This window comes from Python bivittatus, unplaced genomic scaffold, assembly GCF_059951505.1.
Source record: "Python bivittatus isolate LINGU-HERP-01145 unplaced genomic scaffold, Pbiv_v1 ctg000700_np1212, whole genome shotgun sequence".
Classification (NCBI taxonomy): Eukaryota; Metazoa; Chordata; class Lepidosauria; order Squamata; family Pythonidae; genus Python; species Python bivittatus.
In genome coordinates this window covers 54,476,187-54,598,082 of record NW_028277098.1, presented here as the reverse complement: position 1 = coordinate 54,598,082, position 121,896 = coordinate 54,476,187, and the positions used below count along the sequence as shown (strand labels likewise).

The 121,896-nt window shown below is 38.0% G+C and overlaps 5 protein-coding genes and 1 non-coding gene across 9 annotated transcripts; 4 read left to right on the top strand and 2 right to left on the bottom strand.

Moving 5' to 3' along the window:
• Positions 1 to 1,500: 1,500 nt before the first annotated feature.
• On the bottom strand, positions 1,501 to 3,360 carry GPR25 (G protein-coupled receptor 25). The gene has a single exon (XM_025170036.2). The coding sequence runs from the start codon at positions 3,319 to 3,321 to the stop codon at positions 2,203 to 2,205; it is 1,119 nt and encodes a 372-aa protein (XP_025025804.1). The 5' UTR covers positions 3,322 to 3,360; the 3' UTR covers positions 1,501 to 2,202.
• An 11,398-nt stretch (positions 3,361 to 14,758) lies between these two features.
• TMEM167B (transmembrane protein 167B) lies at positions 14,759 to 19,546 on the top strand. Its single transcript, XM_025170037.2, has 3 exons — positions 14,759 to 14,887; positions 15,146 to 15,277; positions 16,287 to 19,546. The coding sequence occupies exons 1-3, from the start codon at positions 14,878 to 14,880 to the stop codon at positions 16,367 to 16,369; spliced, it is 225 nt and encodes a 74-aa protein (XP_025025805.1). The 5' UTR covers positions 14,759 to 14,877; the 3' UTR covers positions 16,370 to 19,546.
• Positions 19,547 to 21,725: 2,179 nt separating this feature from the next.
• On the top strand, positions 21,726 to 22,095 carry LOC112541281 (small Cajal body-specific RNA 2). Its single transcript, XR_003085299.1, has one exon.
• A 5,369-nt stretch (positions 22,096 to 27,464) lies between these two features.
• On the bottom strand, positions 27,465 to 34,671 carry CFAP276 (cilia and flagella associated protein 276). The gene is made up of 5 exons (XM_007433485.3): positions 34,321 to 34,671; positions 32,809 to 32,925; positions 29,368 to 29,483; positions 28,098 to 28,234; positions 27,465 to 27,601 (listed from the first exon to the last, which is right to left on the bottom strand). The coding sequence occupies exons 1-5, from the start codon at positions 34,399 to 34,401 to the stop codon at positions 27,531 to 27,533; spliced, it is 522 nt and encodes a 173-aa protein (XP_007433547.1). The 5' UTR covers positions 34,402 to 34,671; the 3' UTR covers positions 27,465 to 27,530.
• Positions 34,672 to 35,428: 757 nt separating this feature from the next.
• On the top strand, positions 35,429 to 97,079 carry ELAPOR1 (endosome-lysosome associated apoptosis and autophagy regulator 1). Of its 4 annotated transcripts, none has more exons than XR_015798325.1 (23): positions 35,429 to 35,685; positions 61,797 to 61,917; positions 67,204 to 67,396; positions 69,866 to 70,013; positions 71,145 to 71,225; positions 71,393 to 71,498; positions 72,000 to 72,149; positions 74,136 to 74,224; positions 75,270 to 75,447; positions 76,381 to 76,509; positions 78,036 to 78,126; positions 78,908 to 79,013; positions 79,102 to 79,239; positions 79,447 to 79,704; positions 81,390 to 81,563; positions 82,231 to 82,411; positions 83,408 to 83,504; positions 84,219 to 84,320; positions 85,191 to 85,317; positions 86,409 to 86,587; positions 87,702 to 87,867; positions 90,343 to 90,416; positions 90,835 to 97,079. XR_015798325.1 is itself a non-coding variant. In XM_088153166.1 (23 exons), the coding sequence occupies exons 1-23, from the start codon at positions 35,515 to 35,517 to the stop codon at positions 90,901 to 90,903; spliced, it is 3,135 nt and encodes a 1,044-aa protein (XP_088009292.1). In that variant the 5' UTR covers positions 35,429 to 35,514; the 3' UTR covers positions 90,904 to 97,079. The 4 variants fall into 4 exon arrangements, 3 of the variants coding, with proteins under 3 accessions (XP_088009292.1, XP_088009290.1, XP_088009291.1); XM_088153166.1 differs by lacking the exon at positions 90,343 to 90,416 and adding an exon at positions 88,513 to 88,593; XM_088153164.1 differs by lacking the exon at positions 90,343 to 90,416.
• A 137-nt stretch (positions 97,080 to 97,216) lies between these two features.
• SARS1 (seryl-tRNA synthetase 1) lies at positions 97,217 to 111,589 on the top strand. Its single transcript, XM_007430006.4, has 11 exons — positions 97,217 to 97,458; positions 99,653 to 99,723; positions 101,609 to 101,689; positions 102,445 to 102,603; positions 103,599 to 103,742; positions 104,031 to 104,186; positions 105,073 to 105,294; positions 108,440 to 108,569; positions 108,897 to 109,054; positions 110,187 to 110,316; positions 111,005 to 111,589. Exons 1-11 carry the CDS (start codon positions 97,323 to 97,325, stop codon positions 111,160 to 111,162), a joined length of 1,545 nt encoding a protein of 514 aa, XP_007430068.1. The 5' UTR covers positions 97,217 to 97,322; the 3' UTR covers positions 111,163 to 111,589.
• The last annotated feature ends 10,307 nt before the right edge of the window (positions 111,590 to 121,896 follow it).

Here is a 121,896-nt window from a genome sequence, read left to right as displayed (position 1 = left end):
CCATCGCCCTAACTCCAAATGTGTTCACATCCCTGCCACGTTTGTGTGTGGTTCTCTTTCACTTCCAAATGTACAGATACCTTATTGTACCTTGATGTCAAGATAAAGGGGGTGCTGCTTCTGATGAAAATGATGTAGTAATTTCAGACATGCCTATGAAAGTCTTGACTTTTTATAACATCTCTTATATCAATTCGTAAAAAGTATTTCACACTTAGGGGAAACTATGAGTGGGAGCAGATGTCTTAGCCAAGACCATCTACTAATTATGGAGCCCTATTTAAATATAATCTACTAGCTTATGTGGGATTTCAGCTAGTTTCAGTGACAAAGCTTTCTCAATGGTGGCATCACAATTACAGTATATTTTCTCTGTTTTCTCAGATTAATATGGATTGCACAAATTAAGAGATGGTGGACCATGTCAGTTATGACTGAATATTGATTTAGTTTGAAGATGTCAAATGACTGGAACAAAACAGACCATCATGCTAGTGCTTAGAACAGCATGTCTCTCAAATTCTGGGATACAGACAAAGAAAAAGAAAAGAGAGCAGAAAAAAATCATTTCCAGAAGAATTGGGGGAAAGTTATATAATAACTTTCATTTATCTTTTTAAGGGCTATTCCACATTATTTCAGTTTTTCTTGCATCTTGAAAATAGATCCAGCATTATGATGCAAGTGATTGATACTGGGCTAGGACTGGGGAGATATCCACTGAGCCATGAACCTCTTTGAGTGACTTGAGGCAAATCATTCACTCTCCACATGGCCTGTTTCATACATAGAGTTGTGAAAATACAAGGGGGTATATGTGCCACACTGAGTTTCTTGTAGAAAGAATGTGATGTAAATGTAGCAAATTGGTGTGTTCCAGATGTTTGGGATTATAACATTCATAATTTCAAACCATTGGTTATGTTGGTTAGAGCTTACGAGAGTCCCAATTCAGAAATCCAGAGAGCACCAAATAGCCTACTTCTTTGTAAATAATCATAGTATGACTGAAAAAGGATGATACAGTGTTTCCTAAGGACCAGGGCTGGATTAAAGTCAACTGGTGTCCTAGGTACAACCCAACAATGGTGCCACTTGACCCTTCCATTGCTTAACTGACAAGATACTTAGACTCAATAAATGCTGAAAATTAAAGTTGAGTGTGGCAGTGAAAGAGTTAAGGGCATGATAGTTAGGGGGAAAAACTCTGTGGTGCCTCCCTTCCTTTGGTGGTCATGTTATTTCTCACTTCTAGATGAATAATGCAAACAAAAAGAATAAAAAGATTGAAGACAAAGAAAATTAGTAGTTTCCAAAGCTAACATGAAACCTGGATATTCATAGCATAATTAAACCTGACATATTCATTGAAAGTTTTGAATTCACTGTTATATGTTAATAGAGAGAATTTCCATTATTTTAAAGAATAAAAATCAGATCAGAGTTTTGTAATTAAACATTTAATTGAAATCAAGAAAACTTACAGTAATAGATGTAGCAATCATTTTTTTCTGAAATATACATTTCCAACAGCTTCAAAAGAATTTTAAAAGATAAAAGTATAACAGTTTTAGCTATATATTTATTTTTGATTAAATGTACAAGGTTTGGTTTTATTATGAGGTGTGGTAGTTTCATTTGCTTGGCACGTTGTCTTAAAGAATACTTGCTATCAAAATACATTCTCACCTATCATTTTCTTTTTATACTAATTTAAACACATTTTCAATCAGCAATCAATAATCAAATTGCAAAAGCTACAAAGAATCTAAATAAAGAGCTAAGGCAGGCAGGTAGGCTTATAACTACACATACAGCCAAGTCATCTACTTTCTAGCAGTGTATATAATTACTATTGCAAGTCACTCTATTCATATATGAAATATCTTTTAGCAGTTGAAGAAGTTCTTATAAATCTGTGCAAGCGTTAAATCTGCATTTTTATCCTACAGATCAATGGACAATTTATATACACAGGATTTTATTTTATAAATTTATGGAGTACATGTAACACATCCTTAAAAAACATTCCTTTGATATTATAGCAAAAATCAGAAATTTAAAAAACAAAAGCTTATCAGAAATTTTAAAAACATCCATTTTCCTTAGGCAAGAAAACTAAGCCTCTAAGCCACCTCCCTCCTCTCTCTTCCATAACTAACATGGCTCAACAATTCTGCTATATGCTCTGAACAATACCAACTATATCTCTCTCTTAGAGGCACAAAAACCTGCCCCACTGCTAACAGTTGTGGCTGGTATGCACTTCTTTCTGCTGGCAAACAGAAGACTTGACTCTGTAGATGAAAAGGACATGGCTGAGCTTTGCGCATTTTCCCTTGGGTGACAAAGACCTAGGAAATTCTTCAGTACCTTCTGCCGGAATTGCTGATCCATAAAGACATAGATGATGGGATTAATGCAGCTGTTTGTGAAAGCCAGGCAAGCGCTGATAGTAAGTCCCCTCCTAAGAGATTTCAATGCCTCACAAGAAAGGTTGACGTTCTGTACCATACTGTAAGTGATGAAAGCTGTGAAGATATTGAAGGGCAACCAACAGCAGATGAATGCCCCAATGATGACAAAGATGATTTTAAGGGCATGGTTTCTTCTCCTGCCTAAGTTGACATGACCCCGGAGCATGGAGAAGATTGAGCAGTAGCAGAACAAGATTACTCCCAAGGATAGCAGGAAAGTCAAAAAAGGTACAGCGAACGTATAGATGACAGAAGGCTCCTCATCCTGGCATGAAAACTTGTCTCCCACAAGGATCAGCTTTCTGTAGACCAAAGATGGCATTCCTAATAGAAGGGAAAGCACCCAGATGCAACTGCAGGTCATGTTGGTATTTCTCTTGGTCCCGAAGGACCTGGAATCCCAGTGCTTATTCATCACAAGGAAGCGTTCCACACTCATGCCTGTCAGGAACAAGATGCTTGAGCAACGGTTCACAGAAATGGCATAGCTGCTAAATTTGCACAGCTCTTCACCAAACCACCAGGTACCAAATGCTTCTGACAAAGCCCAGAAGGGCAAAGTACACACAAAGACAAGGTCAGCAATGGCCAGGTTGAGGATGAAGTTGTCCACAAGCCTCTGGTTGCCTCGTTTTTGCACCATCACCAGGACCACAAAGAAATTCCCAAAGAAGCCAATGAAGAAAATCATGAAGTAGATGACAGAGATAAAGATAGAAGCAAATGGCAGCTTTTCCATAAGGCAGAAGTCATCACTGTTAAATCCTGAATTATAATAGTCTACAAAGTCTCTGCTCCAATTTTTGGTCATGGCTGAGTCAGTTACCAACTCAGCAATCTTCATTTTCTATCAGAGACTCAGCAAAGAATGTTCAAGCCTACAGTTGCAAGCTTTCTAGCCAAAACACATTTGCTCTATATTTGGTTGGGTGGTATTTAAATAAAGCAGTGGTTTGCTTGTTGTTTTTAAGCACCTGTGGTAACTTCCTCCTGCTTTCATGAAAAAGCTGATGCCAAACAGTAGTCAGAAGTCCTGAAACTCTGTAATAATATAGAAAACACTTAGTAGTATTATTTGATGTGGCTAGGGGTACATACGTTCTTGGGGTGGTATAGCCTACTGTTTATAGAAATGCTTTTCTCATTGCATTTAAGCTCTTTAACAGAAGGCAGAATACCTGTACTAACCTTCTGTAACCTGGAATCTCTGAAAAGTTGGAATTATAAGTCTCAGAATTTAAACCAGCATAGGAATAGTCATAAAATCATTGGTCATAATAAATTATCAAGAAATATTTTGTCCTTTCTTCAAAGTTGGTTTTCCCAATGGGGAAAATTAAGTGGTTGCTTCAGGTATTGTAGAGAGACTGGCAGCGTTCTCATCTTGCAAGACAGAGTTGTGAGGTCCACAATGGCTAGTTCCACATTCCTTAAGGCAGTGTTGTCCAAACTTGGCCACTTTAAGATGAGTGGACTTCAACTCCCAGAATTCCCCAGCCAGCCATGGGGAGTTCTGGGAGTTGAAGTCCACTCATCTTAAAGTGGCCAAGTTTGGACAACACTGCCTTAAGGTGAATTGTTGCATTCAAATGAGGTAAAAGATGCTGTCCTATCATCATGTCAGTTTAAGTTAAAATTGCAGTTCCATCAACTATAAGAATGGGAGAGATACCATCTTGTTCTTCATCTCAGCCACGCAGTGCCTTGGGACATCCTTGTCTTTCATATTGGAATTTTTCAAACTATTAAACTGCAAATGTTATTACAATTACCAAATAGTGGTTCCTTCCCCACTAATCCATAGGAGTTTATGTTAAAAATTCCATTTAGATATATGTGAATAAATGTTTTCTAACAAATTATGCTGTTAACTGTAGAAGCTCAATTATTTTATAAATAAAAAAAGAAATGTACGCCAAGACAATAGAGTACATTTAAATATAATATAGAATAATGCCTAGCATGACTCAGAAAGTACTTTATTCAGAGATGGAATGAAATCACTTGCTGTCTGCAAGTGTCACAGAAAATCTGGACAGTTGTGCCTCTAATAAGATGTATATAGAAATGGGAATTTTGACAGGTAGAGCTTTTTACTCCCAGATTAGAAAAGCCTCTTATGTTTACATTTTCCTCTACTGTCATCTTTTGCATTAACATCTAGTCTAGACCCAGATCTGGTAAGCTGACGAGAACAAAATCCCTATTGTCTTATTCCTCAAATAGGAGTAGAGGAAATGAGAATGTAAGAATCTCTTAAAGTTAGGACAATCTTCTCTAGCCTATGCCTACCAGATGTGTGGGGACAACACCTCCCAGAATTCCCAGCCAGCACGGACATTGCTGAGAATTCTGGAAGCTGAAGTCCACACATAAGGAGGGTGTCATGGTTAGGAAAGGCTGCCTTAGGACAGTGTTTCTCAATGTCAGCAGCTAAGATGTAAGGACTTCAACTCCTAGAATTCCCCAGCCAGCCATGCTAGCTAGAGAATTCTGGAAGTTGAAGTCCATACTTGTTCAAGTTGCTGAGATTGAGAAACACTGCCTTAGGATATGGTTGGTTAGCATATTAGGATAAGTCTACTTTTCCTCAATAAAGTGATTGTGTTCTCGTTGTCTTTCTGGGAGATTGCAGGAAGAGTTTTAATAGCTGCAAGTATTCTCACTGGGCACTTTATTTGCTGTTCAACTGCTATAGAGCTGACAAAACATTAAATGTTTTCCAAGGGACTTCTGTGGCATTTTAATTTAAGAGTATTGTACATAAAATGAAAGCATTAAGAAATGGGCAGTCTGGTCCAATGGAGCCATTTTGGCTGCTGAGGCATACAAAGCAAATATGTTATTAAATTAATTACATTTGCTACTTGTTATGTTATTCCTTTCTAGGGTATTGAAACAGTGCACTAAGCTGTGGCTAAACTCTGAGAAGAACGTTTACAAAGATGTACTTCTGATAAGTATTAAAAAAATAAAATAAAGCTGTAAACAGTCCTGTACCCCAAAGATTGCAGTAAATTTAGGTAATGAGGAAACTGGTGCGAACTGGTTAGACCATAATGAGAATCAAGGAAATAACCTAGGTGTTAGAAATCTGGGTACCCAGGATTTGTAATTAGCTTGTAATGGGAAGAAGGAATGACCTTGAGGGACAGAGGAAGAGCCGCTACCATGATAATGGTCAGATGAGTCCAGGGCAGAACTGTAACCTGAGAAAATGTCTCAGAAAAGACTCTTCCTAGTTCTCACGAAGATAAAGGGAGGGAGGGGGGAAGCGCATTCAGACTTGCAAGATTCCTTTACTGTAACCATATAATAAAAGTAGTATTGGCCTGCATGACTTTGGTTTCCTAGTGTGGTCTACTCTGAAGGGCTGACATAGCCAGAGGAAAAAGAATGTAAGGGAAAAAAGGGAGGAAAATAAAGTAATTGGATCACAGGATGAAATAAGTGGTTTCTTGATAGACAGTAGACTGCAAGTAAAACTGAATTAGGATTTAACTTTAATCATTAACTTTGAGGAGGCTAACCCTAAAGATAACTTCTTAATGGCAAGACAATTTTTACCCTAACCCTAACCTCAGCACTCAAAATACCCCCCTATGATAAACTGAAAACTACAACTAAGCATAAAAACCCACACACTAAAATTAAGCATCATTTTCAAGGAAGGTTAAACCTGACCCTACATTCTCTCTAATGGTTACAGAAATACTTAACCTTATCTGAGACACAGTTCTCCATCTAATCCACATGATAAATCAAACACCACTGTTAAGTGGAAAAGTGACTCTCACTTCTGGCCCTCACACTAAATGTAACCAACAATATCAAAGAATGCCAATCCAAAACGTACTTTCTCCAAAACCAGCAATGCATACAGTATATTTAACTCTAACTCTAATCTCATCATTCATGGCTATGGGTGCTAGAACTACAGTTCAATTTTTTGTTTATCAGTAGTTTATCTTACAGTGTAGAGAGAGTTCTGTGGTTAGGATTTGGATAAATATTTTTATTGCCCTTAAGGAAAAGGTAGCTACAATGAGATAATTTTGTTCTTTTAGAACAGAACTTCCAAATGTTAAATATACTATTAACCAATGCTATAGAATAATACAATGCTCAGTGGTTCTTTTTAAATTAACAAATATCTGGCCATAGATTAATATGTATATTAGAGGAGCCAAAAAATTGATTCCACCTGTGCATACATAATAAAGCCATACCAACCAGTTAGAAAATCATCTGCAGCTATTCTCACTCTCTTTTTTTCCAATGAGTTTCTCCATTAGGGCTATTTGCCCACATTGTTGAGTCCACTGAAAAATAATCCTGTCTCCCAAACATGGATTATAAATATTATTTATTTATATTTCAAATTTAGTCACCGCCCATTTTACTCAAGAACAACTCTAGCAGCCACTAAATATTAAAATATTAACTGATTATCAGTTCTTTAAACTGCAAAAAAAAATTTCATTTGCTTCCTCAAATGCTAATAATAAAGCTAACCTAGTATCTAGCACAATAACTTGATTAGTTAGTTTCCCTATTTCAATGAAAACTTGGAATATTCACAAAAGATCACCACACACTTAAATATGTTCCAATTCTGTTACATCCTCAGTAGCATCTGGGGTTTGTTCCTGGTATTATTAAACTCAACCTTCTAGGTGTTATTAAATATCCTTATGTAATAACTTTTGTGAACTTTCTCTAATTTTGGGGGGAGGTTTAGTGCTTTAGTTTTTCAACAATATTTATTCTTAGCAACTATACTTAGGCAAAGCTATTAAGAACTTTGCCTAAATATTGTTAAAAACCTAAGAATATAATTTATTAAATATATGCTTTGAATACACCCTGTAGATTAGCTCCAGTTAATCTCAAGGGCAGAGACCTACTCCCTAACCCATAATGCCAGTTAGAGCTAGTTGAGCAGAGAGAATATATGAGCAGCATGCTCTAATAAGGAACTCCCAAATTACTCAAACATGTGCATGTCCTAAATGTGAAACTGTTAAGTCACATATGTTAAATTATATGTTTATCTAGCTAATGAATATGTATATGGAAATCACATATATTCTTATCTTTCTTTGTTCAGGGCACGTTTTCCCTTTGAGGGAAGTGCCCCAATGATCACTGTGTAATAATGTTTGTTATACAGGTAAGTCTTGATTAGTGCTGATAATGAATCCCATGAAATAGTCACATTATTTGAATTCACACTATTCAGAGTGATATTTCTATGGAAAATAGGGTAATTGGTACCACCTTGAAACAGGCAATGAAAATTTAATGGTAAAAGATTAAAAGCATATACTTACAACCTAAATTTATTTTTAACAAAGTCACACAGTAGTTATAGAAAGGAAAATAAAAACAAAAAAAATGCTAAATATCATTCCTAAATTTAAGCTTACACTGACAAAAACATCTTTATCATGTAACACAGGAAGTGGTAGCAAGATTGTTACCTAGACTACCCTTATTTGTTCATGGTTTAGTGTTTTTTATTGCTTTCTAATGGAGTATAACCTATTAGGAGATCTTCTAGATAGATCTCATAAATATTTAAAATAAATAATCAAGTGAACAAAGGACAAACTGGAGGATAAACCGATATCCAGAATGTACCCGTTATCTCCTGTATTCTGCCGCAGTTTTTCAAAATGAGCCTCTTATTTTTTGAGCTTTCCTTGAATGGAGCCTTCCTTTTCTCCATTTTGCACACATAACAATTAGCATCTAAAACTCCAACAGCAACTGCAAATGCACCAGCTTCAACTTGCACACGCACTAGCCTTGCGTTAATTGAATTTTGGCTCGCATTAAATGCAACCTGGTATCAATTTATAATTTGCATTAAATCAAATATCACACTATTCAAACTTGCATTAATCGTGACCTACCTATACCATTGTCTAAACGTTGATCTGTTTGTGGGATACTTTTTTTTTAACAACTTAACCATTTTCTTTTCCAATGCAGAAATCCAAAAACAGCTATGTGAATCAATGTTTAAATCAGTTTACCAAACTGTTTAAAAACAGTTTAAATGTAGATATAACACACACAATTTTGTAAATATTTGAGATTCTATCCCTTGAGGTTTTTAGAAGTATTTCTTTATCTCTTGTTGGACAGATGTTAGCATTATAAAATACAAATGCTGATGTATCTATCCAAGACAAAAAATATTGTCCTACTATTAATTTTATTTATTCTCCCCACAATGGAGTGGAATCCAAAAAGTGATAACTAATTGTAGAGGGAAGAGGGAATGGCTTTGAATGAGAGGAGGAAGAGCTACTACCAAGGCAATTATCAAATAAGAGGGACTTGAGCCTGGGCCAAGAAAATAATATGAGGAAGCATCTCAGATAAGCCTCTCCTTAGTTCACACAAAGTGAGAGAAGGGGAAGCACACTCAGACTTGCAAGATTCTGTTACTATAGCTGTTACAATAAAAGTAATCCTGACCTATGTGGCATTGGATCCTCAGTCTGGTCTATTTTATTGGGCTGGTCCTAATTCTATATAAAAGGATATGATTGAAACTGATAAACCCAGGAAACTGGCAAACAAGCACAAACATGCTGTCTCCTCTTCCCCAAATGAAATAATGGGGATTTGCTCTTCAATCCTCTATTTTGTAGAAGCGTGAAGAGAAGCTGGTGTCCAAAACAGAAAGCATGTATGTGGGAGTGGGGGTGAGGGTGAGGGTGGGGAGAACAGCAGGTATCAAATGGACTTGGGAAGCAAAACTCTAATAGTGTACAGAGTAAGGAAGATTACTTTGATGGAGATATGCAGGAACTGTTACCTAGGCAAAAGGGGCTGAAGCATTTTTTAAGTCCAGAACAACAAGATAACATTTGGAAGCAACTCAGGTAAATGCCTTCTTAATTCACTGGAGTATAAGAAGAAGGAGTATAAGAAGTAATAGCCAACTTCAATAAAAGTAGTTTTAGCCTTCCTGTGGAGTTGATTTCCTGATCTGGTCTACTGAGTGGGGCTGACAAATGGTGAGGGTAAAGGCTGGGAGAGAAATGGCTGTGGTGGGGGATGTCTAGTGATCAGAGGGGAAGAGGCATGCCTACACCCCCAACATAACTCTGACCTGGCTTTTAAAATAATAAGGGGCAAAGGATAACACATTTTACATATATTGAGGCTGGTCTTGGACAATGTTGGGATATGGGGGAAAATGTTACTTTTATATGGTACCGTTCATGACTAGCTTAAACTTAGCTCATTCGTGGACTGAGGATGAGATAAGATAGAGTTGTAGGAACAAATCAGGAAATTAGTGTTATTGGGCTATGACTGTGCCATGCTAAGATGCAAGTGAGAACAAGTCCTAAGACATAAAGATATAAAGCAGCAGATGGTGAATGATAATCTCTTCCATTTATAACATGATAATTCCATGAAGTAATCTGGCTTGCTCTTTCTGTCAATAAAACACCATATTCCTTCACTCTTTAATCAGGTTTTCCTCAATATGGCACCCTCCAGATGTATTGCACTACGACTCTCTTCTTTCCCTACAAATCTTTGCCTTAAATTGTAATGTTATTCTGGAAATCAGAAACGGAGGCTCAAGACTGCCATCTAATGGGCATCACAATTACTTTTACTGTACTATACTCAACCAGATGGAATCATAATTGCTCTTTTTTTCCTAACATCTCCAGATGTCTTCGGAATACATGCAGACTAAGGATTCTGGGAGGTTGCTGTATTTTGTGTGATTACTTGCTGCTGAATCACCCTGCTGTATCTGCCTAAGACTCATTCCAACCCAGCACTCTAATTTTCAACGCTTTACTTACTCGAGTGGTGTTGGGGACACCTAGGCTCAAGTACACCGTCAGGCATGGAAGCTCACTGGTGATTTGGGGCCAGTCATTTACCTCACAGGGTGGTTGCAGAAGGGAAAAATTGGACAAGGGAATGTACGCCTCCCACCTTGAGCTCCTAGAGCAGAGTTCCTCAACCTTATCAACTTTAAGATGTATAGACTTCAATTCTCAGAATTCCCCAGCCAGCCATGTTGGCCAGGATATTCTGGGAGTTGAAGTCCACATATCTTAAAGTTGCCAAGGTTGAGAAACACTGGTTTAATGGTATTGCACTGACTCCCAATAGGTTTCTGAGTATAATTCAAAGTACTGGTTTCAAGCTATAAAACTATTCATGACCTAGCTCCTGGGTATCCTCAGGATTGGCTTGTTCAAGTAGAACTGATCCATTCTGTTTTCGTGCCTCAATAGGGATGCTTAGGGTTTCACCCATACATGGAGTTTCAGGTGAGAGGGTGACCAGGAGATAGTTTTTCTCTATTGTTGATGCATCCGTCTGGAATAGCCTTCCAACTGAGATTCAGCTGATGGCCTCTCCACTGGGGTTTAGGAGGGCTGTTAAAACAGAACTATTCCATAGAACATTTGATTTGTAAGAGATGTCACCACTGATTGGGGACTCTGGGTTGGGTTAATGTTAATGTTTTTAAAATCTATTTTTATGTAAAGTAGTTATTGTTTTATGTGACATGGATATAAATCAGCAGGAGGTCCTTTGAAATTATATATATAATATATAAATTATGAAATGATAATATATAAAAAATGAAATTATATATATAATATATAATATATTATAAAATATAATTTATAGTGGGTGTGCATTTATATCTGCATAACAATAAATACATATTTTGTTACTCAGGAACACATTTATAGATGCATTACAAAATCCTAAGCTTCATAAAAAATTACACATAAAAAATACTTAGCAGAGCATGGTCGAGGACAGTTTAGATTAGTCAATATTATCTGGGAGGTTCATGGTGGCCAGGATCAATTTTACTGCCAGCCCTATAATAATGTACTCTGCAATTTAGCATTGGAGCATCATGCATCATTGTTTTTAAAAATCAAAAGTCACAAAGAACAGCAACGCTCTTCTATTCTGTAAATGTTTTGCTATTGTTTTCTTTGATTAATGGAAAATTTGTATTCTCCTCTCCTCTCCTCTCCTCTCCTCTCCTCTCCTCTCCTCTCCTCTCCTCTCCTCTCCTCTCCTCTCCTCTCCTCTCCTCTCCTCATTCTTTTTCCTGGGTTACCTTCAGCCACATTCTTTGAAAGTGATGAACAGCTGACTGGTTACATCACCACTCTTCAACAAGATGGTTTCTTCTCATCCATCCTGGAGGAACAAGATAGTGCTGGAATAGAGCATCACAGTGCAATTTGTATATACATATTTAGATCAAATAAAATGTTTAAAGGCTTTTTGGTATGAATGCATAATAGTTACATACCTCTCCAGGCAGTAATTCTGTATTAAAATGTTACAGATAATAGTGATCCTTTTCTGAAGAATACATGACTTTTACTGCCAATGGCAATGAGCGAATTCTTAGGAGGAAGATAAACAGAAGATAACCTGCCTTCCCAGCTTTTCCAGCCTTCATAAAATTAGTCATTGGTCTCCATTTTTTCCACTGTGCCCATCAAGCTGACTACTGATTATCAGGGATATGGAAGAAACCCACATAATGCCTAGGGTCTGCCCCACAAAGTGCAGGCTTGAGATGAGCATGTTCCTCTCCTTGGCCATGAATGGTCTAGTGACTGGGGGGAAGAGGCATGCTGGCAGCTTCGTACAGCAACCAAAAGGAGTGCAAGTTTTGCCTAGATCAAATTAAACCACAGCAGAGAAACCACAAACTGGGCTCCTGCCAGCACAAGTCAAAAATGCCACTTTTAAAGCACAGCAGGAAAACACAGTTGTAGCCAGCCTCCACATGTGATAAAAGTCATCCGAGGGTGATGTTGTCAACTCAAACCTTCTCAATTTGACTGTTGAGGTGTAGATTGCCTGCAGTTAGTAGATCACAGAGGAGCCCCTAGTGTAAGGCTGGGTTCTCAGATTGATTAGGATTCAAGTTAATTGATTATGTGCCATCACGTTGTTTTCAGCTCCTAGTGACCACACAGATAGATTTTCTCCATGACAATCTGTCCTTAACCAATCTTTCAGGTCTCCCAACGGTGCACTCATCACCACTGTAACTGAGTCCATCTACCTTGCTGCTGCTCATCCTCTTCTTCTCTTTCCTTCCACCTTTTCCAGCATTACAGCCTTTTCCAGAGTGCTGGGGTTTTGCATAATGTGTCTGAAGTAGGATAATATGAGCTTGGTCATTTGCGCCTCGAGTGATTGTGGGGTGCTACCTATTCTCTTTTACCTTTGAAAACATTTGCTATTTTTGGCTCAGGTATCCTCCATTTTGTTTCCTTCGTCTCTTGGAGCCTGCCATGCTCCAGGATTCCCCACAGGACTCAAAACATAGCTTGGCCTTTGTTCGGATCCAGCCAATCGATCCTAATTACCAGGTTTGGGACTTGGTGTGAGGTGAACAGAACACCAAGACGAAAATCAGACTTTTTATCCACTTTATTTCAGAGCTCTAAATAAGTTGGAGACTCCCAGCGAAAGGAGGGAGTCCTGATTACAGATTTTACATAGCTTATATACTTTTTCTTCACAGGATCCACGTGACAGTTTAAACAAAGAAACTGGTTAACTTCTTATAAACATCTGTTTCACCAGGTCATGGTGACTTCAACCAAAGATGGACATCCTTCCAGCTATACATTAATTATTACTCATTATCCATCTTAAACTTATCTTAACCACAACTCTCTTCCCCTTACTCTATCAGGATAACAACATTACAGGCATATAAATCTTGTATGTCCTGTCATTTGCCCCAGCCATGGCCCCTTATCAGACTGACCACAACTGGTTTCTCCCATCTCTTCTATAGGATCAAGGAAATCACAAATCATACAACCATTCTTATCTTCAAGGATACAATGAAAACATTAAAATAGTATATTTAAAGCTAAAAGACTACAAAAACAAGCAAGGGGCTTACAAGGAAGTCATAAGGCACATGACTATCTTTAGAAATTGCATGGGCATATCATTGGGAAGAAATATATCACTCTCGACAAGAATGTCATTGGGAAGGAATATATCACTCTTGACAAGAACACTGAACGCAGCTTCTGTCACAGATGCACACATTCTCATATGCTAGCCCCCTACCCATGTCTTCATATGCAGGTACAACTTCCACATACTCAGGTCCACTATCAAATTCAGTCCCCATCACCTTTGTTAGGAAGTCTGCATTGTAGCATTTTCAACTTCTGCTGTTTCTCACCTTTAGTGTGAGTTGCCTGACAGTTGCTTGAGCACACGATCTTTTCTAAATCACTTCCCTTGTCTTGAGGAAGAGTGTTAACTTTCTTTTGGTTTGGTTACTGCAGTGTCTCAGAATGAATGGGAGTCACCACTTTGCTCATTTATGGTGAGCAGCCTTATTCCATACATTTTAACATTATGGCTGCAGTTTCCAAGGTGTGCTCGCTGTTCAGTCTGACCACTAGAGGATGTCTAGGTCGCCATTCGCTGCAGCCATTACAAGGCACATTGCTTGGGAGACCACAATATCAAATTGCTATCTAACCTGGAGCAATCTCAATACATAGTGTCCTCATTCCTGTTCCAATGTAGAACCAGTTATATAGGGAAGTGATGGGATGTGTTCCAAGAAAGGATGGGCAGACATTTATTACGGAAGTTTTAATTTGGATTACTGCATGGAGGAGAATGTTGGACTCTACAGTATAGCCTAAATAGCCCCTCCAATTCTGATTCTTTTTTCGGTCTCCACAGCATCAATTATTTGGAAAGAATAATTTCTCCTTCGTTCCTCTTGCTTTTTAGGATCATGTAGTGCAAGTCCAAATCCAGGGAGCTCATTATGCAACTTTAGGCTAGTCAGGAGAGACAAGCATGCAGAAGAGAAAAAGCTGAATATTAATGCAATAATAAATACCTATATAAATTAATTTTAGTCTCTATGAGTTGCTTCAGGGAATGACGCAAGAGAGCTCTTTTAACTTTTATTGTTTTGGCGCTGGATACGTCGCTTCCAAATCATTATAACCGCTGATTGATGGCTAATGTGTCATTAAGAGTCTTTAATTTGTATACCGTCTATGAGCAGATGTTACCACTGCTATATTAATAAAAGGCAAACATTACTTCCGAAACGATCAGGAAATCCGACCCGCAGATTAAAGAACCTGCGGGCTGATTTAGCGACCCATCAAGCTCAGCAGTTCCATCGGTCTTCGTTTGTTGCTGCCTGAAGTAACAACACGCGCCGTTCTAGGACTCATCAGCGCTCGAGGACGCTTCCCTATCTGAGCTCGATTAGCGGTACTTAGTGGTTCCGGTGCCGCGCTGGCCGTTCATTCCTCCTAGAGATGCGGTGACGGGTCCGGATTTGGCTCTTGGGGCGGTCGCCATGGCTAATGGTGAGCAGCCGGGTCTTAGTCCCGTTCTCCCGCTCTGAAATGCGCCCCTGGCCGTCCTCTCTGGGTGATGTTGCGCGTTCCCCGCTCGCCGGCCCAGCGACTGCTCATGCTCCCGCGAGCGGGGCGGTTCCCTCGGGTCGGGGGCCCCAGGCCGCTGTGGGGTTCGCGTGTCAGCCTCCTTTTTCATGCTCCCGCATCCCCCGAAAGCAGGAACTGTCCACACAGTCGGCACTGACTTTCTTCCTGTTCTTCTCTCAGTGTATTCCCTGGACGGGCTCTTGGTCTTTGGCTTGCTCTTCGTTTGTACCTGCGCATACTTCCGGAAGGTGCCTCGCCTGAAAGCCTGGCTGCTCTCGGAGAAGAGGGGCGTCTGGGGTGTATTTTACAAAGGTAGGAGTGTCGCATGGAGCGCCAAGGACCGGCGCAACAACGCAGAGTGGGAAAGCTTTAGACAGGCAGGAGGAAGTCCTGTCGGAGAAGCGTTCAGAGTAGCAGAAGCCGGGCTTCCTGCGTCTTGGGGACGAAGGGCAGTTTAGATCAGGGGTTCCTAACCTTTTTGCCATCACACCTCCCTTTAGTGTAATCTTAATGTACACACCTCCCCTAAAAAATCCAAACAAAACACTAAAATGAACAATGAAAACAATACAATGAAACTTTGGGAAAAGTGGATTTATTGTGACAATATGCAACTAAAAGGTTCTTCATGCCTCCCCTGGACTCTGTCTGCACCTCCCCAAGAGAGGTGCACCTCAGTTTTGGAAACCATAGTTTAGATGGAAGATAGTTTGGCATGTAAAACAGACCAGGACAGATAGGAGAACTTAATTAAACAACTGCTGTATGTTCCCTCAGTGATTTAGCTTTAAATCTCTTTATGTTTGTTTATTTGATAAAGTAAGAGTGTGTTGGCACTTTGATTTAATTGGAATTGGCAGTTATTGCTTATATACAGCAAACTTGAGGATTCATTGAGGATTTTTCAGTTTTAGCACTTGGTGTAGCATGCACACTGAAATCAGAGGGTTTAATCATGCTTAACCTGACATTACTGACAAAGGTGGTGTGACAATCTGCTGGTGATTGACTCACTTTTTCACTGGTTGAAGGAGATCAGCAAGTTGGGTAGAGGCAGACCTCTATTATTGTAGTGGTCTCTGCTGTGGCTGAAAAGGTGCTGGCAGTATTATAGAAAGATTGAGTTGAAAAACCTTAAAGAGATTCTGTGAGCAGGATGCAGAAATGTTAGGTCCAAAGGTTGGAAGTTAGTGAGGTTAGCATTGCACTCTTAGCGTGCATTGCAAGATTTTTTTTTATTTTTCTTCATTCTCAAAGAATTATGTGAAGTAACATATGCTCACTATTGTTTGAATAATAAATGGACTTTGATATTTTTCAGCGGCAGTGATTGGTACCAGACTTCATTCAGCAGTGGCAATATCCTGCATTGTCATGGCTTTTTATGTCCTTTTTATAAAATGAATCCCACTGCTTCAGATGGACAACTGTTTAAATGAAGATGCTATGCTCTTTTGCTTCAGAGGATTGTACCTCTTAGCAGAATTCACACAGAACCTATACAGATGGCAAGAAGAAATTCTTCTGTGACCACGTCTTGCTTGAGACCAAGGGAGTGTTGCTTAGATAGCAACAATCTTTGCTTCTAAGAGAGTTTCAACAAAAATCAAAAGTTTTATGTGCAGATTATTAAAATCAATATTACAGTCTATACAAGAGAAATATCACAGGTTTATGGCAAGTAGAAATGAGTGATGTTTTTCCAGAGCCGGATATAATGTGGAAATGGAAAGGTTACTCCTGGTGTTCCTTCTGTCCCCAAAATGTAGTAGCATTGAAGGGATGTAGATTTGTTTTCTTTGATTATTGCACTTTGAGCTTAGTTCCCAAACTCATTATAACATGAATAATTGAAGATAAGGAACTAGCCAATGATAGAATAAAGCATTTGTGCACTGTGAAATTCTTGAAGAATTGAAGTATAAAGGAAACAAAAATATAATTTGATGATATTCACTTATCTTTTGTTAAAATTAATAGTCTTGCCACCTCATACAAATGGCTGAGTATGGTTAAACTGCCATGTTATTCTGTAGAACTCAGTTTGCAAGTAAGAATTACAACTTAAACATCCAAAATGTGGTATAGTATAGGAGAAAGCAGTGGGAGCATATGCTGTTACATAAGATGTGAGATGTTAACTTGTTTAAATTACATTTAAAGATCATAACTTGTATATTTTGAGAAGTGTACAGACTTAAAGATTTGTTCTAGTCTTTATTTTCAATGATATACTTTTAAATTCTCTTCATTCCATCCTTCCCCTTTATAGTAACCTCCTGTCACCATGTGCTTAAAGCATAGGAGGTACTCTTCTAAAATAGAAGCAGTAAAAGAGCATGTTTGACTTGTCTGTTTAGTTTATAATGTTGTAAGTGCTTGACAAATTCACAAATAGTTTCAAGGTTGGCCCTAAACATTTTTAATCCATTGTTTGTATAATACCAGTTCAACCTGAGAAAGAAAGCCAGTTTCTTTTTCAACATTGTACATTTTGTTATAGACAAAAACTGTCACTAATTACATATTTATAAATCAGCAAGAACACTAAAGCTATAACTTGGCCTTTGGTATTCCAGCAATATGCGTTTGAATAAATTTGCCTTATTTTATCTTCCCTATACTTCTTATCTGATATATACTGGAACCTTTTTTTCTTATGTGTGATTTCTTGCTGGTTGGAAACTATAGAAATAAAAATGAATTTTGTCACTTGTATGATCAGGAAGACCAAAGCAGAGGTGTTACTTCTCTGGGTAGTAGCTTGTTAATCCCCGCATTTAGAGGATTTTATTTCAAGGCATGTCTCCAGTGGAAGTGCGGCCCCCATATCAGATCTTTTAAATGTATTGCATAAATAGTTGATCATATTGCTATCCAAAATATTAATGATATAACTTAGCAACCAGTAAGGCAGCCTTAAAAAAAAACTTTTTGTCTATTTGAAGATATATTTTCATTTTTGCTATGAAAGCATTTTATCTAAGCAAATGGAATAAAATGTTAGGGTCTTAATATTTTTCTGAAAAAAGATCAATCTGCTATCTAGCGATGTTCTGGCCTAAGATTATTAGTAATTTAGGCAATCTTTTTATAGAGATTTTATCAATACATAAAAATTCTGGGAAACCATAATGCTGTCAAAGATCAGTACCAGGATTATTCCATAAATGAAGACAAATGCCAGACTCCAAAATATATAATTATTCCTTTATTCCTTTTGTCAAACTTTTAGAGAACGTGAAGGAAATTGAATGCTAACAACATTTAGGTACAGTACTCTGTAATGATACACACCCATTTTCCCTGATGGGATTATATGAAAATATATACCATGCACAAGAACTGGTTCAGTTTTATCATTAGAATTCAAATGCTAAAATCTGCTCAGTTTCTAGCTATTCAGAAGATACGTCAGTGATATCAAGAAAAGTTGTCAGAACATTATGGAAAAAATATATATTTTGTACAAAGTTGAACTCTGTACAAATTCCTTTTAAATAACCATTGGAAATGAACTTGCTTGACCCACTAAACCTTCCCTTCATTTCCTTTCTTCACCTAATTCTGATGACTAAGTTTTGCAGTGAAGTATTTAGGGGTTTTTTTTTAATCTTTAATTTTATATCAAACATTTTTAAAAGAATGTGAACCATGAAGAATAAAAGACATGTAAAAAGAATAAAAAATAAGATACAAGTAAGAGAACATGGGATCTGAAATGTCATGGAAATTACAGTTTTTAAATATATTATTAGTTGCCCATAAAGCTATGAAATATATCACTTTTTAAAGGAAAAACTAAACATTGCTATTAAACTGGTTAACACAGAATAAAACACTAATTGGAAAAATAGGCTGTAATTAAATCGACACTGGAGATCAAATTTCTCATAAAATTGAAATACAGATTCTAAACAGAAAAACCGAAATTTGGGGTATGGTACAGATCCATATATTAAGTTAATATATTAAGTCTAAAAATGGTTTCCAGTTAGAATTGAGTTCCACATTAGATTTATTTTTTAAAAATGAAGTTACTTTGGACATCAAAGCATACTCCTCTAACTTGATAGCCATTCTTGCAAAGAAGGAATCAAACATTCTTTCCAACAAGATGTGTATAATATTCTTTCTGCAGTTAATATATATAGAGCTATGGATATCTGTATGCTTAGAAGGAATACACATTTTCAATAAAAATATTGCAGGTTACAGAAGGGATTATACTTTAAAAATTTGTTTCACTGTAATATGAATCATTTTCCAAAAAGGTTGATCTTCATGGCACTGCCACCACAGATGAGAAAATGATCCAACCTGCTCCTTGCATTTCCAACACATTTCAGAAAATGAATTATTCATTTTAGCAATCAAAACTTGAGTAATATATCAACAGTAGAAGGTCATCCACCAGTTTAGGTATAATATTTGGGTTAAATTTGATATTCTTCCATTTAAATTCCCAATTTTGAATCTCTGAATTCAAATTCTGCATCTATTTAATCATGAAATCTTTGACCTGTTCTGAATCTGTGTTTCACTAATAGCTTATAAATAAAACCTAGTAAATTTTCAAAATTGTATGTTACATGATTTTAATTCTTCTAAGGCCCTGAGTATTCCCCCTTGTTTCTGCAGTTCTTTTTGTGTTATACAGTACTATTTATCTGAAGGGACTAAAACCAGTCAGGTACTTCACTAGACCCTTGTGAAGTAAGAATCTGAAAAGAATCTGAATTAAGTTTTGCAATCTAAACAATTTGTTATCTTTCCAGTGGCCAAATATTTTGTCTTCAAAAAAATGACACTAAGAGGGAAAAACATGAGACTTACTCTTTTTCTGTATTTATCCCAAATATTCAATGCTTACTACTTATTATTGCATGGTCTCTTTTAAATTGTTTGTTTATATTTGTATCAACCCATACAACTTATGCAAGCCATATAGAAATGCAGTGAAGCATCTGGAGCATCTAATACTGTTAACACACAATCCTAATAGTGTTTATTCAATAGTAATATCATTTAGTGAGACTTGTTCTGTAATTGGTTTATTTAGGACTGCTGCAAATGAACCTTTTGCTTACAATTCCTCAGTTCTTCAGTTATCTGCACCTTCTCTTTCCATCCCTGTTGTGAATATGAGACTGCGCACATATAATAAAAATGTCTGTGACTGGTACGATATTATCAAGCAAAATGGGAGGGTTTAATTGCAACACTAAACATTTTTACTAAGCAGTCAGGTCTATAGAACACTGAGGTGAGTTACTTTCTGCTTGTTTCTGTTGAATTCTCCCCACTTATTTCCTTTATTTAATAAAGTAAAATGACAGCTGTTTATAGTAATTGTTGCAGAATCAAAATAACAGGGCATCATGTATACCCGAAAATAGAAACAAAGATGGGGTTTTATGCTCTTTAAAGCCACTGTCTTTGCATTTGAACACTTAATTTATTTCCATTTTAAAATGGATAAAATTTCCCATATATGTTGTTGTTCAGTCGTTAAGTCGTGTCTGACTCTTCGTGACCCCATGAACCATATCATGCCAGGCCTTCCTGTCCTTCACTGCTTCCCTGAGTTAATTGTGGAATATGAGGCTAAATTTTTGAAAATCTTGTAATATTTTCAATGTCTCATTGGAGAAGCCAACATTGATAGTGGTTGTTCACTTGTATACTATGGTCTGACAATTTTATCCATATATTTGAAGGTAAGAGAAAATAATTTATATCATTTTGTAAAATAATCTAATGTAATTATATCCTCAAAAACATATATAGTACTGTACCCACAACAAAGGTAGATAACGTTTTAAAATCTGCATTTGAATACACACAGTTGTTATCTTGGTTTTGAAGCTAAATGCTTTGTAGAATCCTAATTGTTTGGATGCAGTATAACTAAGAGATGGAAACTCTGGTGTTATATGAAAGATAGAAGAAATACCCGAAGTTTTTATGGCAGGTGGAAAGTGCCAAAACAATTTTGACTGCCCATATTCATGGGATTGCATTATCTTCCTCATGAGATGGGCAGTGTCTAAATTCAAAATATAAATATTTTGCTTGCCTTGCCACATGGTGACCTCATTCTCAAATTATAGTGAAGGGATTATGACTTTCGAGGAAATTTTAGCTGCAATTATCCTCGTTAGTTTTCTAATACAGATGCAAAGTATTGTAAAATATTGTGCGCATATAAAATTACTTAACGCAGTTCCGGTTGATGACTTCTTGGTGAACAGCATACTTAAAAAGTTTAAGCACAATACTATAAAGTGCCAGTAATGGAATTATACACTTACATTCAGAAAGGAAACAAATAGGCAGTACTGTTAAATTATTTATGGCTCACTGTACCCGACTGACCATCTGTGTACTTCTGGTGAATCGTTTGGAGAGTAACGCAGCATACAAGTAATCATGGATGCGCGGGGGAAGGGGTCTATATTCAAGTGGAAAGGCAGTAAAACCAGTGCGTGTTCAGCTACTTTCTTTTTCATGCATTGTTCTCAAACTGCTGCTTACCCAGCAGCCTTAAACTCTTTCCGAAATGCTGGCGACGCGAACGCTCGCTAACGCCCAATCAAGCGCCGGCTCTCCTCGCGGCTCTGATGCGCAGCGCTCCCTCCTCCCTCGCAGGATCTCACATAAAGCCGCAGCTCGCGCGAGCGCTGGCCTGAGATCTGTGCGATTCCCAGAATCCAATGCGGACTAGAAAAGCCGGGGAGGCCCGCCCTATTTCTGGTGGCAGCCGGGGCGAGTGAGCGTGGTGTGGTTGGGGTGGAGTGGGGAGCGAGTGTGGATCGGAGGATGCTTGAACCGCGTCTCTAGTGTGCGTGTTATTTAAGGCTTCGGGAGGTGTATGTTTGTGGCTCTGCGCTGCAACAATTACTTTCTTTTTACACGTTGATCTTATTTGATCGGGCCGGGATGTCGCCGCCTTCCCGGCCTGAAATGAAAAGACCCTCTCCTGTGAAGCCCTTGGCGCTGTACAGAGAAGCAGGTTTAATGAGCACGCGGCAGTTTTGTCGGAGATGATGAATTGATCAGATAGATGAGGCTGGAGATTGGAAACTTCCTTCTCCTAGCCAATGTGTATCGAAGCGATTCTGATCCGGCTTCAGCCGAGCAGCTCCTGATTTTAAGACGTCCTCCCGATTTTTTTGTTCCGGTCCGAAGAGTATTCCTCGGGCTAGAAGCATCGCCGTCCGCTCGAGTCAGGATTCGATTTTTCTTAGCTAACAGCCCTGTGCTGGCAGTTGAGTAGGTCTTCTTTATAAATATTAACAAAAGTTAATATGCCCAGGAGCATTGCGATGCTCTAAAGTTCGAACTGTAGTAGTTTATGCGCCTTTGAAAAACGATAAAATGGATTTTATCAAAGCATATGAGTGCATGGGTGGGTAACGTGCTGTAAAGATCCCCTTACAGCTTTAGACTAACATGTATGCTAGTGTGTGCATACATGTTTGAGAAGCTGCTTTTTGAAAAATACTGCTTCTAATACCACAATTAAAATTCCTCCACAAAACAGAATGAGAAACTCCCAGCTAGCATGGTCAGTAGTAAGGAAATCTGGGAGTTTAAAAAGTTCATCAACCCTTCTGAAATTTCAAAATGTGACCTTCACTTGAAGCCTAAATTAAGTTACTGAAGTGGGACAAAACCTTTCCATGATTCTTCCTATTTGTTTGTATTTATTGGGACAATGAGCCAATTGTAAGAGATTAAAATTTTGCCTGGATTGTACTCTCTCTGTCCCTTCATTTTTCTTTAGCTGACAACTATATAGTTTAATTTCTGCTGATTTTCATGTCTTGGTATGCATTCCTGGCAACACAAGAATTATGCATGTATAGAATACAGTACATTTTTAGCAATAGTAAAATTAGAACACTGCTTCTAGGATCAGTTGGACTACCAGAATTATTGAGTCCTGCATGTTGTCTATATTTTCTTAGTAGGAGACTTACACAGTTAAAAAAAAAAACTTACAAAAAAGTTCAAATATTTGGTGGAAATTAGTTCTACAGCATGCATTCTGGCTTATTTCAAAATTGCAACTTTAAAGTGTGGCATCCTGTAATATATTTTTCAAGTTGTGCATCAGTTACGCCCTTTCCTGGATCGGGATGCCCTTCGAACAGTCACTCACACCCTTGTTATCTCCCAGATAGACTACTGCAATGCGCTCTACATGGGGCTACCCTTGAAGAGTATCCGGAAGCTACAGCTGGTCCAGAATGCAGCCGCGTGGGGTATTGTTGGTGCCCCAAGGAGGGCCCATATAACGCCTCTGCTCCGCGAACTGCATTGGGTGCCAGTTTGCTTCCGAATCCAATTCAAGGTGTTAGTTATCACCTTTAAAGCCCTACATGGCATGGGACCAGGTTATCTAAGGGACCGCCTCTCCCCTATGACTTCAACCCGTCCCACCCGATCACACAGAGAGGGCATGCTTCCAACCCCCTCAGTGAAAGTACTTCGACTGGTGGGGTCCAGAAGGCGGGCCTTCTCTGCAGTAGCCCCTGCTCTTTGGAACATCCTGCCCCCGGAGATGCGATTAGCCTCCACACTCCTGGCCTTCCATAAGGTTTTGAAGACCTGGTTCTGCCATCTGGCCTGGGGTGAGGTGAGAATACCTCAAGCATGGGGATGGCTAGCCCCATAGAGGCCTTGGCCTTCAGCCTCAGGTTTTCATCCCCTTGGTCTCTCCTTTTTAGTTATGTTTTAATTTATGGTTTTATGTGTTTATATATTTATGTCCTAATGTTTATTGTGAATTGCCCAGAGTTTCCCCATTGGGGGGAGATGGGCAGTTGAAAAATTTAATTAATTAATTAATTAATAGAAAGAAAGAAAAGAAAGAGAAAGAAAGAAAGAAAGTGTGGCATCCTGTAATATATTTTTCAAATGTGGCATAATGTATTGTTTGGGTTGCTGAATTATAAACATTTGATTTCTTGATGTTATTTAAGGCACACTAGATACTCATATCTTTTGCTGAAATTGTGCTAGAAATAAAGCTGATTCAGTTTCAGTGTTTTTGGAGTGTAATCTTTCCATGATACTGAATCCAGAGAACATACAGAAGAATTCTGTTTGCTGCGACAGAGCAAATGAGAAAATTATAGGTAGTTCCTAAGCCCCCTGAAAAGTCTGTTATCTGTGTTGGAAAGCTCTTTAACATAGCATGTGAAATAATATAGGCAGAAATAGATTTCTGTGAAACCTGCCTTGCTGCCCTGTTCCTTGAAAGGGAAGTTTGTGCTCTTTGAGAGTGGAAAGAGATCTATTCATGGAGTAACCACTTTGAATCCAGCCTTTATATGAAATGTAGTAAGATAGACAGACAGACAGACAGACAGATAGATAGATAGATATAAAAAATTGTAAATTTTATCTCATCATCCAGCAGGACAAGCAAACTAATTTTAGATAGAATTTAATTGTAGATTAGACAAGCCAGTTTCTGTGATTGGTTGAAAGAATGGCTAAAATACCTTTAGCAGAACACATACTTATTGTGTGTCTTGGCTGAAATTCTGACCCAGCAATTTAGAATGGAAATTTCACATTTCTTGTTTATCTGAAATTTAGTTTAAAAAAAAAAAACATTTAAAAACGTGATAGATTAGACCAGGTGAAAGTGACTCTTCAGGTGGTTGACGTTTCAATTCAAATCAGAACTAGCATGGAGGGAGACTTCTAATGAGGACATGGCAAACTGATGGTCCTAAAGGAATGGGGGACAGCATTACGGCTGAAAACGCCGGCCATAAAATCTCTCCGTAAAAAGGAGAGATCATGAGATTGCCCACACAACTGGACAGCTACTCCACATGAGTAGACCGCAGGAACCGAGGTTTTTGCGGTTGGCTTCTGAATCAAGGGATTCCATCAAGTGCATAGTTGTAATGTAGCCTATATGGACACAAGGTTTGGCCAAATCTTATTTCTTAATCACTTTGGAATTACTTTTTTACTACTTTTTAAATATTAAGAACCTTTGGAACAGCAGTTTTATGGTATTCACTGGGTGATTTTCCTTCAGTCCTTAACAGAAGGAGTTTTAAGTATGAGTTTAAGAACTTACAAAGAAATTTAGGTGGGAATAAACAGCAAAAGGGTGGTTAGAGTTGTTTTTAGAAAGTTATAAATGGACTAAGGGTCCAGATGGATTTGAAATAAGATTTTGAAATTAAAAATAATCTTTCCCATGGGAAACTGTTCATGTTTCACATTCGGGGGGGGGGAACATGACAAGATGGGACTTTGAAGGTCAGACACTAGAAGGAATCAGAAAGAAATAAAGATTATAATTAAATGAGAAGAACATTTAAACTCGATTTGCTAATGCAGAATGGAGCAAAATACTTTAACATTGGATGTATTGAGAGATATTTGTGAACAACAGACTCAGAAGTTAAGACTAAGTTTGAATGATGAGGTTTGAAGGATTTGTTTAAAGATAGAAAATGAAATATAAAAGTAAAAGGAAGGAATTAAAGTGGGTTTATTAGATCAAGTTTATAACAGATATGCCGTTATTTCTGGCAACCCTTAATGGATTTTTGCTGATTACAATGGAACAATGAGGCTTTAAAGATTTATTTATAGAGAATGAGGTGAGATATGGGATGAAGAGATTGTTTGTTGTATTTTAAGAGATGGTGATAAATTGTTGTTTATACTTGTTGGAACAAAGGGGAAAGTTACTTCTTCATATATTTCCTTTTTCTTTTTATTTTTTTTTCATTTTTTTCTCTGCACTTCTCCCCTTTTCTTCTATTATGTAGTTTGTATTAGTTTTATATGTATAATGTAATCCTTAATAAACTTCTTATAAAAAAAGAACTCGCATGGTAAGTGGCAAGGGATTATGTTCCAAGCATCCTTAAGATACAAATATATAGTTAAACCTTTAATGCTAATTAATTGAGATGTTGTAATGCTTAGAATGTTTATTCAGGGAACTGCATGATTTGATATTCATATTATACAAGAAGGAATATAGTTGGCTTGGAACTAAAATCTTAAACAGGATTATCTGGGATCTACAAAAAAAACCAGAAAAGCAGAAAAATTGCAGCACAGGTACCAGAAGGTAATAATACTGAAAGAAGATAAATGAAAAGAATATTAATCAAGAATGCAGATTAGACTGTCAAAAGAAAATCTTCAGCAGAGGAGAGCGGGTTGGGTCTAAAGAAATGTTACTGCAGGTTGGATTAGTATAAATAATATTGGAATAGGAGAGAGTTAATACTAAATAATGAAAAAATTGGACAAAGGAGATAAAAATCTTTAAAAGTATGGCTTGATAGGTGAAGATAAAGGATCAAAGAGTAGATAGGAAGTGGGTAAACTTGAGAGGTATAGAAACTTATCTTTCTGGGGTCTCCTGACTTCTTTCTTAGAGCAAAATTCTCACAACCCTCAGTTAGCATAGCTAATAGTCTATGCTAATAGTCTTCTCAAAGGTACCAGGCTGCAGAAAGTGATAGATATTTTAAAGCTCCAAGGGGAAATACGAATTAGTACAATAATGTACCATAAACCAACAACAAGCAATTAGAAGTAGATATGGCTGGATTTGAGATTCATTTGGATTGGCAAAGTTTTGGCTGCAGTTTGCTTTGCCAAACTTGTCTGCACACAGCCATGGTGTTCATTAATGACATTAAGTGCTTTGGCCCCTTCATCTGTGGCACTTTTTGTACCTACAGAACTTCTTTTAAAAGGTTATACAATTGTGTGTTTTGGCATTCAGCCCTTGTTCCTAGTTGGCATTATTTTTGATCTTGATATAATGGTTTTAATCTTCAGAAAGTTGTGTTCTGAAGTACTCCACAAGCATATTCCACTAGGAATGAAATTTATATTTGTATTTTGTTTTTGAAAAACAAAAATACATTTTTTGAGAATTGTAATCAGTGCCTATATTTTGCTTTGAGATATGCTACAGATGTATTTAACTAATTTACTGTAGATAAATTTACTGCAGCTTGTGTTAACTTAGTTTTAGCTAAGATTATTATTTAAATGAATATATGATTCAGTATAAATAGTATCTTCTTTGTACCCGAGTCCAAAGTGGACTGGATTCTATTACTTTGTGTGTGTACCTTCAGATCAGTTTTTGATTCCTGGCAACTGCCTGGGCTAGTCCCTGCAGTTTTCTTGGCAAAGTTTTTCAGAAGTGGTTTGCCATTGCCTGCTTCCTAGGGCTGAGAAAGAGTGACTGATCCAAGGTCACCCAGCTGGCTTTGTGCCTAAGGTGGGACTAGAACTCACTGGCTCTCTAATCTATTACTTCAGTCCTAACCAAATATGTGAATTTATTAGGCCTAATATATTTGGGGCTTGGTCCACTGGCAATAACAACTTGCTTTTTCAAATACAGCATAGTTGAGCTTTTACTAAAATTCAGTGAAGCTGGCTGGTTTAATGGATGATCTGAAAACTAAGCACATAGTGAGTAAAGAGTTAGCTTATGGGCAACAATTAAGGCTGCAAGGAATAAAGTTGCAACATGACCCTGCAAAAATCATTAATGATAGAAGATCCCACCATTCTCTTTGCGGGAATATCCACTGTTTGTGGCTGCAGTGTGTGGAGATTCTGCAAAAAAAGACACAAATAATTTTGTCAGCTGTCATTGACTATTCAGATAACTGACTGCCCCCCCGCCCCACACAACAACATTACGAGTAAATAACAGGCATCTTGCAATGGAGCAAAGCTACAGAGTCTAATTTTTTTTAATGGCTCTACCCTAAAAATACTGTAAGTAATACTGCCAGCAGCATTTTTTTTAAAAGAACTACCATTTGTCATTTTTTTCTGTATTTAAGTTTGTTCTATTTCACTAAGCTATTGGAATGTAAGTATTTACAATAGAGAGAAAGTTTACATCACTCTGTTATTATCCACTTTGAATGAAGAAGCTTTTAACACAGAGCTAGGGTTAAGGATATATTATATTCTCTCAAAAGAAAACTGGATAAAGAAAATAAACTAGAGAGGGGGTTATTTTGAAAATTGACCTGCTGTAAAGGTTTCTGTTCTTATCTTAGCTCCTCTTCAACCAAAAGAGGCATTTAATGGTCATGCTTACCAATGGCTCCCTCAATGCTGTGGATAGATTCTTTTACAGGATTAACCCAGTGTCTCACAGAAAGGCTCCTGGAAGTAGAATGCTGAACTGAAGGCACAGTGTATTCCTTCAAAGGCTCTAACCCCTTAAGCATTCTGCTGTGCTCAAAAACAAAGGACATACATTAGCAAGAAAGCATTACCTCTTGGGCAGAGATAATTGCTGAATGGTAAACATTAAAATAAATTAATGTATTGTGCAAGTCATCTTTCATTAATTAAAAGAGGTAGGATAGGGCCATTTAACTAAGGAAACAATAGCCTACTGTTCAAATGTCTGAGAACATTTAGAATTAGCAGGAATTATTGACTCTTAGAGTTGGAAAGGGCCATTTAGGCTATGGAGTCTAATCACCTGCTCAGTACAGAAATTGAATTAAACTATCCCTAATAAATGACTTTCAAAGTAGTCTCAAAGATGCATCTATAACTAGTCAAGGGACTGCATTCTGGAACTTGGATACATCTAAGTTATGTTTTCACAGATGGATTTGTCTTTGTTTCAAATTATAAATAATATTAAATATATATTTTACATGCCTGATTGTAAACTCACCCAGTTCCAGATTTTTAAAAGCATGGATGAGGTTTGGAGGGCTAAACAAAGTGCATCTCTGCACAGTTATATTCAGCTTGTGCTCTGTTTCAAAATTTCCTAGTACCAATTATGCCAAGAGCAGCAAGGAAAATATTGAATATAAGCACCAATTCTTAGTCTCTTCTGTTTACAGATTTGGTTTTGTAGCCCAGTTCACGGTCTGGTATGCCATTCCTAAGAATCCAGTGTGAACTGTGATAACCTAGTCTGAATGCAGCAGTTATAAGTACTATATACTGGTAATAGCCTTTGGAAGGAGATCAATATATCTTTTTAGGTACTGATTCTTGGACTATACAGTGTCACTGGATAGAGCCCCTAGTCTATTAAGTCCTAGCCAGTAATAGCACCTCTTGAATTATATTTTTGTTTTATATATTAGTAGGATACTAGTTGAAATGTACCCTGAATTAAATGAAATGTGACTCATGTGGACAAGACTTGTCTAATGTGAAAAAATATAATCTTCTAATAAGTATTATTGATAGGGTTATGACTATGGGCATATTGATCACATACATGCTACTGTTGGTTTCATAGCTGTAAGAATTGCACAACTATTAGAGTATACAGTACATCCATCGGAGGCCGATGCTCTTTTCTTAAATTTAGAAGAATAAAGACTTATGCTTACCCATGGTCATCAAAGATGGTTTCTTTATGGAGGACTACCTGACTTTTGTCTTTAAGCAGATCTTCATGGTGATTGTACAGAGAACTGAGGTTAAAATCCAGACTGTCTCTAGAAATCTACAAATGAGATTGGTAGGTGGGAAGCATGTTGACTTTACAAACGTAAATTAGCGATTGTGCAGTAGAAATTTTTAAAAGTGGAACAGTATATGCAAACAGTTCAGGAATTGCCTGTCTAATAGTAAAACTGACAATGCAAAAAAGAAGGTCCATATTATGGATAAGGTAATGTACAGTCAGGACCAAAAATATTGGAACAAGGGTAACTATTTTGGCATTTGGCCTCTGTACACCACCACATTGAAGTTGAAAGGAAACACACCCAGATAGGAGTGAAGTTAGGACTTTCAGCTGTAATTCAAGGGGTTTGACAAAAGTGGGACCCTGACCATTCAGGAAGTACAGCCAGTGGCATACACACACACCCATTGTTGGTGGCTCATAAGTAATTGAATGAACGGCTGATAAGCAGCTGCATGGCCAGGTGTGTCCTGTTTCCTGGGTACCCCATGACCAATCAAGCAGGTAAAAGGCCTGGAGGTGGTTCTGAGTGTTACATTTGCATTTGGTAGCTGTTCACTGGAACTCTCAACATGAGCTCCAAAGAGGTGTCCATGCAAGTGAAGGAGACCATCATTAGGCTGAGAAAACAAAATAAACCCATCAGAGAGATAGCAAGAACATTGGAAGTGGCCAATACAACAGTTTGGAACATCCTGAAAAAGAAGGAATGAACTGGCAAGCTCAGCAACAGCAAAAGGCCTGGAAGAACATGGAAGACAACTAAAGTGGATGACCGCAGAATTCTCATGGTGAAGAGGAACCCTTTCACAACATCTAGGCCAGGTCAAGAATGCTCTTGAGGAGGTAGGCATGTCATTGTCAACATCTACAGTCAAGAGACAGCTTTATGAATGTAAATACAGAGGCTTCATAACAAGGTGCAAACCACTGGTAGCACTCAAGAACAGAAAGGCCAGATTAGACTTTACCAGCAAACACCTAAAAAAGCCTGCCCAGTTCTGGAATAAGATTCTTTGAGCTGATGAAACCAAGATTAACTTGCACCAGAATGATAGGAAGAGAAAAGTATGGAGAAGGAAAGGAACAGCTCATGATCCAAAGCATACCACGTCATCTGTCAAACATGGTGGAGGCAGTGTTATGGCATGGGCATGTATGGCTGCCAATGGAACCAGGTCACTGGTGTTTATTGATGACTTGACTGCTGATAAAAGCAGCAGGATGAATTCTGAAGTGTATAGGGCTATACTTTCTGCTCAGATTCAGCCAAATGCTGCCAAACTGATAGGACGCCACTTCATATTGCAGATGGATAATGACCCAAAACATACAGCAAAAGCGACCCAAGAGTAGTGGGATGTTCTTCAATGGCCAAGTCAGTCACCTGATCTCAACCCAATAGAGCATGCTTTTCACCTACTGAAGACAAGACTGAAGGTAGAAAGACCCACAAACAAGCAGCAGTTGAAGGCAGCTGCAGTAAAGGCCTGGCAAAGCATCTTGAGGGAGGAAACTCAGCATTTGGTCATGTCCATGGGTTCCAGACTTCAGGCAGTCATTGACTGCAAAGGATTTTCATCCAGGTATTAAAGGCAATCCTTATGTTTGTCGTGATGTTGTTTTGTTCCATTACTTATGAGCCACCAACGATGGGAGAGTGTGTATGCCACTGGCTGTACTTCCTGAATGGTTAGTGCCCCACTTTTGTCAAACCCCTTGAATTACAGCTGAAAGTCCTGACTTCACTCCCATCTGGGTGTGTTTCCTTTCAACTTCAATGTGGTGGTGTACAGAGGCCAAATGTCAAAAGAGTTATCCATGTTCCAGTATTTCTGGTCCTGACTGTAAGAGTCTTGCAATAAATGGCATGTTCTCAGTATTAAGGTTGTGCAAAGTGGCACCATTTTATATATCTACCACATCAGTGGAATGCAACTGTACCACAATACAGAAAAGCAAGGTGGTGTGTCTTGACACATCCAATTTAAATATCAATATAGGTTGCTTCATTCTACTGTGGCTCCTTTTATTAGTGAAATTAAACAATAGAAATGTTTATAGAATTAAAACTATATAAAATAATAAAAATGAATAAAACCAAGAAAAAAAAATCTATGTAATAGTAATATCTATCTAGATTGGTCATATAAATCTAGACCATATAGAAATATACTACATCTTCTCCTTTCTACAAAGACATTTCAAAAATAAAAAAAACACATCTCTAGAATTCACTCTTTGACATGTGGAGTGCTGTTTTCCTCTGCATAGGGTGATTCTCTTAACTGATCCCGAGCTGGAGTTCTTAATACAATGTAAAATTCTGTAATTTTGGAATGTAGTTTAACATTGCATTTACATCTAACTATATTTTTCTCTAAAATTATATTGATTTGAAACCAAATGGAACCATGAAAGAATGCAACTAAATCATATGAATGAAAGAGCCCTGAATTTTCTAACAATGCCATTACAAGAAATGCCGTGACAGAAATGTTTTTAAAAAGACAGTATTTGGAAAGTCCAATAAACATGAACCAAGAATTTCTGATGAATTAACTTCATCCCTATGTCATAAGTGTATTTAACATTTCTTAAAACTTGGGCCCATTGATTTTCCAAGAATGGATATTCCAGTTCCTTATCCCACAAATAAGGTATGTATATTGCCAACATAAACCATCCTATCTTTAATTTTGTATAGAATTGAATTGTTGGTTTTATTTCAAATACAACTTCTATTGAACATTTAAGTATTTCTGCTGTCTCTGAAACTGCTAAAGCATCCAGACCATGTTGTTCTAATCATCCATATTTAAATTAGTTATACTGACAAACAACTGATTCAAGTAAATTATATTCAAAATGTAACTCTGAAAATCCTTAAAGTACCCATTAGTAATTAACTGATTCAAGGTGTTAATCCCTTACACAGCTCAGAACTTCTAATAAAACATTTTCCCCATTTTTGAATTAAGATTACTCCATAACAACTGTTTCTCATGTGAATCCAGATCAAAATTTACAGCTTCCCTATTAATGCATCTAGCAGCCTTCAAAGCTATGAAAGCATGCCTTTGTTTAATAAAAATTGACCCAAGAACTTGCCAAGATTTCAAAAGACACACACTGGCTCTCTGAACAAACCCCAATGGGATAATGTTCAAATAAATTTTCATTCCACGTGAACATTTTATCAAAGTGAAGTGTCCCTTTGAGGTCCTCCAAGCCTGTTTAGTATGTATATGTTTGTGAGGCATTTTAAAGGAAGGGATAATAAAGAGCTAAAGAGAGAAGAAGGCATCTTAAAAAAAACCAAAGACAACAATATCACAGCAATATATATATATTTTTTTACCTCAGGTTCTGAGTACCAGACTTCTCTTCTGATGCTTGCTAAAGTTGGTGTTCCATGTAGCCGATTCCAGGGGTCTTGTTGCTGGGAAAGATGGGTGGGCATGCCATAGGGGATTTTCTGGATCATTAAGAATCATATGAAACATATTGTACTGACTTGATGATAAAGAGATGAAACTGAACTGCTTATGATTTAGACTAACCCTTCCAATACTGTCTGTCATTACTGAAGTTGGAATCTAAGGAATGAGCACATGCAGGTAAATATTTTGGCCTTTTTCCTGACTATTTCAGTCCTGTTGACTCTCATGTATTTTTAAAATACAGGATTAGTCTAGACAACCACAGAGAGAGAGTTCACAGGTTCTTCCACTCAGGAAAAAAAAAGCCAATATAGCAACAGATTTCAGCAAACGGACAATATCAAATCATTCTTGCTTTAAAGGGAAATCTAGAATGTTATATAGAACATTCTATATAATTCCCTTGTGTTTTTCAGATAGCAGGTTGCAAGGGATTCTCATCTTATTTTGGGCAGTCTTCCTCAACCTGTTACTCTCCAGAGGAGTTGGATTAGAATTCATAAACTTCTCACCATTCTGTTGGCAGAGAAGTCTGGGACTTGCAGTCTAATACCTCTGGAGGGCATCACATTGGGGAAGACTGATGTTGGATCAGCAGCTTAGTAAAAGGTCTCAAAATTGATTGCTTGACTTGGACAAAACTGGTTGCTTGGCTTGACTCAAATTTTACTATGAACATCTGACTCCTCAGCTCTTTGGCATACATTCTAACAGAGGTTCTATTATTGTGCCTTTCAATAGCTCAATATTTTCTTATCTTTTCCTTTTTTTCCAGTCCCCTCTTTAAGGAAGTTCCCATTACCCCAGTGAAATATAAACATAACTATAATAATTGCATTGTGCTTTTTAATACATTTTTGTAAAGAACATTACAGCAAGAGAAGATCACTTAATTTTGGCAAATGATCTCCTGTCTTTATCTTTTGCCTCCAAGTCTTTTTTTTTTTTTTTGCATCTTGATTTATAACTCTGGGTGAAAGGCTTGTTTCTCTCTCTTTAATTAATATGAGTCATTTAATTGAAATATAAATAAATAAAATTTATCAAATTTATATGGCCACCCATCTCACACAAAGTGACAGTTTTCAGTTGTCTGAAAAGCAAGAAAAATAGGACAAATTTCCTACCTGTGCATTTTACAGATACCAAATATATACAGGGTTTTTTTTTTAAGCCAGACCTCTCCACATTTTATCCTGTATTAATAAGCATTATAAAATGTGTGTCTCAGGTTCAAAAGTAGTTTCCAGTATAATCTATAAATTAAAATACTGTTAAGATGCTAAAGGGAAGCGGAGGCTGTACTATTGTTGAATCAATCGCCTCTACATTTCATTAGGAAAATTAAATGCATCACAGTACAAATGCATGTGTCTATATAATAAATGTTATCTTTCTTTTAAAGAAAGAATAGAAGGAATCTCTCTTACCTGGGCACTCCTATTCTTGCCATTGTAGGTATTTTCATTTTCGTAATGAGGGAATGGAAAGGGGTTCCTAGCGGGTGACATGCTCCAGCCTTTCGCAGCAGGAGGGCTGCCAGCTGCCAAAGCGGTCAATGCGGATCCCGGGTTCTCTCGCCGCCTGTCAGTTTTGTTTAGGATATGATGGCGGTTGCTAGGCGACAGGGTCTTCTGGAGCCCTCCGGTCACTATTGAAAGCGCCCTCTAATGGCTGGAAAGAAAAGCGAAGCTTCTGGAGGCAGAAGGGAAACCCAAGAAGCGGCGAGCAGCTGGAAAGGATATAAACCAGCACGCGCGCGCTTTATGCCCCCTCGCTTACACGAAATAAAGAAAAACCCAACCTGAAGGATACTTGTAAAATCAGTCCCCCTTTTTAATGTATTGTCGAAGGCTTTCACGGCCGGCATACGATGGCTGGTGTGGGTCTTCCGGGCTGTGTGGCCGTGGTCTTGAAGTCTTGTTTCCTAACGTTTCGCCCAGCCCGGAAGACCCACACCAGCCACAGTCCCCCTTTTTCTTTCAGTTTTTACGGTCGATGGTTTAAGCGCACTGAATGGCTCAGAAAGGCCTTTCCAATTCTCCCCCCCTCCTAAGCCCCAGTGGGATTACTTAGAAGAGTTAGTCCCAGGTGAAGGGAAACACCAACGGAGAAGCGAGGCGCCCCATTTAATCGTTTCAGAGCCCGACCGTAACTTGGGCTAAGGGGAGCCAGCACCCAGGAGCCGGCAGGCGAGGTGCGAAAGGGCTGGGCTGCTGCGCTAGGGCTCCTGAGCCGAGAACGGCCGCCAAAAGCGCCACCCGTTATCCCGGCTCAGGATTGGATCGTTACTGCAGCGCGCGCGGCTTGAGCGACTCCGGGGCGGCCTCGCTGGAGCCGCTGAACTGGCGCTTCGAAAGCAAACGGCCCTCCCTCCGCCGCGCGCCCCAGCAACTCGCGCGTCTTTCAAGCCTCAGGTGCTCCTCGGCATTCGGAGGGCCGCGCGGCGGAGGCAGCTGCGGTTGCTAGGCAGCGAGGTGTGGGCGGTCCGAGGGGGCGGGGCGGGCTCCTGCATCCCTCTCTGCCCCAGAGCGCTGCCGCCGCCGCCGCCGCACCTGAGCCGGTGACTGCCTGCCCGAGGTGCAGCGCGACGACCGGCTCCTCGCTGCTGCTCCTGCGCCACGATGGCTGGGGCTGGCAGGCTCCATCCTGCTGCGGGGATAGCCAGCTGCTGCTGCTGCCGCCACCCTGTTGGGATCGGGTGGAGGCGCCTGCCGCTCCTCCTGCTCTGTCTGTTGTTGCTGCTTTGGGCGGGCGCCGCTACTCAGGGGGAGAATCTCCACGCCTGCAAAGAGGTACCCGCGGCGGGGCAGGGTGACATCTTACTCTTTCTGCGTAGGGAAAAGCGGGGGGGGGGGGGGGGAAGGCATCTGTGGCCAGGTCGCAAGAGTCGAATTGGGGAGGTCCACGTTAAAATCATTGTCGAAATATCCTTGTCCAAGCCTCGGGTTTACTACCAAAAAAAAAAAAAAAACTCCCCTGTCAAAGTAGAGGAAAACCCACTTTAGCTGCGCATCGTTTCTTTCAAATGGATGTGAATGAACAAAAGCAAAACCGTTGAAAGATTTTGATTGAGGTAGGTGGGCATTGGTAAACATTATAAACATCTGGGTTTCCCCCCCCCCAGGTGTTTTGGGCTACTAAGAATAGCACATTTGTTAGGAACAATTTCTGTTTAATGGGCTAAGAGGTGTGTGTGTTAAACATGGGAGTAAACTAACTTCACACCACCACCTCCCTCAAAGGAGAAGACTTCAGAGTGAGCAATATTCTGGCAGCAATGAATCAGCAGTGGGGCTGAGTTTCGTTAAATCGTTGCCCTCTGAATTTTCTACACACTGGCTATGAGACCTCTTTGGTTATCCCCATGGAAATGGACAGCTGTTGATGTTCTCTAGAGACCCATTCTACCTCAAACGTAGCTGAAATAAGAGTTATTTCTTATCTTAAGGGAGTAGCTTATTTATTGTGGCATGGGCTTTTGCTTAAAGATGTGTTAACCTTTAAGGTACCGCTGGATTCCCTGTTCCTTAACAGTCTCTCTGGCCTGAGCAAATGTTCTGTCAGCAATAGTGAGATCTGCCTTGACTTAAAGCAAAGGAAATAGCAAGAATACAACTTGCAAAGCAGAAGAGAGAGTCTTTTAACTGCTGCTCAACTTTCAACCACATGAGTATTTGTTCTGCTGGATCCTACCTCCACTAGCTGCTATCTGCAATTTACCTTGGGAAATTGACCAAATGTTTACCTATTTTTTTCAGGTTACGTGGCAGGTTGTCAGTGAGTCAGTGAGGCACTAATATTCTAATAGGTTAACATAGCATTACCTTCATTTCTTCTGAGCTTGTTTGTTTTTGTTTCCTTTTGAACAATATAAAGGATGGAAATGAAACTAAATACAGTGAAATTAAATGGGGAAAAAGAATTTAAAAGAGTGGCCAGACACATGGGAGTTAATAACCTTTTATTTGCTTTTGTTATACAGACTATTGTTGCATTCCAGAGGCTGAAATGGGTGAGGCAAGTGACACTTCTTGCCATATGGTTCACTTTTTAAAAATGCACTGGAAATGCTCACTTTTCTGAATGTAACATTATTGAAATGTTTTTTTCCTATTGCAGTTTTATGAGTAGCTTTTTTTTCCCAACTCATTTCATTGAAAATTGTACCCCTCCAAAAACTGTTGCAATTGTCAGAAAGGACTTTATGCCCATATGAAACTGAATTTGTCAACCTGGTGCCTTGCTGTTTTGGAACTGTAACTTCCATAATTCCCAGCCAACACGCTAACAGCTATGCTGCATGTGAAATGTAGTCTCACCGTATCCAGAAGGTAGTCAGTTGAGGAAAGCTTACAGTGAAATCTTATACTGTGTGCATATATGTATCTATAAAATGTACTGTTTGCCTTTTATTACTGCTTATGCAGCAGACAATTTCTTTGCTTTTTATATTTATTGCCAATGTAATAGTACAAAATAGAATTAAACTGTAAAATTATAAAAATATCTTAAATCCCAAGCATTTTTACAATGAACACAAGAATGGGATATAACAGCATAGGATCAATTAAGATTTCAGCAGGCTACATTATAGATATGGTTGTGAGCCTTGCAATTCCAACTCTGATAGAAGTATGAGCTGTAGTGGATAAAATAAGTAGTCCAGCAAGTAGTCCAGCAAGTAAACTGTTCAGATTTCATACAGAGCATCCAGATTTTCTTGAAACCTCAGTAGGAGGGTATGAAAAAATTACAGGACTAGGTTTTTCCTCAATCATATACTGTTTCTGAATCAAGGATATGAAACATGAATGCATGCATGCAGTTATGGGACCAACACATATGTATTTGTATGACAATGAGGCCTGCATATGGATGTGGATTTATTACTGGAGCTGGACACCTGCAAAGATTCAATCTTTAACAATACTGTAGGCTGAAGGTAGGAGCATCCATGGTGGGAGGGGCTGGGACCACTTGATTGAAGACTTGCCCCTTTTTTATGTGCGTTACATGATGAACATATAAAAGGGCAGGGCTTTTGTTGTGTTATCATGGTTACCATCTTGACTTTTTTGACCCCCAAAACTCTTCTGGTAGAAGATTTTCATTTGTTAGTTTGTAGTTGTGAGCAGAGGAGGATTATTTTGACGCGTGTCTAGACAGAATCATTCCCAGTGGAATGCTTTTCTTATCATGTAGGCTAAGAGATTAATGTAAGTCCCAGCATAACGTGGAATAATTTCAGAATGATCAGCACTATGTCTTTTTGATAGAAAAAGCATTCAGAATACTCTTTTCTGTGCATTCCTATGGTTACATATAAATAAGTATTTTGATCTCAACAGGAGCATCAAAGATTCTCACGATTTCAGTTGTCCCAGAGTTTATTTCCAAAAAAGTGCTGCTTACTGCAGAAACTTAATTTCCTCAGAAATAAGTTCTACTGAAATGTTAGGGATTTATTCCAAATCTGTTCAGGTTTACATGCAAAAATATAATGTGATTCCTCTTAAAGGTAAGTCCCTTGGATGGTTGGTGTACCTTGCTTCAAAGAGAATATGCTTTGGCTCATGGCCAGATGGTTATATGACCAACTTGGCAGTAACATGGTGTACTTGGGCTTCCAACTGATTAAAAGATTTTAATTTGATTACTTTCTTTTTACCTGGTCAAATAAGATGATTAAATTTAAATACAAATAAAGAATAATCAGAATGAACTGCTTGGTGAGACCTGCACAGCTTTTGATTCACTCAGGTAATGCTACCATTAGGTACTAGAAGTTGCCTGGTATTTAATAACTTTCACAATTTTGGAGTTTAGGATAGTTAGAAAAATAGGTTTCTTAAAGCCTAGATGGGAGTACTGCAGTGCTAGTGATGTGTAACTGTGTCTTGTGCAGCAAACCTAGATGAAGGGAATTGGTTATCATTACTTACCTGTTTTTAGCCATTATTATTAATGATATCATATGAGTCTTACATAAATATCTCACCTACCTCAAGCCTGAAATGAAAATGTCAGCGCTGCTTTTAGTGTACTGAGAAAAGGAAAGTAATAATAAATGCATTCAAGGACAGCACATGTCATTTAAGGATTTCAGGTTATTGGCAAGATTAGTTCTGAAGCCACGGGAACAGCTAGATGCATTTTGCAAAGGTCCTGATTTCAGGCCAGTGGAGGATTGCCGCTGGGTTTTAGCAGATAGGGGTATCTGGGCCACCCTAGCCATGCTGAGTATTCAGCTGGGACAAGAATAAAAGAAGATTGCTTTGTCTGGCATGTTCAGTACAGAACAGCAGGACTTGAAAGGGTACTTCTTAAGCATTACTGGTGGTAGAAGGGAGGTGGTGAGTAAAACGAAGGGCAACATTGATTTTTTCAGCACTGCTTCCCAGCTTTCTCAGGGTTGTAGCCACAGGAGAGCCAAGCATTGTTCTAAATCCTACCATAAATACCCAATTGTCTTTAGATAAAGAAAAGAGAGGAAAATGGGAGGTGGGGGTAGAGAAGATAAGCTTCTGGTCCTGCAGCTGCTATTTGACAAAATTAAAATCAAAGGATTTGGGCAATACCAGCTCAGAATGTTGGTAGTGACAGCCCTAATACATTTGAGGTACAGCAGATTAGAAGGTGCCAGTTTTAAACAAACAAAAACAACGGTCTGTTCATTTCCCTCCACCATCTGGTATGTATGGAACTTCATGCTGGCCTTGAAACCAGGAGACTGTGAGTTCTAGTCTTGCCTTAGGCATGAAAGCCGGCTGGGTGACTTTGGGTCAGTCACTCTCTCTCAGCCCAACTTGTCTCTTAGGATTGTTGTTGTGGGGAAAATAGAAGGCAGGAGTATTAAGTATGTTCGCCACCTTGAGTTGACCAAAATATATAAAAGGCAGGATAAAAATGTAATAATAATTCAGACAAAGACAAAGTAATAGAAAATGAAGCTAAAGTGCTCTGGGACTTTAGAATTCAAACAGACAAACACTCACCACACAACACCCCAGATTTAACAATTGTTGATAAGAAAGACAAAGAAGTCTGAATAGTGGACATTGCAATATCTGGAGACAGCAGAAGAGAAGAGAAAGAACTGGAGAAAATCACAAAATATAAAGACTTGCAAATAGAAGTAAAATGACTATGGCAAAAGAAAGCAAAGATAGTACCCATTGTAATAGGCACCTTGAGTGCAATCCCAAAACATTTCGAGCACCACTTGAACGCCATCAGCATTGACAAAATCACCATCAGTCAATTGCAAAAGGCTGCTTTACTTGGAACAGCTCACATCCTGCAATGATACCTTTAACACAGTCAAACAACAACAACTGCCTATCCCAGGTCCTTAGGAAGGACTTGACAGGTGGATAAAAATGCCAAATCCAGTCTGGCTGACTGTGCAACCAACCATAATAATAGAACATCTGGATTTGTGGGTGCTGATACTACAGTCAGCAGTTTGGTGGGGGGCTGGAAGGTACATAATGCACCATAACCTAAATATGGATAATTGAATACCTTTAAAATATTTTGAAGTAAAAATTAGAAGGGATTAAGTAAGCATTTTCATAAAGTATAAGCACTGTTTGTCACTTATACTAGCATCTTTGTACTTAGGGGCTAGACAAATGAGAGCTAGGGCAGTTTATTGAACACTTAGAGAGAACCTTGGTTGCATTAATTTATATCCTGCTTTTTATTCTTAAAGGTTTCCAGAGCAAGGCAATCCCTGTAGGCAGGTTTACAACCTACAAAGATAAGACACAGGAGGAAAAGTTGATGGGGCGGACCAAGGAAAACAAGGATCCCAGGGACCAGTTATTAATGTTTAATGATTCTTCTAATAGTTGTGAAGGAAATGAGGCTCTCAGGTGAGGTTCAGAGTAGATGATCTTGCTATTCTTGCTAACGAGTCAGAGAGCGGAGCTGGTAGCAGGTAGAGATGTCACTTCTTTGCTGCCTTCGCTCCCTTTTTTATATCCCTCTAAACTGCTAGGGGTGTATTGTCTTTTTTTCCCTTTAATAGTTACTCCTGAACATCTGTGATGGTATCCAGCTATGATTATGATGTTGGGTAAGTTGGGCATTTATGAGGGTTTTTTTTTTTTTTTTAAGAAATCATAGATTCTCAAGTTTGTTTCAGTCATTAGGTATATTTCCAAATACCACTCCTGCGATGTTCAGGAATTATCATATCCCACTCACAAGGTGAATGGCCATTCTAAGAAATCAATAATGAAATCTCACAAGCTAAAATAGTTTAAAAATTCTCCTTTTGGTCACCTGAAGTAATTAGGCTCCGTTTGTTGCTGTGGTTTGGTACTTTCAACTGATGACAGGCCAGTTGAAACAACAAAAACCAGTGAAGCTCTTAACCAATCCCCCCTTCTTTCCTTTCCATTATTACCTGGATTCCTGCAGAGGAAACTGTGTGCGAAATACTCTGTTTGTTTGTTTGTTGCAGCAAGTATTGGCTCAAAGGTATCAATATCCCAGTGGTAGAAGACTTGCTTTGCATTTAAAATGTTCTCATATATAATCGTGGGCATACCTAGCTGGAGTTAGGAAGATTCTTGTCATAGAGATCATACTTCCTTATCCTGGTGCTTCCCCCATATGTTGGGGGATTGCTTTGATTTTCTTCCTTCCATTAAAAACTTTAACAAAGGATAGATAACTTCTGGGATAGGGGGCTAGTCAAAAAGCGCCAGCAGCTAATTAATTTTCCCCTCCAGCTTTTCTCAGGGAAGAAAAATGATAGAAAAAGTGGTGAGAAATAACAGAAAGATAACAAATAGAAATTGTCTGGGTTCCTTAAAATGTCCATGGATAAAGCAGAGCAACTGTACAACAAAGCCTACCTTCCAAAACATCCAAGGACTAATTTCTCTTTTTCTGAGTTAAAGTCTTTTTAAAATATTCATTGTTTTTTCTTGTTCTAGTAGATTGTAGTAGTCTTCCCAAGCACCTTTCCCTCTGGAATCCACTTTGCAGTCCCTAACAGATAAATATAGGATAAATGTATAGTAGTAATAAGGCATTAGGATATATTTAGTACTTTAAGTCTCGAGATCATTATTTTTATTATAGATAAGATGTGTATTAATACATTTTTCCCTTTTATTGTTATAGAATCTTTTATAATCTTGATCCAATAAGCTAATTGTGTTATTTGGTATTATTAGTTGTAATATACACCCATTCCCAATAAATGGATGGCTTGGGGGCTGATTTTCTCTCTCTTTGAAGAAAAACCTACTGTAGGATTTCTCAGTGTTTGGGGGCTGTGAACATCTTTCGAATGTTGAAACCATGCCTTTTTACAAAATGGTTGCCATGTGAGGGTGGCTAGTCACACACACACACACTCATTTGCTAGAAAGTGGTGGTATGAAATTGCTTCCACAACTCTCTATAGTCAACACTCTACTATTCAGCTTTCCTCTTTTTCAAGCAAAGTATTGAGCTACAGCCCCCCTATTGTTTTTATTTTCTAATACCGCCATAGTTTACGTAGGGCTGAAAATCATTTTTGAAATAAATATTTATGTATGATGCTTGCACTTTGCTTTATGGTGTTCTAACCTTCCTTTTTAAATAAAATAATATACATAATTAAATAAACACCTCTTGTTTTTAAATTAGTCTTGAACATGTAATGCTAAGCCGTAATATGATTTGTTGAGCTTTGGCTTAGTGTGGTGAGTGAACCTACTCTATGACTTAGAATTACATTCAAACCAGGCTATTATGGCTTGTACAAAGAATCATGATTAGAAAAATCTTGCCTTAGCATTATGCATGTGAACCCAGCTATTGTATGAACTAATTCTGATTTTATCAATATTCCTTCAAATTCTTGATCAATAAATCATCATCTGTAAGATTGTAGCACATTCAGGGATCTGCAGCCAGCATAGCTTTTATTAATCCTACAACATTCACTGCCTTACCTATCCGTATCCGCCCACCTTCTCTGTTCCACTAATGGTGCTGAGCACTTCTTTTCTCTAGAAACATATTTTATCTGGCTAATTTTTTTATTGGCTGCTTATTCCATGACACCATACCCTGCCTTTCTTGGCTCTTTCTCTTTCAGCAGCCTCTGCCTTCTATATGGTGTCTTCTGGGTAAACTGTCATTTTATTTCCCTTGTATAATTTGTTATTGAATTAGAAGCACTGGAAGATAAATGATGGCAATTTATCTTCAAGGTCATTCATTTGCTGCTTTTCAAGCCTAGTCTAGCTTCAGTTTGAAAGTGAGCATCTCTCTTCTACCTTTATATGATATCACTATTGTCATCTTTTTGTGATAATGGATGCCAATCTAGATCATTTAACATTAATAGCACATTATCCAGGAACCTTTCTGTGTCTCAGTTTTGACTACGGAGCTTCCCAGCACAACTGGTTTGCCTTTACCAAGATTAAAATACATAAATTTAAAATCAGGGAAGGTAAACTCTTCCTTAAGCATCACTTTTAACAATGAAATTGAATGATGAAATTTGCACAATGCTAAAAGTCATGCCTTTGTATTGGAATTGTGTGTTCCTCTGTGCTTCTCTGGCATTTTCATAAAGAAGAGATCAGAAATATCTTTTTTCCCTTAGCAAACTGCAATTTCTTATTCTCGGTTTGGGAAGAGAGAGTAGTTCTGATTATGAAAGAAAACAGAATTATTAACCACAATCTTTTATAAATTGTCATTGGGGAACTAGCTTCTTCTACAGCCCAGGAAGAGAGAAACGTTCTTATGCCACATCTGCAGTTGATCCAAGGTACAGCTTTTTCCTTCATCCAAGATTTTCAAACAGCTTACATTGATATCAGTGGCATGTGGGGGTGGGGGGAGTATTTTCAAGGAATGGTATTATTGTTAGGAAGTAAATCATAGCTAAACTAACCATAATTTGATTTAAATTTTGCATAGTCACGATTAATTTAAAACGGTTGATATATGGACTTCTTTTGCTATACTTTGGCTTGTCTTTGTGTGTTATTCAAACCCAGACCTTGGATCAAATTGTAATTAAGAGGAATGCCTTGGTAATCATGGTTTGTTATAGGCTATGTATGTGATCCAAGCCTTGACCAATGGCTTAGTTAGGTTTAAGCAGTTATTGGTCTTCCAAAAACTGAGGTGTACTACAGGGCAAAAGCAATCAAAAGTAGAACTATTCTTACCTCTGAGTCTTTAGTGTTACCACTTTTATTTCTGACATTTCCTATGAAACACAGGGAGTAGTATGGACTTCCTTTAAAAAAAAAAAATTGGCAATACCTGGAGGTGCTGATCCTGGTTGGCCAAATGTTTTTGCTAAATTTTATAAAAAATAAACCCAATCTGAAGACAAACAAGGTTTGGTGATATAAAAGTTATTAGCATACTGACTGAAAAAGGGGATTGATAGGCCATGGCTGATTGGTGCTCTCAGTGGGTAAAGTCCTTAACCATGCTAAATGCTAAGCAAATGTTATCATAATGTTAAGTATACAGTGGAACCTCGGTTCACGAACTTAATTGGTTCCATTACTCTAGTCGTGACCCGAATTGGTCATGACCCGAAGCAAATTTTCCTATAAGGTTCAATGTAATTACCGTTAATCCATTCTGGCGTGGAGGACAGGGAGGCTGCTATTGCTTGGAGGGAGAGTCCCCCTCCCTACGACCATGTGTCAGGGGCGGAAAATGGCCGCGGACCACGTGTCAGTGGTGGAAAAATGGCCGCGGACCACGTGTCAGGGGCGGAAAAATGGCCGCGGACCACGTGTCAGGGGCGGAAAAATGGCCGCGGACCACGTGTCGGGGCGGAAAAATGGCTGCGGACCACGTGTCAGGGGCGGAAAATGGCCGCGGACCGTGTCACAGGAGGGAAAATGGCCACGGATCCTGTTTGTAACCCGAGGTGGAGTTAGCGAAGCGAAGCAAAATTTTGCAGCTGGAGCTGGTCGTCACCCGAAAAGTTCATGAACAGAAGCGTTCGTAACGTAAGCGTTCCACTGTAGTATGATATGTTTGTTTCTGGAGTTCTAAAATATTACAAGCTTTAGAGGATGGTCTATAAACTACAGTGGCTAAATTCAGGTAATATAAAAAATCAAGAATAAATAACCACATTTTTGTAATGTGTGAATCAGGTCTTTCTCATAACAGGGTATGTGAAACCAGCCATCATGAGTTAATGGTATGTTCAAACCAAGCCATTATAATTTGTTCAATCCATAGTTAAAAATATTCTGGCTTAAAGTCCTATGTGAATCCACTCAGTGCTTCCAATCTTGCCGTAGCAATTCTGGAGAAGCAGCAGCAGCAGCAGCAGCAGCAGCAGCAGCAGCAGCAGCAGCAGACAAGACACGTACCTGATTGATTACAGCAAATCTCTCCCATCTTACCTGTTGACTCAGCTAGCCTGCTAGCAGGCAATTCAATGCTTCTTTAATCAGAATTTAAAGTTCACTGTTCTCCATCACTACTCAGCCACCAGACATGCTCATTTTTTTTGCAAAGAAGGAAAGGATACTTTCTCTGGCTTACCAAACCTGGATTATATCACAAGACAAATGTCTAATGGTTTCTTATATAGATATGTTCTTTCATTGTATATTTCACCAGAGATACTGAATGTGATCAAGCTGACATATTGGTAATAATGTTATAAAAGTCTTTATACTATAGAGTTATGGTACTATAATATTCATAACAATAATGAAGTAATGAAAACAAATTTAAAAACCTTCTAGCCACTGTGGATTTATATTATCTTTTTGTTAAATTAATATTGTATTATGCTTTATACCAAGGAACTTATGACATGGCACATGTTGTTGAATAACTCCCAGCATACAATACCTCATTATTCTCTTAGGGATTGCTGGAAATTGTAGTCCAGCAATATCTGGGTTACCTCTTCCCTGCATTATACATATTTTTTTTCCTTTTTGTTGTGTTGTTATAAATCTTAATATGTTATTTCAGTAAATGATATTTGTATGATATAATTGCAAATTCTTGACATTCTATTATTTAGATAACAGAGTACTGGAAATAAAGAAAAGAAAAAGTAAATATTCTATCAATATTAGCTAAAATTTAGGATATTAATGTTGAAAGTAAAGAAACATTGTTGCTAGAAAAGCACTTTTATACAGTAATGATTAAAATATTAAGAAAATAAAGATTTTACCACAAAATGACATATAGCATAACAGTTATAATGAACATGTGCTGAACTATTAGATTTAATTTTTTTGAAACATCTCTGCCACTTCAAAACTGTCCTTTAATAGAAGTCAGACAAGTAGTGCTAAAGTTATCTGTTCTTGTAGTAATCATGCTTCTTTTTCATTTTCATGACAATATAAAATGTCTACTTTCTGAAACTATGAAGGTTCCTGTGAAAAATGAATTGATGATAGCATCATGTAAATTCCCTCTAAAAAAAAAAAGAGTGAACAAAGCATGACAGTTGTATGCTATACCCATAATGGTACCCATGAAAAAGCAACATGACAAGAAGTGGCAGATGAAACATAACTGATGACAGTGAATGTTCTGGTTTTTTTTTTTTGGTTTTTTTTTTTACTCTTTAAATGTCTGGCTGGTTGAAAAAATGCTGAATGGCAATTTATGAGCAAAACTGGAAAAACCAGAAGCTCAATCTGTAACTGACAAAGAGGCCTACTTGTTTCCACACCATCACTAGGCTTAGCAAAGACACAAAAGCCCCATTTAATCCATAAATATTCCCTAAGGGCTTTCAACATTGGGCACTGGAACCTGAAGTGGTTTTATATAAAGAATTTTACCAGATGTTCCTGATAAATATTGTGATGTGTGCCTCAATAGGTCTTGTCTTTTCATCAGAATATTGTCCAATGATAACGTTCAGAAGGAAGAGGTGAAACTTTAGCTCAACAGTAAAATGTATATTTTGGATGAAGTTGGTTCCATATTTTATCTTTGGCTTTTGAAACATTAAAAGCAAAAGGCATATAGATTGAGGAAGATTTTAGTTTGATACTCCAAGATGTTTATGAGTGTTGGAATAGCCAATTCTGGGTACCTGGGCAAGTAGAGCCAGTTCAGGTTATGAGCTTTCTATCATGCTAGTTGAGACTGGAAATTGGTTGCAGAAATCTGATTCTGATCTTTGGTGATGAGAGTTGCCAGAACTATATGTTAAACCAGAAGATTGCCAAGTTGAATGAATGAATGGATAGCATCAGTGCTTTTAACAAAACTCTCCAATTTGATTTGAAAAGTGCCTGTTGTGCTATATAAGTGTTTCCAGTCTTTTTGTAGAAGGCTTGCCTAATTTATTAGGGTGAATAACTGAGGTATGATATACTATTAAGTACTGTTTTAAAGTATGTTTTAAATAACATGGGAAACAAAAACCATATGCAAAGTCATTAGTGACAAAATCGCTTTTGTATTAGTATCAGATTTGAAATCTGCTAAAAATAGGAGATACAGAAACAAGACTCTGAGCTGGCCCGGTATGTGACTCCAAGCCTTTGCAGGCTAGCAGGTTCCAGGTGCCTACAGAAGTATGTGGTAGGTACAGATAAGAGCTACTTGTTCTTACTCTGAGGTTTTTTTTTTCAACCTGTTCCTCACAGATAGAATAAAATGGATTATGAGAGTAGCCAGTTATTTAACTATTAATCTGCAGAAGTTGGTAATTCTGTTAACAAAGCTTAGTCCAACTTAGAGGAGAATGAATTATTTCAAATGTGTTGGAAGAGTATTCTAGGTTTTTCCCTGAAATGTTCTATATGCATGTTTGCAGTAGGTTAATGATTTGCAATGTATAGAATAGTATATACTATGCATACTTCTATTCAGAAGTTAGCCCCATTGATTTTAATAGAATTTACTGCCAAGATGTACAGATTAAGTGAACTGTACTGATATGAGAATATATTGTGCTACTTTGACAAATGATTGCTTAAGGTAGCTAGAAGTCAGCTATTAGGAATATAGGAAGCAGTATTATATTATGAACACTGGACCATCTCACTTAGGATTTTTTTCAAACCAGCCTTCTCCAACCTAGTGCCCTATAGATATGTTAGGAGTACAACTCCCAAAATGCCTAACTAGCTTCATCAGGTCAAGGAAGTATATTTATTTATTTACTTACATACTTACTCAAATTTTATGCTACTTTGATCAGAAGTATGCTACTTTGAGCAGGGTATAAACAGCTTACAATAATAGGGTTAAAAAATAATACAAAGTCACAAGGAAACAGAAGACACTCACAACATACTGCTCCCACAGCACCATAAAAATGCACCCACATTTAGAAGGTAGTTCAACACTCCATTCTGTCCCCAAAGGCCTTCTGGAAGAGCCAGGTCTTTCAAAAACTTAGCAGGGAAGGGGCAGTCCTTATATCCAGAAGGTTATTACAAAGGAGGGGGGCCATCACCAAGAAGTCCCAAGAATGGTGTCTTTGAAAATGACATTCCTTTCATAGAGGGACCCTTAGCATGCCTTTTCTCCTTGATCTCAGTGGATGACAGATTCTACCTAGAGCAGGCAATCTCCAGGAACCTTAGGCCATAATACATAAAGGGCTTTAAAGGTGACAACCAGCACCTTGAATTGAACCCAGAAGCTAGCCAGCCTCCAATGCAGTTCCCTCAGTAGACATGTAACATAAACAAAGCTTGGCATGCCCATAACTACCCAATTTTCTAATGGTCTTCAAGGATTCTGACTGGCAACAGCAGCAGTTGTCCAGGACACATAGAGGAGTCTTTCTCTGCTTTGTTTGGGAGATGCCAGAGATAGAATCTAGGCTGTTTTTGTATGCAGAGTGTATGCTGTATGACTGAGCTACAGATTTTCTATAGCATCATGCTGAATCAAATGTAGGTGTCTTTTAAAAAATCGCCTACTATCTGTTTTCTATAGGTGACAATCTCTTTTTCTTACTTGACCATTTGTCTCAATAAGTTTCTAAAAAATGAAAAAAAAATTGCATATTCTTGTTTGGAAAGGCATCTCATAAATGCAATTTTTTTCCTCTGTTTTTTTCTGTCTTGCATTCATTGTGCTCTGGAAGAATATATTAATAATACAGCCACACCTTGTTTAGCGACTACCTCAGTTAGCAACCATTCACGAATACGACAGTAATTACCAGTAGGAAACAGTAGGAAAAAAATCATTTTCTGACCAACGCCTGCACTTATGCCCACATTTCTGAGTCTGACGACGTACACTGGAGTGAGAGTAACATTGGCATTGCTGCATGAGAGAAATTTATTTAAATGAGACAGCAGCAACCAGCAATCTTTGCAGCATCTCTCTCTCTCTCTCTTAGTCACATGGTTTGCTTTAGTGACCATTTCATTGGAATGAATTGTGGTCACTAAATGAGGACAGAGTGTATGTACCAAATAAAGATCAACTTTGACAAGTGCCAGCAACAAATACTGTATGAGTCTCTTGTTAGGAATAGCAACTTATATTCAGGATTCTCATGATTATCATGGATCTTGCTTCTTAAAAGAGAGACAGACTTCTGTGATTGCCTGAATCATAGAAAAAAAAACTCCAAGCTCATTTATAATTTATTTTAATTTATTTTATTCATTAAATTTATATCCTACCTTTCTGTATAACACTCAAAATGTCTTATAACAATTGAAAATACAAATGTAAAACATAAGAATGAAATTTGGTTTTTTGTTTTATGGTTTTTATTGTATCTTGGTTTTATTGTTGTTCTAAGATGGGTGTCCACACAAATCTTTTAATTAAATAAATAATACTTTACTACTTAGTCTCAGGGTGCTTGAGAATTTATTTTGCATTTCTCCTGGTGACATTTTTAAGCTTTAATTTATTGTAGGACTTGGCAGAAGTTGCTATTGCCGTTGTTTTCTGATACACATCTCACCAGCATTCTGAAGCTTCTGTAGCTGCTTAGACTTCACTATCTGAAAGCCCAATGAGAAAATTCCCTTGGGATTGAAAGGAGGCATGGAAAGGCAGGGAAGCCTCCAAGTGCTGGAGAAGTGATGGGAGAATGAAACTTTTCATACAGGAATCCTACATAAATGCAAGATACCACATTCCATCAACATTCTCTTCTCATTTGAGATAAAATTTCAAAAAACAATTTCTCTCTCATTAAATTGAAGAAAACTGGTAGAAAAATGCAGATGAATTTTTTTTTTGCATGGAATTGTACATTTTAAAATATTCTCTGCATCCTAGTTTTAAGAGTTTTGAGTATTGACAGGTAAACTTGTGGGATATTGACCTGATTTAGAGTGTTGGATTGTGTACTGCCAATCCCAATTTTTTACTACCAACAAATTGGGGCTCAGCACATCATATACAAAGGTATCTTGCATTTGATATAAAATGCTGAATTTTGCTCCAGGATTAAACAAAAGGATTAAACAAAAATGGCATCCTGTTAGGAACACTCTGGAACACTGTTTCCAAAACGGATGTCAGCCAGGTGTGTTAAGACTGTGTAATGGAATGTATCTACAAGGAGGAGAGTGATGTGGGAGATCAAGGCTATCAGGAAGGAGAGGGTGCATTCCAGGAGGGGGGAGGAGGCAGGAGGCAGGAGGCAACCCAGTCCACAGGGGGAGCATGAGAAGAGAAAGAGATTCAGGATAGCCACTCCCTAGAATCTCCCAGGGTATATCCATTAGTTGCTGTAGTACAGATTGAGTTTGGCAAGATTCTGTCTATAAGATGTAAGCTAATAAAGGGACTGGACTGGACTGGACTGTTTCATCATTGTTCTTGGGCTGGGCCTGACAGACTGCAACTTTCAGAATGCCTAGCTGGATGCTCTTTGGGAATCTTGTGGGATGTGGTTGTAGCTCCAATGTTTCTGGAGGATACTCATTTGGAAAAGCCTTATGTGAGGCCTGTGTTCCAGCAGTAGTGATAATTAGACACACAGTGAAACAAGAAAAGCTCTATATCCATTAAACAAGTACAATTTATGGGGTGCAATGGTGCTTTTCATTCCTCATTATTAAGCATGACTGAGAATGAGGCCTTTTAAAATCTTGGTACTGCTGGCATGCAAAGTGAATGATAAGGATGCTACTCTAGGTACTAGCTTCTCCTCCAAATAGATTAGTTCTGCTACATGATGGTGAATGTCATGTCAATCTTCCACTGAGCCTAGCTACATGAGTAATTTGAGATGTACTGCTTGATTTTCTGATTGGAAAAGTGCTTGTAGCCCTTTTGGGCTTCATCTGGAATTGTTTAGAATGTCTTTTTTTTTTTTTTAGGTTCTTGGCTGTATACAAACATTTGTAAGAGAGTTCAGTGACTCTTCCTTATTCTCTGCTTTAACAGGTGTGAGAACTTCGTACTTCTGTTCCCATGACTGTAGCAAAGATTGATTTGATTTTTCTAGTACTGTATATTCAGAAATGTGTCCCAAGAAAATTGCTTGGAATATTTGAATATTGCTCGGGCTGTATGACTTTTTTCAGGCAAAGACTAGCTTGGCAGAGGCTGTACTGCAGACATAAATTTGGTGGAGCCAGGGCAAATACACATTAAATTCACCTGACCTGGTTACTCCTCATGTATTAAATAATTTCCCCTTATTATCCCACTAAAATGATAGCTTTGGAAGGGCTTTGAGACTAAAATCACAGATTAAAATTGTGAATAAATTTTATTAATTAAATGTTTTCTCTGTATCTGAGAATTTGACTTGAGAATCCTAGTTTCCTTGGAGGTGTTGTTTGTGTATGACCACTAAATTGCTTTCTGGACACCATCATCATAGCTGGAGAATACTTAAAGTGAAACACATTGATTTAAGGTTGTTAAGCCCATTGAGTGTTTCTGAACTGGGGAACAATACCCTTCACAGAAGACTTCATAGTGTTTCATGCACAAGCAGATGTATAGATAGAGCAAGTACTGAGAAGTGTGTTGCTGGCTAAACAGAGCATTTTCCAAGGCTTTTCTTCTAAAGAATCACTTGCTAGATTGTCTTTCTTCAACTGGCTGAATATTGAACTAAGCCAGAAAGTGATTTGTTGGGTTTTGGCTTAATGTGTTGTGCAGAGTCAGTCAATTGAGGCTTATTCAATAAATCATACTTAAATAATGACTTAGTGCAGTGCAAAGTGTGAACCAGGCCTACTTGTGGATTGTGTGCATTGTGTTATAACTGATGTAATTTAAAGTACAGTAATGTAAAACCTAGAGTTTCCAAGATTTTTGTGGATTGAAGAAGAATTACAAACAGTTTTTGCCATCTTTGAAGATGGTTATCTGGAGAAATATTTATGTTCTCTGGAGAAAGACAGAGGGTGATTATTTATTCTTCTAAAGCAGTGTTTCTCAACCTTGGCTGGCTGGGGAATTCTGGGAGTTGAAGTCCATACCTCTTAAAGGTGCCAAGGTTGAGAAACACTGTTCTAAAGCATGACATCTAGAGTGTTCTCTCACTTGAAAATGCATTTTCTTTTGAAGACTAATAATTGTTTAACTGAAATAAAATGTACCAAAAGAAATTGCATGTAGCTGCATCTTTCTGTAGTCTGAAGATCTAAATATGCTGAGAAAGATCAAGGATTTCAAAAATCACCTCTATCAAACTGACAGTATAAAATAACTGCTGACTTGCCTTTTTCCTTCTCTGCCTATTTAAATACTGTACAGTGAAAATTCAAAGGATTTTCTTTTCAACTGTTATTTTGAAGCAGCTAGTGTTTTATATATAAATTTTCATCACCCTGAAAACAAAAGTATTTCTACACACTAGTTTGATAACTAGTTTTGGGGAAGGACTTAAAAGGGTCTCCTATTTGTTTAAGAAAATGTGAATACAGTGCCAGAAATTTGGTTCTGTAAGAAAGCTAAATAGAGGGGTGTTTGCAGAGTGGAGTCAGAAATATATATTTCAGCCCCTGAGATATTTGTGCATTTGTTTCTTCATTTAAATATGATGGTTTAACTTAAATAACTATTGTGTGCAGAGAGATAAACTGAGTAAAAATGATTTTTCACAATTTCAGTTTTTTTTAAAAAAAAACAACCCTAACATTTAAAGAATGTTAAAGTTCTTTCTGGAGTGGTGGTGTTCTTTTGCCACTGATAAACGATAAACTCACAATAGGCTTAGCTGCTGTGCTTGTTGGGCAAATAATAAAATTTAGTGCTGAAAAAGCACAATGCCCCCAGACAAGAACTGCTTTTGAAGGCAAACATACTTGCCACACACAACTATGCAAGACAATAATTTCAGAGATGTTACAGCTGTTATGGAAGAGCAGTGCTGTATATACTTGCCCACACCTCACTTGCACTTTATATAACTCTAAATAGGGGTTGGGCTATTGAGCTTCTGTCACTTCATAATGTGAAGAGGTAGCCAGCCATATGAGGGATAAGAAAGTAATGTTGGTTTAGCTCTCTTCTATGGATAGTTTTAAATAGGGGTAGGTAATGTTTTCATGGCTATGGTGGGGGGGGTGGGGACTGAGAATAGATAGAGTGTAACTGTGAGTTTTCTATTTCACAATTTATCTTACTATTTGTGTGTGTGTGTGCTGCCAATCTCAAAATGGGAAACTGCACTGTCATCATCACACAACGGGCTTTAAGCACTGCAAAAGTTTGGCTGGGTTTGGCTGCAAGTAGCCCTGGAGCTGTACACAGACCACCCCGACATAAAACACTTAAAAACAGTGTACAAATATTGATTTCATGATTAGGTGCCATAATATGGTGTAGACTCTTGGCACTCATATAGATGGATCTTCTCCAGGATGATCTGTCCCCGACCTGGCCCTTTAGGTCTTCCAATGGTGCACCCATTGCCATTATAATTGATTCCATCCAGCTTGCTGCTGGTTGGCCTTTTTTTCTCTTTCCTTCCACCTTTCCCAAGTTTATAAACTTCTCAAGAGAACTAGATCTTCACATAATATGTCCAAAATAAGATAATCTGAACTTGATCATAAATCAGTTGGAAACTACTGCCTCCTGAGAAAACTTACACTATAATAATGTGTCTTTAAGGTGTAACAATATTGTTTTTTCATAAAAGGACATGTCAGATAAGGAGGAAAGATGTAACATTTCTCAAGAAGTTAATTTTTACAAAAAGTATCAGAAGGGTTGACAAAGCTCTGAAACAAAGTATAAAAACACCCAGTGAAATGTGATGCTGATAAAATGACATGTAAAGTGTCATAAGACGTAACCAAAATTAATTGTAATTTCATTCTTTTATAAAAATAAGAACTAAGACAGGCATTAACCTAAAGCAGAACCAAAGCACCAAAATAGAACATATTACATTTTCCCTCCTTATTTGACATTTCTTTTTATGAAAAAACGGAGTCCTGTGACACCTTAAAGAGATGGTATTATGGCATAAGTGTTCATGGAAGGCAATAGTTTTCTGTATGTCTGTAGCTATTTTTCATGATCATAGACTTTTGAAGGCTGCTTACAAGTACAAAGATAGCACACATCAAAAATATAAAATTGGTTTTTTTCCAATTGGTGCTGGAAATTTATGCAGGAGGGAAATGAAAATACAAACTGAGGCGGTTGTAAATCAGTAAAAGTTCATTTTGGGAGACTATGATGTTAGGATTTGGAAGAATTGAGGGGTTTGTTGTATGGACTGTGACGGAACAGAAGGAGGGGGAGATCTAAGTCAAAACAAGTTCCACAACTGGAGAAGAAGCAACTAGTCCTGTCACTAGAGGAAATTGGTTTAGAGACACTAGTGAAGATTGGGGATTCAGCAGCCTGGCAATATTGGAGAAATTGGCAGAATTATTGAGTTGGTGTTGATGTAGATGAGACCAGATGATATCGTTCCTCTGAGGGGCATTATTGTCATGCAAATTGGGTTCAGCAATTTGGGCATCCTGTTTCAACCCAATGGCTGCCTTGGTGAGGGGTATCTACTTCAGTGACCACCATTTGACTGTAAGTGACTCCCAGGAAACAGGAGGAAGCATTTGGAAGATGGCTTTGCTGTTCCTGCAAATGGCTTGATGATAATGATCAGCCAAGACTTAAGAACTGGCCCTGTAGAGAGTGCTATTATATTTGCTGCCAGGGTCTTTTAGACTTGCTCAAAAGTCCTGATTTGGTAGGAGGTAGAAGAGTAGGAATGAAGGAATCAGATCAATGATAGGCAGAGAGAGTTACAGTGAAACAAAGGGGATGGTCCACCTGTAGGAAAGAAGGATTGGGTATTTGAGACCAGTCCCCACTTCTGGCCCTTTGTTCTCACTCTGGGGGACATATTATCATGACCTTGGAAGCTCTGAGCCAGGTCTGTCTGTAATAAATCTCTCTTTATCCACAATCTTTCTGGGTCCACTTGGGGCCCCAAAAGCATTCTTAAAAAATCAAAATGTCAGGTTGCTACGACCTAGTGTTTTATTTGGAAGTGTGGAAGTCTAGAAAAAAGTCCAAGGTAAACATGATGGTTTTGGTTGTGGTGATACAGAGCATCCTAATGTGTCAGGGTATTGTTAGTAGCTAGAGATTTCCAGAGCAGGAAGGAATGTGGAGAGTATAGACAGGCAACTGCTATAGCAAGTCATTGTGAGAGATAAAAGACCAAACTATCACTGCAGAGTGGAAACGTAGGAAGAGTTGAAGCTGAATTTGAATCCAGAGGAGATATAACTTGGGAATCACCCTTAACAGCTGAATGAGTTATACTAAAGATTTATTGTATTTCTAAATGTTTGTGTTGTAATGGTATATGGGAATGATCTTGGAAAACAGGAGGAAGAGCCACAGCCTAGATGTGGTATCAAAATGGTTTGATAAACTAAATTTGAGTCCGAAGGAGGAGGGGTGGCAAAAGCATCTTAGAAGGGACCCACCCTAGTTTTGGGGAGAATAAAAATAAAGGAAGGGAGGGGTACTTTCAGACTTGCAAGATTGATGTTAGCCTTGCGAGGTAGTCCAGACAAGAAACACAGTCAGAGTACTAGCTCTATCTTTTGTAAGGTTACATTAACAGAATCTTGCAAGTCTGAAAGTACCCCTCCCTTCCTTCACCATTACAATGTTAACATTTCCTGGAAGTACTGGCAAGGTTCATGCCTGCCTTGAGGGAGTTTGACAAAATGGGTGCTTTTTGACATTCTGTGCCCAAGGGGTGCCGTTTTGTGAGGGAATCCATGACAGTTTCAAAATTCAAACTGCCCCAAAACAGTTGAGGATTTTTGCTCTAGTACTTGCCAGCTTACTGATGTTTGTGGTGGGCCAAGTGAATTGCCTTAACACTTGATGAGCTTGTTGAGATCTTTTTGATGCTTCAAATAACCTGGACTCAAATGATCAATACCAGTATTCTGAGAAATTCCCTGGCAATGAGCGTATCTGCTAAAGGACTGGTGTAATATGATAATGATGACCCAGTCATTCAGCACCCATGGCAACTTTGACAGCAAAATTGTCTTCAAAGGCAGTTCCACTTAGTAATTCAGTCTGAATGTAACTAGGGCATGCATGACTATAACAAATGTTTGAACTGACCACCTATGTTTCAGGAAGTCTAGGTAGGTTTGGTTTTTTGTTTTTTGTTTTGCAGGGGAGGCTGCCTTTTTTTTTTTTTTAAATTCAGGAATTAGCTTTTTCTTATTCTTCAAGGAAATTAGCCCGCCATTTCAGAAATTGTGAAGCTGTCCTACTTCCCTGATTATGCTTATAATAGTTTATACTGCAGTGATTTTCAGCAGCGAATGTTCTGTTCTGTTCTCCCCTTTCTGCACCTATCTCTTCTTAATGTTTTGAAACTTTTGAGACTCTTGGCTTGCAAAAGCTTAAAAGTTTGCATAACCATCAATTCTGGGATCCTCAACACAATTTCTTGTTAATTATTCTTTTTTAAAAACAATAGCTGTAGCACAGTTCTACCCTACAGGATCTTTCAGGTGACCGTAACTATACATTGTGGACTATAAATTCCAGTGATTTTCCTTATCAATGGACAATCTTTCAATTTTAATTTCATAAATAAACCTTATAAAAACTGTTTTATAGTCTCATCTATAATTTGCCCACTTTATCTCCCTTGTTATTATTTTTTTATTTACTTGATTTTAAGACCACCTTAAAAATCTAGTCCATAGTTTTGAAACTCAAGTTTTAATAGAAAGCCTTAATGCATTTTTTTCAGATTTGGAATACAAAACTATCCTCTTTTAAACAAATTCCTCAGTATATTTAGTTTGTTAATATTAAAATGCACAAATATTCTTTCAACCCAAAATGACATATTAGATTTCTCTAAGTAACTAATATCTGAAGCTACTGTACCAGTATTACTTCTCTGAACAGTTACTGTCAAAAGAGAGATTATTAGGTTACATCAGACCAACAGCACCCCTGTTATGCCTATTCAGTATTGCCTGTTTTAAACTTACTTTTTAAAAACTGTAAACTGCCTAGAGTTGCCTTGGTGATTGAAAGGGTAATAAACTGAACAAATAAATAAAGAAATAATCAGGCCCCCACACTGAAAAACTGTCCCTGTGGTCCACATGTGGTCAACTGAGGACCTAGCTACATCCTGTTTTTGTACCTCTCAAAGCTCCCAGCACTGCTGAAAATTGGTGGTGTAGTTTCCTATTATTTTGAGAGAGGAAACATTCAGACCTAATCTAGAGCAGTAGGTTTAACATAAATAAACAATTAAAAAAAAAACCAACTGAAAAAAACACTTTAAAACTCCACTCAAAAGCCAAGTCAAAAAGACGTTTGGCTCATCCCATTTTGTATAATTTCCTACTGTGGCCCATGCATTCCTGAAAAATATTAAGTATTGCTTCCAGCTCTTAGATGGTTCCCAGTTCTGTTGTAGAGCTAGGTTGCTTCTGGTAATTTGGTTAAGGTGTTTCTGGTAATCTAATGGGGAAGAGAGATTACATTAATACACAGAAGGTCATTGTGCTCTGCCTATTTGGACAATTTTGACCTCTATCCCAACCCTCAGTTGCTTTTACTGCCTTACTGGGATATTTAAAAGCTCTGATCTCTTATCCTCTTTTCCTTTTCTTAAGAACCTTGCAGGTCGAGATTTCTTAGATGCCAAAAGTACAGTGGTTTATATGTGCTGATTGCACAGATAAGGTCTTTGTACATTTGATTCTGCACAGGCAGGCCCCTTGTGCACATATTAAGTTGCAAGTGTGAATGGTAAATGGGAGCAGGTGTAGCATGGCGAGTAGAAGTATAATCCTGAACCTATACCATGTATTCAGTGCGGTCTGCAGCTCAGTACAATACAGACTATAAGGACAAAACTAGTCCTTTTTCACTGTCACTGTTGATTTTATGAAGTTCTAGCATGTCCTGTGCAGAGAAAATACATGGTCCTGAATATATCTGTATGTATGAATCTGTTATTGATAAATGGATTCTGAAATAAGATATTCAGGTCCCTACATTTTAAGGTCCAAGCCATTTTCCTCCTACTAAGACAGGGGCAGTGGTGATATAAAGTACTTAACTATTGCCTTTAATTTCTTTTGTGTCTTGTCATATAGTTATGATCAATGTTCCAGCTGGCTGTATTTACCTTCAGTGTTAGCTTAACTCCTGCACAAACATCCCTTCCTGGCCTCTGTTGGAAAGGTATTGGTTTTCAAGGTGATTAGCTGCAGAGAACACTTTGACCATATAACAGCTGTTCTTCCATATGGATGTGCAGAGCAAGGTCCAAGATATAAGATTAAAGCAGGTTAGAAAATCTATCTAGACAGCAAAGGTGCTGGCTTGATCAATCCTCATGAAATTCACATCTTGGGGGAAAAATGATTTACTAAGAGTTATCTTTTGTTGTTGTTGCTCTTTCACTGTAAAGCTACTTTGTGTGTTCCAAACAGAATCTAGATTAATCTTTAAATTGAGAGACTTCAGCTCCTCACTCTGCCAGTTCTGAAGCTAAGTGTTCTCTGGATAATGTAGTTATGTAGTGCTTCTTTTTAACTCTAAACCCAACATGAAATATAAAGCTCTTGTTTTTCATCTTTCTTCTTAGAACTGTGTGGACTATTGGAGACAGAGTGGCCCCTTGGGATGGCATTAATTAGGACTAGAAAAAAATATTCTTCTTATCCTGGCCAATCATCTCCAAGGGCTCTCAAATATCTTAAAGGAGGCTGGAGATGGATCAGTACTAAGGGATGCTAGGAACTGTAGTTCAGATCACACAGATAGCCATAGGTTGCCCATCCCTGCATTTCAGTCTTCAGTCTACAGACTTTTTACAGAACTAGGATCAGATTGAGTTAAGGGGAGCTGCACCGGTGACAGATGCAGTCTTAGCAAGCTTTCCATGTGGAAGCAATTGTGCATTCAGATGGTGATGATTGTTATGCCTGAAATCATTCACTGGCACAGTTATATGCTTGCTTTCTATTGGGTCAGGATTTTGCCAGCTTGACCTTATAACCAGTATTGTATTTGGGCAAGGTAATATTAAGATGTAATTAATGGTGAAAGATTTCAGTCCAATGTTAGTCCAAAGATAGGAAGAAAATATTCAGGAACAGTGGATTACATTAGAATGTAGACTATAAAAATAGCCTTCTAACTTAACTACATCCAATTTGCAGTTACAGTAATTAAATCCCAAAGTGGCTCACCATCAGACACGTTTGTATATTTCCTCTGATTCCACCTACAGATGCAATAAAGCTATCAGGCTATTTGTGGCTTGATCATCCAAGCTTAGCATAACATGCCCCCATATTATAGTCAGAAGAAGTACCAAAATACATATGCAGAACAACCTGTAAAATCTCTGTTGCAGAAATTCCGAGAGAGATTTATTTGGCCAGTAAAAACATAGAAATGTAGTATCTAAAAGGGCTTGGTTCATTTCCTGGTCCTTCCTCTGTGGCCCCAGCCAACCATTTATGTTGGCAAGGAAGTAGAAGACATTGTTATATATGCACTTACATTGCCATTTATGCTCAATTTCAGTTGTTCTTATTTAGATTAGAGTACTGTAAGACACAGACTTGGCTGTTCATCCATTTAGAGTACTAAAGAAATATAGTTATTTTTCTTTCTCAGGCAAATTCCATATCTGGGTTCTCAGGGAACCATTTCATGAACAACATGCATTGTTATGTTAACCTCTGTTGTGCTAGAATAAACATAATTTTGTTTGCTGAATATTTAGGTCTTAAAGGGATCAACACAAATTAAAATGACAGCAAAGAGAGGTGCTTACAAGCATGCTTTTTTTTTTTTTTAATGGTCCTAGGTCTTCAGTGTTCTATTTTTCAAGTTGGGTTCTCATAGGTTAGAAGATTTTCCCATATCATCTTGAATCAGAAACTACATAACTTCCTGGAAATGTGTGGGAGAAACAGAAAGTCAGTTCAGTGATGCATGTGCAATTAATGTACTTGTCTAACTTGCCAGGAATGCCCAAACAGAGACCCTTGCATGGTTGGTAGCAATTCACTTTTGAACTTATATTGATTCTTCCACCCACAAATGCAGACAAAATTTACAGTGCTACGCTTGCTCTTTTGATGTCAGATTTGGGTTCATTTATTCTTTTGCATAGGGATTAGTTGGTTTGCTTACTGTAAAATCCAGTGGATCATTACTGGCAAACAATAGGCATATATAAGACTAGAACTGGAGTAAAGGTCTGAAGTTGGGCTGATTGTATTACATACTGTTATATTGCCACCTGAGTAGATATGGAGACAGCTTTGGCATCTGGATTGCTGCGCTGTTTTGTAATATGGTCAACAGCATAATCTGTTGTTCTGTGGCGAGATAACTATATGCACAGAGATGGAAAGATTCGACACTGCGCACTATGGAGAAATGGTTGGTAAAGTTCATAGATTTTGCTGAAATGGATAAATTGACTTCTTTGATCAGAGAAAAGACACTATCTATATTTATTGGTGACTGGAAGTCTCTAATGGACTTTTTGTGCAAGAATGAAAAAAATGAACTTGTGATTTATGGTTTGGATGATTAGACAGGATAGATTATAGAAGGAAGAATAATATAATACACTGTTAGAAAGAGAGGTTAAAATATATTTGTACCTATAACTGCTGTAAAGAATATCAGAAGCCACTTCTTTATAAATCTTTTTCTTTCTTTTCTATTTTTTTTCTTTCCTTGTACTCTTTGCTTTTTCTTTGATTCCTTCCTTTTTTCTTCTTCTTTCTTACTTTATATTAGTTTGTGTTAGTTTTTATCTTATTGTTTAAAAGCTTAATAAAATTATATTTTAAAAAAAGTAGCATAATCTGTTGTTGCTGATTAGTAGGCATTTTAGGATAGGCAGCTGTCTGTAGTACAGCTAGAGTTCTGGGCTTCCAACATCCAGACAACCACTAAATGGCAGCAGAGAGTTTTCTATATCTCTTGACGATGTCTAGTGGTCGTCTAAATTTTTTGCAGTCCAGGTCTTGGAGCCATAGCCTGCAAGAAAAATACTTGATGCATCTGATGGCAATCTCCCAAGAATGGTTGTGGTTTAGTCTTTAAGATGCTACAAAACAGCCGTTTTTGCTGCCTTGGCTAAAGGGTTACCTCTGTAGAAACTGTTGCAGATTAGAAGTAAGTGTTTTAGATCATCAGATGATAAATCTCTATGAATTGAAACTTGAAGGCTGGCCCATGATATGTTTTGTATGCTATTTTCTTGTCAGAGCTGTCAAATCTCATCTGAAATCTCTAGGACACTGGTTCTTTTTTTCTCCCTGCAGTACTGTAGTTTATAGATTTGAAAATAATAAAGTTCTCTTATGCCCTGCAGAGAAACAATTTTCTGAAATAAGAAGAGAATTGTCTGTCATCTGTGCTAAATGCACACCCTGTTATTTGGTCTCTCTGTTTTGTCTTCCAGTCTGAATACCATTACGAATACACAGCATGTGACAGCCTGGGCTCCAGATGGAGAGTTGCTGTGCCCCACACACCAGGACTCTGCACTGGCCTGCCAGACCCCATCAAAGGCACAGAATGCTGTAAGCCACAATTACTGCCACTCCAACTTTCTTGTTCACTGCTGATTTCTTCTTTTTGACATTTCAAATATTATTGGAAGTGGGGAATCAGGTCTACATCCAAGCAAGGCAATTGTTACCTTATGGCATGAGACACCTGGCTTAAGAGCAGGGGCAACACTGTCATTTCAATAGATTTATATAACCTTTGCCTTGCTTGGATGTGGACCTGATTCCCTGCTTCCAATAATATTTGAATATTCAAAAGAAAGATATTTAAATTTGCAACTGACCTAGAATATTTCTCTGTCATATTTTTCTTCTGACCAGGGATGGATCTGTACACGAGTGTTTGAAAAGTAAAAGCATTAAGAAATTAAAACTGTTATGTTAAATACAAGGCTGACACATCAGTAAAGAATCCTTAATTTGTGTATAAACTGTAATTAGGACTACATTAGACGTTAATTAATTTGTCCATAATCCAGCAGACAACGGATATGTTTAAAGAACTGTTGTAAGGTTTTTATGCTTGTGCTTCTAAAAATTGATAAAGGCAAACTCTATTAGAAGAGACATTCCATACTCACCCACAACAAGAAAATACAACTTTAGAAGTGTCATTTTGATTCAAATTTACCACTAAATTCATCTTTATTCCAGTGATACAGAACTACTTACAGCACAATTATGCCAAAGGGGACAATAAAAGTTGAAGAAACCCGTGTATTTATATATAGCTTTTTTGTCCTTTTCTTAAATTCCATACACACTGTTATTTCCAATATTACTATCAATAGTTAGAAACATGATAGCATCTTTAGAAATGTACATCCCATTTCTAAGAGCTAATTACTTTATAAAGTGCCATCAAGTTGCTTTAACTAGTTTCCATCTTGAGCTGTCTGTAGTAGTAACATAGATCTGCCAAGGATATTACAGTCATTTCTTTGATCCTTTCCATCTATTTTATCTTCCCCTGTCTTCCCCTTCTTCTACTTCCCTCAATCTTGCCAAGCATAATTATTTTTTCTAGTCCATCATTCTATCAGTCACATGCCTAAAGGGTTTCTGGAGCTAGCATATTAAATATAATATCCTACTCAGGCACTGTTAACTCTGAATTTTATAAAGAAGGGTAGGGCATAAATATTTCAATAACACAGAATATCAGAGGGACCTTTCCATCCATCTTTAGATCATACTGTTGCTCTCTTTTTCTCTTTTTAAAGTTCATAGGAAAATGGTATAAAAAGAAGCAGGATGCCCAAAGTTCCATCTCCATTTAGATAGAGGGAGCATCACCGCACTGTTTTCTGTTGTTGTTGTTCCCATAATTTCAGTAAGTTACTATGTACTTGCATTTGCATGCACAGGGCCTTGACATCTGTAATATTATAGATGTGCTATAGTCACAGAGAGACCCTTTTCTTCTGCTGAACAACAAAAGATAAACCTGATTGGAATTCCTGATATCTGTAACCTTTTTTACAAAAGAACAGAGCTATGGCATGGTACAGAATTGTTTTGTTTTCACCTCTCCATTCCTGCAAACCTTGTGTGTGTGTGTGTGTGTGTGTGTGTGTGTGTGTGTAATTCTTGAGGAAACATCAGGAAAGGAGGTTCATTACTTATCCTGAAAATTCAAGTTAGGGCAAATTATGTCATATGATAAGGATGGCTGTGTCCCTAAAATTATATGGGCTAATGGCTGAGAGATCATGGTGGGCAGAGCCTGCACTGGTGATGAGTGTAGCCAAGAAGAGAATCCCTTTACACAAACATATCACCCATATTTTCCTCCCTCCCTCCCTCCTTCTCACACCCCTACACACACAGTATTACTATCTGTTACTTGTATATTCATGAGTATGCACAGTTATACTTCCATTGGAAGGATGGGCACAAATTTCCCCTAAAATCTGGCTTTCCTCTAACTCATCAAATAAGTCTTTCATGGTCTCTATGAGAAAAAATATTTTCATGGGATGTATGAAGATAATCCTTCTTGTGTCATTTTCTGGATCACAGTAATTCATTTCTTTCACTGACAAGAAAAAGAATTACATGAAGATTAAATTGACCATAAAAGAAAGGTTTCATTGGAAGCATTTAGAATGTATTACAGCCCAATGACTTTGAGCCAATAACACAGTTTTATTTTGATTTTCTAATCCCTTGGTAATAGAAAGAACTGTAATTCCTTCTTCCCATAATTTCATTGACATGGTTTACTCTCTTTTTTTTCCTGAAAGAATATCATAAATAATATTTGGAACAAAAGGCCATTTTAATCTACAAATTAAGGTTCAGCAGGATATGTTAAAGGGTTCTTAAAATGTTATTTTCCCCATTAATTATAGTAGAAATTGCACACATACATGTAGCCTTGACTAACTCTTTATTCATCTGAGAGGCAAAAACAAAGCCAACTGCAATTGATGATAATCATTAAGATCTTGATTAGAAGTTCATACAAGCCATTTGATTAGTAAGATTCTACTGTGCATTGAAATATGAAAATAAACTGCTTAGGATTGTATCTATGATGTTTACTCAGGAATTCCTACAAAGTTGAAATCATTATAATTATGGAGAAATTTAAAATGTACATCCAGTTTAAACCAGCAAGAGAGAAGAAAAATCCAGATCTGAACATGCATCCTTCCATTATGCCATATCCTTTGCCATTAAAAATTCAGTTTGGAGAGTGGTTTATTTGCAGAGATTTTTCATTCCTAGGAGAGCCACTTGATGCCCTCTTGATGGTTTTTCATTACTATCTAGAAGCCAACTTGCCCCAGCTCAGTCAACTACTATGGATATAAGCTCCAAAGTTTTTCCCCAGCTATTCTTCTAGGCCTGATCCAAATGCAAAAACTAATTATGACTTCTTGCTACATAACTAAAACATAGGAAATCACAGGCTTGTGAACTCTTCTTTTTATATGTCATGGGAGAAGCTATCAATTTTTTGCTTTGAAAAAAGCAAAAATCATGCCAATATTTCTAATTCTGGTTTGTTTACTTGAATCCTTGTTTCTGAACTTAGATCAGTATTTCTTAAACTTTTTTCTCTCAGGACTCCTTCCCACTTTTAAAAATTATGGAGGACCCCTGAAAAGTTTTTGTTTGTATGAGTTGTATTTATCTATATTTACCATATTAAAATTTAAAATTAATGCATTTGCTGCCACTACCACTTATCACGATTGTTTGATGGGATTTTAATATTGTATTATTTTTCAGCATAGGCTGACAAATAATTTTGATTTTGTGGACCCCCTAGGACCACACTTTAAGAAACACTGCTCTAGGTTGTTTAAAATTAGGAGTGAAAAATTCTGCTCTTTCCACTCTGCTAAGTTTTGTTATTGTATAATTTGGTTGGGTTAATATGTGTGAATTCAGCCGCTATGATTTATGAGTTTATAGTTATGTGAATTTAGCCCTTTTGGCTTATCTAGCAAATCATAGTTGAAACAAAACATGCCTTGGTGTGATGTTTAACCCATGATAGTGGAAGCAGAGAAGAAGGGCTGAAATATGTGACCATGAGGTTCATTATACGTAGTTTATTCATATAAGTGGGAAAACATAGCTTGTCTTTGTGTAAAACAAGGTCTTACCGTGCAATTTGATATCTACTTTTTAAAAAGGCCCACTGCTTTAATGGAACTTATTCCTAGGTGTGCAGCCTTTTTGGTGGTGCTGGTGGGTGGATTGGAGCCTGAACATGTAAATGTATGCAAAGGCTCCTGACCACATCTACATCAGGACCACTGGGACAGTAGAAATTACATCTTCTCCTCCAGAGAACAGGAGGATTCCTTATGGGTAAAGCAAATTCATTCTCAATTCCCCAGTCCAAGTGATCCAACCCAAATTGGTGTCCTAGGACTAATGAAAGTATAGGATGGTGGTATTTTCTCCACTGCCCAACTGATAACTATTCTGTTGGGTGTGGGAAAGAATGGAGCAAGGTTACACAAACCGCAGAAACAGCAGCAAAGGGCCATAATCATCCCACATTGATGCATTGAGTTGCAGCTTTAGAGCTCTTCTGCATGGCAGCTTTAAGCTGCTTATCTCCCATGCACACACTGGTTGGAAAGAAAGTCAGCCTAAGAAATTGCTATTCTTATGTTATTCAGCTTTGGCAATGATCTCCAGATATACTGGCCAGACAGCACTTATCACAGCTCTAATTAGTGGATTCCCCTGCTTCCTTACTCTTCCCACCCATCCCAGGAAAGCAAGCACCAGTTGCCATTCTGTGCATGGATATTTGAGGACATGGGTTTCCCTGGATAGACCTTTTGAATGACACCCCCCAACTTGATTCCCCCTCATACCTGACGTTTCATCCAGTGCGTCCACCATGGAGATTGGGGGGGGGGGAGTGTTGGAAACTCCAACAGTTTTAATATTCTTCCTGTCATTTGGGCTGGAAGGGGAAACAAACAAAATCTTGTCAATTTTATTGTCCACCAGTTGGGTAGGGAAAATGTAGTAGTTCACCAGCCCTCTCTGACCAGCCATTACTTGCCCTAATGATTCATATGCTGGTTGCATGTGCAGGTAGGAACAGGTGAACCATTTCTCCAAAGCACCAGTTATTGGGGATATAGAAGGAACCCACATAATGCCTGAGACCTGCCTTGCATAGCCCAGCAGGGTTCTGCTTTAGTTGGATGTATTCCTCACCTCAGACAACCCTGAAAATAGTCATGGAGGGCAACAACCAGTGACCAAAGGGGAGAAAGCATGTTGGCAGCTCTGTACAGTGACCAATTGGAGCACAAACCTTCTCTAGATTGAATTAAAGCATAGCAAAGAAACCACATGGCCAGGCTTGAGCAAATGTAAGTCAGAAAACACCACTTTTGAGGCGCAGCATGAAAACACAGGTACAGGCTACTTCCCCACTGAGATAGGGATCAGCTGAGACTGATCCTCTCAATGTAACAGCTGAACCACTGCCTGCCCACAGTTAGCAAGTCATGTAGAAGAGCCCTTAGTCTCTTTAATTCTCTTTTTTTTTGTAAGCTTTATTTCAGTTGTGTTTTGGTGCTAGGACTCCTAATGTATACTTGTATGCAAAGAAAAGGTAAAATATAGCTAGCAAACAGTTCTTTCATTTTATCTAAACATTTTAGTCTTATCAGATGTTAAACATAGCTCAAAGGTCTTGTAAGAAGGTATTATTCTATATAGTCTGAGTGTAACAGATGCGTTGAGGCTGCTTATATTGGTCTGGATTCATCTTTTGCCCTGATTTTGTTTTGGTGATTTTCTATATTTCAGCATTTTCCTGCAAAGCAGGTGAATTCTTGAATATGAAAGATCAGTCATGCAAGCCATGTGCAGAGGGCACGTATTCTCTGGGGACTGGTGTCAGGTTCGATGAATGGGATGACTTGCCCCATGGATTTGCCAGCATAGCAACCAATCTTGAAATTGATTACAGCTTCACAGAGTCCTTGGGAAACTGCACCACGTGAGTGAACATGTTGTTATTAATGCTGGAACATGTCTGTCTTGAAAGTCAACCTATATGCTAGTCAGTGACCTTAAGGCTGCATATTCTAAAATCTTGGCAGCATTTTGAGTAGGAATGTTTATGAAACAGTGCAGCTAATTTGTCTCTAAATGTTGGAGCTCTGAATAACCTTGTCTTCTTTTTGGATTAGCACCAGTGCATCGATTCTTTGCCATTCTTCTGCTTTGGATTAGATTCTAGATTTTGTTCAAACTTTACTTGAAAGCAGTAGTGAAAAAAATGGAAAACTGAAGCAAAGTGAGCACATGCCAGTTCAAAAAATAATTAAAATTAAATAAACAAAAGAATTTATTTATTTATTTATAACACATATATTTAATTATATTCTAAATAAATAATAAATATTTATCATTTTATTATTTTAAATAAATAATAAATACTTTTATTATTTTGAGTGAATAATAAATATTTATTATTAAACAATTTATTTAAATTATAAATATATTTAAATGTTTATTTATTTAATAAAATTAAATGAAACAAAAACTGTAGTGTTTCAACAAAGACAAAAACAGCAAATCACAACAATGGCAATAAGACATGGGTTCTTAAACTTTGTGATATTATTTCTCATCACCTCATTATCACAAATTCTGGAATCTGCTCTAAATAATATAATTTCACTAAAGTTAAAGTGAATCCCTTGAGAAATACATTAGCTTTAGAATGTAAGAATGAGAGAAAACACTTCCTTATAAAGTATTCCCTTTCAGCTGGATGGCATTTCTTGATAATAAATGCTTTTTTAAAAAATGGTCCTGGTTGCTGTACTCAAGGAATTGAAACCAGAAGGAGAAATTGCTTGATATTCTTGATTGTGGATGGTGAAAGAATGAATGCTTAGAGAATTTTTTTTCTTACTCTCCTACCCCCTTTTTACTATTGTCAATATGTTTAGATAATTAATTAGATATAAATAAATAGATAATAAGTAATACATTGATTTATTGACCTCAAGTATTTATAAAGACTAATTGTGAGTTTTTTAGTCCCATAAGATTTGGTAATCACTACTAATAGTTCAGATGTTCTGAAGCTGAAAATGCCACTGGCCAGATAGTTGTAAATATGGTCAGGGGGTGGCAAAAGACAAATATTTGTCCTTTAATATAAGGAATTATAAATACTTATTATCATTCATTAAAGTAAAAATCCCAGCATCCATCAGAATCTTCTATACATTTTTTAAAAATCGTCTTTAAAGTCTGGATCCCAATGTAATTATAATTGCCTCCCCTTCTCAATCTTCCATGTGGCTTTGAAGGTACTTGAAAGTAATTTCAAATTTCTTTTTCTCAGCCACATTATTTCCAATACTGTTTGGCAATGTTCTTAAATGACACTGGATTTAACTGTGTTTACCAAAAGCTTCTTGAGTCATATTTCCTGTTTCTGCATCAGCCCCTAGAACTCTCACCTAAAAGACTTGGATCCAAGTTAAATCTTTATAGTGTAGTTAGCTATGAGTATGTTGTTGTCTCTAAACTTTAGTTCCTAATATGTAACATGGGAATATTAGTGGGAGTAAAAGTGACTTCTTTTTTTGTGTGCCTTTGAGTCAGTGTTGATTCCTGGTGGCTGCCTGGACTAGTCTCTGCAGTTTTCTTGGTAGGATTTCAGAAGTGACTTGCCATTGCCTGCTTCCTAGGACTGAGAGTCAATCTGACTGGCCCAAGATCACTCAGCTGGCTTTGTGCCTAAGGCAGGACGAGAACTCACAGTCTCCTGGCTTCTAGCCTGGTGCCTTAATCACTACACTACACATCACTACACTAAATATGGCTCTCAGTAGTAGTTTACCTAACTGAATTTATGTGAGAAACTGGTCCAGTAAATGTTTTAAAGCAGTTCTCTTCAACTTTGTGCCTTCTAAGCATGCAGACATCTGCATTTGCCATACTTCAGATTGGACAAAGGCTTTCTAATATAATCAGTTAAACATAAATAAAGGTACCCACATTCCTTTTTCATTGTTATATTACATTGTACATAATACAAGCTTTTTTTTTCTTTTGCAATCTTATGCCAGAATCTGTGTGCTTTGGCCTTCATGTGGCTTCTTCCATATTATGGCCCAGCACCTAGTGAAAATGAGCGATATACAGGGTATATGCTAATCATTATGAAATTAATATAATGTCAATAGAGCTCAACTACTGTTCTGTACTGCTTTTTTTCTTAAGTACAGTAACCTTGCTTTCAAGACCAAATTAAACGTGGTACAGACTAGCTACATTAATCATTCATAAATATTATTCCCTTTTCTGTGAAGATACAACATCTGGCATTTGGATTTGTAGCTTCCTTGGTCCAAATGTAACTCCTTTGTAATAACTTGGGAATGTCTGTTTGCTGGTGCTGTGCAGTAGTACTCTCAGAACTGCTGGGCTATCTCTTCTTTTCCAGGTCAACATGGATTCCTAAGGGAGATTATATTGCCTCCAACACAGATGAGTGCACAGCAACTCTGATGTATGCTGTTAATCTCAAGCAATCTGGCACCGTCTCCTTTGACTACATCTACCCAGACAGCAACATCGTCTTTGAATTCTTTGTATGTTTCTAACAGTTCAATTAAAGGAATCTATCTAGGTTTTGATTATTTTATGCTAAATAAGAAAAGTTTTCAATTATGTGGTGTCTTTCAAAAACTAATCACTGTATTCCAGTATTCACATTCCATGTGATCTGATATCTCCTCCCAGGATTGAATAAAGGTTTGTCTATTTGCTATTTAAATCAGACACCACTGAAACTCATGTCCATTTTGTAGTAATCTATTTATACCTTCCAGATATTCTTGCTTGCATTGCATTTGCTCACAGATGAATTTTGGCAATCATAATATTTTGGTGAGCTTTTTAAAGAAAATGATAGCCTTGTGTGCTCCTTGAAAAAACAGCATTGTTATTTTGGCATGTCTTCTTTCCATAATTATGTTACAGCCAAGAAGACTTTTCCAAATAATATTTACTTCTAGTCCAGAATCACTAAGGCTCATTGCCAGCATGTTCTTTGAAATGCACTGTTGATGACTTTGCAAGTCTAAAATATATTAAATGCATTTAGGTGTTGTTGTTATTTTTAATTAATATTGGCGGCTCTATTCTTTTAGAATGTTTTATGAAAGTAGTAGTAATAGAAAAGGTTCCCATGGATCATTAAAATGGACATTAAAAAATTCCACCTCGCATGTTACAGTCTAAATAAAATATTCTAGGTTAGGGAGAATCAGTTTGAACATTTTAAGCAGCCTGTATTTTTCAGGAGTCAAGAAAAGCATACACTATTTCAATTTGTAGCCTTAAATATACGCATTTTGGGGGGGCTGAGCTATAGGTGCCAAAATGGTAACCATCCAATATTAATTTAATATTACATTAAAATATGTTTTAAAGTAGGTCAAATCTCAGTGCACAAGATCTTGGTGAAAGGGACGTATCTCACAAAACTTTCAGGATTCTTTGAAAGGTATCTCAGTTCTAAAAAGTTAGTCAACTTCTAGAATATCATTAGTTGTACAAACCTCTAAAAAGAAATTTCTCTCTAGCATCAAAAGTAGAATATACTTTCAAATTTAATTTAATTGTGTCACCTTAAATGGGTGACTACTATAGGGAATCCAACAAACCTCTTTTCCTGTGAATAGAAATTGCATCCTAATTTGCATCTTCATTTGTTGCAGATTCAGAATGATCAGTGCCAGCCGACTGTAGAGGAGTCTCGATGGATGAGAACTACAGAGAGAGGATGGGAGACACACAGTGTAAGGACAGACACCATTCCTAGTTCAGTTGGCCACAATGCTTCTAGGCTTAAATTGTAACTAGCAGTGATTTGAGGAAGAAAAAATATAGAAACTACTGGGAGTCAGCACAGCATTTCAATATACATATCAGCTGGGCATTTGAACTAGGTTTTTAATATCTGTAGGTAGAGCTGAGTCGCGGCAACAATGTCTTGTACTGGAGAACAACAGCTTTCTCTGTTTGGTCCAAAACCCCCAAGCCTGTGTTGGTGAAGAACATTGGGATTACAGGTCTGTGTTTTGTTGGTACATGCCCTGAATCTAATAAAATGGTGGGGAACAGGATTAGTGACAGGCTCAAATAGTTTCTCTGCTATCTATGCCATAGTCAACAGAGCAAAACTCACCATCATCTGTTCTAGAAGGAGATGCTTCAAAGCGACATGAGTACTTTGAAGTAGTTCTTCTCCAATAGAACCATATCTATATTCCACATTTTCTCTCTTCAGAGAGTTTGATGTGGTCAAGGCAGAGCCACACTCATAGGTATCCTGCTTTTGCTACAGATTGTGACAGATGGGTGAGGGGACTTGGAAATAGGAGATGGAACTTTAAGAGAGAGGCCTTGATTGATTGGTTGGCCTTCTGGGTGAAATTAGTCCCATGGGCCAAAAAGATGTTGCCTATCTCTGGTCTAGTTTACAGCACAAGTTACTGCTTGTTGGTGGTGATCAAAGGATTATTTTGCTTGCTCCAAACATGTCTACCACCATTTTTTCCCATGTTCCCTAGGAGTGGCCTACACTTCTGAATGCTTCCCTTGTAAAGCAGGCACCTACACAGCCAAATCTGGTTCTTCCTTCTGCCAGCAGTGCCCAGCAAATTCTTTCTCTTCCAAAGGAGCTACTTCCTGCCAGCAGTGTGAGCCAGCAAATTACTCAGGTAATAAGTTGAATGCCCAAGCCATTTCTCTGATATGTAAAGAAGGTTGATTTTGTGTAGTTGCTAGTCAAGCTATCCCATATTTCCAGCCAGGATAGGTTTAAATGTATAAATTGTCATCCTAAATCTGCATCTGCTCTGTAAAAAATCAAAATCAGGTATCATCTTCTTTGTGACATCCTCTTTTATATTTCTAATCCATTTTTGTTTGTGTTGCCATATCCTTGCCCTAAGTTTTACAATACTGCAAAGATTTTGTTTCAGCTTCTCTTCCTTGCCACAAAGGTAGGCAGGGGACTGCACTTTTTTCTAATAAGTTTTCTAACAGTCAAGGGTCACAGAGAACATGGTGGTGATGTCACTGGAAGAGCTAAGCCTAGGATTTTAGGCCCTTTTAAATAATTTGGGCAGGGGGGTGTCTTGAGTTTGTTTTAACAAAAACAGAAATTATAGGCTTAACACACCTATAATTACTTCCTGTTGTGTTTGAAATCTTGTGGAGAATCTTGCTGCTGAATTTTGATAATGTGGTCTTTGGGGACTCCAAAAAGGGAGCAAAGAGGCTGCAGGGCGTGACTCACCATACCTGATTTACCAGTTCCCTTCTGCTTCCTCTGGCATTTTTCAAAGCCGCAAAGTTCAGAAGAAAAAGAAAAAAGTGAAAGTAGAAATAGTTTACACTGTGTTCTTGCTAAAACAAATACTAGAATATATTGTTTGAATTCCTCCCACCACATTGATTAAAAGGCAGTGAAAACTCTGTTCAAATCAGAGTCTCCTTTACCAATGAATTGGTGCAGCATTTCTTGAAACCATCATGACAGAGAACTAAAAATTTAAGGAGAGTCCACATTTTTACAAGCCCATTTATTTGTACTTTTCCTTTTCTTTGGCAACTTTGAAAGTTTGAGAAAGGAGACAGGAGGAGAAGAAAAACAGATGGTGAACCCTCTAAAGTTGGGAGTGCTTTATAAAAAGGCACATATTGTACGTTCACTCCACACCATTACCATAATTTAATGGGATTATAATTCCATATCAAATTATCCTGTGTTTTCCATCACAGGTTCTGAAATGTGGTATGGTAGCATTAGGAGACCTCTATATGGAAGCAGCCTGGATCTTTTTTAGATATGGAGAATTATTGGAAAAACATAGCAGATTCAGTTCCAGTTTGGCTGTGTGAGCTAACCTGTACCTGTATGGAGCAATTTAACCTATGAAACAAACATTTTGAAAGCTGAGTTCAAGGATTTATAGCCTTCAACCTCATCATTTCCATTATTCCTGAGCAGTAGCCGTCCTGACTGGGTATCATAGGGGTACTCAAAGAAAATGTGAAGACTAAGAAAAGCTGCCTTATTCTCAAATGCATTGTTCATGATGATGATGATGCCACATTAATTCACCACTGACTTGAGATAATGATCATTAATGTTATGTTTGAAGCATTTTCCAAGTTAATGAGAGGGAGAGAGATGAACTTCCAATTCCAAGGTAGATATTTTCAGATTTAGGAAGGAGAGCATCTAATTTAATAAGAAGAGCTCTCTCTTCATTGCAAAGATCTTAAGCACTTCTAACTGGCTATTATCACTTTGTCCTTTTTTTTTTTTTTTTTTACTGACGATGAACGTTAGTTACATAAAACTTAATCTCCATCTGTATCAGAATCATTTTTCTTTAGAAAGATTGTCAAGGTAGATTGTGTGAAAAAGACTCCTTCCCATAGTTCTTAGGAGAGCAGATGTTGGAACTAGAGCCCCCAGAGCACTTTTTCATGTCATGCATGTCCATGTAGGTTTTCACTCCATCCAATCAAATATACTAAATAATTTGGTATTGGTAGATGTGATTAAGATACGATGCTCAGAGGTAAAATGTTAATGAGGGATAATATACTTTTATAGTTTACTGCTGAAGATCTTCCTAAAAGGTTCTCTCATATCTGTGTAGATTTAACTGCTGTTTCTTTTTGCAATAAAGAACCAGGTTCTTCCTTCTGCAAGTCTCGGCCAGCCTGTACAGATAAGGATTATTTTTATACCCACACTGCCTGTGATACAAATGGGGAGGTATGCAACCTCTAGAATTCCATCCATTAGTGGGAATGTCAACAGCAGAATGCTCTTTTGGGGGGCTTTTGAAGCACAGCCTTGATGGTTAGCATTTTTCAAAATGTTTCTGCTGCAAAACATCATATGCATATAAACAACTGTGGGGAATAGAAAGAACCTCCTTGTGGATACTTAATAATCAGAATGATTATCTAGACCTAAACTAGATAAGGGTTGGTTCACACATCCCACATAGCCATTGTTTATTTAAGGAGAGTCAGAATATTTGTTCACCTTGTCAGAATTATCTGTCCCAGGAGTATTGCATCTGGGACCTCAAAGGGCTGCATGGGCCACCCAAAATTCTTGGATGTAGCCCACGAACTCCCTCCTCTCTTTGTAGCTCAGTTGAATTCTGTCATCTGAAAGAAGAGGGAAATTATTAAATATACGTGGCAGGAAGAAAGGATTATTACATGTGTGAAAAGTAATCATGATAATTAAATATAATTTTTCAATTTAATTTATTAAATCAAATGAAACCAAATGCCATTTTATAATGGCTCTACCCCTTTTTTTGGCTTTGCTCCTGTGTTTTGGGGAGCAGGTCCCATTTAAAGCTAAGTTCAGCCTGAAAAAAAGTTGTGGCCCTCTCTTCTTAGTGCAAATAATATGAATTTGGTTTCTTTTGTATGTTTGTGTAGATAAGGTATACCATAAAATACCTGTGGAACCTGTTCTCATTGACCATGCTTCTTAGCAATGCTGGAAGTTATAGTTCAGCAACTTACAGAGTACCATAGGTTGTATACATCTAGCGTAGAAATATGATACAGTAGGCAACCCTTTGCCTTTCAGATATTTTTTGAGTTCAACTCCCACTAGCCACAGTTAATATGTCCAGTAACAAGGGAGTCCTGGAATTGTGGACCAAAATATCTGGATAGCATGAAGTTGTTTATACTACTCTATCAGATGTAACAGTTATAAATCCTTTTGCATATAAAGATGCTCTAAAATGTTTTATGAATTAATTAATTGATTAATACCTTTATCTTCACAGACTCAGCTAATGTATAAATGGGCTGAGCCAAAGATCTGCAATGAGGACCTCCCCAATGCAGTGAAATTACCTCCATCGGGTATAAAGATGATGTGCCCCCCTTGCAACCCTGGTTTTTTCAAGACAAATGCCAGTTCCTGTGAACCCTGCCCATATGGAACATATTCAAATGGGTCTGGTAATGCTATTCTGTTTTTTCCTTCTGAGTTAGGTAAAACTCACATAAATGAGGTTGTCAAAGAGGTCTAAACTGGCCCTGTGCTCTGATCACTAGGAGCTGCCTCTAAGAAGCCATGAACTGGGTGCTCTCTGGATTCAGTAGTGACATAAAAGAAAATCCAATCTTTTGTTGTGGGAGCTCTGCTTTTCTTTTTCTTATTCACTGCTCTTTCTAAAGGCAACAGGGCTATGGGGCTGTAAATAATAATGGTGGAGAGGTGACTCATTGGTTTACTTAGCTTTCTCCAGACTGGTGCTCTAGCTGTGTGCCTTCCAGTGTAGTACAGTTTTTTCCCCTGATGAACCACAAAGCAGGAAAAGAAGAAAGAGCCAGATGAACAAAGCTGTCTTTCTGTCAAGAATTTCAGTGATGATTTACAGAAGGTGTTACTGATTTATTCTTGACCTGACTAATTTGGAACATGAAGAGTTACTCCCAGTACAACAATTTGCTCCATTAAAACAAAAAGGCAAACCACTAAAAGGTCATTGGGACTGCTCTACAAGTTATATGTCTGAAAAATTGCTGCTTTCACAAAACATTTTAAGACATTACGAAAGGAAAACGAAGCCTGATGTAAAGGGCTTAGTGCAGTGTTTCTCAAACTTGGCAACTTTAGGACATGTGGACTTCAACTCCCAGAATTTAATGCTGGCTGGGGAATTCTGGGAGTTGAAGTCCACATGTCTTAAAGTTGCCAAGTTTGAGAAATACTGGCTTAGTGGATGTTCTTAAAAGCACTTCTTTAAAGGCTGCTGTTATTGTAGCTGTACTATAGAGTATTCACCACTGTTTCAGAAAATGCCATTAACCACAGCAACAACTGAAAACTATCTGTAGCTGTTTAGTGACTCTTCCTGACTGTGTTTTTTTTTTTCATTTGGTTCTCAGGTTGTACCAACTGCCCAGTTGGGACCGAGCCCACTCTAGGCTTTGAATACAAATGGTGGAACACCCTGCCAGCTAACATGGAGACTACAGTCCTCAGTGGAATCAGTTTTGAATATAAGGGAATGGCAGGTATCCTGCCAGTGTGTATTTTTACCTAATGTGCTTGGATAATGTGAAGGGCCCTAGTTGTGCTGCATGTCTTTATTAGGCTGCACAACCAGACAGCTTATGTACAGGTAGTCCTTGACTTACGACCATTTGTTCAGTGACTGTTCAAAGTTATGGCAGTGCTGAACAAAGGTACTTATGATCCATACCCAAAGTTATGGCCATTGTAGTGCCCCCGCGGTCACGTGATCAAAATTCGGGTGCTTGGCAGCCCGTCCACACTTAACTGCAGGGGTGCTTCAGCTCCCCCAACCTGCCTATCTCTCCCACATCTACACCCTTTTGGGCCTCGCTGCCTGGCACTCCACCACCCCAGCTGACCTTTGTCATTTTCTTGCTCATGCTCTTGCTTTGTCATTTTCTTGCTCATCTGCTGATGAGACGTGCCCAGCCTGGCTGCTGGACCAGGCTGGGGCTGGGCTTTGTACTGCAGGAAAAAAAAAAGCAGAAAGCAGCCCCATAGCCATGGCGCACCGAAACACCCCTGTAGGTTTTTTTCTTAACCCCATTTACTTTTTAATATGCAGTCCTTTTATATGTATATAATCTTTGTTACGTCTTGTGAAAACCAAAATAGAATCTATTTCCTGCAGGAAGCTGTTTGTTCTTTATAATTAGTTCCAAAATCTTATTGTAAAAGTTACAATATTCCAATCTGATCTGGACCTTTAGTCCATTTATAACTTTCTAAGATCAAAATCTTATTTAGCTTTTTGCTGTTTAATTCAGATTCTTTACATTCTTAAGTGTATGATTAAAATTTTATTTCATTCAGGATTGAAGGCAGACTCACCCAGAATTTTCAAACTTGTCATTCTGAAGGTCCTTAATAGCTTAAAAGTAGTTAATGAGGAATTTCCAAAAGTGATTAGAAAGTGAGATTTGCAAACTTAGTGTCCTTTAAAAGGTGCTGACCGCAGTTGCAAGCAAGATGGCTATTCCCATCCTCTCCCAACACTCAAACCCACTGGAGACCACTGTCCTGCAGTCTCCTCCATCCATCTGGAGCAGCCATCTGGAACACATGTGGGCAATCTCCCATCCTCTCCTTGTCCAGAGAGGCTCCAAAGAGCCAATCTACTCAACAGCTCTTTGTTCTTCGCTGCGGTCGTCAGCTCTTCTTTCATGGAGACGTCTTCGGCTCACCATTCCTCCCCGGAAGCCCCTTTAATATGCAGTCCTCAACTGAATCTACCATATTTCTATATGTTATCATAGCTTTCTATGATCTGAGCCCTTCCTTCCAGATCTGTTGAGACTCCAACCACCAGAATTCCCTAATCAGTAAGAGCCCTGATCCCTGGGGAACTCCTCAAGTAGTGATCCAAATGCTTCTAGAGAAACTAGTTTGAAAATGTCAAAGCAATAGATTCCCTGTGTTTCTGTGAAGAGAATGCACAGAATTTCACATTACATGTGATATTATGTAATGGAAACAATAACCTTTCTTTGAATGTATATCATTAACTCTTGGTTTTTATTTTCAGGGTGGGAAGTGGCTGGTGACTACATATACACAGCAGCAGGAGCTTCTGACAATGATTTCATGATTTTGACATTGGTGATTCCTGGCTTCAGGTGAGGTCACTAGTCCAAATTAAACTATGTATTGGAAATGCAGTAGGTAAAGCAGTGTGAGCAGGTGCAATAGGTAAGTGGGAAGTGCAGTAAGTAAAACAGATAGAGCATTAGATCTAAGTAGTGTGCTTTTTTCCAGGTAAGCTTCAGCAAGTAGTAGCTTCTGGCTGACCGTGTCTGGGCTTGGAAGCTAAGCAGGGTTGAATCTGGTTAGAACTTGGATGGGAAATTACTAAGAAATATAAAGGCTATATGTTTCACTGAGAAGTCGAAAGAAAAGGCCCAAAAGAATGCAGTGGCAAACCACTTCTGTACTTTTATCAAGAAAGTTGCATAGATGAGTCCCTGAAATCATCAAATTTGGTCAAACCAAACTTGAAGGAGACTTTAACTTAACTTCTCCCAGTTAGTGTTCTGCTTGCATTACTTCCACAATGCTTAATCTGCCGTTCTTAATAACAAATGGCAGAAAGAGAGGATGGAGGAAAGATTGAGCTGGTTCTTAACAGACTTTTAAAATGTGTTCTGTAAAACTGGGCAGATGTCTGATTTTGCCACAACCAAATAAATTTGCATAAAGTGTACTGATATACACTGAATCATACTTTCAACGCGTCTATTTGATTGGAGTGTGATTCCATTGGAATACCTTCTTCTGAATGTATTTGAAATAGGAACATAGACAGCCTGGTTGCCTAGTTGCTAAAGTAAGCAGCAGTAATTGAGATGTTTCATCTACAGCCATTTCTGCAGTTTATGAGTTCTGCTTATCCTCTTGCAGTCCCCCACAATCAGTGATGGAAGACTCTGAAAATAAGAAGATAGCAGAAATCACTTTTGTCTTTGAAACCATTTGCAGTGTGAATTGTGAGCTTTATTTTATGGTGGTAAGTTCCTATCCAACATCTAGAATCAAGAGTTATTTGGGCGTACTTATTGTTTATTCATGGGTTTATGCCATTTCATCTTTGATAGGGTGTGAATTCTAGAACCAACACCCCTGTAGAAACCTGGGTTGGCTCTAAAGGAAAACAATCCTATACGTACATCATTGAGAAGAACGCTACCATGAGTTTCACATGGGCCTTCCAGAGGACAGCATACAATGATGCGGTAAAGACTGGGAAATCTGTTTTCTACCACTTCTTCAAATATCCTTTTAGGGAATGATCCTCATCAAGAATCAGGATTATTCTTAGAAATAGGGGTCATTAAAACTAGGACTATGCCCACCAATTCCTGTAATTGTCCTGCCTTCTCTGTAATTGAATACTTTTGCCACTTCAAGGCATCTATGACACTCTCTTTGTTTTCTTCCAGGGAAGAAAATACACAAATGATGTTGCCAAATTGTACTCTATCAATGTAACCAATGTCATAGATGGTGTAGCTTCCTACTGCCGGCAGTGTGCTCTGGAAACCTCTGGCTCATCCTGTACTTCCTGCCCTCATGGGCACTACATTGACAAAAGTTCTGGTGGTTGTTATCCATGTCCATCAAACACTTACCTGAAAGCTCACCAACCTTATGGCAATCAGGCTTGCATCCCTTGTGGCCCGGGCACAAAAAGTAACAAGGTACTATATTCTCCTCTTTACTGCTCATAATTTCTGTACAGTGATAACTGGAGCTATATCATTACCCAAACAAAAGTTCAACATGAGGGCTGAAAATACTGGAATTGACAAAGGACCATCACTTAAAATAATGAAAATAATATCAGAGCAATACATCCTAATAAAAAATTAGGTTCAAATACATTGCCATAAAGTAGCAAGTTGTCAGGCTCTTGACATCTGTCCAGAACCAAGCATGATTCTTTTCTTAACACAAGTCTCAGAAAGTCTCTTAAGCATGATTTATTGAGAAGAAAGAGATGAGTTACAAGAATTTCAGCAACTGAATTGCATTCCATCTCCAACCAATATGTCCCAAAGTATCTTAGGATTGAGACTTCTTTACTTTGTTTCTAATTGCCACCTATTGAACCAGGAAACAGATGGGTCTTTTTAATTATAATGAAGGAGCTTGCAACAGGTTGCTTACACAACAACAGAGACATTGCTGTTCTCTGGTTTTGACAACTTTCTCAGATGACCAACTTGGCTATCTACTATTTCATTACATTTCATTGAAATATGTGTAGTTTTTGTCAGCCAGTATCAGTATCTCAAAGAGCTAAGCCAGGGATAGCAATCTTTGCATGTGCCATTACATGATTTTGCAAGATTGCATAGTTCAGTAAATAAAGTTAACTTTAAAAGTCCAAGTTCTTGGGAGATTTTAGCTTTCTCACTCCCAGATCTTGTGAAATTTTGGAGATCAAGCAAGGTTTTAGCCATTTGTTTTTGGTGTCCTCCTGATAACAGAAGATGGCATTGTGCGTGACAAGGCCCTATGGGTGCTGGAGTGCCAAGCCCAGGGCTCAGTGCATAAAACAGAAACAAAACTTGTCTTCAGGAAAAATCATAACTATTCTATTTGCTCAAGAGTAGTAGGAACCTCAGAACCATACTACCTGGTTTCTTTTGGAGCTACTTTTTCAGTTGTATACTATGCATACACAAAGAGCAATGGGAGAATATTCTTTGAGGATGTAGTCTTTCCTTTCTCCCAATCTGTCAGTCAGCAATAAACATACAGAATATTCTGAATCTGAAATGTCGATCCTGTTATTAAATCATTGTGATCTTTTTAGAAAGCCCTCATATGATTTTTGTGGGCCTAGACAGGCAATGATTGTAGCTCTATGAGTAGCAATAATCACATGTGCTAAATTGGTTGGTCAATCCATGAACAGAGTTAGTCTTCATGTCTGCATTTGCACTTTCAGAGAAAAGAGTAAAATGCTATCTGTAAGAACTGCATGAGAAGTATTTTGGAACAAAATTAGATTTAACTGAATATTTCATCCTCTCCAAATCATTAAATAATTTGTATGGATTTTTCCTTTATTGAATCATCCTAGATTTTCTTAAAAACAAATAAAATTATATTCTTTTAGAAATAGTGGTTATTTCCTGCAAAAACTGACATAGCACAAGAGTTGCTAAGTTCTTCCTCTCTGGTGTTCTGTTTTGTATAATCATCCATGTTGTTTTGGCAAGCAAGGCTTATGTGAGCAGAACCCTAAGGGATTCAAGACCAATGTGGCTGGAGCTGGCATTAGACATTTCAGCAACACTTGAGTGTCCTACTGTTGCTGGCAAAGTCAACAGTTCCTAAGTTCCCCTATTGGGATGTGTGCTCTTTCTCTCTTTAGATACATTCTCTGTGTTACAATGACTGTCACTTCTCAGTCAGCATGAAGGATAGGACTCTGGAGTATGACTTCTCTATACTGGCCAATAGCACCTTTTTTTTAGGAGGGCCAAGCTTTACTTCAAAAGGCCTGAAGTATTTTCATCATTTCAACATCAGTCTATGTGGGAATCATGTAAGTATATGTGTATTTTCATGAGGCAAGGCTACACGAGAAAATGTATTGGAGAAAGTATCTTTTGTCCACTTAGAGTATCGTCAAACAAGGGATGCAAGAGTCTTGTATTTTATCATATAATCATATCTGCATCCTCAGTGACTTCCCATCCTTCAGTTTAATCCATAATGAAATGCCTCCTGGGGGGGTGGGGGCAGTGTGTCAGATCAGGGAGCAAAGGCAAACAGGGTGGCCACAGAGAGTGTCAGAGAGATGTGTAACAGAAAAGAAAAATACCAGCATTTTTGACAACCTCATAATAATAAACTGAAAATAAATCTTAAAGCACTAATGAAGGGAAAAAAGGCCTCTTTTGTTGAGGAAAGAAACCTTTGGAAAGTTGGAAGACAGTTTTTTGCAAACTATTAATTTTCACTGCATTTAAGCAAATGCAAACAGGAAATTCCTCTAGACTTCCTACTTAATGTAGGGAGGTGGGGTTGTTGGAGAGAGAAATGTGTTTGTCCATGAGGCTCCTCCCCTGTGCATCTTTTGAACCCCAATTCTGCAGCACAATGCCCATAGACTTTCTATGATTACAGTATTTCAAAAATAACATCACGGTTTTTAATGGCAATGAGAGACAGGGTTGCTATCAACTCTCTCTTTTTCTTTTTCCCTGAAGGGAAGGAAGACAGCTGTCTGCACAGATAACGTCACAGATATTCGTATTTTAGGCAAAGACACTGACTTCTCCAAGTCAACTTCATCCTATGTATGCCAGTCCATCATCATTCCTTCCGATGTGATGGGTTACAAAACAGTGGTTTCTTCTCAGCCTGTGAGCCTGGCAGACAGCTTTGTGGGTGAGAGCCACTAAAAATGTTAGCCTGTCCATTGAACAGAGTCAAAAGCTGTTACCAGATGGAAGTGCCATATGGGTGATCCTTCATAATACTGAGCCAAATCTGGTCCAGTATTGGCAGAAGTCTTTAATCGCTGGAAAAGAGGAACAAAAACACTATATAGAGAATATTGGGTGGGAGGGTCTTTTTTTCTTTAAAAAGTTGTCCATCCTCTGTTCTATTTTCCATCATGCCTCTGCAATTCTTTGCAGAATTCTTCCTCTACAGCTGCTTAAGGCTCACCAATTCCCTTTTTACCACCCCCAGGGTTCTCTCCAGTCACAGTAGATTAAAGTTGTGACACAGCTTCTGGCTATTAATTTTGTAATGTTGTTTTTAAAAACAGCAAAGAAAACCTCCTCCTAAATTCAGAGAGGGAGAAAAAAAACCTCAGAACATTTTGGCCACATATATACTCAGACTAGAGCCCTTCCCATTTGGCATCATCATCCTGCTCATAGTGGCTGTCAGCTCCTTCCTCCAAGTCACCAAAAGGTTACCTGTGCCTGTACCTCCTGGCACTTTTTCGCTTTAGTTCCTTCTCCTCCAAATAGAGTTTTGTTTTCAAATCAGTTCTTAGAAAAGCAAAGTTGCAGCTATACCGTTCCTCATGCTTTACTTCCCTCCCACCCCTTCCTTCCTCCTCCTTTTTTAGACTACTGTTTTGGAACTGGCAAATGAGTAGCCAAAGACAGGCCACATACTGTTAGCTACATGATATAGAAAATAATTCAAGGCTCTCATTCTGGTTTCAATTTCTGAGAAAGACTGTGGACAAAACAAACTTATTTGTCAAACACAGTAATTAATACAAAGTGGGATTTACCTTCTGGTGCAGAAAACCTTTAACTTAATATATTTTGGGGAACAAAATGTATTTATCCTTAGAATGTATTTGGAATATTCTCTGTCTTTCCTGTGTGGTGATATTCTTACTGATTTGGATTTAAACTCTAGGAGTAACAACAAAGCCCATTCTGGACAACATCACTTCTCTTGCTGATTATTTTCCTGCTGAAAATGAGGGCTTACCTGATGTCATATTCTTTTATAGGTAAGCTAAAGAACTGCCAAACATGGGTAAGATCAAGTTTTAGCCTTTTTTTTTTTCTTTGAAAAAAACTAGTATTTTTCTGGCAAAAATTTCCTGGCAATATTTCAGCATCATGGAAAACTTTTGGAAATCTTTAGCTTGTGAAATCTTACCTTCCAAACCAGAGCACAGTTACCAATAATGTAGCAGAAAATGCTGCCGTTGCTCTAGTGCTGAATGATCTGCCTTTGACAAAATGAGGTAGCCAAGTTCTGGTAGCTGATTTGTGATTCATGAACTGTCAATGCTATTTTTTATATATTCTTTGTATTTTTACTGACAAAGAAGGGGCTGACTGTCCCAGAAATGTGCCCATGGACCCAATATCTGTACAGTACATAAGACATGCCCCACTCTGTTTAGGTCAGGGTTATCCAAACTCTTCAACTCATCAACCCCTTCATGAAGTTTTAGATTGTTCATCGACCCCCAAACATTTATTATATGAAAATAATTTAATAAATACTAGTTTAACTAATAGTACAAAGAAGAAGAAGAGGAAGAAGAGGAAGAAGAGGAAGAAGAGGAAGAAGAGGAAGAAGAGGAAGAAAAAGAACAACACAACAACAACACTGACCCTTTGGATAGTCCCACCAAACCTTGGGGGTCAATACTGACCACATTGCGGAACCCTGGTTTTGGTCTTCATAAGATAATGAATTTTCTGAACTGCAGATCCAATGATGTGACCCAAACATGCCGAGATGGAAGAGCCACTGCCATAAGACTGAGATGTGACCCCCTAAAATCCCAGTTTGGAGCTCTCTCTGTGCCAAGGTAATGTCAAGATACTGAAGTTTTATTTTTCCCCCTCTTCTGTGCTTCAAGCAGACTGAAAATATTGTTTGAGGTGCCAACTGTACATGCTCTTATAAGTTTTAAGGGACTCCCCTTTTCTTAAAAGATTGCTTGGAAGTATGGGATTTCTTAATATCACAGCCCTCAGCTAGCTTCTGAATTTATTCCCCGAGAACAATCCTCAAGAGGTGTTGTACAACTGAGGGAATTTCTATAGCTATCAACAGAACATAGCCTTATAGGGATTCAGCCATTGGTCCATTTACTGTAACTTAATACTGTCAATAGTGAGTGCTAGTAGCTCTCCAGGATTTCAGACAAGTTTTTCCTGTTTCTGGAGCTGAAGTTGCACATATAGTTTGGCACTATGACACATTCTTAGATTCAGTTTGTTTGTTTACATTTACCAACTTGATCTTTCCCAAACTATTTCCAACACTATCTCTAGAAGGTATGCTGCATTCTTCACATTAGCTATACTTTTTTAAAAGAGCTTTGAAAAATGCTTTGACAATAAAATCTATCAGAATGTTCAGATTTTTAGAACTGCTTTGAAATTCAGCAACTCTTACTTAATCTGTACATAAGGCATGATGTTGATCACTGGTTAAGGCAAGCTTCCTCAATCTGGTGTTCTCAAGATGGATGGGAACTGCAACTTCCAGAATTCCCAACCTATCTGGCACCATTAGGTTGAAGGGAGTTAGTTTAAGGGTTACTTGGTGGTAGGCCTGGAAAATTAGCTTTGCTGAAACCTTCAACGGGTAGCTTTTGAGATCTGTTGATACTACTGCACAAGTGTGCCATAGTTTGGCTCTATTTGAGATGTTTCTTAAACTTTCCAAATAGCAAATGTCCTGATGGAACCTGTGATGGGTGCACTTTTCATTTCCTGTGGGAGTCAGTCGAAGCCTGTCCACTCTGTTCTGCAGATGATTATCATGCAATCATCAGTGCCTGCATTGGAGGGATACAGGTAGAGACTTGGAATCAATCTCTGGGGCTTTTATTGTCTGTTATAGGGTCTGAGGCCATCACATTTTCCCTTACAATTCTATAAATAGGTGGGATCACTTTGCTATGTAAGAGTCAACTCAGGAATTGGAATATTAATTCAGATTATTTGCGCTTGTGCTACTATTGCTACATTTGGGGATGAAGCTCATAAGACTGTCAACATGGCTTTAGAGTAACTGCTGCCTAGTAAAGAGGCACTTGATATTTTTGTTTAAACTCCTAGTATTTCAAATTTATTAAGGCATCAGGTAGAATTGTAGATGCTTTGCACATGAGGGATGACCAAAAGAATAAATATATAACATTGGAAGATAAATCTTTATCTGATTTGCTGATATGTGCTATCTATCTTTGAATTTTTTTTTTTTTTTTACAAGATAGGGACTTTCTGCTATTACTATCAGATTTTCTGCATTGTTGAGTCCCCCATTAGGGGGAGATGGGTGGAGATAAATCTAATAAACAAATAGTTCATGTCCAGGTGTTCTAAACTGTGTTTGGCACCATATTGTTATCACATTCATACTTTTACTGTTGTTTAATAAAGAATTAAAAATGGCCCAATTATACAAACATTAAAATTTGCATTTAATTGATTTCTGTGTTCCATTTATCATTTGGTAAATATGCATGTAAAAACAAGTAGAGAGCCCAGATTGAAAAAGAAAAGGGGAAAAAAATCTGCTGGAATCTGATTGCCTGATCCAAAATATGTTTAGTTAGAGAGCAAGTGAATTTCACAAAGCTCATAGGAGTTAAAATTATAAACCACCTGGGGCATAGGTGTGCTGGACTGAAACATTCCTAAGGACCATGGGAATAATGTTCCAGCACACCTGGATGCTGCCAGGCAGGGAAGGCTATGATATTCTATTTCAGCAGCCATTTCAGTAATAAAGCTCTGATACTTATTCCTAAATGTATTTGTATCCTTCAAGTTCCCTTCAGTGTGACAGTAGTGGTACAGCTGTCACAGCTGACCTTGATTCTGTTACTATGTCTGTATGAGCTCTGACTGAAGCTATGACAGACCTGCTTTCCTCACTATAGCGAACCACCTACGTATGGCGGAAGCCAAAGCTATGTGCAGGAGGCATCCTGCTTCCAGAGGAAAAAGTCAGCATCTGCAAGTCCATGGACTTCTGGCTGAAGGTGGGCATTTCAGCTGGGACTTGTGCTGCTATCCTGCTGACCGTCATGACTTGCTACTTCTGGAAGAAAAATCAAAAGTAAGCTGTTTCACTCCTCTTGTCATCTATTCCTACTGACGCAAAAAACCTTCAGTTTAACAGACTGCTTGAGTCAGAGGGGATATGTTTAACCTGAATGTTCATTAAAACAGTAAATGATGTCTTTTATTCATTTCCATCATTTTCCATCATTTGTGTAATGACATATTTATGCAAATGATGAATTTACACAATTTGCATATGATTTCATTATGCAAATGATATAAACTGATGCAAATAGAATGGATGGCATCATTTACAGATGTAATTAACATTCAGATTTAATAATGAATTGCCTGAGTAATAACTTTGTCCGTTACTTTGCCTTGAGAAAAAAAATGTTCATTGTATCTGAAATCCACTAAACCTAGGTCTGTCAAACTTAGGGTTTTCTCTATTATGGTACTTTATGCAAAGCTCCCACCCCATTCTCTAGTTAACTATTTAAATCAGGTGACAATTTTGAACAACACAAAAGACAATAACAAAAGCTGCAAGTCAGTCTTCAAATGTTAATATTTTGCATAATGGACATGTAATATTATATAAAGTTGCCTACATTTTGATAATTTGCTTTTATTTTCTATTTGCTTTTTTCAATTTCAGCCATGATACATTTTTATTTAATATAATGTATTATGTGTACTCTGTTCTGCTGTAAACCTATGCTAGAGTTTATGCATAACTTTACAGCATAACTCTAAATTAACTCTAAGTTTAGAGTTGTTTATGTGAAGCGAACTAGATTTGTAATAAATAAATAAATAAATAAATACTCTTCTGTTTCTCAAAAAAAAAGAGAGAGAGAGAGACAGATGATTTTATAGCAAAGTCCTTGTTTAGTATCTATAACATCAATTGATCAACATCAATGTGTGGCCTTCAAGTTCCACCTAATATAACCATTGCTGAGAATTCTGGGAGTTAAAGTCCACATGTCAGGAGGATCACCTGGTTTGAGGAAAGCTAGGCTAGCCTAGTTTGGAAAGAAAGCATGGTAAAAAAGAGAAATGGGAAAGGCACTGATACAGTAACTCAAGGGTCCAAAAAATCCAAAGTCTGCTTTGCAAATATAACCCTTCCATCTGATTCTCATACATCTATATCTTTTTAGGTTAGAGTACAAATACTCTAAGCTGGTTATGAATGCTAGTCCCAAGGACAGTGAATTGCCTGCAGCAGACAGTTGTGCTATCATGGAGGGAGAAGATGTAGAGGACGACCTGATATTCACAAGCAAGAATTCTCTCTTTGGAAAAATAAAGGCATTCACTTCTAAAGTAAGTTGGGGGGAAGAGGGGGGCTAGCTTTTATAATTGTCCAGAGTGAAAGTTCAGAGGCCTTTGGTTTAGCAGCAATATTTATTTAACCCTGACAGATGTTTCCCCTGTCATGTTTAACTTCCAAGTCCGCTCCGAGTTACCACCTTCCAAATTCAGTTAATGTACAAAGTATTCCTGGGATGCGCATATATTTTTTTGTGGAAGCCATTTTTTTAAAAAACCTGGGGCTGTCTATAATGAATTAGCTTGGCTAACATAGGTTGCACACTGTACAAGCCTCATGAGTGGAGCCAGTGGAATCGTTTTGAGTGTTTTCTTCTTCTCTCCCCTGCTAGTATTTCTGGCAGAGATGAGTAGCAAAAGCTAAAAGGGCACTTCCCCACCCACCCCAATAACCAATATATCAGATGCAATTAATTTTCCAAGATGCAGCAGATCATCCCAAATAACAGCTCATATAGACCTGGGAAAAGTCAATACTGCAGTGACATCCCTATTATTCTGGGATAACTCTGAGTATTATCAAACTTCAAAGCCTCTCCACATTTATTGCTGTTTCCTATTGTCCTAACTTATGTTCTGATTAATGGTGCATTGTTGTTTAATGCTTATTTTCTAATGTGGCTATTTGTTTTCCTGTAGGCTTCTCTTAGGTACAGTCAGGCATGGCAGGACTCTGTGTGTAGGGCTGTTCTCAATAAACTAAGAGGAGGAGTCTTCCAGGTAGATGGAGATCAAATGTAGATGCATGTAAAAACAAGCCAGCTGACCAAGGGTGTGCCACAATCAAATGTTACTAGATAGCCTGACAGTGTGGTCTGTGATCTCTGGCTGGGGCACAGAATGCCTATATTGTGGGGAAGGCTAGTCTATGTTGTCTGCCTTTTAAAGTTACAGCCTCTCTCTTCTCAGAGGTGAATATCCCAATCTCATTTCCTTTTGAGGAAATAGTGTATTTGAAGACATCCAGTAGTGCAACCTTTTCAAACTTATGCTCCAGAAGGGTTGACCTACAATCTTCAGAATTCCCAGTAAGCACGGTTGTTAATTTGGAATTATTGAACTTTTAATGCAGGGTAGATGGAGGGCACAGGATAGGGAAGGCTGCACAGGTGAGAGCTAACTTGTACTGCAAGTACAGGATTACAAATCTAACCTAGAAAAAGACCTGGAGCCTTGGCCTATCTCTGGTAGAAGTGACTCCTTGTTAACACTCTTTAAAATAAGACTAATGACTAATTAGTTGTCACCTGCCTGCCTTTTGCTCAGATTCATCTTTTGGGAATTAGAGCCAGGGTTTTCTATCAGATTTCTGACACAGCAAAGCTGGAGAACCAAGGCAGAGCATGAACCTGGGTCTTGATGCTTAAATTCCATGAATGTAGTAAGACATGAGCACTTAAGTCTGCAGATAAAAAATCCTCCTCCCCAGTTCCTGAGCAAACTAAAGGGAAACTTATTTGGGTTTTGCCCCAGATGATGCTTCAACAAAAATATGCATTTAAATCTTTCACAAGCCATTTGCGTGCACAGACTTTATTTGAATTTGCCCTAATCTCAGTCTAGTGATTATAAATTGCCAGGCTGTATTATATTGCAGCCTTACCCTTGTCCCCTAATTCAAGGCAAATGTTAACTGTTCCTTATCTCAATTCTTCTTCTCATCCATTCTAAAGTAATGACCCTGGTCATAGTTATTTCATGTCACAGATCATTGTTGACTCAAAGCCCCTAGTGAGATGAATACTGAAGAGAAACATGGCAAAGAGTAGCACTGGTACTATCTTATTGCCTAGCTCCTTTAATCACTGTGTGCAAAAATATTTAGTGGCTCTTATACTCCTCTCATCCCAGGTGCTTCTTTTGAATGCACTGAGATTCAGCAGGGTTTGCTTCCACACAAAGGACCCTTAGCCCTGCTGAGGACTGTTCCTCTGCAATCAGTGTTGGGTTCTCCATTCATCTTCATGGGCCATATCTAAATCTTGGTTATTCAGAAATATTATCATTCTGCATTCCCAACAACACTGAAGAACTGTAGCCCTCAGTCTGCAAATACCTTCTTTTTTCTTTCAAAAGCAACTTCTGTTAAGCAGTGTTTCCCGTTCATTTCTCTCCTCAGCAGTTCTAAACTGATTCTTAATTAGTTCCTATTTTTTAATAGTTTTCACAACTGCTTTTTATATTTAAAGCAGTTGTTTCTTCTTATATTTTTATTACAGTATTGCAACTGGGAACATTTAAAAACAGCAGAAATAGGAACTAAAGGCTGAGTATTTAGAAAATAAAACATACCAAAATTTGGGGTTGGCAACAGCTTCATTAAGATTCTCAATACCTGTAAATATTAAGAAAAAAAAATTATGTCACTCTCAAGAAAAGGGATTGTGGGAAGTATCCAGTGCTATTCACAAGCAGCTAAACTGTATCTTACTGCAAGCATCCTCAAATGGACCCTTCTTTGGCCCCCAGTGCACTGATACCTCCCAGTAGAAGCAAAATCATGTGTGGACATCTGGGGAAGAAACATCAAAAGCAAGTTTCTGGTAAGAATCAGAGAGTCTTCAGTTGCTATTGAATGTTCCTCCCATGTTGGAATAAGTTCAGAAGAACATGGAGGCAACTGGTAGAGAAATATTAGACTCACTACTGATATGTTGGAACCGCACTTATCGAATTCCCAGCTTGCTTGATCTTTGGCACGCTGGCTGGGAACTCTGGAAGATATAATCCCTGTACACTTGAAACACTGGGGAAGGCTTGTTTCGCCATAAAGTTCTTATGGGAGCCATCCTCATGTTCTGTGAATATAAGGAGCAGGATTGTATTCTTTGCCCTTTCCATTTTACTAGATAAAGAATTATGGCAACATTTGACCTGATTCCTATAAAAATAGGACTCTGAATGACAAAGTATACAAAATCTTCTAGTTCTATTCACGTTTCCTTTTTGTATTGTCTTTAGAGAACATCTGATGGTTTTGACTCTGTGCCCCTGAAGACCTCCTCTGGCACCACCGACATGGATCTTTAGAAGTGGCTTGCATCGCCCATTCTTTTCTTGGAGGATGCCTTGGGAGTTCTCCTTGGTTAATACCGGCACTTTGATGAACTTGCCATGTGGCCTTATTGGAATATCTTTTAACTTCAGCTTCTTACTGTACTTTTTTAAGTCAAACATTTTAACATTCCTCCAAAAACAAAACTGTGCCAAATATAAGTGTGCTTTTAAAATTATATGTAGATATATATTTGTATGTTTCTTGCATACATTGTGCCCTCTTTTGTGATATAGAAAAAAATCCCACCAAAAGTTATGTTTTTCACAGTAAAACTAGTGACATTATGCACATTTTCTCTTTTCTCTAACTAGCTAACACACTGTAAAACTGTCCTAAAGTCACTTCACTGAGATTAACTGCTTATCTGGGTAAGACCCATTGCCCCGAAAGGTCTTACTGTTGAGAGAGGTATGTGTAGAATTGTGCTGTAAATCTTTCTATCTGCTTTTTGCAGCCTGCTACAAAAATCCCTCCTAAGGAAGCTAGTACAACAACAGTTACATCAAACAATTTGCCTTTCTAAAGATTTTACTGCACCAGTGAGAGGTATTGGGCTTAGTTGCAAAATCCTGCATTGTAAAGCATAACTCCTCAGCAAAATAGGCCTGTTTTTCCTTGTCAGGATACCTGGCTGTTCTGCAATTGTCTCTATTTTCAGTCCTTTTATTTTAAAACAACAAGGAAAAAATTTATATGTCTACAAACCTTTTCTGAGACTTGAAAACTCTGCTCTTTGCCTTCCTAATGGCCCTTCAGGAAAATGCACTGCAGTCAAGGAGTTGTTCTGCTGGTGTACCTATCATGACAGTAGCATATATAAAGCTCCATGGCCTAATAAGATTTCTCCCATATCATGCAACTTGATCAGATTAGGATTGTGTTCCTAAACTCTGTGAATTGTAATTGTTATGGCGATGGCTGCAATGATCAAGAAAAATCTCCAGCATAGCAAACCAAAATCGGGGTATTATGTGTTTAGCAAGTTCTGCATCACATTCAAGATGAGTGGAATGGCTTTTAGAAACATGTTCCCAACTCTGAATTCAGATGTCCATTTAAACCCATTCTCACTCTTTGTAAGGAAATACTGAGTCTGTTCAGTATTTCAAGCAATTATTCTACCCTGATTCCACCCAGAAAAACTTGTCATATAGAATAGGTCGTTCTCCCCTCCCTGCCCCATAAGAATCTTCTGTTTTTCTGGCTGTTTTCAATGCCTTCTAAAGTTTAAAGAGCTTTTCCAATTTGGCACTCTTCAGAGATATTGGCTGGCTGGGAATGATGGGGTTGTAGTTTGATATACTGGAAGTCATCAGATTATAGAAGCTGCCTTAAATTGAGTACTACATGAATTATTTTTAATGAATACTTAAGGCCACAAAGGACAATACGGGAGACATAAAAACAAGACCTGCTGACATGAGCTTCAACTGTATGCTAAATGCCTTATGGGTGTTAGCACAAGTGAAAATGGGCCAAGATAATATGAATGTTTTGAGTTCAGCTATTCTGCTGTGATTTTATCTTGGTTTTATTTTCTTTCAGAATTTTTCAGAATAACTAGCTAGAGATTATGTCCTCTATTATACTTGGGAAAGATTAACAACTTGGGCTTCCGGATTCAGGCAACATCTAACAACTGGCAATTGCCAAGTTAAAGTTGACTGATTTTGTTGCTTTGTTTGTTTTGGCAGGTTAGAATAACCTTCAGCATACTGCAGTTAAACAGAAAAATATACAGAAACTGAGTTCCTTCTTTGACAGTATACGTCTCTACCTGTCAACTCAGAAATAATTCCCACTGAATTCAGCAGGCCTTTCTCCCACATAAAAGGTTAAGAGACTGTAGCTTCATCCTTTAAATTTAATCATAATATTTATATTGTTTTGAAATGGATTTTATTTATTGGGATATAGCTATACTAGTTCAAGAGAAATAACCAGTATTGGTTTAAAATGAGACAAGCTAAATGCTTTTACTCTATAAATAGCCTTTAAATAATAATGCATGATAGAACTGAAAAATACTATAATCCAGAAGATCAGCATACTTTGTAGTTAAAAGGCCCAATAGCTGTTGCTGTGACAGTAATTGAAAAAAAATGAGATTGTGACAGCCTCTTAGAATTATATGCAGATGAGAAGGGCAAAAATTGCTCTGAGAGTATAGCCGTCAACGGTGCTTTCCGACCCAGTAGGAAACTGCATAACCAGAATCTGAATGAACCAGATGTTGCTAATTAATAATTTGAGGCATTCCTATACAATTCACAATATGTGAAGTTAAACGTAGCATCTGTTATGGGTTGCCAGTTGTTTGATAATGTCTATAGTAACAGCCATGTTTTGGAGCACCCATGGATAACACATATGGTAGGGTAAATTCATTTTATGGGGCAGTTACAAACCTTGCAAGCCAGAGTGATTGTCAGCATAATTACATTGGCTAAAACATGTACTGTAATGGATGATTGCCATAGTACCTTGATTGGTTTTCCCCAACTGGACTTTAATTATTTAAATAGTAGATAGAAGCAGGTCCTGTCTGGGGTTACCAAATCAACTTGGCATCAAGTTCCTGATTCTTTTCAAGCCACATATGTCAGAGGATGTTCTGATTTATTTCTTTTGCTGAAAAATCCACACAGGAGCTGAGCCATAAGGAAACAAGAGGTACCCTGATTCATTCACTGATTGGAAGAATAAGAAATTGGACTTTAAGGGACACTGAAGAAAAATTAGTCTTTAATATTGCCATCTCTGGAAACTGAACTGCTACTACAGCACTGTATAACATCAAAGTATTCAGAAACAGCCAGGATAGTTTTTTTTTAAAAAATATCAAACTAGTGCTGAGAAAAGCAGCACTCTTTTCCTTTGAAAATCTCAGATCTTTTCCTTACAAAGGATAGGAAGGCTATGCTCATGTAATACATTAAGATGTTAAGGGACAAATTGTCAGTGGTCATGAGGGTAACTTAGGAGAGTTTCTTATTGCTCAGGGCAGTAGGGAGAAAAATAATGATTTTTTTTTTTAGTTTTAAAAGAAGCTCACAGGCAAAAAGGAAGGCAGGGCTGGTATTGGCTAGACAGAATACAGTATAATCTATATTAAAAAAGGATATTTAAGTGGACCCAGGTTCCCTAACTGAAACTTCTCCTAGTCTAACTTGAAAACACCTCTGTTCCTTTTTAAAAGGGAGACCATTTGAATTCAACCCATATTAAAAACAGCAACAAATGCTGAACTAAAACTATCAGTTGAATTAAAACATACAATAATAGAATTACACAGTGCTCCTGATTCAATTCAAAAGAGAGGCTTTGGAGCATAGACACAGCACTAGTCTATGACTCCTTAAAGCAGGATTTCCTGCATTGTGTGGCTGCAGGAGAAACTTCCAGGTAACTGCTTTAATGAGTCATGGAGAGGTGATAAATCTGTATTCCTGCCTTTTTCAGAGCATCTCTTCTAAATAACTGCAGAATCTTAAGCCTAATGTTCATGATGTTATCAATATCATCAAAATATGTTCAGTAACAACTGGAGAGGAACAAGAGGAGAAGGAGGCTGCACTACTAATAATGGGGACAGGGCTGCAAAACTACCCTCAAAATTATGTATTTATTACATTTTTAAATGATGTGTCATTTACTTCTCAGTTTGAAAAATTAGATGTGTTGTGAAAGTAATCATTTTTTCAAAAAGCCAAATATTAACTTTGTAGGAAGCTTAGTGACAGCAGCAGTCTTGACGGAGTAGCACACTTGAAGCTTCTCTTTGGATCTGTGCATGCAACATAACACAGTAGATCACATTCAGTGGCTGTATTTTGCTGAATATGCTTTAACACAAGGAGAAAAAAAGACTTGCTCCATTTAATGGCATCAGTAGCCAATGAATATCTTGCACAATGCTGTCTGGTCTGGTTCATATATAATAAATCAGAATTTGTAAACATTAATTGTGGTTTGCTGAACAAGCCATAATTGTCTGGTTTGTACATAATGTTAAGCCATACTGGGTACAACCACACATCACACTAAGCAAAAAAATCACATTATGGCTTTTCTGCTATGTGTAAACCAAGCCATTGAATTAGTCTGAGTAGAGCAATAGGAATAGTCTTTTTCAGAAATGTAGAAACAGACCTTGAACAGCAGCCATACCTCAGATTCAGAAATGCCCTTTTCTTAGATTTTTCTAGTATTTTCTCAAAATATAGCAATGCTAGAGTTAAGCCTATTTATTCTTACCTAATGTTACCTACTGTAGAGGCTAGGAAACACATTACAGTACCTAGATTTTCTGATATGTCATCTGTGAGAATGTGGCCCAACTGTAATTCACATGTTTGACAGGAAAGGTAATTTTGTCTATTTAATAGCATAACAGCATTACTGTTTTGTATTAAGTTGTGATTTATTATTCTGAGGGGAATTTTTGTTTCTACAATATTTTGTACATGTTTGAAACTGTTTTTGGAAGAAACTGTAATCTTTGTAATATATGATCAATAATAAGTCAGATATTTTATGATTCCAGTAGTAATCTTCAAGGACTTTTCAGAGCATGGATGGATGAATCGTAAAACTGCTATTCAGGGACTACAAGATGATACATTTCTTAAACAGATGACAATGAATTTTTGCAACTCTGTATAGAATTGATTTAATTATATTTATAAAGCTGTGGGGGGAGCTTTTCAGCCTTGTGATGATAAACTGCAGCTTATTTTGCTCTAAATACATAATGGGCTGGGTTGTTTTTATAAGGTCAATAGAATTTTATAATTTATGGAGGCAACAGTTGCATGTGGATTTTTGATTAAGGACTAATGTACATTTATGACTTTTGATGTGAGCTTTCACTTTTTTCTTGTTCATTTTAGAAGAACTGAAAAGGAAAGACCAAGAAAAGCTGCAGATCTCTATTTAGTCATCTTTTATAACAATGTTGTCTAGTATTCAAGCTGTAGAAAATAAAACAGGAGCTGCCCTGCACCTGCTCTCTTGCCTAACAACAGGTCTGTGGGATCTCAGATATCTCTAGGCCCACCTAACTGAAGATGCCGTGGCTAGGAGCTTTTATTTGCAAAGTGCATCTGTTATTACACAGCTCTGATCCACACAACTTAAAGATACATGAGAACAACTAGGAGCAAAAAGAGAGATAAAACCAAAATAAAACAGATGTCCTTTTCCCCTTCGTGAACCCCACCCTTCTCCAATTTGTTGCTATGCAATGTGTTGGACTATAAGCCCATCACCTTTACCTGGTAAGGAGACTGCCAGCTTGTGGAAAGCTGAGAAATAACCACTGAATCTCCATTCTATGGAATATACAGAAATACTCCTCTGGGTACAAGAGTTAACATACATTTACTAGAAATCTATTTTCTAACATATCTTTAGATCAATTGAATGATAAAGGATACTGGAATGTGTACACCATTATTAATTGTTCATGGTGGCCAACCACCTGGGAACACTTGAGATGAAAATATTGAGAAACCCCCATTACAGCAGTTTCTATCCAAACCCACAATGGTTTTGTATTTTATTTTCAAGTACAAGAAAACCAAACACAGGCAGATTAGACCAGACTCTGATGAGTGGTAGCTCTCTAGTGCAGGGGCGGACAACCTGCAGCTGTCCAAATGCACAACCATGGCTTGCAGCAGCCCTGGGCAGCGTCGTCTCCTGAGAGAAGAGCTGGGAGCGGCAACTCAGCAACATCGGAGCGAAGGACTGCAGCTCGCCCTTGCTAGTCTTGATTTCAGAGAGCGATGAGCCATTAAAACCTCTGGTAACCCAGAGAGCGATAAAAGTCCAAGGTTTTTCTCGTTTATGCTCTTTTATATCCAGTAAAACAATCACATCCTCTGAATAAAAAACGGGAAAGGAAGAGCCACGTGCTTTAAAATCTAAAGGGTTTTACGAGAGCGCTACCCACTCAGCTTGCCCGGCCATAATCGCCACGACAGACAATTAGCGGATGGTGTGAGCTGTAGTGCTTGAGGTCGGGGAGGTTCTTAGCTTTCACGAAGCTATTCGTAAGTCTCTCTTAGTTTCACCTAAACTCGCTTTTCGCTACAGCAGGCGTGGAACCAGTAAAGCTGGTCTCCTTCCCTCTACCGCGGCAGGTGTGTTTTGGCAGGGAGCGCCGAGCGAGAATACCCAGGAAAGCGCCAGGGGGCGCCCGAGCTCCCCTACCAAGCCTAAGGCAGGGGCATTCTTTCAGGCGCGCGCGCAGTCCCCTTCCTCTGCGTCTCTACTGCGCAGGCGTGCTTCGGCTCCCTTCCCTGCCACCTCGCCTTCTGTTGCTGGGGCGCCGCCGGTCAGTCTTCCGTTTCGTTCCTCTCGGCCTCGGCGGACCTCTTTCGCCGCCATGGTGCTCGACTTGGACCTTTTCCGCGCCGACAAAGGCGGCGACCCCGAGCTCGTGCGAGAGACGCAGCTGAAGCGGTTCAAGGACCCGGCTCTCGTGGACGCGCTGGTGGCCGCCGACGGGGCCTGGCGGAGATGTGAGTGAGGAGTTGGGGGGCCGAGGCCCATTGCCGCGGCGGGGCTTGTCAGAAAGCGAGGCGAAGAGCCATTGCCCGACCCGGGACCGGCAGCCTTGTGGCCCGTTTTGTTCTCGCGTCCCTTCCTGCGCACTCGCCGGGTCTGCTTGAACGTCCCATTCATACGCGTGTCTGCTCCTCCCTTCCGCTTTTAGCGTCTTGACACCCATCTGGCTTGTGCCACGATGGAAAGGAGGGATCTGTTAGCAGATGGTGGCCGCGTGTTACCCGTAATGGTCGAGTCCGTGCCAGTGACAGGAGCGCGTGAAGAGGAGGGGCTCGCGTGCTCTTGTCCTGCTTGTGATTTTTTCCCCCTTGACATCTGGTTGGGAACGTAACGCGGGGGTCCCTGCGAAGATCTTTGATCTTGTCCACAAGGGTTGCTCTTATGCTTTCTTCTTTGTTTTCATGTGAACGAGCCCCAATAGAGAGTATCTCCTCCCTCCCTTAGCTTTGTCGGGGTAGGCGCCCCTCAGCTGGTGTCCTGCAACACGCGGAGAGTTTCTCCATATTGTAATCTCGAAGGCCTAATCTGGAAACAGGTTTAAAGTGAAAGTTTGTGAACGAAAGAGTAATCCAGAAAGTTTGGGGGGGCTTCAGTTTCTCCTTGGAGTTCCCTATTTTTCCCTGCCATCTTAAGGGAAAGCATCCCACAAGTATGGCTGTAGAGGGTTTTTTTGTTTTGTCATGAAAAATATATTGTGCAGTCAGCCCCCTCCCCTGTCGGGTAGATTTTGCCATTTTTTCAGCATTGCAGTGCTCTTTAAATTGGCAAACTTACTCTATTTGACAGTACTGTACAACGTTCAGGTACTGGTGCATCTGAATCTGATGCAATCCTGATGTAATTGTCATCACCCTGGAAAATGACTCCTGGACGCTGCAAATACACCACATTAGAGTTTCATTTTCTGTTTGGCAGTGCTGCCTTATTTTTCAAAAAGAATGAAAGACCTGTATTTTGGGGCATGATGTCCTTTGAAAATTCATCATTTATAATATGACTATTTATCATTTTATAGTATAATAAGCCACCTCAGGATTCTATGAATGAGAAGTGATATAGAAATATTTTAATAAACATTCTTTAAAGACAAGTAAAAGGATTTAATGCAAGTTATTTTAAGGGTAGGACAGAATTAGGTTTGGATCAATTGAATCAGCCTAGAATTGGTCAAGAATGAGAAGCCCGGAAAAGCATCTCCATCTTTCTCTTGCCCTTGGCATCATGAGGCACTAAGGCTTTGAAAGTGATAGAAGGTCTACCATTTCAGATCAATTAAAATTGCTGTGTAATGCAACAGCAGAATGAGATATTCAGATTATTTGTATTCTTCATTTTTCCAAGCCATGCAAAGTGCAATTCAGTTGAAAATGAATTCCATTCCATTCAGAAATGGAAGTAGTTTCTTTCAGTAAGAGTAGTCCTCTACATTTGTAGGTTGGTCCCACCTTTTGATACAATGAAGCAGCTGCTTTTGGTGGTAGACTTGGTTAGGCAGCAAAATAACAATAATAAATGCTGCCCGACTCACAACACAATGTGCGGTGGTTGTAGTATCTCCCTGCACAGGCAGTGCCACAACCATCTTGCAGTGTATCCCCTTAGCCATCTCAGAATGATTGAGGCCAGCAGGGCAAATGGTCATCTTGCCAGTTAGAGGTGAAGTAGAGATGTCAGGGAAGGGAAGTGCAGGAGAGTGAACCAGCTGCCTTGTAGATCAGTATTGGAGGAGAGAGTTATATATGCCATATGGCATATCTTGGATCCTTTAATCTAGCCACCACCCTCACATGGTGGAAGATAGTAGCCCATTGCCACTATCAAAATAAGATTTAACTGCCACTCTTTAGTGGCTTTTGTCAATCTTATGACTCAGATTGCAAAAGAAATGCGAGGCAAATGAGGCAAAAGTCCAGTATGGTTTTTTAGTTATTAGTATAGTTCACTTTGTGTGCAGAGGGAGCTTTTCACTTCTATTAGAAAACGTAATTTTCTAATATTTCTATAGTACTTTTCTCCATCTGTTGTTTGATAAATGTATTTTATTCCCAGTAGTAGTAACCCCAAAGGTCAGTAGCCTTACCATTGTATTGAAAAGTTTGTCCTTTAAACATTAGGTTCTGTAAATTATTTTCAATGCATTTCTTCTAGGCAGATTCCGTGCAGACAACCTGAACAAACTGAAGAACCTGTGCAGCAAAACCATAGGAGAAAAAATGAAGGTGCAGTACATTCTATTAAAATCAAAAACTTTATTACAGCCATTGACCAGAATCATAGTAAATTGAAGTTACACACTCTGGTTTGTTTACTTTATCCAACCTCCTTTTATACAGTGGGGCAAAAAAGTATTTAGTCAGCCACCAATTGTGCAAGTTCTCCCACTTAAAAAGATGAGAGAGGCCTGTAATTTTCATCATAGGTATACCTCAACTATGAGAGACAAAATGGGGAAAAATAAATCCAGAAAATCACATTGTCTGATTTTTAAAGAATTTATTTGCAAATCATGGTGGAAAATAAGTATTTGGTCAATATCAAAAGTTCATCTCAATACTTTGTTATATATCCTTTATTGGCAATGACAGAGGTCAAACATTTTCTGTAAGTCTTCACAAGGTTTTCACACACTGTTGCTGGTATTCTGGCCCATTCCTCCATGCAGATCTCCTCTGGAGCAGTGATGTTTTGGGGCTGTCGCTGGGCAACATGGACTTTCAACTCCCTCCAAAGGTTTTCCATGGGGTTGAGATCTGGAGACTGGCTAGGCCACTCCAGGACCTTGAAATGCTTCTTACGAAGCCACTCCTTCGTTGCCCGGGCGGTGTGTTTGGGATCATTGTCATGCTGAAAGACCCAGCCACGTTTCATCTTCAATGCCCTTGCTGATGGAAGGAGGTGTTCACTCAAAATCTCACGATACATGGCCCCATTCATTCTTTCCTTTACACAGATCAGTCGTCCTGGTCCCTTTGCAGAAAAACAGCCCCAAAGCATGATGTTTCCACCCCCATGCTTCACAGTAGGTATGGTGTTCTTTGGATGCAACTCAGTATTCTCTCTCCTCCAAACACCACAAGTTGAGTTTAGACCAAAACGTTCTACTTTGGTTTCATCTGACCATATGACATTCTCCCAATCCTCTTCTGGATCATCCAAATGCTCTCTAGCAAACTTCAGACGGGCCCGGACATGTACTGGCTTAAGCAGGGGGACACCTCTGGCACTGCAGGATTTGAGTCCCTGGCGGCGTAGTGTGTTACTGATGGTAGCCTTTGTTACTTTGGTCCCAGCTCTCTGCAGGTCATTCACTAGGTCCCCCCATGTGGTTCTGGGATTTTTGCTCACCATTCTTGTGATCATTTTGACCCCACAGGGTGAGATCTTGCGTGGAGCCCCAGATCGAGGGAGATTATCAGTGGTCTTGTATGTCTTCCATTTTCTAATTATTGCTCCCACAGTTGATTTCTTCACACCAAGCTGTTTGCCTATTGCAGATTCAGTCTTCCCAGCCTGGTGCAGGTCTACAATTTTGTTTCTGGTGTCCTTCAACAGCTCTTTGGTCTTGGCCATAGTGGAGTTTGGAGTGTGACTGTTTGAGGTTGTGGACAGGTGTCTTTTATACCGATAACAAGGTCAAACAGCTGCCATTACTACAGGTAATGAGTGGAGGACAGAGGAGCCTCTTAAAGAAGTAGTTACAGGTCTGTGAGAGCCAGACATCTTGCTTGTTTGTAGGTGACCAAATACTTATTTTCCACCATGATTTGCAAATAAATTCTTTAAAAATCAGACAATGTGATTTTCTGGATTTTGTTTCTCATTTTGTCTCTCATAGTTGAGGTATACCTATGACGAAAATTACAGGCCTCTCTCATCTTTTTAAGTGGGAGAACTTGCACAATTGGTGGCTGACTAAATACTTTTTTGCCCCACTGTATAATTGTCCAGCTCACTGACACCTAGTATCAGTAACTAAATTTTTCTGAAACTCTAGAAATGGAATTCAGAGCAAAGGTGCCCTGAAAGCTATTTAATCTTTACTATCATTTTTTTTCTTTGCTGACCTGTTACTGTTTTCCTTGTTTTTAATATTTCTATTTACAGAAGAAAGAACCTGTGGGTAATAGTGACCAGATACCAGATAATGCACAAAATCTTGATGAACTCACAGCAGACATCTTAACAGTAAGTTCATTTCTTATTTTGTTATTCACTGGCTTTCAATGCACTGTATTTGAGAAAGTGATACTTGTGTTATATGATTTAAATTTGGGGGAGGGATGTATGTACAACTTGATGGATTTCTGTTCTTTGTGTGTTCTTGAGTTATTTCCATTACTGTCCTATTCACTTGTCCTTAAACTACAGCTCAATTTTTTTTTAGGTGTATTCTTCCATTTCTCTTATACTCTGAGCTAAAATATATTAGTTGGGTTCACACATTATGCTACGCTTTGGCTTGCTTTTTGATAGTAAATAAACAACTTACTGTGTTTGAATATGCTAAGCAATCTATCATGGCTTACATGCCAAAATGGCTCCATTCATAAGACATGTTAAGTCAGGGAAGGTGGAAAATAGCATGAGGGACTTTAGAAGTCTTGGCTGTCTATAATCCTGAATAGACACATCCATGCTACTGCATTTCATTAGTGACCTCTCTCATTCTTGGATTAGTAGCTTTGCCAACTAGTCCTTGTATTGTCATGTTATTGTTACTACTCAGTTAAAGTGTGTCAAAATTAGCTTTTTATGAGGCTCTCCTCATGGAAGCCAAACACTTTACCTGAGTTGCGGTTTGGAGTAATAAACTTTCAGCTAAAATATGATGAACATACAGTTACAGCCCCACCCCCTTAAAATCCTCTTTTTACAAGAGGACTTTTTAAATTTTCTGATTATGACATGCTGACATGCCCAGCCATTCTCTTGTGCTTTAGAGCCTTCAAGTCAGCCAAATCAAGAAAATCCGTCTCCTGATTGATGAAGCAATCCTGAAATGTGATGAAGAACGCTTAAAACTGGAAGCAGAGCGCTTTGAAAACCTCAGAGAAATTGGAAATCTTCTTCACCCCTCTGTGCCAATCAGCAATGATGAGGTAGGGGCAAATTCATGCACTGTGTATAAACATACATGTGATTGGTTATAATCAATTTGGAGCAATCTTGAGAATCTAATTTCAGGTGCTTTTTTGCACATCTGTAGTGTGGACATGGCAAATCCCTGGTGAGGAGACTGAGAATTTAATATGGTTTGCAGTATAATGTAGTTGTCTTCAAAGAGGGGAGCCACAAATATAACGGAACCAAATAAGTGCTAAATCCTATTCTTGTTTGGAATATAAATGGGAAACAAACAGAGTGTTTGGCATAACATCAACCCCATTTTGTTTATTTAGAGCATTTTTACCTTGCTCCTCAGGCAAAACAGCACCCACGGTAGCTCACAGGTCAAGTAAAGACAAGGCAATGCAGTCTGTTGGCCTTACAATTTAAAATATGTGATCCAAATAGAATAAGAAAGATGGAATGAAGTACACTCTGGCATCTGTTATTGAAAGTGACAGAGTTCTTTAGCAGCCAGAAGAGCTGATAGACTGGTCCTTCTTTCTCTCCCTGTGCTCTGCAGCCTGATAGCAGCTGGTAAATAACAGTTAAGGGTGAACTGAAGGTAGCTGAATGGTCAGCAGAACCAATGTCCAGCAAGACCATTTTTAGTATAGTAACACTGTTGGATAGGTCTCATTAGAATTTTAGTAGTCGTCAGAATGTATGCAGTCACCTGGATTGCCAAATAGTACATTTTACTGAACATAATCTTTGCTTCCCAGAGCAGTCCTTATCTTTTCATATCAGACCAAACTCTGATATCAGTCATCTCTTGGTAGTCCTTGCAGTGCTCACCACAATGGATGTAAGCAGAGAACAGTATAATGCAGAAAGACTTCTGGCCAGTTTATTAAATGCTAGTGTGCAACCAAATGGAAGTCAGAGTTGTGAATAAACAAAATGTCCAGTAGATTCTTGTTTGGAACAGATGTGCTTTCTCTTGGTTAGTTCAGTCAAAGTATATTTCTTTTTATGAAACTGAAAGGATGTAGATAATAAAGAAGAGAGAGTATGGGGAGACTGCACTGTAAGGAAGAAGTATTCTCACGTCGACCTTGTTGTCATGGTGGATGGCTATGAGGGAGAAAAAGGAGCTGTTGTAGCTGGAAGTAGAGGATACTTCCTTAAGGTAATGGTTATCATCTTCATGAAAAGGTGGGGAACCTAATTCTTTCCAGCTGTTGCTAAATATAACTCACAGAAGCCCTCATCTGGCTGGGACTGTTGGGAATAATACTTCAATCACATTATCTCAGGGTGGGGGTGTGAATATGATCCCCACACTGCATTTAAAGTAAGCTTGGATGAATTAAGCTACTGTAAATTGGTCTTCTACTTAGCTGTAGAAGATAATCTGAATATAAGTTACTGAGGCCTTTTTGAAGCATGATTTTAACCTCTTTTTATTTCCTTGTAGGGACCTTTGGTTTTTCTAGAGCAAGCCCTCATTCAGTACGCCCTGCAGACACTGCTCATCAAGGGATATACCCCTGTTTATACCCCCTTCTTCATGAGAAAAGAAGTGATGCAGGAAGTAGCCCAGCTAAGTCAGTTTGATGAAGAGCTCTACAAGGTAAGATGTAAGAAAAGCTGGCTTCTAGACAATCTTTTTGTTGCTATTTTAATGGGTAATTGGATTATTCATGGAGTCATGGGAATCTTTCATGTAGTCTGGTAAAATTTCACTAGGGTTATTAGCTATATATCGGTTTTAATTCATAAGTTTATCCTTCTCTTATAAAAGAAATGTTCCTACTGTAAGTAAATGCTAATAATTTATGATTAAAAAGTCTGTTAGGCCCATAGACTAAAGCGTTTCTTATCATTATTCTTAATAATAACATATATCCTGTTTTGTCTGTCTTACTCTAATATTTTTAATGAAATTCTGAAGTGTTTAACCCCTTTGGGAACTCATAAATGGAGATAGTTAATGAAATTTTCATATGGGACAATATTGCTGATCTCTTGATCTTCACTGAAAGGTATCCTAAGTTTGCTTATGACAGATGTGATGAATGCCTAGTTTCAGCAATAATCTACTGCTGAATCACAGGTCCCAGTAGCCCAGCCACCATGGCCATTGGTGAGGATTGCATGGGAGGGGTTCCCCACTCCTTTTCTGTGACTGTTACTACTATCCAGTACTTAATTCTGTTTGACTCCCCTTCTGACCTGACAATTTTTCACCTTCTGTGAGGACAATTTTAGCAAAAAAACAGATTAGGCTGCTAAAGTGGAAGATAAGAGAGTTAATAGAAGTATGCATTGTATAAATATAAGCAAAAAAAGATGGCCCATGTCTAGATACTAGTGGCTCTTACAACAATATTTTAAATGTGTAAGTAGATTTGCAATGCACATACATGCATTAATTTAAACTTGTATTCACCTAAAGTAGACAGCTTGTGGATAAAACTGTGTTATTGCAGTTGTCTGATTTGCAAACTTCTTCTTAGGTCCTGGGAAAAAGCAGTGAAAAGAACGATGACAATACCATTGATGAAAAGTATCTGATTGCTACATCTGAACAGCCAATTGCAGCATTGCACAGGGATGAATGGCTGAAGCCAGAAGATCTGCCCATCAAATATGCTGGGCTGTCTACTTGCTTCCGCCAGGAAGTTGGTTCTCATGGTCGTGATACTAGAGGCATTTTCCGGGTACATCAGTTTGAAAAGGTAGGTTATCAGCTAGCTTTTTGGGGAAGTGTTTGAAAAATGTTATGCAGTTTTTCCTAGTAGCTACCCTCACTACAGAGTTGAGCAAATTCAAAAACCCAGAGTGCACACATTACACTTTACATGTTCACTACTGTTTCCAAGTCCAATATGGCAAACTCAAAATTGTGCTTTAAGGACTTATTTTGAAAAGAAAGGTTTGGTACAAGATTCATTCCCTAATTATTGGATACAAATAACACAGCTGAATATTTCTGTGCACACAGAATTCAGCCAGGTTTAAATGTCAAGATGGATTATGTTGTTGATCTTCAACCAGCCTAAAAACAGTTATTTAACCACCCCCAATTCTAAGTGCCTTTCTGAGCTATGGTCATTATCATCAGAGCTTAATTTGGATTATTATGGAACAGGCAAGAAGTACTTGTTTCTGTTTTCCTTTATTTAAGAGTAATAGTGGAAAACAACTGTATGTTGAGTTGTGAGGGGCCACTTAACAGGTGGCACTACATGTCATTTCATGTGACCTGGTCACATTTACTTAAAATAACAGACTGTCCTACTTCCTCAGCTCAGAATATTTAGTTCCGTATTATACCAATCTCTAGTCCAAATACATCATGTGCTTACAGTAAAGATCTTGGTTTCTTAACCTGTTTGCATGCAAACTATTGTCTATATGTCCATGAGAGTGTTTGGACTGCCCAGATCTGGGGATATTCCAACTTTGACTTTGGATGGGGTTACACTTCCCCATTCAGGAGAGGTGTTCAATTTGTGGGTCTCCCTGGACTTCCAGCTCCTGCTCATTGAGCAGGTGGCAGCTGTGGCCAGGAAGGCTTTTGCCCAGCTTAATTTGATGCACCAGTTGTACCCTTTCCTAGATCGGGAGGCCCTTCAGACAGTTACTCATGCCCTGGCCACCTCATGGCTTGACTACTGCAACACACTCTACGTGGGGCTGCCCTTGAAGACCACCTGGAAGCTTCAGCTGGTCCAGAATGCAGCGGCATGGGCAGTGATGGGCATGCCTTGGTATGCCCATGTAACACCTCTGCTTTGTGAGCTGCATTGGTTGCCAGTTTGCTTCTGGGTGAGATTCAAGGTGCTGGTCACTACCTATAAAGCCCTACATGGCATAGGACCTGGTTACTTGAGGGATCGCCTGTGTCTTATAGTATCTGCCTGACTGGTTCGATTTGGCAGGGTGGGTACACTTCAGGTTCCATCGATTAAACAATGCATCTGTCTGGACCCTGGAAGCGCAACTTCTCTGTAGTAGTACCTGTCCTCTGGAATGAGGTTCCCCTCGAAATTCTAATAGCTCCCACCCTACTGGTATTTTGAAGGGCCTTAAAGACATGACTCTTTGCCCAGGTCTTTGGAGAGGATGATTGACACCTCTTCCTTTCTGTTCCCGTTTGTTTTCTTTGCCATCTTTGTTCTTTTGTCTTGTTGCTGTTTTTGTGTTTTTTGGTATTGTTCTTTGCTTTTAAATATTTTATATTTAAAGATTATATATTTAAGATTATATAAATATTTTAACAATTGTAAACCGCCCAGAATCGCTGGGAGTCAGACAGCATATAAATTTAATAACTTATTATTATAATTATTATTTTGCCCTCTAATATATAATACTAATCAAATTAAACAGAAGCTGAGTTTGGTAGGATTCATTAGGCCTTAGTATTTTTATTTAGAAGTTGATAAAATTTCTTTTTCATTAGATAGAAGGGAGAGGGTCTGTGCTTGTTTTTCCTCCACAAAATTATCTGTTCCGTTATCATTTCAGAAAGATTTTAAAATATAACAGTCTGAAGTGAGGGTTCCAGCATTGTTCCAGAGAAAATGACTGTTATGTTTGACAAGATATCCCAAATAGAAGAGCACAATTGGCATATTGTGAAATATTTTCACACTGTATTTACCTGCACCAAAGACAACATTTTTGTCCGTAATTTATCTTTGAAGGCTTATCTTAGATTTTCTGAGAAAATTGATAATGGAAGCAGATTAATTATTTTCAATGTGAACTTCCTTTTTTTTTTTTAAAGGGAAATCATTTTAAATTCAGGGTTGACTTCCTTTTGAATACATTTGGAATTTTATCTCTTTGATGGTCAGCATTGCACATAGGAACATCTTAGAGGGAGTAAGATGGTAGATTATGTTTGTATTATTCTAATATTTTGTAAAGTTAAATATACTCTATCCCCAGAACAATAGTTACCACTTTTAATCCAGATTGACTGATTGCATTACATTTTTATAGCATATGTTTTGGGATTTTGTTTTCCATATTTTTAGAATATTTAATAGTTAAATAACTTGACAACTTGCCCAGAGACCTATATTTATAGAGTAGAGTAGAAGTATAATTAAAAAATGCCATCAGTTCCTCTTAATTGTAGCTGTGCTCAGAGATTTCTGTCAGTGTACAACTCCCTTATTCAGTCCTCACAGGATCCAATCTTATAATAAGAAATGAAAATGCTTCTTTAAATCAGTGGCAGGTTAGAGCCTGTCTTTGGAAAATACATGAGGGATGAACACGTAACTCAAAGCTTTCTAACAGAATAAAACAGTTTTAATAAGAATGAAATAGAATTTATTTTGTATTTCAGTTGCTATTTATGAGGTTGCTAAACATAATGTTTGCAAGGTAATTTACTTCAGTTAAACACCCTGCTTGTTGGTAATAATTTTAGAGTGGCCTTTTAAGGTATCTTGTCAATATTTTCTTGGATAGTATATTTCTTGTTACAGAATTTGCTGATTTAGATTTGTTTGCTTATACATAAATGTCATTAAGTCTCAGTTCATTAATACTAACCACAGTTTCAGATTCTATAACATTCAAATGAGTTAACTTTCTTAAGTTCCAAAATACGATACTAGTTTCACAGCTGTTGTCTCAGAACAAAATCTGAGTCTCTTTCATGATAGTGGGCTTTTCTTCCTTCCCAGTGGGGCAATTATATCACTCCCCCTCCTATTCAACTTCAGCTAAAACCAGCTCACTATAGTATAGTTTACCAAAAGTACAACCATTACAGTGGCTAACAAAATAAAATACTGTATTCCTATTTTTGTGTATACTGAATTTTACAGTTTGGTTTCTAACTTCCCCCCCCTTTTTTAGATTGAACAGTTTGTCTATGCATCACCTCATGATAATAAATCTTGGGAGATGTTTGATGAGATGATTTCCACCGCTGAAGAGTTCTATCAGTCTCTGGGCATCCCTTATCACATTGTGAATATTGTCTCAGGTACATTTCTCTCAAAATAATTTCTGATCTGGTTCTGGGTTCAGTCCTGTGCTTATGGGGGATGATTCCCTAGAATATATGCACAGTATTTCAGCCTTAACTTCTGATAAAATTAGGCTGAAGTTTTAGTTTAATGACTTTAACTTCTTGTAATATTCAAATATGTAGTTGTATACCCATCTTCATTTCTCAGAGTAATTAATGTAAGAAAATAATCCTAGGCCATTCTAACATTTCCATTGTAATTCCATAACTGTTAGAAGGAATTGAGAGAAGGAATAGCTTTCACTTTCTCCTAATATTGAATGCTGCCTCCTGGTATTACAGGTTCCTTAAATCATGCTGCCAGTAAAAAACTGGATCTGGAAGCATGGTTCCCAGGTTCTGGAGCTTTCCGTGAGCTTGTTTCTTGTTCAAACTGCACTGACTACCAAGCACGTCGGTTACGGATCCGCTATGGCCAGACCAAAAAGATGATGGATAAAGTATGTTCTGTTATAATTCAGGCACTCTGGAAGCATTATATAGCTGTCTGTAATGTTTGTATAGTCAGTAGGGTACTCCTGGAGTTGCTTACATATTTTAGCCTTTATAGAAAATCTGCATTTTTGCCATAACATGTTTTTTCATTCAGCATTTAAGGGTGGCTGCTCCAAATAAAGCCATTTCAAATCCTTGTGGTGGAGATGATCTAGAAAAGCTCAAATAAATTTATGGATGCATGTCCAATTTGAATATTGGCTACTTGCCGTTATGTCATCTAGCTTATTGAAATAATGGAGAACCCTAGAATTGCTAACCTGGAAATTAAAAATGTTACCATTCAATATTATAAAGAGTATAGAAACTGAGGTCTGTTGATTAAAGAAAAATTGGGTTATCATTGGGTTTTGATACTACTATAAAGTTTATTTGTCTCCTTATGGCAACCTTTCTTAGATTACATGCTTGTGTGGGGAAAAAATAAGGCTTTGATTGTGGGCTTTAATGATTAGATGGTTTAAGTTGATAGAAATAATGTGAATTTGGGTTAATTAGTGGTAAGAGATTAATTTTTTTTAATTTGTATTTATATCTGTATTGGAGATAGTCGGAAGTCACTTTCTGTTTCAATTTTCTATCCTCACTATTTTAGTTTTTGTCTTTTTTCTTTTAGCTCTATCCTCTCTCTTTGCTGAACTTTCTGTTTTGTATTTTAATTGTACTTTGTAATATAATATAATATAATAAAGTTCTTATTTAAAAAAAAGATACTACTATAAAGTTTAGAGTGAATGAATGAGCACAAAGAAGTGTGCACAGAGCTTTAACATTTGTAAATAAAATTCTTTGCAGAGTCATTTGCTAGCCAGATATTATTAGTGGCAGTGTTTTCTCTATACTAGTGTTTTACACCTTAAATCCAAATTTAAACTATGAAAATATCATTAAAAAGATAGTGTTAAAAAGATATATTTTCATAGTTTAAATTTGGATTTAAGGTGTAAAATTAAGTCTTAACTATATTTAAGCTAAATCCTGGGGATTTAGTAAGGTTATTAGATCACATTTAGTCTCTGCAAAAATATGTTTGCTTCTTGAGAAATGTATGAAATGTAGCAGATTTTATTTTCGTAGGTGGAATTTGTACATATGCTTAATGCTACCATGTGTGCTACAACACGCACTATATGTGCTATCCTGGAGAATTACCAGACAGAGGAAGGAATCATTATACCAGACAAATTAAAGAACTTCATGCCACCAGGTAATAATGTTCATTCTCCCTCCCTCCCTCCCTTAAGCCTCTGTAATTTTGCTTTTGTTGTCTGAATGCCTAACGTCCTTTAAGATTGAGGTCCCCTTTTGAAAACTCATAATTCTGACAATGTTCCTTTGAAGCATGGAATTATACTCCATGAAACCTGTGTGCCAATCTTCTGCCAAATTGGTACCCTTCAAGTTTATGAGAGTGATCCTTGAGAGTAGTAATCCCAGCATGTCTGATGCCAGCAAGTTATGGGAGGCTGACTTGAACTGTTTCCTTGCTACACCAGACTAAGAAGACCCATTTTTATCCTAGTTTTACTGAACCAGAACATTTTAGAAGTTGTGCTGTGGTCCTTTGAGTGTTAATTTTACAACCAAAGGAATCAGTGACAAACTAGAAGGTGCCCCTGAATGTCTGAGAAGGAAGGGTTCACTTAATGGTTTTCCTCCTTTCAGCTAGTTGTGACACTTGATTGGAAAGAGAAGAGTGAGCTTGGATGCTGCACCTGACCTTATAACATCCAAAATCCAGTGTTATGTAGTACTGTAAAGTACCTGAGATAGTTTTATGTATAATGGTTTGGGTTATATGAAAGGGAAACAATAATCTGACAGAAAGATGCTTGGTGATACCCATTTTGGAATGCTTGGCCATCTATATTTAATGTACTCTTTATCCTCCCTAGGTCTAAAGGAAATGATAAAATTTGTGAAACCTGCACCTATCGATCAAGAATTTTCTAAGAAGCAAAAGAAACAGCATGAAGGAGGCAAAAAGAAATCAGCTGGTGGAGACTGTGCTCTGGAAGGGAAGATGCAAAGCATGGATGTGAACAGTCCCTGACAGAACTTGAGCTGCTCTCAATGAGTTGCACTGTGGAGTTCTTAAAGCTGAGGTGGGTGGGGGGGTTCTTGGGATTAGCTGCTGCTTTTTGTCTCATCTTTCCTATGCCATGAACATGTTACTTTTTCTGTGTCAGCTTTTACCCTCCAGCACAGGAAGATGATACTTCTCACAGTGACTATAAGTGCATTTGCCTGCACTGTGAAAGTAGAAAGCAGTACAGAAGCTGTTGATTTCCCCACCCCCAACCCATTTTAAATTATGTTGATTATTTGTGAGAAGAATTTCTGTCCAAGCCCGGAGTTGCAAATTCAAGCAGAGGGAACAAAACGCTGTATAATGTTCATTTGCTTTAAAAAATCTGCATATTGGAACAAGAGGTAAAGGCAAATATTGAAAGGGGAAATAAATATAGGCACTTGTGTAATTTTACCATCATGATTTTTGAAACGTCATAGGATTTTCTCTGATTTGGAGGGACTCAGTGAATAAAGCAAAGACTTAAGAAAATGGCTCTTTTTTTAGTTAATTTATTATTCCTTACTTCTTGGAAACCCTTTTAAGAATGTAATTCTCATGGTTGCAGAAATCTATGTTGCTTTACTATCAGTTTAATAAGAATTTTTAGTATTATCCTATTGGCAGTGTACTTTCTCATACTATGCATTACAGTATTTCTCTACCAGTGCTATTTATTTATTTAATAAATGTATAGGCCACCCATCTCGTATACATGACTCTCGGTGGCTAACAATTAAAACAGGGTAAAAAACAATAAAAACAAAAATAACATAAAAATAGCAGCTATATCATCTCTGTTAAGTTTTCAATATATCTTAACCTGCATCTTTAATTGATTACAATTTTTCATAAATGTTATAGTCACCTAGCATTCAAATGAAAAACTTAATGGGTAGAATTTGCTACGCTTCAGGAGTCCCCAATCATATAGTGTGATTTGATGGAAAGTTTGCTCTCCTTCTTCCTGCCATTATTTATATTAATTCTTTATAAAAAAGAATGAGAATTATCTTGTAAAGTTCATGCATAACAGTAGATTTTTATTATTTCAGTTGTTATGCTGAGTGTAGAATAAATTAATTGCTAAATGGATTATATTGCAATACAGTAAATTTACTTCAGACAGAATCCTTGACCTATTTTCCTTACAAAACATTCTGACAGCCTTCTTTTTTTTTAAGTCCAACTTGTGGCTCCATTCATGCTGTTACTGAGACTGTCTTACATTTATTTGATGGTCTGAGGGAGAGGGAAGATAGCGCTTGGTTTTAATTTTCTAAGTAGAGCTATCTATGAAATTAGAGGAATGGGAACTTTGTAGGAAACTCATTGTTTATCTCAGGATGAAAAATGGACAAACCTTACACTTTGGATTTCGAGAAAGCTTATTTTTCAATGAATTCAAGAGTTTTGGTAGTTAAGAATGCATGACCAGGTATTATACCTAATGGCATTATATGTAAAGAGATCCTAAAGGTACAACAACAATTTCAGTGAAAGAAACATGAGATGCCTCTTATAAAAGCTGATTTGGTAACAAAAATATATATAGTATAATGAGAGATGGATGGCAAAAATATAAATAAAAAATAGAAAAATGTATCAGTCACCATGGATGACAAGATAAAGTAGAAAAAGCTCAGAATAATCTGCAGCTGATAAGGGAAGATAAGAGCTATAGAAAAAGGTGGAGCAAATTTGGAGGAATGTAATGGTAGAAATGATATTGTGAGTTTAATTGGTGACCAAATGCAGAAGTTGCCTGCAATTTCTCCTGAAAGGGAAAATTTGTGAATATTTAAAACAGCAATTTAGTATCAATAATTTTTAAAAATACGAATACCTTTAAATGAACTCAAGTCCATATGGCAATATTGCATAGCATTCTAAGAATTCCTTGATGTGCAGTACTCTCAGAATTTCACCATTTTTGTAAACAGCATAACGTGAGATGCTCAACAAGTAAAAACAAATAAACTTCCTAATCTTCAAAAGGCTCATAAATCTATTTAATTCACAAATGCCTGATGTCCAAAGATTTTAGGTTATGTATAACTGATTTTAGGTTATGTATAGCTTAGTTGTATAAAAGGTCTGTTTATTGACAAACCATTTTTAAAAAATGATATAACCTGTGGCTGTTTGTCTTCTGCAGATTGGATTAATGGAAGGCACTACATCATGCAGTCCTATGATTCTATCATTGCCCAGTAATAGAATGGAGAAGAACTAGAAGGATTTCCTTTAGGGTCATAATTTACATCACACAACTTTAAGATGTGTGGACTTCCAGAACTCCCCAGCTGGTATTCTGGCTGGGAAGTTCTCAAAGTCCACACATCTTAAAGTTGCCAAGTTTGAAAAAAAAACTGGTTTACATAATGGGTATGTGAATTAACAGAGTTCAAAATACTATAGGGCATTTGCTGCTCCCTTCCTTTTTGGGCTTTCATGTTTTAAAAGAAGAAAAGATGATAAATCTCCAGACTTTTGGGGTAAATTTAGAATTTTGAGAACATGCTATGGGTATACCCTGAGTGTGGCTATGATGGTAGGCATGCCTGGTCACAGGATATCTATTTATCAGAACTACAGATTACGCCCCTCCTTGGCCCCTTCTTTATTACCTGTTGATTCTCCCTATCACCTAAATATTCCTTTGTCTTTTTTTCTGGGCTAGTTTCTAAACAGGGCGCTTGGTTGCAAACATCCATATATTTTTGCTTTCTAAAATTATAAAGAAGGTGCTAGAAGCTGGTGCTGATGCTTTGACTCAACAGCCCAGCAGTTTTCCATTTAGTTTTATTTTAAATAATATTTTAAGACAACTAAATGACCCATAAAATGTCATGGAGTAAAGGCTGGTATCTGTTAGTAGATTGGTGCCTGTAGTGCTTATGAATACTGTGCTGGGGATTCCAGAAAAATCTGTCCAGAATTCAACTATCCAGACTGTCTGGTAAAGCCCTCTTTGGGTGGGCAAGCTGCATTCATTTTGGGGGGAAAAAAGCTTTTTTTAATATATAACTTTATTGAAAGTTTTAAAAATGGGTAAAAATTAATACAAACTAAGGAAAAAAGAAAAAGGAAGAAATAAAAGAGAAAGCTAAAGTGCAAAAAAAAGGGTAGAAGCAAAATAGAAAAGAAAAAAATATAAAGAAGTGGCTTCCAATCTTTACAGCAGTTACAAGTACAATTGTAGATTTACTTCTTACTCTAAAGTTATATCATAAGTATTTTCTTTCTATAATCTATCCTATCTAATCATCAAAACCATAGATTATCAGTTCATTTTTTTCTGTTTTACACAAAAAGTCTATAAGGGGTTTCCAGTCAGCAATAAACATTGATACTGTCTTTTCTCTAATCAAACAGGTCAATTTGGCCATCTCAGCAAGTTCTATCATCTTCCCCAACTATTCTTCTGTTGTAGGTATTGCCAAATCTTTCCATGTTTGTGCATACAATAATCTCACTGCAATTATCATATATAGAAAGAAAGTTCCATGACTTTTTTCCAACAGTTTATTCATCAGTCCCAGAGGAAAAGTTCTGGTTTCACTTGATATTAAACTTTAAAATCCTCTGAATCAGTGTATGCATTTGAACCAAAAGTCTTCTAGCTTTTTTGCACGTCCACCAAGCAAGGTAAAATTATTCTTCTTGTTCACATTTCCAGCATAGATTTGAAGTACAGTGGTACCTCTACTTACGAATGCCCCTACTTATGAATTTTTCGAGATACGACCAGCTCCGGCCCCAAAAATTTACCTCTACTTACGAACTCGCCTCGACTTACGAACCGGATCCGCGGCCATTTTCCGCCCGTGCCACGTGGTCCGCGGCCATTTTCTGCCCGTTCCACGTGCTCCGCGGCCATTTTTCCACCCATGCCACGTCCGCGGCCGTTTTCCCACCCTGCCACGTGGTCCGCGGCCATTTTCCGCCCGTTCCACGTGGTCCCCAGCCATTTTTCTGCCCTGCCGCGTGGTCAGCGGCCGTTTTTCCGCCCTGCCGCATGGTCAGTGGCCATTTTTCTGCCCCTGATGCGTGGTCCGCGGACACCGGAACGGATTAACGGTAATTACATTGAACCTTATGGGAAAATTTACTTCAACTTGCAACCAACTCGACTTGCGATCAGAGTCACGGAACGGATTAAGTTCATAAGTAGAGGTACCACTGTACCTTTATACATTCTAGATAATTTTTCTGGTGTCATATACCAACAGTACATTTTATAAAAGTTCTCTTTAAGATTATAACTTAGTGTAAATTTCAATCCTTTCAACCACATATTTTCCCATTGTTCCATTTGTATATTATAATTGAAAATTTTAGCCCACTTTATCATGCATTCTTTCACTTGTTCTTCTGTTTCAAATTTCAATAAAAGTTTATACATTTTAGCAATCACATGTTCATTTATACATAATTCCATTTCAAAGTCAGTCTTAGAATACTTAATACCATAAATTCTTTTGTCTACTTTGAATCTTTCTGATAACTATAAATAGAAAAACCATTGACAATTATGTCCCTTTGTCATTAGTTGCTCTCTTTATTTTGTATTCCCCTTGATAGAATTCTAGTATCTCATGGTGTGTTAAGCATTTGTGTTTGCCTATTATTTTTCGTCTATAAAATGCTTCTTGTGCTGAGAGTCACAAAGGCGTTTTGGGTACAATCTGGATTTGTATCTATTCCATATTCTCAATATGGCACGTCTAACATAGTGATATTTAAAATCTACATTAACCTTAACTTATTATACCACAAATACCCATGCCACCCAAATCTCAAGTCATGTTCTTCTAACTCTAAAAGTCTTCTATTTCTCAGCAGCACCCACTCTTTAATTCAAACCAACATCAAGCTGCAAAATACAATTTCAAATCAGGTAAACCCAATCCTCCTCTTTCCTTTGCATATTGTAACATATTTAACTTGTAGTTTTTTCCCTTGCCATACCATCTTAGATACATCCTTTTGCCACTGTTTAAATGGTGCATCAGTTGTCAAAACTGGTATTGTCTGAAACAAAAACATAATTCTAGGCAAAACATTCATTTTTATCACAGAAATTCTCTCCAACAATGACAACTTTAATTTCTCCCATCTTAACACATCTTCTTTAACTTCATTCCATGTCTTAATGTAATTATTTTGAAATAATATACAATTCATATTTGTCATGGTGATGCCTAAATACTTTACTTTTTTCTCATAAAACCTGTTTTCATCAATTCTGTTTGATCCTCTATTTTCATATTTTTTGTTAACATCTTCATCTTCTGATTATTAATCTTAAAACCTGCTAGTGTACCAAATTCTTTTAATTTTCCCATTAATGTCTCTGTTCACTTTAGTGGATCCTCCAGAATCAACACCAAGTCATCAACAAGTGCCCTTAACAATTTTTTTAATCTTTACTCCCACAATTCTCTCATCTTGTTTTATATCTCTATTCAATATTTCAAGAACTAAACAGGAGAGGAGACAATGGACATCCCTGTCTCGCCCCTTTTTGTATCTCACAGGGTTTTGTTAGATCTTCATTGACAATTTGTGCTTTCTCTGAAGTATAAATCAATCTTATCCATTTAATAAAATTCTCTCCAAAATTCATATCTTCCAAAACTTTAAAAAGAAGGGCCCAGTTCAAATTGTCAAAGGCCTATTTTGCATCTAAGAAAATCAATGCAGCTTGTTTTTCATTACAGGTAGTCCTTGCTTAACAACCATTTGTTCAGCAACCATTCAAAATTACAATGGTGCTGAAAAAATGGGCTTACAACCTGTGCCCAAAATTACGACTATTGCAGCATCCCTGCAGTCACATGATCAAAATTCGGGCGCTTGGCAGCTCACCTGCTGTTTCAACCGCAGGAGCGCTTCAACTCCTCCCACCCGCCTATCTACCCCCATCTCTGCCCTTTTGGCCCCCTGCTGCCCTGCATTCCATTGCCCCAGCTGACCTTCACCACTGTCTTCTCGCTCCCACTGCTGAAGAGATGTGCTAGGCCTAGCTGCTGGGTCCTATGGGGCTGGCTTCGCACTGCAAAGAAGGGAAAAAGAGCTGAAAGCAGCCTTTTTGTTCCCTTTTTCATAGCGCTCCCCTTCGTACCTGCAGGATTTTGGCACAGAGCTTTTTCGGCCAGCCCCCAGAGTCAAGAGGGAGTTTTCTTGGCAGGGAGCAGTGGCTTGCCACCTTTCCTGCCAGCTTCCCCATCGACTTTCTGGGGAAGCCAGCAGGGAAGATTGAAAACGGCGATAACATGATCACGGGATGCTTGGCAATTGCAAGCTGCTGCTGCCTGCCAAGAGAACTCCCTCTCAATTCTGGGGGCTGGCTGAAAGTGCTCCATGCTGAAATCCAAGCAGAATTTTCAGCCACAGAGGAGTTTCAGCCACAGAGTGGAGAAGCTTCATTTTTGTTTCCATTTCTCTTAGTGTTAATATAGATAATTGTCTCTGCAGAAGCTTAAGTTGTTGAGAAATATTTATCTTCTCTGGAAACTTCTTTAATTCCTCTTCTTTTCTTTTTATCTCATCCAAAATAGCTTGCGTTTTCTCTTGCCTCTTCTTTTTGAGTTCACTATTATGTTGTATAAAGTAACTTCTCATGAAAGCTTTGCTTGCATCCCAAACCATTCTTACATTTGTACCTTTATTAAGATTATTTTCAAAAAACTCTTTTAATTCTTTTTATAATCCTCCACTATTGCTTCTTTCTGTAACAGCATTTCATTTAACCTTCATCTGAAAGAACTGGGTTTCCATCTAAAAACCAAACTCACTGGATTATGATCTAAAAAAGTCTTTGGTAATACAGTGGTACCTCTAGTTATGAACTTAATCCGTTCCGTGACTCTGGTTGCAACTCGAGTTGGTCTCAAGTCGAGGTAAAGTTTCCCATAAGGTTCAATGTAAATACGGTTAATCCGTTCCGCCCTCCGAATTTGGTCGCACCACGAGGCAAATCTCCCCATAAGGTTCAATGTAAATACGGTTAATCTGCCCTCTGAATTTGGTCGCACCCCAAGGTAAATTTCCCCCATAAGGTTCAATGTAAATACGGCTAAACAGTTCTGAAACATATGCATTTTATTTTTAAACCTCAAAAACCTTCCAAACGCCACAAAAACCTTCCAAACGCCACAAAACACACCACAAGCCTCACCGAACGTCTCCTTGCTACCGCGATCTTGCCCACAGGAAGCCGCGACCGCGTGGCAGCAGGGAAAATGGCCGCGGATCTGGTTCGTAAATAGAGGCGGAGTTCGCAAGTAGAGGTAAATTTTTGGGGCCAGAGCTGGTCGTATCTTGAAAAATTCGTAAGGAGGGGCGTTCGTAACTAGAGGTACCACTGTATCTCTGCTTTATGAACCTTAGTAGTCAAATTCTCCAAAATCCAAATCATGTCTACTCTTGAAAAAGATCTGTGTCTTTCAGAAAAATAAATATATTCTCTTGAACTGCCATTTTTATGTCTCCATGCATCAACAAGCTCCAAATTGTCCATCAAATTAAAAAAAAAACTTTTGGTAGTTTACCCTGTGTAATTTTAATATTTTTCTCAGAAGTTATGTCTACTTGTGGGGAGATCACTCCATTCCAATCTCCCATTAAACACCAATTTTCATAAGAAATTAATCTGTCCATAGTACTTTATAGAACATTGCTTTATCCTCATTTGGGGCTTAAATTCCCAATATCAGAGTCTTAACCCCATGCAAATTAACTTCCACCCCAACATATCTACCATGCTCATCAGTCAATATAAGTTCTGGTTGTAGTTGGGGCTTTATATACAAAACAACTCCATTTCTTTTTTTCTTTTTTTTTCCTTTTTTGTTCCTGCTGAGATAAATTCTTTACCCAAATTTTGTAAGTCAAATATTTTATATCCTTTTTACTAATATGTGTTTCTTGTAAGTAAATTATATATTGTTTTAATTTTTTCAAACAATTTTTTTTCTCTTTTAAGGAGCATTTTCTCCATTTATATTCCACATTAAGCATTTGTAATCCAAAATCAGGCCAAAAATTTAGAAAAGTCAATAGCTGTAGCACCCTAATTCAGTATCATCCCATTCACTTTCCTGTTGCACTTGTAAAAGGTTTTGTATAGTCTCATTTATCACATCCATTTGTATTGTCTCCAGTTCTTCTTTGAAATTTTCTAGAAATTCTCTCGCTTTCTGCACAGAATTCAGTCAAAACCTCTGCTGTTTGAAAATTAAAAATTACTCCTTGCAGTTTGTCCCATCAAAATAGAATCTTTTTCTGTTTAAGTCTATCAGAAAAATGTACTCTTTTCTCTTATACAGTATTCTAATGGGAATTTCTTTAAGCACAATTACATCTGTATTATCAATCTTCAATCTTGTATTAAGACACTGCTGCAGAACTTGGTTTCTTGTCTTCTTCCTGACAAAGTGACATCCCTTGGAACTTTTCTTAATTTCATAAATCTTATATTTATTCTATAAACTTTATTAATTTCTGCCTCTGTATCCTCTTCATCCCATTCCAAAGAATTTGATAAAGCTTTAATTACCTTTTTTCTAATGTCTTCACCAGAATCCTCTGGGATCACACTCAGTCTCAAGCAAAATGCCTTCTCTCAACAATGCCAGATTATCCAAATCTCTTTCCATCTCTCTATTTATAACTTCTATCTTACTTTCCAAAATGTCCATTTTGTCATTAATTTGTTTTACATCTCCAGTCACTTGTTTTACAGAGTTTTCCACCTTCTTAACTTCTTCTTTCATTTCGTCTTTCATCTTTACAAGTCTTTTGTCCATTCTCTCTTCAAAAGCTGTCAATTTAGTATTAAGTGATTCAGAAAACTTTTTGCCTAATTCCTCAAACGTCTTCTAAAGCAATTCTGGTGTAATTCCTCTTTCTGCAGGTTGCTCTAACAATCACCTCCTCCCTTCTCCTGTTTTGCCATTTTGTGGTAGTTGCCATTCTAATATTTTAATCCAAAAGTGAAATTACAAAGAGAAAGTAAAAGGAGGCTTCCCCCCTCCTCCCCCCGTTTTGTCTTTCTGTGTCCTTAATACTTTCGTGTCAAATGGCACTCTGTAGTTACAGTCACCATCACAATCTGGCCCATATTACCTTTATCTTTGTTTTGTAAAATCTACCAATTTTTTACACTCTAATGCTAAACAACTAACATTCCCATGAAGGTAGGTCTGTTTGTCTGTTTAATTCCAATATTTTCAAAAGCACTTTCACCAAAATTTAATCTTTCAAAATTACTGTCCCCTTTATCTGTTTTAAACTTTCTTACATCCAATTCTTGTTAAGCTTTTTGCTGAAAATTTAAAGCCTTTAAAGCCTTTCCCCCCCCTCCTTTAATCCAGAAAGGATGTTGACTCACCAAGTGGATTTCTTTTATCCTGCTGCTCAGAAAATCTCTCTTTAACTGTAAATTGATTACATCCAATAGTGATTAAGAAAGTGAGGCTTTTGCTAACCTTGTGTCCATGTAGGCAGCATTACAGCTGTGAGCTTGATTGAAATCCCTTGACCCCCAGCCACTTGACTCACAAATCGACCACAAAAACGTCAATTCCTGCAGTCTCCTCACAAGGTGCAGTTGTTCAGGTGCAAGTGGGCGATCTTATGATCTCTCATTGTCCAGAAAGGCTATGCCAGCCAGAAGTCACCATCTGGCCACTGATCTCCACCTCAGTGCTGTCCCCGCACATTCAGGGATGTCTAGTCCACCATAGAACCTCACTTGGAAGCCAAAAAACGTTATTTGTGACTTTCTACCTCATGCAGGATCCTCAGCAGGTGGCAGCATCTGACCAATCTTGACTGATCTCAGAAAAGCTAAGCAGGATCAAATCGAGTTACACGTTGATAGACAACAACTTGGAAATCCCAGGACAATGGGCTGGACCAGCAAGTAAATAAGGCTGTATGTCTATCTCTCTTTATTGGATGAAGGCAATACCAAACCACAAAATACGTGGATATAACTATGTAGTCATCAGGAGTCAAGCTTATTCACACAGTCATTATTGGCAAATGCTTTTGATGTTACTGATGGTTAACAAACCGCACTAAGCCACATATGCAGAACATTTTTAAGCATCACATTTTTATTATCTAGAGGTAGAATAGGTAGATCAATAACTGGGAGCATGTTTTTTGTCATTTAATTGACTTTTGTGCCCAATAGTTGGGGGTAGTACTAGGTACTGAATATTGAGATGAGAAGGGACAAAATTATTGTGCACTCAACAACTGTTCTTTCTGGCAGTTGCTGAGATGGGTTGGTGAGCAGCATCAGCACAATTTACAAGTAATTGGTTGGACCATAGTAACCCCAGGAAACTGCACCTGCCCAGTTAACAGCTGCCTACTTATATCTGCTCTGCATCTGGTAATGTCTCACACTCATTGCTAACCATAAAAAGCTCCTTCTGTTGCCATTTATGGTGATGGCTGAGTGTTGCCTTCTCTTCATCTCAGCATCTTGTCTACTGTACTGTTTTAATGGGGGGAAAAATCTTCAGGTTGCTGATTTCATTTTTTTGCTGCGTGGTGAACAGAGGGAAAAATTGCATTGGATAATGTAAGTGCTAAATAGCGAGGAAAACTGGGTTATTTTTTTTTTCCTTTCTACTCTGAAAGGAGATATTTTTTCCTTAATCTTTTAGTATCCTGTACTTATTTTGAGTTTTG

Excerpts from the sequence above, each read along its gene's own strand:
- SARS1 (XM_007430006.4), top strand. The coding sequence starts at position 97,323 with ATGGTGCTCGACTTGGACCTTTTCCGCGCCGACAAAGGCGGCGACCCC. Across the intron at positions 108,570-108,896 it reads CATTGTGAATATTGTCTCAG|GTTCCTTAAATCATGCTGCC; the intron begins GTACATTTCTCT and ends CTGGTATTACAG. Across the intron at positions 110,317-111,004 it reads AAAGAACTTCATGCCACCAG|GTCTAAAGGAAATGATAAAA; the intron begins GTAATAATGTTC and ends TATCCTCCCTAG.
- GPR25 (XM_025170036.2), bottom strand. The coding sequence starts at position 3,321 with ATGAAGATTGCTGAGTTGGTAACTGACTCAGCCATGACCAAAAATTGG.
- TMEM167B (XM_025170037.2), top strand. Across the intron at positions 15,278-16,286 it reads CTGGGGTGTATTTTACAAAG|CGGCAGTGATTGGTACCAGA; the intron begins GTAGGAGTGTCG and ends GATATTTTTCAG.
- CFAP276 (XM_007433485.3), bottom strand. The coding sequence starts at position 34,401 with ATGTCACCCGCTAGGAACCCCTTTCCATTCCCTCATTACGAAAATGAA. Across the intron at positions 28,235-29,367 it reads ACCATCTTTGATGACCATGG|CAGAATGCTTAAGGGGTTAG; the intron begins GTAAGCATAAGT and ends TTTTGAGCACAG. Across the intron at positions 27,602-28,097 it reads CAGCATTGAGGGAGCCATTG|AATCTCCACACACTGCAGCC; the intron begins GTAAGCATGACC and ends CTTTTTTTGCAG.
- ELAPOR1 (XM_088153166.1), top strand. The coding sequence starts at position 35,515 with ATGGCTGGGGCTGGCAGGCTCCATCCTGCTGCGGGGATAGCCAGCTGC. Across the intron at positions 61,918-67,203 it reads CATCAAAGGCACAGAATGCT|CATTTTCCTGCAAAGCAGGT; the intron begins GTAAGCCACAAT and ends TCTATATTTCAG. Across the intron at positions 81,564-82,230 it reads TCAGTCTATGTGGGAATCAT|GGAAGGAAGACAGCTGTCTG; the intron begins GTAAGTATATGT and ends TTTTCCCTGAAG.